At 42.7% G+C, this 144,179-nt stretch overlaps 3 protein-coding genes and 1 long non-coding RNA gene across 7 annotated transcripts in view; 2 read left to right on the top strand and 2 right to left on the bottom strand.

The window, feature by feature from the left end:
* Positions 1-11,899, bottom strand: part of LOC114647652 (protein jagged-1b) — a 254,043-nt gene extending 242,144 nt beyond the window's left edge. The window contains exon 1 of the mRNA XM_051919226.1: positions 11,379-11,899. Coding sequence (XP_051775186.1) covers positions 11,379-11,435 — 57 coding nt within the window. The 5' untranslated portion in view covers positions 11,436-11,899. The remainder of the gene's footprint in view (positions 1-11,378) is intronic.
* Positions 11,900-77,227: 65,328 nt separating this feature from the next.
* Positions 77,228-104,849, bottom strand: snrpa (small nuclear ribonucleoprotein polypeptide A). 2 transcript variants are annotated; one of them, XM_028796233.2, is made up of 8 exons: positions 104,745-104,849; positions 103,588-103,650; positions 89,456-89,546; positions 83,198-83,370; positions 82,627-82,803; positions 82,207-82,386; positions 78,485-78,573; positions 77,228-77,647 (listed from the first exon to the last, which is right to left on the bottom strand). In XM_028796233.2, the coding sequence occupies exons 3-8, from the start codon at positions 89,526-89,528 to the stop codon at positions 77,488-77,490; spliced, it is 852 nt and encodes a 283-aa protein (XP_028652066.1). In that variant the 5' UTR covers positions 89,529-89,546; positions 103,588-103,650; positions 104,745-104,849; the 3' UTR covers positions 77,228-77,487. The 2 variants fall into 2 exon arrangements, with proteins under 2 accessions (XP_028652066.1, XP_028652074.1); XM_028796241.2 differs by having other exon boundaries at positions 104,709-104,755.
* A 334-nt stretch (positions 104,850-105,183) lies between these two features.
* On the top strand, positions 105,184-138,254 carry LOC114647608 (UPF0692 protein C19orf54 homolog). Its single transcript, XM_028796217.2, has 8 exons — positions 105,184-105,266; positions 109,456-109,515; positions 115,918-116,148; positions 132,798-132,866; positions 132,966-133,090; positions 134,056-134,185; positions 134,287-134,357; positions 137,835-138,254. Exons 3-8 carry the CDS (start codon positions 115,931-115,933, stop codon positions 138,200-138,202), a joined length of 981 nt encoding a protein of 326 aa, XP_028652050.2. The 5' UTR covers positions 105,184-105,266; positions 109,456-109,515; positions 115,918-115,930; the 3' UTR covers positions 138,203-138,254.
* LOC127529766 (uncharacterized) lies at positions 134,625-137,777 on the top strand. Of its 3 annotated transcripts, none has more exons than XR_007936371.1 (3): positions 134,625-135,376; positions 136,049-136,216; positions 136,496-137,777. It is a non-coding gene; the product is annotated as an uncharacterized LOC127529766 (long non-coding RNA). The 3 variants fall into 3 exon arrangements; XR_007936370.1 differs by lacking the exon at positions 136,496-137,777 and adding an exon at positions 136,384-136,460 and having other exon boundaries at positions 134,625-135,432; XR_007936369.1 differs by lacking the exon at positions 136,496-137,777 and adding an exon at positions 136,384-136,455 and having other exon boundaries at positions 134,626-135,376.
* Positions 138,255-144,179: the final 5,925 nt, after the last annotated feature.

Raw genomic sequence — 144,179 nt, 5'->3', positions numbered from 1 at the left:
TGCTGCTTAAGGTTTACAAAGCCGTAAATAATCTGCTCCATCTTATATCTCAGAATGTCTGACACCTTACACTCCAAATCGTAACCTTAGACCTTCAAATGAGTGTCTGCTTAGAATTCTAAGAGCTAAACTTAAAAGAAGTGATGAGGCGGGTGGCCTTCTGCTGTTATGCACCTAAAATCTGGAATAGCTTAACGATAGAAATTCACCAGGCTGATATGGTGGAGCACTTTAACAAACTGCTGACAACACATTACTTTAACACGGCTTTCTCATGACTTCGTTTTAGTGTAACCCTGATACTCTGTATATGCATTTATTAATCATATCTCCACAATCCGTATTAACCCCTACTTTCTCTGCTGTTCTTTTTCTGTTTTTCTGTGGTGCCGATCTGCGCCCCCACCACCTGATCAAAGCACCGTGATGTCCCTACATTGATGGATTAAAGGCCAGAAGTCCACATGACCGCCATCATCAAGTTCTTCCATGTGAACCCTGAATACCATGAGGACTGATTGAGGTCATTTATGTGAGGTAGAATGCCTAGAGGGGGCTGGGTGGTCTTGTGGCATTCGGACCCCCTGCAGATTTTATTTTTCTTCTCCAGCTGTCTGGAGTTTTTTTTTTGTTTTTTCTGCCCTCCCTGGCCATCGGACCTTACTTTTATTCTATGTTAATTAGTGTTCCCTAATTCTAATTTCTTATTAATTTTGTCTTTTTACTGTTTCTTCATCATGCAAAGCACTTTGAGCTCCGTCATTTGTATGAAAACATGCTAAAGAAAGAAATGTTGTTGTTGTTGTGACAAAATAACACGTTGTATAGCCACAGACCACAATGCTGATCTACACTGTTTGCTGCTGTTATGTCATGAAGTGATTCAATAGTTAAAGTGATAGAAAGACCTCATAGCAGACAGCAAATGTGTGGAGCCCAGTAGCTGCGATGGTCTACATGTGTCTGTCTCGGGGTCTTCATTATCACAGCACTCATTACAACATGCAAATTAACTCTTAAGCTTCAGTTCCATACTGAACTCCTGAATGGATAGCAGCAGTTTAGATTTTTATTTCCTCTCAGCGTCAAGGCTCTTGTTCGGTATCTTTTGCTCTCTCCGTGAAACCCCCGACATTGGTTTAAAACACACGGACTGGAGAAATTGGGGGTATTGCTTCCACATTTGAAGGTCCAGAGGAAGGAGCAGATCCAGAACATTACTTCCCCCGGAGAGCTAGATGGCAGCCCCCACTGGGTTGCAGTGGTGCCTCAGACTCCTGCAAGGCTCCATGGGAGATGGAGTTTGGAGCAGTCCTGTTGGGTTCCGTGGGCACCACCAGGGGGTGCTGCTGGAGTGCAGCTGTTCTGCCACACCCGGAAGTGCTGCTGGAAATGCGGCAATGAGCACCTGGAGCACTAAAAGGAGCCAGCAGACACTACTTCAGGAGCCAGAGTCGGGAAGTGGAGGCAGCAGAGAAGAGAAGAGAAAGAGAGAGAGGGAAAGAAACAAGAAAAAGAGAAGGGACTGAGCAGTGTTGTGTACTGTGCTCTGAAGTGGGGAGTGGAAAATAGAGCTGCCCCAAGAAGAAATAAACTGTGTGGCGTTTTGCACTTGTGTGTCTCTGTGTCCGGATTTGGGGAGCTGTACATCAGACCACTGCAGCTTTCACAAGAGGGTGGATCCTTGGAAGCACAGGATTTGATTTTGCTGCTATTCATGACACGCTTTTTAATGGGGTATCCCCAGACGTGTGTATTCTAAACTGAGAATCACATCTGGCCCTGTGAGACTAGAGGCACGGGGAACAAGCCAAGCATAAGAATTGCACTCAAATTACGTGATGAAAACTCAATTGAGAATGAAAAGGAACACAGTTTGAATATTTGAAAATAATGATGACCAAACTGCATGTCCTGAAAGCACACGTACCAAAACCACTTCCAAAGGTTGCCCACTAGAGGGGGAAAACACTGTCACAATACCCTGACTAGAAACAAAAAGGACAGAGACGAATCTTGATAGCATAAAGGTTTACTTGCAAAAGGCTTTGTAAGCCCCAATGCTCCGATCAGCTCAAGGAGATGCCAGAAACGGCAAGACGATCCACAGTAAACCAAATCTCAATACGGAATCCAAAAATCGTGGTTGAAAGCAGTCAATAAGAACAGTCCCAATATGAAACCCAGAGGCAAGGTCAAAAACAAAGCAGAGGTAAACAGTAAAAGCACAATAACACTCTACTTCAATGAACCGCAGGGAACTATGGGAGGCCCTCCCTTAAATAGGCTGAAGGACCCATTCCTGGCAGTGATTGGCAGGTGACCCCGCCCCTTAGGGATCCACTCACAAAACACAATTGGTATAAGTCAGGCCACACCCCTTTTCCAGCACACACACACAGTAAAATGTACAAAGGAAACATCAATACAAATAAATGATACAAAATTAAACAACACAGAGAAGAAACACAACTGTGAACACCAGCCGGAGGAAGATGCTGGCTGAAACATGACATTACGTAGTTTTGCTGAGCTCTCCATTATATTTTTTCGTGTAGCTACATCAAACTTCTAAACATAAATTTCTAAATCTATAAACGTATCTTTCATTTGAATCATCTGCACTGACTATTATTCTGCTGTTCGGTCTCTATCAATCTCCCCCCATCACTTCACATCAGGTTGGGTCTTCTCGGTCATTGTTATTGATCGTATATTGAATTATCTTCTATCTTGGATTGTTCTACTTTGTTATGTAAAGCACCCTGTGGCCAGAGGGTTTCCATGTAAAACAGAGACCGATTGTAGGCCTACATCGATCGATCCTTCTGTCGACTAACCCGCTTATCCACATGGCGGTTAACTCTGGATGGGTTAGGGTCAGGGTTAGGGTACACACTCACCTTCTCTCAAACCAGACTGGTTTATGCTTCCCATGGAATCCAACACATTTATTTAATTACCCCCTGGCTGCCTATGGTCGCCCAACACTTCTCGATAGGTCGTTTCTCTCGCTACCAGTCTACGGGTACATTCCAACACAGTCAAAATTCTGACCCTGAGATTTATTGATACTCATAGCAAATACTACAACTATTGGAAATTGTCGTCTCTGCAAGATGAATGGTAATCTACTTGCTGAAGTATTGCGAGTATCTAACTTAATATGTGGAAGGAATACGACTTCTCCTGCATGATCACCTGTCATGATTTTATCAGCAATGGAATGTTTATGCATTGTGGCCACAAGGAGGCGCACCAGCTCCTCAAACCCGACACAAACAGACTCAAGGCACAAGTGCAGCAAACACAAAGGCTTTTTATTTGGGAAACTCCCAACAGCAATAAGCACAGTCACAACAAGCACAATAATAAGCACTGAACACTTTTCTTCTGTTCCTTTCTCTGTTTTCCTCTCTTTCTGCCTTCACTTCTCCTCTGGCAAGCGTCGTCCTCTCCCTCCCGACTCTGGTTCCCTGAGTGGAGGCAGGCAGCTCCCTTTATGCTGCACCTGTGAGTACTCCAAGTGGCTCGTCAGTGAGGTCTGGAAGCCCCCCAGCTGTGGTGAAACCCCACAAAGTAGAGCTCTACAGCTCCCCCTGGTAGGCCTCACAGCACCCAACAGGGCTGAGTTATACAAATCGAATTTCTATGATGTCCTGTGGGAAACCGTGGTTCTGCCATCTAGTGCTCCGGGGAAGGAAGTGCCCTGTATGTGTCCACTCCCTTGGTCTTGCCATTATGGCGGCATCCCGGCAGTCTGTCACACGTGCCATCACATAGGCTTTATTTGTCGACTGCTAACATACAACTAAAACTATTAATGTTCTTAATGGAGCTGATGTATTTAAGGTATTTTGTATGACTTATGTGCATTAAATTGGTTGTGCTGACATGACAGTATCATTGTTGTATTCTCCTAATGAAGAAGAAGAAAAAAAAATGTTCTATAGACTACTAGATGACATACAGTTTTGAAGGAAAATGAGTGCTGCATGAAAACGTCACATAAAAATGTTACATGATTTCACAAAATTATAAAATATATATACAGTATATGTCTTTTTCCATACGAACAGCTGTAAACCTACTTTTGCCCACTACTGTGTACATATTATATATACAGAGAAAGAAAGAGAAGACTGAAGTGAGGAAAGCTGATGCACCAGAAGGAAAATCAACACAGACACAGAAGAGCGTGCAAACTCCACAAAGACATTCTCCAGATGGGATTCTGTCCCATGTGGCCACCATGCTGCCCAGTATCGATTGTTTAAATTGATTTTTCAGCATTAACACATATGGAAATCTATTCAAACAGATTAGCCAGAGAAGTGTCCTGCTGCAAACACAGATGGTTTGGGGAAATAACAGCATGAGCCTCTCTCGATGGAAATCTCTGCCTACATCAATCCATCCATTCGATTTGGAACCTGAATGATCCAATTTAGGGTCACAAGGGCTGCAGTCTCAGGCATAATAGTGGAACAAAACCAGACTGATGTTCTCTCAATTACTACAAATGCCCTTCGGTGGAATTACAACTGAAATGCATTTTCATCCATCCATCCATTTTCCAACCCGCTGAATCCGAACACAGGGTCACGGGGGTCTGCTGGAGCCAATCCCAGCCAACACAGGGCACAAGGCAGGAACCAATCCCGGGCAGGGTGCCAACCCACCGCAGGACACACACAAACACACCCACACACCAAGCACACACTAGGGCCAATTAAGAATCGCCAATCCACCTAACCTGCATGTCTTTGGACTGTGGGAGGAAACCGGAGCTCCCGGAGGAAATCCACGCAGACACGGGGAGAACATGCAAACTCCATGCAGGGATGACCCGGGAAGCGAACCCGGGTCCCCAGGTCACCCAACTGCGAGGCAGAAGCGCTACCCACTGCGCCACCGTGCCGCCCGAAATGAATTTTATTTCTATAAAATGTTTTATCTCAGTCAGGGTTGCTTTTACGAATCCCATGCTAAATGACATATCACAGAGACATATGCATTGCATTTGTCATTCCAGCAGATGGTACATTACAAACATTTGTAGTAATGCATTTAGTACTACAAATTTATGTGGTGTGCCATTTGTTGGAATTACAACTGCAATGCATTTTAGTTCTACAAATTGTTTTATCTCAGTCACGGTTGCTTTTACAAATCCCATACTAAATGACATATCACAGAGACATATGCATTGCTTTTGTTATTCCAACAGATGGCACATTACAAACATTTGTAGTAATGCATTTAGTACTACAAATTTATGTGATGTGCCATTTGTTGGAATTATAACTGCAATGTATTTTATTTCTATAAATTGTTATATTTCAGTCAGAGTTGCTTTTATGAATCCCATACTAAATGACATATCACAGAGACATATGCAATGTAGTTGTCATTCCAACAGATGACACATTGCAAAATTTTGTAGTAATGTATTTTATTGCTACAAATGTTTGTAACGTGCCATCTGTTGGAATGACAACTGCAATGCATTTTATTACTACATGCATTGCAAAATAATTTCCAATAGATGCTGTACTGCCACCGTTAACACTGAGGTTGATGATGATTACTTAGATTTCATCCTGTATTAGACAGATAGCACAGCAATTTATAAAATAAATGATTCATTTTTCACAAAAGTTTTTTTTAAATAACAATGAAGTTCAGTGGAGCATAAGAAGCAAAATAATTGCCCCAAAACACTAAAGCAATCCAATGCAAACAAAGTCAGAAAATGGTAACTGAGAAATGTAGTCCAACATTGAGCATGAAGGTAAAAATTCCAGAATATACCCAAGGCACAAGCAAAGCAAAAAATAAATAAATGGACTAGTACCAATAAATGCAAAGAAATTTAGTGTTTTGTATACAAGAATAAATAGTTTTTTGTTTTTTTTTTTTAAATAAAGGGTGGCAAAGGGGTACAACTACTGCCTCACAGTATGGAGATCCGGCTGCACATGCCAAGTCTTCCCTGTGTGGAGATTGCATGTTCTCCCCATGTCCATGTTGGTTTCCTCCCACAGGTTTGGTGGACTGGTGGTGCTAAATCGTCCATTTCCAGGGATTGCTCCTGCCTGTGCCCATTGCTACAAAGCTTCTTGCGCCTGGCATCCCTCACCTGAATAAGTGGGCACAGAAAATGGATGGATGGACTAGTAAGGTATGGACATTTTCCAGGTTCTTGACCAAATTTGGGCTCCTTGCCTGTTTGCCCACACAGGGACAGTGTTGCCCAAATGTGTAAACCCCAATTGGGCCATGGCTGATTGCCCCCACAGGGGTCAATATGTTTGCCAATTCTGGATATACATGGCGCCTGATGCCAGTTTAGTTCTTATCTATGGAGCCTGTCATGCATCTAAATAAAGGCTCTTTCTGGAACCTTCACTTGGATGGCTGCTTAGAGACCTAAAAATGGTTCCCCTATGGCATTGCTCTGAAGACTTGCTTTGCCACTTTAGTAACACTGCTGCCTTGCAGGAAGGAGAACCGGGTTAGCATCCCAAGTGAGTTTGTGGCTTTTCTCTCACAGTCCAATGACACACAGGTTAGGTGGTTTGGCTTTGCTAAATTGCCCAGTGTGTGTGTGTGTTCACCCTGCGATACAGGGCCATCTTAATATATGGGCACTTGCCGGGGGTGACAGGGCATAGGGGCCCACAATGTTTCTGATCCCATTGTATGTCTCTGTTGTGAAATCTAAACAAGGGTCCCAGTGCACTACTTTGGCTGGGGGCCTATGATGCTGGTAAGATGGCCCTGGATAGACAGCCACTCAGTCCAGGGATTGTTCTCACCTTAACTGGGTTGGCTCCAGCTTCCCCACTACCTTGTTATGGATAAACAGATTTAGGAAATGGATGGACACACTGACATCTTTTTACATGTCTTATTTTTGATTTGCAAACAATCTGCGTGCCACCCCTACACAGTTGCTCAGCTACCTAATGTAAAACAATTGGTTGTATTTTAACAATTAGCTGGACTGCCAATCATTTAACTGTCAAAAAAAATGGTCAGGATAAACCAGTATATGGCTTACCTGAGTCAAACAAATGGAGTCAACAATTACAATTCTATCACAAGTAAAATGTAATCAAACTGTTTCATCCTGCTTCTAATTTACATCTTCCTACAATACACCCACAACACACAGATCATTTACCTGTATGAGTCGAACAACAATGTCTCTCTATAATTAAGAAAAATGTTAACAAACAGCTTTTAATTTTGGTCATTGGACATGAATCGATACAGAATTAAAATTCTTGTTGTCCAGTGAAGAAGGAAGCTTTGCTTTTCTGATATAGCATGTGCCTACCCAAAATAACTCTGCATAAATCAGCTTCCATAACCACACAAATATTCAGAACAGAATAAAAAGAATGATTTTGCTAACCATCATTATTTTTTTGTTTTTCACAGTGCACAGGTATGAGGGATATAAGGAGGCATTGGCATCTCTGCAGAAAAGGGGGCGTTTCCTTATGCAAATATACCAACTTCATGCAAATTTAGAATTCTGAGCTTACGGAGATACAATTATTATTAATAAATTACATTAATAAAAGTAATCAATCTCTCCATTATATAAAAAAAAAATCCTGGGATGAGAGGAGACTTTTTCAGACTTTCATGTCCAGCAAGACAAGACTTTGTGCCAAGAGATTTAACCACGCCCGGTGCTGGAAATAAAAGACAAAGAGTAGAAGACAAAGTAGAAGTCTGAAAGAATTCAAAAACGTTGGCGCGATACACATGCAGAGCAGGTTAGAGATAATGGAAGTACTCAAATTCGAAAGTCTCAAAAAAAATGACAGTAAAGATCGCATTAGCGCAAACAAACGGAAATTGATTCTCGCTGAAATATCAGAACAGCGAAAAGAGATCGAATATATGGACATAAGTGATATGACAGAAGTATGTAGATATTGTTCGGATTTAAACTTTAAGTCGGAGACTTGTAAATCGTCGAATTCGTGTTGCCATCAGGGAAAAGTAGTGTTTCTTCCCAATGAAGAGGCCTATCCGTGAGAATTAAAAGATTGTTGTCTGGTGAAAGTGAAATCCACAGACGCGAGCGGCACAGACGCAAAGTGGCTGGCACGTAGCGCAGGCCGGGGGTCGGCGAGCGAAGCCCCCTAATAAATTAATAAAATAATGACTTCAATTGGTGGCGCCTCGCAGTTAGGAGACCCGGGTTCACTTCCTGGGTCCGCCCTGCATGGAGTTTGCTTGGTCTCCCCGTGTCTGCGTGGGTTTCCTCCCGGCGCTCCGGTTTCCTCCCACAGTCCAAAGACATGCAGGTTAGGTGGATTGGCGATTCTAAATTGTCCCTGGTGTGTGCTTGGTGTGTGGGTGTGTTTGTGTGTGTCCTGCGGTGGGTTGGCACCCTGCCCGGGATTGGTTCCCTGCCTTGTGCCCTGTGTTGGCTGGGATTGGCTCCAGCAGACCCCCGTGACCCTGTGTTCGGATTCAGCGGGCTGGGAAATGGATGGATAAAACAATCTTGCTTATTAAAACAATTGCCAGCTAAACACTTCACAAATGTAAATTGCATATTTAGAATATCATTATATTAAGTGTTTACTATATCGCTATGAAAATATACAGCTAATGTCTTGCATTTTTATAGATTCGTTTTGTTTTCCCATAGCGCACCTGCTGCGGACTACAGCGCGCCGCCCGTGAGTGTCCGCCACATCCAGCGCCGCACCGCACCGCACCGCCCGCTCGACTTTACCAAAGATCGCTCGCGGAGAAGGCGGGGTTGTCTTATCGGGGGGTTTACTGCATGCGTGTTTTATTATTGAATGCAAAGTATGCGCGTGCTCGTGTGCTTTCCCCAACTGCCAGTTTCTCACGGAAAGCACGCCAGTCCCAAAGTAAATGATTGCCGTGTAATTACGTCGGATGTGCTCGGCTAGTATGACAAAGTTGTTCAATTGTGATCGCCGTCACCGGAGTATAAATAAGTGTCGGTCCTTTGGATGAATAGAGCACCTTTAATCAACGTGGCGGCAGATTGGGTCTGTCTGGTTGCATGAGTTCGTTGTTCCTCTACTTTCGGGGGTCGGGGATCCGACCCCAAACAGAAATGTTTAGGCATCCTGACAGGATACAACAAATCAAGAAAGTCTGAATTGAGCCTGTGTTACTTTAAGTATTGTCCAGCGGTATTTCAAAATGGTATTATCTATCCAGCAGACCCCCGTGACCCTGTGTTCGGATTCAGCGGGTTGGAAAATGGATGGATGGATGGATGGATATTATCTATCCATGGTTATTTTGGAATGTGATACGGATCTAAATGGATAGTTCTTTCTGGAATCTTCATGTGGATGGTTCTTTTATGAACTAATAAGTGTTTCGCCAATGGCATCGGTCTGAAGAATTGCTTTGACACGGGGGCAGCGCTGCTGCCATGCAGGAAGGAGACCCCGGTTCGCATCCCAATAAGTTTCCTCCCGCAGCTTAATGCCATGCAGGTTAGGCGTTGATAAATTGCCCGGTGTGTGTGTGTGTTCACCCTGAGATGGACAGCCACTCTGTCCAGGGATTGTTCTTGCCTTGCACCCGATGCTTCCTTGGGCACTCTACGGCTTCCCCGCTGTCCTGTTCAGGATAACCAGGTTTAGGAAATGGACGGACACGCAGACGTTTTATTTACATGTCTTATTCTTGATTTACACACAATCCGTGTGTCGCCCTATAGTTTGGCACCTTTCATTTTTAAGCGTATTATGTGTTATATTTCCAGCAGCGCGTTATTTTTGATGAACATGCGCGTGCACTTCAGAGACGGGTTTGCGGTGGCTGGTGAGTTCTGCGCGTGCACAGATATCACCGAATAATCCAAATATACTCAAAAACGAATCTTTGCTTCAGAGTCGCACTGCCTCAAAAAGGAAGGGGCCAGAGTGCTTCTTCACAGTGATGTCATAGGGGAACCATCCACATGAAAGTTCCAGAAAGAACGATTTATTATTCATAAATAACCATGAATAAACAGTAACTGCTTTGTGAAATACCTTTCTTAATTCTTTAAAAAGCTCTTCGCAACGGCTAAGTTCAGGTTTTCTTGATCTCTCAGTACCCTGCTCCACAAGATTGCGGTTTTGTCCATATATTACAAATTTTTTGAAAGCCCCAATAACGAACTCAAAGATTGCATCCCGGAAAGAAATAACTCTGTAAAAAGGGAAGGGTTCGAGGAATCCAGTACACTCTTAAAAATAAGGGTGTCAGAGAAGTTCTTCAGAGTAATGCCATGGTGGGACCCATCCTCATGAAGAACCGTTCATCTCTTTAGACGTGTAACAGACCCCATACAATACATAACCATGAAGAGATGGTAACAGATTTGTGAAATGCCAACGGATTCTGTTTTTAAAAAGGACTCTCTCCGCACACGATAACAGAATCTGAGCCCAAGTTTCCTTAATCTGTTAGTGTTCTGCTAGATAGCCTATGCATTTCAGACTTCATTTTTTTCTACAAGTTTATCAAAGCACAATTAAGAAACAACTTTACAGGTAGAGAACATTTCACGTAATGAAATGGTGCTACAAGAAACCACACAACCCAGTAAAGAACCATAAAATGCCATTAGAGCACCATAATTTTTAAAAGTGAGTGCAAAGTGCCAAAAACGAATCGTGCAGAGAGTTGCAAGAAAGGACCGAACCCGGACGGGATGCCAAATCATCAAATTCTACTCGTGCGCAATCTGTGAAAGCCCCACAAGATTTTTCCAGGCATTTTGCAATCCTGTAAAACACGAAGGTGCAAAAAAAATTATAGGTAATAAAATAATAGCTCGCTCTCTCTCTCCCACCACCACCACCGGCACAGCGATTCGCACAGATCCTTTCACTTTCCCAAATGCATGTCACGCCAAATCCGTCATTAACCTTGCGGTTTCCTTCCTTTCATAGCCAACTCTTTAAAACTGCGCCTCCGGCAAATTCAGGCATTGCGCAAATCCTTATGATTGTATAAAGAATGAATAATACAATAACCAAACCCGAGCTTCCGCACGGAACTGGGCGATTTCGGCTTTTATTTGAAAAAAGAAGAAGAAGAAGAGGCAGCACAAGACATACGACCATTCATAATGACATCCATCCCAACTAAAAGTATTCAACACCGCACAGCCCAAAAAGGGCGAGAAGAGCCAACACGCGAAACTGGTCCTGCATTGGGAAGTGAATTCAGCGCTCTGCATCGACCGTCTCCATTGACAAGTACCGTCAGATAGGGAATGAAATTGAATTCATGTATCTCAAGACAAACACAACAACAACGTGACATGAAAGCGGTCCAGAAATAACGGATAGAGCTAAGGAGCTTACCTGCGCTCGCAGGATGAAGAAGACAATCCACAAGTGCCGGGATTCGCAATCCAACATCGCTGCTCTCCCACCTTTTTTCAGGGTTTACTAACAGCAGGTTAGTTGATCCATGATCCTTAATTCCTCGAGCGACCCAAGTACACAACACTCTTCTATATTTTGGGTATTTCTTTATTTGTTTGATTATTTATTGGTAGAGTTTAAGGTGCTGATGTTCTCTCCTTTCTCCGAAGCGGCGCTCCAGCTAAGCGACTGAGAACGGGCTCTGTCATACTGGAGAGAGGGAGAGAGAGAGAGAGAGAGAGAGAGAGAGAAGCGTCCCCCGCCCTCCTCTTCCTTTCACCTCCTGTTAGCGCTCGAGAGAGAGAGAGAGAGAGAGAGAGAGAGAGAGTCGCCTTCCCGCTTTTTAAAGCTAACACATCATCGCCTCGCACTGCTCAGTACAACGGAGACACTCATCAGCGCTGCTTCCCTTTCTCCTAACGACCGACCGCTTCTTCCCCTTTGAGGTCTCAGCGTGCGTTCTGGACTGGGGATGCCCCCTTGACGACTTTTCATTGAAAGTGAGCTTGTCATCTGCACACAGTCGTTCAATTGTGCAAATGCCACATTTGATACCTTGAAACTGGGCGAGTCGTCATCGCTTTTTTGACACGTCAGTTGTGCCGAGCAGCGATGTGACCACGCCTAGTAAAACGATAGCATACGACCCCCAGGTTAACCAATAATACAATCTAATTACATTGTGAATCCCAGCCTTTTTGTTATTTATAATACAGTACGTAGAGCAACGGGAATTTTGTAGGTTAGTCATGTCTTTGAATTTCAATTCATAATGGCAGATCTGAAGATTAAAAGTATTGCTTTTGAGAAGGACTTGGGGTCATAGTGGACTCATCTCTGTTAACTTCCAGACAGTGGACAGAAGCGGTCAAGGAGGCTACCAGTATATTAGGTTAAATAACACGACTAGCTGCGTTGACTGACTTCGACCGGGAAATGTTCGGAAGTCAGCGGGCCTCGGATACAGTGTCATTTTTATTGCACCAGAATACTGTAGCGAGCACCGAGATGGAAAGACCGAGACATACTGTACACCGAATGGGAGTTAAGTCCAATAACGGGCGCGTTTATTTCACAACAAATGATTCACAGTAGTCTTCTTGCAGAATCACCCTTCGATGAGACTAGACTGGTTATTTTCACAGACGTAGTGTCTCTGATCGTCGTCCAGCGTCGCGTGGGATGCCCTTTCCCCATCCTCTCGTTATCATCTGCGAGACCGTATTTATAATGTCCTGGGGGTCTTCCCCTGCCTTCTTGACTCTTCTCGGACTTGTAAGTTGCAACGAGAAAGTTCCGAGGTTTCCTAGACCGCAGAGCTCGGCACACCTGTGAATATCCTGCCCGTCAATCACCTGCCCAGCCCCGCCCATCTCTAGGGAGACAATGCTGGCTACTATGCTATGTATTTTTTTTGTGTACTACATATTATATTATTTTTATTATTATTTTAGCCAGGGGCTAATATTAGTTTTAGTGAGCTGTTTCGTGTTGAACATGCTACATACAGTCCTTGGTGGGAAAAGGGATTACAGCAGAACTCCATATTAAAGTGGTTTTCAGTACTGCTACAAAAGTGATCTAAAGTTGATTCATTCAAAGTTAAAACAGGCTAAAAAGCTGTACAGTCCAAGCCTAAAATTAGTACTGCCTCATTATACAGTGGATTTGCATAAATGTCCACAAACAACAACAAAAAAAGTTACTAATTACTTTCACTTACTCAAAAGCACCGTCCTGTTTTTTTTCTTCTTATCACATCCTGAAAACCAGCATCTCAAGTCAACGATAGAAAAATCGCACTTAATCATTCTATCCAATCAAGAGCGGCGTTTGGAGGGTGGCAAGTGGGGCGACCGCTTCAGGCCCCGCGCTTAAGGGGATCCCGCTATTTTGAGGTCCGTGTGTCCCGTTCGAGCGGATTTGTCAAGTTATATTCTCTAGTTATATTTTGATAAAGATCGCGTGCAATCTTGCAAAAAAATTTAGCCGAATACTGTAATATGAAAATCCAGAGTATGTCAACATTATCCATCCATCCATCCATTTTCCAACCCGCTGAATCCGAACACAGGGTCACGGGGGTCTGCTGGAGCCAATCCCAGCCAACACTGGGCACAAGGCAGGAACCAATCCCGGGCAGGGTGCCAACCCACCGCAGGACTATGTCAACATTATTTTTATTAAATTCGCGCACAAGTTTATACAGTCCAACACATACCGGTGAGAGCGTTTGACTTAACCGGCTCCGCACACCCCTAAGGCCGCCTCTGAATCCAATCGTGGGGCTTGTTCAATCGGATATATATTTTTTCTTTGTGTTGTTTTTAACATCATAAAGTGCTTAATGCTATTTATTGATTACTATTGCGAACTTAATGACGATATGCAGGTGGACATCAGTGCTGGCTTTTTTCGAAAATGTAAGACCATGTAATGATTTAAAAAAAGGTAATCAGTTTATCTCAGATTATTGTCACATGTGACACTCACCTACCGGTGCGCTGCAACGATCGTTTCTAAATGCGCTCGTTCCACTTTGAGAGACCCACCCTCTAAATTAAATACTATGTTTCGTCTCGTCACAGAACTTAAACATTTTAAACTGGTTCCCAAGGCTGTAAAGTTTGATAAAGACTGCTAAGATAAACGCTGTAATACAAGGACGCAATGAAAGTGTTATCCCAAAAGGGTTGAGAGAAAAACAAAACGCAAACGTTGCTCTCATGGTGCTTTTATCGGTGCTCTTATTTAAATTGTATGAGCCCTTGAGTAAATTGTCTGGCTCAGAGCACTGGCTGATGGGAACTGTAGTTCCCAATTCGGCATTTGGGTAGGTTGCAGATAAAATGAAGGCTCTGGTTGGGTAAGGCATATTAAATACATTGCTCAGTTGTGTGAAATTGCACTCGTTAATCGCATCTTCTTCGGGCTTCACCGAACTTTGCTCATTTCACTTCGCTTCTGCAGACGGCCTTCATTTGCATAAAGCGGTACGCCACATTTCTCCGCGTGATCGCTGTCAGTGCGGTGACGAAACTTGGGGACACAGTGCATTATAATGTCACACTCTCATTATTTATTACAATATGAATAAATCATATCGGCTAATATTTATTTTCCGTCAAGTGGTTTTTTTACCTCTAATTACTGACATATTGAAATTTCCTTTCTTAAAGGAGGCCTACTGACCTAGATGTGCCATCCAGGAAAATTCCACCTTTTTCGATAAACAGGAGATATTTTTATTATTTTTGTATTGACAGGTGAGTGAATGTCCTTTATATAGAGTACTGTGCAAAAGTTTTAGGCAGGTGTGAAAAAATGCTGTAAACAAAGAATGCTTTCAGAAATATAAATAATGATTGTTTATTGTTATCAATTTACAAAATGCAAAGTGAGCAAACAAAAGAAAAATCTAAATCAAATCAATATTTGGTGTTACTACCTTTTGCCTTCAAACCAGCATCAATTCTTACAGGTACACTTGCACAAAGTCAGGGATTTTGTAGGATTCTAGTCAGGTGTCTGATCAACCAGTTATACCAAACAGGTGCTAATGATCATCAATGTCACATGTAGGTTCAAACACAGTCATTAACTGAAACAGAAACAGCTGTGTAAGAGGCTTAAAACTGGGTGAGGAACAGCCAAACTCTGCTACCAAGGTGAGGTTGTGGAAGACAGTTTCATGTCATGGCAAGATTGAGCACAGCAACAAGACACAAGGTAGTTCTACTGCATCAGCAAGGTCTCTCCCAGACAAAGATTTCAAAGTAGACTGGGGTTTCAAGATGTGCTGTTCAAGCTCTTTTGAAGAAGCACAAAGAAACGGGCAACGTTGTTTGGTCGTAGACGCAGTGGTTGGCCAAGGAAACTTAGTGCAGCAGATGAAAGACACATCAAGCTTATTACCCTTCGAAATCTGAAGATGTCCAGCAGTGCCATCAGCTCAGAACTGGTAGAAACCAGTGGAACCCAGGTACACCCATCTACTGTTCGGAGAAGTTTGTCCAGAAGTGGTCTTCATGTAAGAGTTACAGCCAAAAAGCCATACCTCCGACGTGGAAACAAGGCCAAGCGACTCAAGTATGCATGAAAACATAGGAACTGGGGTGCAGAAAAATGGCAGCAGGTGCTCTGGACTGATGAGTCAAAATTTGAAATATTTGGCTGTAGCAGAAGGCAGTTTGTTTGTGAAAAGGCTGGAGAGCGGTACAATATTGAGTGTCTGCAGGCAACAGTGAAGCATGGTGGAGGTTCCTTGAACATTTGGGGCTGCATTTCTGCAAATGGAGTTGCAGATTTGGTCAGGATTAATGGTGTTCTCAATGCTGAGAAATACAGGCAGATACTTATCCATCATGCAATACCATCAGGGAGGCGTATGATTGGCCCCAAATTTATTCTGCAGCAGGACAATGACCCCAAACATACAGCCAAAGTCATTAAGAACTATCTTCAGCGTAAAGAAGAACAAGAAGTCCTGGAAGTGATGGTATGGCCCCCACAGAGCCCTGATCTCAACATCATCGAGTGTGTCTGGGATTACATGAAGAGACAGAAGTATGTGAGGAAGCCTACATCCACAGAAGATCTGTGGTTAGTTCTACAAGATGTTTGGAACAACCTACCAGCCGAGTTCTTTCAAAAACTGTGTGCAAGTGTACCTAGAAGAATTGATGCTGTTTTGAAGGCAAAGGGTGGGCACACCAAATATTGATCTGATTTAGATTTCTCTTTTGTTCATTCACTGCATTTTGTTGATTGATGAAAATAAATGATTAACACTTCCATTTTTGAAAGCATTCTCTGTTTACAACATTTTTTCACACCTGCCTCAAAAGTTTGCACAGTACTGTATACAGGGTATACATATATCAATCAAAATGTGTGGAGTGCAAGTCAGAGGAGGTTATGTTTAAGCATTATAACTTTAAACCGAGGCTTCCTCTGGAGTACTGTGTGCTGTTTCGGACTCCATGCTAAAAGAAGACATACTGTAGCAAAGTGTTTAAAATGGCCATCCTTTGGTCTTGTCACGTCTGGACTAGTGTCAGGGGTCCGGGCTCTATACATAAGCAGTGGGCCATGGGCCCCTATCTCCCGAAAACCAACTTTTAAATTCCAGGCTTTGAGCCCCCCACCCAGTGGGCCCTGGGAAGTCATTACCCATTCTCCCCCAATTACAATGCCCATGACTACTGTACCTGTTTTCTGGCAAGAATTCCAACACGTGTTACTATGCCACTGTAGACATTTTAAAATGCAGTAGCAGGTCTGGACCCGTGTCACTCCTCTCTTCAGATCTCTACACTGTCCTCTCATTGAGTGACCCCTGCAGAGTTGTCAGTGGGTCAGCACCGAAGCATATGGAGATACTTGTGAGGTCTTGAGCTCCTTTTCACTCACTCAGGTCTGCTGATGAACAACGTCTGCTGTCTGCATGGCATCAAATCTCCATTCAGACTCTCTTCATGTGCAACTACAGACTGGTTAACTGTTGGAGTGTTCTTGGGTAACCTTTGCTCACATGGGTTTTGGCAGTTTGTCCCATTCTTCCTGTTAGATCTTCTTAACCAGGGGAAAGCATGTAACAGGGTGCCAAGAGAGGAGCTGTGGTATTGTATGAGGAAGTCGGGAGTGGCAGAGAAGTATGTAAGAGTTGTACAGGATATGTACGAGGGAAGTGTGACAGTGGTGAGGTCTGCGGTAGGAGTGACGGATAAATTCAACATGGATGTGGGATTACATCAGGAATTGTCTCTGAGCCCTTTCTTATGGTGATGGACAGGTTGACAGACGAGATTAGACAGGAGTCTCCGTGGACTATGATGTCTGCTGATGACATTGTGATCTGTAGCCATAGTAGGGAGCAGGTTGAGGAGACCCTGGAGAGGTGGAGATATGCTCTAGAGAGGAGAGGAATGAAAGTCAGTAGGAACAAGACAGAATACATGTGTGTGAATGAGAGGGAGATCAGTGGAATTGTGAGGATGAAGGAAAAGAGTTGGCGAAGGTGGATGAGTTTAAATACTTGGGATCAACAGTACAGAGTAATGGGGATTGTGGAAGAGAGGTGAAAAAGAGAGTGCAGGCAGGGTGGAATGGGTGGAGAAGAGTGTCAGGAGTGATTTGTGACAGACGGGTATCATCAAGAGTGAAAGGGAAGGTCTACAGGACGGTAGAGAGACCAGCTATGTTATATGGGTTGGAGATGGTGACATTGACCAGAAAGCAGGAGACAGAGATGGAGGTAGCAGAGTTAAAGAAGCTAAGATTTGCATTGGGTGTAATGAGGATGGACAGGATTAGAAAAGAGGACATTAGAGGGCCAGCTCAAGTTGGACGGTTGGGAGAGAAAGTCAGAGAGGCGAGATTGCGTTGGTTTGGACATGTGCAGAGGAGAGATGCTGGGTATATTTGGAGAAGGATGGTAAGGATAGAGCTGCCAGAAAAGAGTCAAAGAGGAAGGCCTAAGAGAAGGTTTATGGATGCCAGAAAAGAGGAGAGAGGACATGCAGGTGATGAGGTGACGAGGACAGGAAGATAGCAGCCAAAAGAAGATTATGGGTTATTGAGTGCAGGTTCATTTGTAAAAATGGCAAATCCATTTCAAATTCAATCTACCGCATAATGAAGTGTGCAGAAAGTGAAGGGGGCTGAAGACTTTCTGGGTCCCCTGTAAGCCCTGGTGTATCACTGGCAGAGACTCGGGTGAACATACAGAATACGATAATTCCACATATATACAAATAATGACCATTTCACTCAGGTGTTTCAAATGTTGTAATTGAATTGTCAATTTTAAACCTTCCAAGTCTCTACTTGTCTGTCTCTTTCCATGAGTTTATCTTTAAGCACATATGAAGTCTGACAAAGAAGAGAAGACCTCACAATCCATAAAGCTCGTTTGGGCAGCTAATATCCATGTTCTCCCATGACCTCACCCAGGTAGTTCTCAAGGCCTTCTCTTCATCTCCATGACCTGGATGTTTGTGTCTGATCCCCACTCATGCGGACACTTCACAGCTTATTTCCACGTGATTTGTCTTGTATTCTTCATTATCTTGTGAATGTGTGTTCTGTGAAAAGCTCTAAATAAAATAAAGAAGGAGTGATCTGAGTGAGACATGGAAAAATGTAAATAATGAATTATGAGGCTGAGTTTGGGAAAAGGGACACTCCATTACAGCCCACATGTGGATTTTAAAAACAATTGTATCATCCGTTCTCAAATTAAATCCATTCATTGATCCATTCCAAAGGTGATGGGTCCTATTTAGGGTTGTGGGTGTCATCAGTAATAAGATTGGAACAGCCTGCAGACAGGATGCCAGTTGGTCACAGATGTGTGTGCCCATCACAGTATTGAATGTCATGCCAGTAGGTGACAGGTGTCACACAGGTGCGATTGGGAGACAACTTGGGGGCTCATCTAGTAACAATACCACCCGACCCCCAAGAGTCCAGGGTTGGCGCTGTTGTCTAACACTTCTCCTTCTTTTGCTACGGATTGGATGTCCACCAAGACCCTGTGAGATCACATCTGGGTTACTGTCTCCTGGCCCCGCCCCTTCAAGTCTGGCATCCTCTTAATGGGCAGCATCGCCATCTTTGCCTGTCACTGATTTCACTCCAGTCTGAAAAGAGTTTACAACTGTTTCTGTCTTTTTTCTTGGTTTTTTGGCCATCAAATATACAGTAAAACCATCCGTGGTCAGGACCAGGGCAGTGATGCATAACAGAACAGCTACTTTAAAAATATGTGGTAGATTAGCGATTAGGCATATTTATTTACAAAACAAAATATAATATAGTATTAACAAAATTAATGAACTCATATAATATTATACAAACGGAAGTGCGAAGGTACAGCATGAAGCTCAAAGAGCCAGCAGGGCGGCCCCAAGTTAACGAGCTGGAAGAAAAAAGAAGTACGAGGCTGCAACATGAAGCTGAAAGAAAGCGACTCCATCACCAAAGTGAAACCACCAAGGAAAGAGAAATGAGAGAGAAACTCGCTTAGCCGTTAACAGACGAGGGAGGTCAGCACGTCCGCAAAACGAAACCACTGACTCTGCATTTCAATTTTTCTTCTGATGATTTCAGTAGTTTCTAGGAGCCCAGGCTTTTTACAGCAAGGGCTTACACAGCTAGTAATATTATAACGACCAGCGTATTAAGGAAACACAACTCTGAAAGACTGGAGTTTTCTACGTCACACTTGGAGTCTCCATTCCATAAGGTGCCCTGTCGTATACTCCATTATCTGGGTTACGGAGCACACCTCCAAAACAATAAAAGAACGTTTTCCCTACCAGTTTATCTCCTGCCACTCATGTTCTGTCTTCCTCTCTATAGCAAACACTCTTGTTTATTGTCTCTTGACTCCCTACTCAAAACTTTCTTCCATCGCACCTTCCTTTATCTCCTAACTTCTCATGTCACTCATCTCATCTCACTCATCAACAGACATGTCCGCCCCTTATAGAGCAAAAGCCCTTCACTCAGTGCCATTACTTACATCCTTCATTCAAGCTGCCAGTACGTCACAATATATTAACAAAACATACCAGAATTTACAAAGAAAATTACAATACAGGAAAACATTAACTTTAATACAGAATAACATTACCGTCAGTGGTCTCTATTTTCAACACGGTTTTTCAATTTTGTCGTTCACTGTTGTTCTTCTTACTCTGTAAGTTGAAGCAATACTTGAAGCACTTTTGCTGTTTTGTAAATGTTTAATAATTTCAATTTTTTGTGACAATTTCAGCACCACACACAGATAGATAGATAGATAGATAGATAGATAGATAGATAGATAGATAGATAGATAGATAGATAGATAGATAGATAGATAGATAGATAGATAGATAGATAGATAGATAGATAGATAGATAGATAGATAGATAGATAGATAGATAGATAGATAGATAGATAGATAGATACTTTATTAATCCCAAGGAGAAATTCACAAAATAAAGTCGTACATGGAGCTGCTGAAAAGGCTGCCACTCTCGGTGGCGCCTGAGTCATACATGACAATGTATAGTAGATTAATTAGAATAAAAGAGAAACGCTATGAAATGCTATTAAAACTGAAGGTACGTAACTGACACTGTGATTTCAAAATGTGGCCTGACACGAGGTGCTGGGCAAGAACACGACACGCTAGTAGAAGGGAGAGTCGTTCCAATGTGCAGAGCTCACCGCGTACTGTCTGACAGTACCAATACAGTAATGGACAGGTGCAGGCGGGCGCTTTTTTACTTTCTCATATACAGTCATAAGAATAAGTTTGAGAACCCCTCTCAGCCTGCATAATAATTGACTCTCCTTTCAACAATAAAGATAACAGTGGTATGTCTTTCATTTCCTAGGAACATCTGACTACTGCAGTGTTTTCTGAACAAAGATTTTTAGTGAAGCAGTATTTAGTTGTATGAAATTAAATAAAATGTGAAAAACTGGCTGTGCACAAATGTGGGTCCCCTTGTAATTTTGCTGATTTGAATGCCTGTCACTACTCAATGCTGATTACTTACAACACCAAATTGGTTGGTTGAGCTCATTAAGCCTTGAACTTCATAGACAGGTGTGTCCAATCATGAGATATAAAGATATTTAAGGTGTTCAATTGCAAGTTGTGCTTCCTTCCCTTTGACTCTCCTCTGAAGAGTGACAGCATGGGATCCTCAACTCTCAAAAGATCTGAAAACAAAGATTGTTGAGTCTCATGGTTTAGGGGAAGGCTACAAAAAGCTATCTCAGAGGTTTAAACTGTCAGTTTCAACTGTAAGGAATGGAATCAGGAAATGGAAGGCCACAGGCACAGTTGCTGTTAAACCCAGCAGGTCTGGCAGGCCAAGACAAATACAGGAGCGGCATATGGGCAGGATTGTGAGAATGGTTACAGACAACCCACAGATCACCTCCAAAGACCTGCAAGAACATCTGGCTGCAAATGGTGTATCTGTACATCGTTCTACAATTCAGCACAATTTGCACAAAGAACATCTGTATGGCAGGGTGATGAGAAAGAAGCCCTTTCTGCACTCACGCCACAAACAGAGTCGCTTGTTGTATTCAAATGCTCATTTAGACAAGCCAGATTCATTTTGGAACAAAGTGCTTTGGACTGATGAGACAAAAATGGAGTTATTTGTTCATAACAAAAAGCGCTTTGCATGGCAGAAGAAGAACACCGCATTACAAGAAAAACACCTGCTACCTACTGTCAAATTTGGTGGAGGTTCCATCATGCTGTGGGGCTGTGTGGCTAGTACAGGGACTGGGGCCTTCGTTAAAGTCGAGGGTCAGATGAATTCAACCCAATATCAACAAATTCTTCAGGATAATGTACAAGCGTCAGTCACAAAGTTGAAGTTGCGCATACAGGAGTTGGATATTCCAACAAGACAATGACCCAAAACACAGTTGGAAATCTACAAAGGCATTCATGCAGAGGGAGAAGTACAATGTTCTGGAATGGCCATCACAGTCCCCTGACTTGAATATCAGCGAAAATCTATGGCATCGGTTCTCAAACTGAATGTTGCCATATGTGGCGTAATTTCGCTATTCGTAGGGAAATTTTAAACTTGTAGCGGTGTATCGGCAGCAAAAAATATAGGGATACATTTTATTAGGGTTTCAAAAAAACGTTAGGGGGACGCGATTAAAATTGTTATGAAAACTCGGGTCGTAAATACTTAAAGGTTGAAAAATGCTGATCTATGGGATGATTTGAAGCAGGCTGTCCATCAAATTGAACTGAACTGGAGAGATTTTGTGTGAAGAATGGACAAAAATACCTCCATCCAAAATCCAGACCCTCATCAAAGGCTATAGGAGCACAGCGTCTAGAGGCTGTTAGATTTGCAAAAGGAGGCTCAACTAAGTATTGATGTCATATCTCTGTTAGGGTGCCCACATTTATGCACCTGTCTAATTTTGTTATGATGCATATTGCATATTTTCTGTTAATCTAATAAACTTAATGTCACTGCTGAAATACTACTGTTTCCATAAGGCATGTCAAATATTAAAAGGAAGTTGCTGCTTTGAAAGCTCAGCCAATGAAAAACAAAAATCCAAAGAATTAAGAGGGGTTCCCAAACTTTTTCATATGACTGTACGAAGTATAGGGAAGGTATTGTAATCGTCCAAAAATTCGATGTCGAGATTTTGATGAATCTCGACGTTTTAGACCTCTTTGATTTTCTCATAGGGAAAGTAGTAGAATCCTTCAAAAATTGCATTTTGAGATTTTAAAGAATTTTGATATTTTAGACCTCCCTGAATCCCAAAATACCATTTTTAGAATTATGTCTGTGTGTCTGTGCGTGTGTGTGTGTGTGTGTGTAAACACGATAACTTCAGTGCGCTCTCACTTCGGTCAACCAAATTTTGCATACAAGTATTAGGTACAAAAAATAGATTTCTAGCAAGTTTTGGGCTATTTCCGCTAACCGGAAGGGGTACTTTACCTTGTGACAGACAGGGGGGCGCTGTTGTCCCCTTGAACCCTCAGACACCATGTCAGACACCAGATAAAAGTACACATAATGGTTTTATTATAATAATAATGTGTACAAAGCACCTCCACTCCACTATACTTAAATAAATCACAATAATCCTCCACACCTCCCAGCAGCTCAGTCACCCTTCCTCCCAACTCGGCTCCCTCTGCTCGAGTTTCCCATCGTCCTTTGAAAGTCCTTGACCCGGAAGTGTTCCTCTCCTTCTGTCCATGTGACTTTGTAACACTTCCGGGTCGTTTGAAAACTCCTTTTTCTTTAACCCAGAAGTACATCATTTCTTCTGTCCTCGTGATTAGGACGTACTTCCGAACTGTAGGGAAAATATTCCTTGAGCCTCCCTGCGGCGTCCTCTGGCGGCCCCCATGGTATGCAGCAGGGCTGTGAATAAAGACTTCATTGTCCATGATTCCCTGCTGGCATTCGGGGCACCTCCATGCTGCAGAAAGGGCCCCATCTGGCAGCCTGAGGGTATTGGCCGGGATGAATGGCCGGCCATATACCACAATGTTTTATTCATGCCATGGCAGAGTCCAATTTATTCACCTTTACTTTTATAGTAATTGTTCAATATATAATTAATTTGATTTGATTTTTTGTCGATGGTTCTTTAATTTATATCATTTAAAAATATAATCATCTTGAGAAAGTCCAGGCAAGACCACTCCTGATATTTTTAATTTTATTTATTTATTTATTTATTTATTTATTTATTTATTTATTCATTTATCTTTTTGGCCTTGACGGTTAATCAGGTGATGGATAATCGAGGTTTTACTATACGTGGTTTGCCTTCAAGGTGCCCCAACTCTTTTTAATTGCCCTTTGCATTTTGTTATACAGAACATGGTGTGCCAACTCACTCCATGATGGTTCATTACTCTCGGGGCTGTGAGGCAGCAGTGCTACCCATTCAGTCACCTACATGTCAAGGTGTTAATAACTTTATTAACTACATTAAGGGATAGTGTGCCCCCCTATGACTATGGTATTGAAGAGTTAGGGCCATCTTAACGTATGGGCACAATGGGCACTGGCCGGTGGGCCCACCATGTTTCTGATGCCTATTTATGTTTCTGATTTGCTATCAAAACAGGAGCCCCTGTGAACTAATTTGCATGGGGGCGAGGCTGTGAGGCTGTTAAGATGGCACTGAGAGTCAATCACACTGGCTGCTGGTTTCTTAAGTGTTTCTCAAAAGGTTTGTTGAAGGAATAAATGAATTAAAACCTCATTTTATCATCTAAGGAGTTCATCCCGACTCTGACCTTGGCTGGTGCTGAGTGTTTGGCCCTTGGCTTTTATCACAGTGAGGTTGGACTTCTCTAATGTCTTATTGTGTGCTCATCCAAAGCCACTCTAAACAAACTGCAGTACATTGTTCTCACTTACTGTACACCAAGCCCCTGGGAACATATTGTGCCAACTTTGAGGAACTACACTGGCATCCAGCTGAATCTGCTAACATACAAAGCCTTAAGTGACTAAGCTCCATCTCATCTCTCTGTCCTTCTACACCTGCCTGTTCCTGCCCACCACCTCTAATAGTCTGAAAGGAGAGTACAATGGCAGAAAGAACATCAATGTGGTTGTGCTTCCGGCCTTGAGGAGTGCTGTTCCTCAGAAGCACCGAGAAGTCAAGTCATGGCCAGTTCTTAAAAACAGACGTACCTGCTTGTATAATCTGTTTTGTTATCCTTTTCTGATATCCTTTAATGCATTGTTATCTATTTTTATTGCACTGTGTAGGGTGGCATTGCTGCCTCACTGAAATGAGACCAGGGTTCATATCCCCGTATGGAGTTTGCATGTTCTTCTTGTGTCTCTATGGGTTTTCACACTGTGCTCTGGTTTCCTCCCACAGTCAATGTCATGCAGGTGGGTGGATTGGTGACACTAAATTGTCCCCAGTGTGTGTGTTTGGTGTGTGTGTTCACCATGTGATGGACTGGCGCCCAGTCCAGAGTTTGTTCCTGCCTTGTGCCCTGTGATAGGTGGGATAGGCTTCAGCTCCCCAAGACCCTGGCCTGGATTAAGCAGGTTAGAAAATGACCTGACATTATGTGCTCTACCTTCCTGGATAATGGAAGACATATCATGAATGAAATGTGTTAGTATTGTTGTTATTCAAAGTATTCTCGGTGTAACTCCCATTGCTACAGTCTGTCTACATTTCAAGATTTCAAAATATCTTTGTCACATTCACAGCTAAACACACACAGCGAAGAGGGAAATGTCAACCTGGGGCAAGTCAAGTGTCAAGTGGCTTTATTGTCATAACCATCCATGAGCCAGATTGCAGTATACAGTGGCACGAAATAACATTCACTGGGAACGGTGGGGGGGAGGGGGGTTTGGGGGGCAACATCTACATAAACACGGGACAAGTGCAAGTCAAGTAGGAAACTGTACTACCGTATTCTGCTTAGATTATGAAAAAGAGAGGAAGGGACAAGAAATAGAGTGGGATAGAAAAGTAAGTGGGACTAAATGGACTACATACTGTAGAAACGGCTTACATTTTAATTATAAATTTACAATAAACGATATACAAAATGCAAGGTGTAACATTATATTATATTATGACAAATATACACAGAACCAATTGAATAACATACCTCTCTCTCTCTCCTTCTCTCTCCCTCTCTCCAGAATGAAGGCCGGTGGCTCCTTTTAAGCTGCACCAGGTAGTACTCCAGGTGACTCGTTAGGGAGCTCTGGAATCACTCCCAAGTGTGGCAGAAGGCTGACATAATAGGGCTCTTAATTCTCTGCAGCTCCCCCTGGGGGCACCCAACAGAGCTGCAATGAACTCAAACTCCCAGGGTGCCCTGTGAGAATCCATGGTGCCCTAGCAACCCATGGGAGCTGCCCTCTAGCATCCTGGGGAATATAGTATCTGCCAAATAACACAAAGATTACAGGACAGGTGTTTTGCACTTATTGGCGCTTGTCAGGTGTACACACTTTTGCATCCACCTGTGGGGGGTTTAGCTTGGTCGGGGGGGGGGGAGGGGGGATTACTGGTCGTAATGTTTTATTTATTATGAACATGTTCTACTTAAGTTTGTATATGCTGGGTTCATATCCAAATGTCTGTTAATGGCGTTTTTGTCTGATAGCCAAGATTCGGCCAGCTCTCTGGCACTTTTAGTACTGGCCTTGAATTTTACTTGTACATTGTCCCAGTTAAATGTATGTCCTGTTGATTTAGTATGCATGTATATCAATGAAATTGAGTCCTTTCTTCTGACGGCATTGCAATGTTCCTGTATACGTGTTGCGATTCTTTTTGAAATTTGTCGTATGTATACCACTGAGCAAGAACTGCATGGAATGCTATAAACTGTGTTTCATGTTTCTGCTGTTGATTTCTTGTTTTTAGCATTAAACAGGACCGTGCGCAAATTGTTTGTGTGTTTGTGTGCTATTCTGACGCCCCACTTGGTCAGGATGTGCCTGAATCCTGGTTATCAAATGAGAACGCCAGCAACAGACACTTGGACATAAATCCAGCATATGCTAACTTAAGAAGAACATGTACATAATAAATAAACTGTACACCCAATACACCCCCCCCCCCCCCCGATCATACAGACTTAGTCACCTCCCCCCCACGTAATTTTTTTACTATATATTGCCTTTGATTCTTGTAAGTCTAAGCATTATCCTCTGATGAAGACCCCTGGCAGGGGGTTGAAAGCTCAGGAATAAAAACTACTTTAGGATACGTGATTCATTTTTGGGCGGCACGGTGGTGCAGTGGGTAGCGCTGCTGCCTCGCAGTTGAGAGACCTGGGGACCTGGGTTCGCTTCCCGGGTCCTCCCTGCGTGGAGTTTGCATGTTCTCCCCGTGTCTGCGTGGGTTTCTTCCGGGTGCTCCGGTTTCCTCCCACAGTCCAAAGACATGCAGGTTAGGTGGATTGGCGATTCTAAATTGGCCCTAGTGTGTGCTTGGTGTGTGGGTGTGTTTGTGTGTGTTTTCCTGCTGGGTTGGCACCCTGCCCAGATTGTTTCCTGCCTTGTGCCCTGTGTTGGCTGGGATTGGCTCCAGCAGACCCCCGTGACCCTGTGTTTGGATTCAGCGGGTTGGAAAATGGATGGATGGATGGATGATTCATTTTTTCTCCCTTTGTGGAGCTCCAGCTGCAAATATATATATATATATATATATATATATATATATATATATATATATATATATATATATACAGTATATATATACAGTAGAACCTCTGGTCACGAATGTTTCCGAACACGTACATATCGGGTTACGATCAAAAAGTTCGCCAAAACTTTTGCATTTGTTAACGACCACACGGTCTGGTGGTGAACAAAAACACTGACGGCCAGTTTCCCTTCGCACGTCCGTACACACACCAATGATTTGCTATTCTCCGTTTCCCATTTTCTTTTGTTTGCGTATACAGGGCCTAACAAAGCAGCTGATGTTGCAAAAGGAGTTATAATGTTAACCAAGCAGAGACCTCAAGTCCTGGAAGAGATGGAAAAACTGTTGCTAGTGTGGTTGAATGAGAAGCAACCTGCAGGAGATAGCGTAAGTGAGGTGATCATATGCGCAAAAGCCAGGAAGATTCATTGCAATTTGCTGAGAAAAAATCCTTCTTCAAGTGGTGCAGGTGAGGAATTTAAAGCCAGTAGAGGATGGTTTGAAAAGTTTCGCAAGAGAAGTGGCATTTAATTTTTTTCCCCTGTGCTTAAAACTCGAGTGGTTCTTAAGGGTCTAGTGTGAACTCTTACAATGTTAGTGTTCTCTGTTATTCAAGGTTTTTACATTTAGTTTACTATTACACTGTGCATTCTATGGTATAATTAACTATTTTTGTGCTTAAAAAATATATATCTACATACAGTTTGCATGGTCTGGAATGGATTAATTGTATTTACATACAATCTTATGGGAAAATTACGTTCGGGTCGCGACCAAATCGGGTTGCGTCCAGAGTTTTGGAATGAATTACGGTCGTGACCAGAGGTACCACTGTATATACAGTATATATATACATCCATCCAGCCATTTTCCAACCCGCTGAATCCGAACACAGGGTCACGGGGGTCTGCTGGAGCCAATCCCAGCCAACACAGGGCACAAGGCAGGAAACAATCCTGGGCAGGGTGCCAACCCACCGCAGTAGATAGATAGATAGTATAGATAGATAGATAGATAGATAGATAGATAGATAGATAGATAGATAGATAGATAGATAGATAGATAGATAGATAGTAAAAGGTTAACAAAGAAGAAAGTATTTTTAACTTAATCCCATTACCGTTACTACATCAGGACACATTGTAGTTTTAATTGTGTGTGCATACATGTGTATGTTTTAGAGGATAATAATATTATTATTATTATTATTATTATTATTATTATTATTATTATTATTAATATATTTATATAGCACTTTTCCCTTTGTGTTTATGGACTGAGATTTCTTACTATGTGCCATGTATTTAAAATGGCTGCTTTCTGCAGTTTTTTGTATATGTGTATATATTATTATTATTATTATTATTATTATAAGAATGCTAACAGGTTGATCACTTCACTACTATCACAGTCACGCAGTGGTCATCGACTAGAGAAAAACTCCACAAAAGGAAAAGTCTGTCTGTCCATCTTTCAGTCAAATAGTGAGCCAAGCAACTGTCGACACCTAGTGGAGAACAACAGGATATGCATGAAGATGAGAGCAAACACAACTGAACTAGATAATCAGAGGCAGACTGGGTGAGATTTTGGGACCACTTAGTCAATGAGTGAAAGTGTCCATGGGCAGGAAACCTTATTTGTACTGAAGCAGTGTGACTTCAGCCGGTCTGCTATTAGATTAACTTGTTCAGTGTGTTTAAAATGGCTCTAAAAATCTTCCACCATCATCAAAGGTGTAGGCAGAGTGGTGGCTCTGAGGCTAGGGATCTGCACTGGCAATCGGAAGGTTGCCGGTTCGAATCCCGTAAAATTCCAAAAGGGACTCTGCTCTGTTGGGCCCTTGAGCAAGGCCCTTAACCTGCAATTGCTAAGAGCTTTGAGTATTGAGAAAAGCGCTATATAAATGCAAAAAAAAAGAATTATTAACCCACTCCAGTATCACAGACATACCTTTTCATGTCTCATATTTCATTGTAGTATAATTTTTCACATTTCAGTACAATATTTTTATGTTGATGTGACAATGTAAAGTTTAACAACAACAGCAGCAGCATTTATTTATATAGCACATTTTCATACAAAATAGTAGCTCAAAGTGCTTTACATAATGAAGAAAAGTAACAAAAAACAAAAGACAAAATAAGAAGTTAAAATAAGACAACATTAGTTAACATAGAAAAAGAGTAAGGTCCGATGGCCAGGGGGGACAGAAAAAACAAAATAAAACTCCAGATGGCTGGAGAAAAAAATAAAATCTGCAGGGGTTCCAGGCCACGAGGCCGCCCAGCCCCCTCTGGGCATTCTACCTAACATGAATGTCAAATTGTATTTAATTTAATGTCAGTTACTCAAATATCACCTATTTAAGATTCCAATGACCTGGGCACCCAGAAGTGGGAAGCAGAAACAAGGATGTCCATTTAGCACCAGCCACAAAGATCTACAAACCATCGACATCAAGTGGAATAAAGATGGACTTCAAAGGTTGCTGTCCAAGGTGCCAAACAAAGCAGGTGGGAACTAAGTCTAATTATGTTACAGTATATTTGAACAGACTTCTACAGTTAATTAAGTGACTGGTGTTTATCCAGGTAACACTAGGACAGCCAGTGAGATTTTCTATGCTGTGGTGTAGTCAGCTGGTCACATCACTCCAAGAGTTTGCCAGAGGAGGAGTGGAGGCTGAAGGACAGAGACAGACACAGACAGAGAAGAAGAAGAAGGCATTGCTGTGTACTTATTGTGCTTACTGTGCTTTTGTACTGTGCTGGACAGGTGGGAAATGATTTGGAAAGCGTTTTGCACAAGAAAAATAAAGGCGTGTGTTGCTGAACTGGTGTCCTGTGTCTGAAGTGTGTCCGGAGATGAGCGCCCCATGCAGGCCACACTATCTATCTATCTATCTATCTATCTATCTATCTATCTATCTATCTATCTATCTATCTATCTATCTATCTATCTATCTATCTATCTATCTATCTATCAGATGTGATCAGATTTCTATTACAAGCTAACCGGACACATTAACGAGTCACTGCCCGTGTAAGAGGTGGCACATACCTCAGACACCAACAGAGGGCCCCCCTGTATGACTACCTTCCTAACCCTAATAGCTGTCTCGTGTGCTATGGGGTTCATAGAGTGATGAGGAGTAGTGGTGTGTCACGCGTGTTCGGTTCTCATTCACACCTTTCAGTCTGTGGTCTGAGGAAAGAAAGGAGAGGCAGGAAGTGGTAGCTCCATCCCCTGACTTTGGGTGGAATTACCGTATAATAAACCCTGACGTTTTCTCCCATTCGCTCTTGTGTGACGTCACATACTAGGAACCGTTTCAAAGCCCAGTGAACCAATTTAGCAAGCAAGGAATGCTTATCAGAATGAAATGGCACTTTGTCAAACCAGGGGTCTACAAGGGACCACACAAACCAGTCAGGTGCCATTAAAGAACAAGTTTGTTTAAAAGTGTACTTTTGGTGACTTTTTCGTCCCAGAGTGGTAATTTATTATTCCTATTCATCTATCATCAAACTCGCTGAAATAGCTTAAGGCTCATTGATACGGTCAAAGTCAGAAGGTTCCATGCACTTAGGTGAATTGTTTAAAACTCACTTTATGACTTGTCCACAGATTTTTATACTAAGAAATTATAAATGTGGCATATTGCTTACGAAATCTACTCTGTGCAGGGCAAAAGTCATTTTTTCCAACAGAGTTCACAGAGTATTTCACTTTTTATTGACTACATCACAATTCCAGTGGGTCACTTTGTTAACATTTGGTCGCATTGCCTTTAAATTATTTAACTTGAGCCAAATGTTTTGGTCACCTTCCACAAGTTTCTTACAATAACTTGCAGGAATTGTGGCCCATTTCTCCAGACAGAACTGGTGTAACTGGGACAGGCTTGTAGGCCTCGTTGCTTGCACACACTTTTTCAGTTGGATTGAGGTCAGAGCTTTGTGATGGCCACTCCAATACCTTCATCTTCTTGTCCTTAAGCCATTTTGCCCCAACATTGGAGGTCTGCTTTGGGGTCCTTGTCCATTTGGAAGTCCCATTTAAAACTGAGCTTCAGCTTCCTCGCTGAGCTCTTGAGATGTCGCTGCAGTATATCTCCATCATTTTCCTTCTTCATGATGTCATCTGTTTTGTGAAGTGCACCAGTCTCTCCTGCAGCGAAGCTCCCCCATGACATGATGCTTCCACCCTCATGCTTGACTTCTGTTCTGTGGCTTGCAAGCCTCACCCTTTTAACCTCCAAACATACCAATGGTCATTATGGACTCATCAGACCAGAGAACATTTCTCCAGAAGGTGAGATCTTTGTCCCCATGTGCCATTGCAAACTGCAGGCTGGCCTTTTATATGGCTGCTTTGGAGCAGAGGCTTCTTCCCTGATGATCAGCCTTTCGGGTCACGTCGATATCGGACTTGTTTTACTCTGGATATAGATACCTGTCTATCTATGTCCTCCGGCATCTTCATGAGATCCTTTGCTGATGTTCTAGGATTGATTTGCACTTTCCATACCAAAGTTCGCTCTTCTCTAGGAGACACAACGCATCTCCTTCCTGAGTAGTATGACGGTCCCATGAGGTTTATACTTGCGTATTATTGTTTGTACAGATGATTGTTTGGAAATGGTTCCCAAGGATGAACCAGATTTGTGGAGGTCCGCCATTTTTTTTTTGAGGTCTTGGCTGGTATTTTTTGATTTTCCCGTTAAGTTAGTCAAAGACGTATTGAGTTTAATGGTAGGCCTTAACATCCATCCACGTGTTGACTCCAATTAGGCTAATTGGCTATCAAATTGCCTAAAGGCTTGACATGATTTTCTAGAACTTTCCAAGCTGTTTAAAGGCACAGTTAACAAAGTGTATGTAAACGTGTGACCTGCTAGAATAGTGATATAGTCAAGAAAAAGTGAAATACTCTGAGGTCTGTGAACATTACTGGAAACAAATTCATTTTGCCGTGCACAAAGCATACCAGGTTGGATAATGAAATGACATGAGATGACCAAGCAGATGTCTTAAACGATACGCCACATTTATAAACTGCTCAAAACAATTAAAGGAACACTTTGAAAACACATGAGAGCTCAATGGGAAAAGAAAATCCTGAGGGCTATCTCTACTGATATGGACTGATATTGTAATGTGTTAGGAACGAAAGGATGCCACATCGTTTGATGGAAATGAAAATGACAACCGACAGAGGGCTGAATTTAAAGACACCCCGAAAATCAAAGTGAAAAAATGATATGGCAGGTGAGTCCATTTGGCCGAAATTTAATTGCAGCAACTCCAAATCGCACTCAGTACTTTATATGGCCCCCACGTGCTTGTATACATGCCTGACAACGTTGCGGGAGGGTAATGCTCCTAATGACTCCTGGACAGTCTGAGGTATCAGATGGACTGAAACATAATGTCCAACCCAGAGGTGTTCTATTGGATTGAGGTCAGGTGAGTGAGCGTGGGGGCCAGTCAATGGCATCAGTTCCTTCATCCTCCAGGAACTGCCTGCATACTCTCGCCACATGAGGCCGGGTATTGTCGTGCACCAGGAGGAACCCAGGACCCACTGCACCAGCATAGGGTCTGACAATGGGTCCAAGGACATCATCCCAATACCTAATGGCAATCAAGGTGCCGTTGTCTAGCCTGTACAGGTCACTAGTGAACGTCAGGCCCTCAGGCCACCCTCATGAAGTCAGAGACATTCACACCAGTGGCCTGCCTGCTGGAGGTCATTTTGTAGACTCTGGTAGTGCTCATCCTGTTCCTCTTTGCCCAAAGGAACAGATACCTGTGGGTCCTGCTAATGGGTTAAGGACCTTCTACGAGGGGCCCTGTCCGGCTCTCCTAGAGTAGCTGCATGTCTCCTGGAATCTCCTCCATGCCCTTGAGACTGTGCTGGGAGAACACAGCAAACCTTCTGGCAATGCCACGTATTGATGTGCCATCCTGGAGAAGTTGAACTACCTGTGTCACCTCTGTAGGGTCCAGGTATGGCCTCATGCTACCAGTAGTGACACTGACCGTAGCCAAATGCAAAACGAGTGAAAAAACAGATGAGGAGGGAAAAATGTCAGTGGCCTCCCTTCACCTGTTAAACCATTCGTTCCTGTTTTGGGGGTCGTCTCATTGTTGCCCCTCTAGTGCACCAAAGCTGCTGAAACTGATTAACAATCCCCTCTGCTACTGAACTGACCAGATCAATAGCCCTGAAGTTTCATTGACTTGATGCTGTACTCTGATTAAAAAGTGGTCCTTTAATTTTTTGAGCAGTATATTTTCAGGTCAGGTCAGGTTGGAGAGCATGCACTTGGGATCCTGGTTGGCAAATCCCCAAGGACAGACTCGTGGTCCAGTCCCACCCTCCGGAAATTACCCTCTATCTGCCCCAGCCAGGTGTGATGTGGGTGTCCTCTTGGCCTGGTTGAGCCGCTCAGGCCGTCAACAATCAGGGTCCTTCAAGCCGGATCACCCTCAGGGAATTGTAGTGCCGTAACTGACGTTCCCTCACAATGCAGGTAATGCACCTCATTCAGGACTCCATGAGCAACACAAAGTCAAACCAGTGGTACCCGAGGATTCTCTGAAGAGACATACAGGAGTCCCATCACCCAGAAGAGTTGAAACAGTTGGAGAGCCTGTTGGGGATAAGAAGTGGTGTGGTGCTGAGGTGTCACCCACTGCACGGCAGCACTCGGGTCCCAGTTTGAGGCGTCCTATCCAGTTAGGCGCATTTATAGTTTGTTAGAATTGAATTTGTGGAGGGCTAATAAAGTGAGAATTCACCCTAAGTGGATATAAACTTGTGACTGCAAGGTGCCAGTCCATCACAGGGCACACATAACTTGGAGTCACCAGTTTGGATAACGTCAACCACTTTTAAAGGGGCAACATGAAAAGTCCACACCCAAAGTGTTCAAGTGGGGGATCTGAACCTCCCAGGAACAACGAGTGAGCAGCTGCGCCACTGTGCCCCCCCATCCTGCTCGTCCCAAACAGAAGTCTGTTCTCAAAGTTTGGAGAAAAAGGGAACGCAGCACCTGGATGCCGGAAGGCAATTCTTCCCAAGCACCTCCCATTGTTGCATTTTACGTCGGCCTCCACTCCCAGATCAGTTCCTTCCTTTTGAAGCCCCCCTGGGCGAGAACAGAATTGTTACAAGAAAGAAGTCTTGTGCGCAGTTTGCCTCGTAATATTAAAAAAAAAAAAAAGGCCCTTTGTTCCAGCATTGTTTTTCTAAAGTGAATGCGAGGGAACGCACCCACACACTGCCGGCGATAAAGCGCTTTTATTTGGTCAATCAAAGAGGCCAGTATGGAGGCGACTGGAAGGATCACCGCCAAGAACACTTGCATTTTATTAAATAAAGAAAGAAAGAAAAATGCACCGGGACCATTGAAGACAAGGTCACAACTTTCTCAAGGGTGGGGGGGCGGCGGATCTCCCCATTGTCCTGACAGGAGGCTGACAGGCTAGAATAAATATTTTAGAAGATTCTGTCGCCAGTTTACCCATTTTGAGAGAGTCACGGCAAGCCAGGATGGTCTGCTCTGTTCCGATTTGTACTAAGATTTATTTATTTATTGCAGTGGATGGATTGTTCTTTTATTGAGCCTTTATTCCGTCTACACTAAAAAAAGTGGAATCAACCGAGAAACACTTGTGTGCTGAACATTAGCGCCACCCGGGTGTTGAACAGGGGACCCCACTGTTGGGGTTTACTTGATGAAGGCAAATCCAATGACCCCCAACTACTCCTTCCCGCGAGATTAATGAGGGCAGAATCCCCTCCTGTACTCAGTAATCGAACCCTCGCTAAGGAGTTTGGGTTGGGGCAGGGACTGCTGCAGGATGCAGAAAGGGGTAAGGATTGAAGTGGGTGGAGTCGGATGTCAGCCCCTCCTCCTGTATTTATCAATCACCACGTCACTTTGGAATTTGGAATACAAAAGGGACCACCGCAGGATGCAAGTAGGTGTAAGGGAGCCTTCAGATATCACACCACTCGTGCATTAAGTAATCATCCTCTTTCTGTAGAATTTGGGATTGGGAAGGGATCTGCTGCAGGGTGCAAGAAGGGATAAGAACGGATGTGGGTGGAGTTGGATATTAGACCCCGCCTGTTTTCAGTAATTGTCCTCTCATTGTGCAGTATGGGGCAGGGACTGCTGCAGGATGTAAGGAGGGCTGGAGACTGATGGGATCAGAGTCGGCTATCAGATTGTCCCTGTTCTCAGTAATCATCCCCTCGCTGTGCATTATAGGATGGGACAGGGACTGCCGTGGGATTCAGGGGGGGAGGGGAGTGGGGGAGGAGGACCGAAGGGGATTGAGTTGGACATTTTACCACTCACTGCAAAATGTGGGTTCAGGTTGGGAACTGAAGTGGCAGGGACTGATGTGGCTGAAATTGAATATCAGACCCCCAATCAATTTTGGTAATCAACCCCCTCACTGTGGAATTCAGGATGGAGGTCTGTTATGGGATGCAAGAAGGGGCAGGGACTGATGGGTGTGGGGTTGGACAACAGAACACCTCCTGATTTGAAGAATTGTCCCCTTACTGTGAAATTTGGAATGGGTGGAGTCCTCTGCAGAATACAAGATGGAGCAAGGCCTGATGTGTGTTAGGTGGGATTATAAAAGAGAGCAGGGACTACTGCAGGAGGCACGTTGGGGCGAGGAACTATGTGGTCAAAGCAAGATATCAGACCACTCCTGTTTTCAGTAACTGTCCCCTCACTTGGGAATGTGGGATGGGATGGCGGACTGTTGTGGAACACAAGAAGGGACAAGATCAGATGTGGCTTGAGTCGCATATCAGACCCCCCGTCATCCCATCACTGTGGATTATAGGATGGGGTGGGGACCACTGTAGAAAGCACCACGGGGCAGGAACTGATATGGTAGGACAGCGTTTCTCAACCTTTAAGAATTTGTGACCCGAGTTTTCATAACAGTTTTAATCGCGCCCTCCTAACGTATACAGTTAGGTCCATAAATATTTGGACAGAGACAACTTTTTTCTAATTTTGGTTCTGTACATTACCACAATGAATTTTAAATGAAACAACTCAGATGCAGTTGAAGTGCAGACTTTCAGCTTTAATTCAGTGGGGTGAACAAAAATGATTACATGAAAATGTGAGGTAACTAAAGCATTTTTTGAACACAATCCCTTCATTTCAGGGGCTCAAAAGTAATTGGACAAATTAAATAACTGGAAATAAAATGTTCATTTCTAATACTTGGTTGAAAATCCTTTGCTGGCAATGACAGCCTGAAGTCTTGAAGTCCTGGACATCACCAGATGTTGGGTTTCCTCCTTTTTAATGCTCTGCCAGGCCTTTACTGCAGCGGCTTTCAGTTGCTGTTTGTTTGTGGGCCTTTCTGTCCTAAGTTTAGTCTTCAACAAGTGAAATGCCTGCTCAGTTGGGTTAAGATCAGGTGACTGACTTGGCCATTCAAGAATTTTCCACTTCTTTGCTTTAATAAACTCCTGGGTTGCTTTGGCTGTATGTTTTGGGTCATTGTCCATCTGTATCATGAAATGCCGCCCAATCAATTTGACTGCATTTAGCTGGATTTGAGCAGACAGTATGTCACTGAACACCTCAGAATTCATTCGGCTGCTTCTGTCCTGTGTCACATCATCAATAAACACTAGTGTCCCAGTGCCACTGGCAGCCATGCACGCCCAAGCCATCACACTGCCTCCCTCCACCGTGTTTTACAGATGATGTGCTATGCTTTGGATAATGAGCTGTTCCACACCTTCTCCATACTTTTTTCTTGCCATCATTCTGGTAGACGTTGATCTTGGCTTCATCTGTCCAAAGAATGTTTTTCCAGAACTGTGCTGGCTTTTTTAGATGTTCTTTAGCAAAGTCCAATCTAGCCTTTCTATTCTTGAGGCTTATGAGTGGCTTGCACCTTGCAGTGCACCCTCTGTATTTACTTTCATGCAGTCTTCTCTTTATGGTAGACTTTGATATCAATACGCCGACCCCCTGGAGAGTGTTGTTCACTTGGTTGGCTGTTGTGAAGGGGTTTCTTTTCACCATGGAAATGATTCTGCGATCATCCACCACTGTTGTCTTCCATGGACGTCCAGGTCTTTTTGTGTTGCTGAGTTCACCAGTGCTTGCTTTCTTTCTCAGGATGTACCAAACTGTAGATTTTGCCACTCCTAATATTGTAGCAATTTCTCAGATGGGTTTTTTCTGTTTTCGCAGCTTAAGGATGGCTTCTTTCACCTGCATGGAGTGCTCCTTTGACCACATGTTGTCTGTTCACAGCAAAATCTTCCACATGCAAGCACCACATGTCAAATCAACTCCAGGCCTTTTATCTGCTTAATTGATAATGACATAACGACGGACTTGCCATACCTGCCCATGAAGTAGCCTTTGAGTCAATTGTCCAATTACTTTTGAGCCCCTGAAATGAAGGGATTGTGTTCAAAAAATGCTTTAGTTGCCTCCCATTTTTATGCAATCGTTTTGTTCACCCACTGAATTAAAGCTGAAAGTCTGCACTTCAACTGCATCGGAGTTGTTTCATTTAAAATTCATTGTGGTAATGTACAGAACCAAAATTAGAAAAAAGTTGTCTCTGTCCAAATATTTATGGACCTAACTGTATATCATAGATGCATATTTTATTATACCTACTTATTATTGACATTTATCCAACTCTATATTTATTTTTCTAGTATCAGAATGTAGTTTAAGTTAATTTGTTTTGGTGTCAATAGCTGTATTTTTCATATTTTCGATTCTTGTTTTCTTTTTTTCACATCTTTGCGCCCCCCTTTTTGTTACTTCGCTCCCCCCCTAGGGGAGCCCACCCCACAGATTGAGAACCACTGTGGTAGGAGATGGATGTCATTCCCCTTTTTACTTTCTTGTATACTAAGTATAGGGGAAGTATTGTAATCATCCAAAAATTCGATGTCGAGATTTTGATGAATCTCGATGTTTTAGACCTCCCTGAGTCCGAACATACCATTTATGGAATTATGTCTGTGTGTGTGTGTGTGTGTGTGTGTGTGTGTGTGTAAACACGATAACTTAAGTACGCTTTCACTTCGGTCAAACAAATTTTGCATAGAAATACTAGGTACAAAACATAGATTTCTATCAAATTTTGGGCTATTTCCGCTAATCAGAAGTGGTACTTTACCTTTTATTCATGCAACTACAGAGTCTGATTTATTCAACTTTACTTTTATAATAATTGTTCAATATATTATTCATTTGATTTGATTTGTTGTTGATGGTTCTTTAATGTACATAGTATAAAAATATAAACATTGTCTTGCAGTTTACTCCTCACATATCCATCCCCATATCTGAGTATATGAGAAAGCCTTGAGGAGACCACTTATATGTATCTGTGTATATAACTTATATGTTATATTCAGTAATCATCCTCTTGCTACAGAATATGGGATGGGGAGGGGACTGATGTGGGTGGAGTCAGTTAAATGTCAGACCCCCACCTGTATTCAGTGGCCAATCTCCTGCTACGGAATATAGAATGGGGCGGAGCCTGCAGAAGAGTGCAAGAATAGGTGGGGACTGATGTGGGTGGAGTCAGCCAGACATTAGATTAGATATTCAGGAACTGTCAGCTTACTGTGAAATGTGATAGGGTAGGGTCTGCGTCGGGATGAAAGAAGAGGAGGGGATTGATTGGACCCCTCCCATATTTTGTAATTCACCTTTCACTGTGTGATGTTTGAGAGTTAGCATATCATTAAGGTGCGTTTATTTAATCAATTCCCTAGTTACGAAATTATAATGACCCAGGGGTGTGAGAGATGAAGGAATGGAATCAGTCACTTTATGCCAGACTGATGATATGATCTTTGGCTTCTTCGGTGGCTGCTTTCACCACACAGCTAAGGTCTTCTGCAGTGCCACAGGCTCCCAGCTGCTTTGTCTACTCATACACTCCACCTGGCTACACGTCACTCACCTGGGACCAGTCCTCCAGCTTCAACAAGCTGACCCAAGGCCCCGGTCCAAATCCAATCCAAGGCTTACCAGCTGCCATGCATCAGGATGACGGAGACGCTATTGAAGTGTGTGCTCCCCTCCGCCCCACATGCTGCTCATGGAGCTGTTTTGATAGCCAGCAACCCCAGGTAATCCAACCCTACAGACAGAGGAGCATGTCCCTCTCAGGTCCGGACCCAGATGTGCTACAATATTGTTCATTTTGTCATCACCATTCACTAAGACCCTCTACTGAACAAGAATGCTGTAGCCTCAGATGTTTGGAGCACCATGAAGGCACTGCTGTTTCAGAAACGTCGGCACAGTTTTAGCACAGAAATTAAGGTGACTGATTAATCTGGTTTAGGGTTTGGTGTGAACACCTGATGTTAAAGTTCAGACATACATGGTGGTTAAGGCTTTAGACTTTAAACCCTGAGGTTGTGGGTTCGAATCCCACTGTGCGATCCTGAGCAAGTCACTTCACCTGCCTGTGCTACAATTGGAAAAACCAATGAAAATTAATCAATTGAACCTCAGATGTTGTAAGTCACCTTGGATAAAGGTATCCATCAAATAATAATATTAATAATAAAATAACCCTCTCCGTGTACAGTATGTGTAATCCATTCTGGGAGAAGTCTGGACCATTTACAGACAGGGCTGCAGGGGTGCCCCTCTGGTGAGTGAAATGTTCTGGGTCCTTGGCTTTAAGGCTGGCATTGTAAAGCACTTATCTGAAAACCTCAAGGTCACCCTGGTCAGGCCCTATTGTGCAATTAAAAACACAAAAGTTATAAATGGTCAGAAATTAAACAAGTAACCCCGACACAAACAGCCATCAGGCACAGGATTTGAACCCAGGCTCGTATTAGTGATATTGCAGAGTACACTGAAATTCATTCCTAAATATCCAACCAATAAATTTGTATTTTCTGCCATGGTTGCAAACTACTGGAGCATACGTCACCTTCCACCTCTGACTCTGTGTGACCCTCTGCCATCAGAGCCTATGTCACCCTATGCCTCCGAGCCAACATGACCCTCTGCTTCTGACTCCATGTGACATTCTGCCACTGGAGCGTACATCTCCCTTGGCATCTGACTCTACATGACCCTCAGCAACCAAAGCCCATGTCACTCTCTGCCTCTGAGACTACGTGACCCTCTGCCATCACAACCTACATCACCCTCTGCCTCCGAGCCTTTACGAGATCCTCTAATTCTGACTCTATGTGACTCTGCCACAGGAGTCTATGCCTCTGACTCTACATGACCCTCTGCCACTGACTTTATGTCATTCACCCTCTACCTCTGACTCTGTGTAACCCTCTGCCATCAGAGCCCATGTCACCCTCTGCCTCTGACTCTACATGACCCTCTGCCAGCGAAGCCTATGTCACCCTCTGTCTCCGAGACTACATGATCTTCTTCCTCTGACTCTATGTCACCCTCTGCCTCCGAGACTACATGATCCTCTTCCTCTGACCCTACATGACCCTCTGCCTCTGACCCTACATGACCTTCTGCCACCAGGCCTTCATTACCCTCTGCCATCACAGCCTATGGTGCCCTCTGCCTCCAAGCCTACATGACCCTCTAATTCTGACTCTGTGACCCCCTGCCACCGAAGCCTAGGTCACCCTCTGCCTCTGACTTCATATGACCCCCTGTTGCCAGCCCTGCCTGACCCTCTGCCTGAGGTCACCACTGGCCAGTGACATGATAAGCTCCATTTTATGAAACTGACAACACCAATCAGCCCACCCGATGCTCAGTCAGCCCACTGAGAACAACTCCTCAAGTTGTGAAGCAACAGCACTAACCACTAAATGGCCCAACCGTGCTGACATGAAGGCCGTGAGTTTATTTCTTGTGCAGTTCATACAATGACATCTTTTCTGCCGTGCTCAAACACTTCTTAAAGCCCATATAGTGCCTGCCGCTGCCTCCCGGCCTGATCCCATATCAGACAACCGCTAACAATAAAGCTATTGACAGAGCGCCTCCTTATTTCCTCCTTGGACGAGCACCAACATCAATAGTGCATTCCCTCGTGTCTGTCTACGCATGAGTTCCCCATGACAGGAGCTACAGAACGTCCACATTCTGCTCACAGTGGTGGCTTTTAGAAAGGAATGCAGAAGAAGAAGAATGTTTGCTCATTTGAAATGCGAGTGCGGCTGGAGGGCCCGTCAAATATTTTCCATATTTACTTTCACTGATCCACTTGAGGGTCACCAGAGACACACAGAAGGGTCTCAGAGTAGATGACAAGCCAGTCTGTCACGGTCCACACATGTTACGGCACCGACGTCAGCACTCCCAAAACTAAAGGTGTCACAGTGGTTCTTCAGAACGATGCCATAGAGGAACCATTTCTTAGATCTGTACAGAACCATCCACATGATGGCTTCAGAGATTATTAAAATCTTTAACAGGCTCCGTACGTAACCAGGAATTGATGATGACAGGTTTGTGAAATGCCAATGGGCTCCGGATTCTAAAAACACAGATCTGTTAGTATCCTTTTGTCTACAACCTTTTGGAAACCCCAAAGATCAAATTTCCTCCGTAGAGAACCCTTCATGGCAAGGTGAAGAAACGGCTCAGCAAGGAGCCACACAGACCAGTGAAGTGCCATCATGGAAGTGTGATTTTCAAGGGTGTATCTAAGCCAGCATTTCTCAACCTTTAATTATTTGCGACCTGAGTTTTCATAACAATTTTAATCGTGCCCCCCTAATGTTTTTTTGAAACCCTAATAAAATTTATTCCTATATTTTTTGCTGCCAATACACCGCTACAAGTTTAAAATTTCCTTACGAAAAGCAAAATTACGCCACATATGGCAACATTTGTTCCCCCTTTTTTGTTACTTCGCATCAGGGGCTCGCCCCACAGTTTGAGAACTGCTGAGTTGAGCAATGGAAGGTACACAGCCTGCTGGCTTAAATTGTTTAAAAAAAACAAAAACTTTATTACAAACCTTACAGCAGTTCTATTTTACAGTAATCAGCGTCAAAATCCTCCCCTTGGGATGCAATCCCCTGTAACAAATCTTCTTCTATTCAGCCTCAGTTTTAATTTCAGTAACAAAAAGAAATCCCAGGGAGCAGAACTGGCAAATATGGGGAGTGCGAAGTAACAGCCCTAGTGTTCTTGTTCACAAACTCTTTAACGGACAACAGGCGACTCTCGTGGTGCAGCGGTGTGTGGAGATAGATAGATAGATAGATAGATAGATAGATAGATAGATAGATAGATAGATAGATAGATAGATAGATAGATAGATAGATAGATAGATAGATAGATAGATAGATAGATAGATAGATAGATAGATAGATAGATAGATAGATAGATCAGAAAGGCAATATATGATAGATAGATAGATAGATAGATAGATAGATAGATAGATAGAGATAGATAGATAGATAGATAGATAGATAGATAGATAGATAGATAGATAGATAGATAGATAGATAGATAGATAGATAGATAGATAGATAGATACTTTATTAATCTCAATGGGAAATTCACATTCACATTCGCGGTCATGGAGCTTTGGTGCATGCTGTGTGTGGAGGTGCACTGTTACTGTGCTTCAGTGCGTGGAGTTGACGTGTCATGGTGCTGCAGTGCGTGGAGATGAGCTCCCTGGATGTGTGTGAAGCTGCACTGTCATGGCGTGTGTGGAGGTGCACTGTGCAGTTCATGGTGCTGCAGGATGTGGATGTGAGCTGTCTGGATTTGTGTGGAGGTGAGCTGTGGTGGTGCAGCAGTGTGTGGAGGTACGCTACCATGGTGTGTGTGGAGGTGCACTGTGCAGTGTATGGTGCTGCAGTGTGTGCAGGTGTGCTGCCACGGTGCAGTGGTGCATGTAAGTGAGCTGTCATGGAGCTTTGGTGTGGTGCGTGTGATTGAGCTGTCATGGTGCAGCAGTGTGTGGAGGTGAACTGTCATGGTGTGTGTGGAGGTGCACTGTGCAGTTCATGGTGCTGCAGGATGTGGAGTTGAGCTGTCTGGATTTGTGTGGAGGTGAGCTGTGGTGGTGCAGTAAGTACAGAGGTAAGCTGTTACAGTGCTGCAGTGCATGGAGTTGAGTTGTCATTGTAGCTGCTGAAATATAAGGTGTCATCAGGCACGGGTAAGACGCGTGTCAAAAGAATTCTCAGAGTCCAAGAGTTCGTTTTAAAGATATTTAGTGAAAGTTAAAAGCGAATAATCCAAACAAGAATAAAAGAAAAAATAGTTACACACGTAGAATAAAAGGCAAATAAAAGGAAAAAATGTATCTTCTATAAACTTAGCTTTTCTTGAAAGACTTTAGTTATTTCTATACTTAAAGGTTCTTAATTTCTTCTTCTCTTCTTAAAGGTTCTTAATTTCTTCTTCTCTACTTAAAGGCTCATAAGCCGGTTGGCACATAGGCAAGTGCCCAGGCACGGTAACATGCGGTGATGGTTAAATACCATATGCCTCTACACCTTATACAAGGCAAGGCTGTCACTAACTAACTGAAGAATAATGTTTACTCCAAGCTGTTAGAAATGGCAAGAATATACCAATACGATTCTATTTACGGGGGTTATAGGAACCTCCCATAATTTATGCATTGTCATCTAAGAAATATTCATGAATCTTATAGAACAAGGAAAATGGCTCTTACAGTCATGGTCCTGCAATGTGTTCAGGTGTGCTGCCAAGGTGCAGTGGTGCATGTAAGTGAGCTGTCGTGGAGCTTTGGTGTGGTGCGTGTGGTTGAGCTGTCATGGTGCAGCAGTGTGTGGAGGTGAACTGTCATGTCGTGTGTGGAGGTGCACTGTGCAGTTCATGGTGCTGCAGGATGTGGAGTTGAACTGTCTGGATTTGTGTGGAGGTGAGCTGTGGTGGTGCAGCAGTGTGTGGAGGTATGCTGTCATGGCGTGTGTGGAGGTGCACTGTGCAGTTCATGATGCTGCAGTGTGTGGAGTTGAGCTGTCATGGTGCTGCAGTGTGTGGAGATGGATTGTCTGGATGTGCGTGGAGGGGAGCTGTGATGGTGCAGTAAGTATGGAGGTAAGCTGTTACAGTGCTGCAGTGCTGGAGTTGAGTTGTCATGGTCCTGCAGTGTGTTCAGGTGTGCTGCAACGGTGCAGTGGTGCATGTAAGTGAGCTGTTGTGGAGCTTAGGTGTGATGCGTGCGGGTGAGCTGTCAAGGCGTGTGTGGAGGTGCACTGCACAGTTCATGGTGCTGCAGTATGTGGAGTTGAGCTGTCATGGTGCAGTGGTGCATGTAAGTGAGCTGTTGTGGAGCTTTGGTGTGGTGCGTGCGGGTGAGCTGTGATGGTGCTGCAGTATGTGGAGTTGAGCTGTTATGGTGCAGCCGTTTGTGGAGATGCACTGTCAGGGTGTGTGCAGGTGAGCTGTCAGGGTGCAGCGTGTGAATGATTGGAAGGACACTCGTCACATCGAGGAAGTGTTAAGGTGCCAGCCAGTAAATAAATATAAACATAAAGAACGTTCGATGGCTTATTTAGAAGCAGACTGTTACAGCTAAAAGAGGCCTTCTTTGCCTCGGGTTGTCATCTTTGTGAGCTCTGTGCTGTTCACAATTCGGGTCTGATTCTAGAGGTTCTTTTGTAGTCCTCTAGCCATTCTGGGAAAAGTCAGTTGCTCTCAGTGGATGTTTTCTTACTCCTGGGGGGTTGGGGGGGGCAGAAGAGACAAGAATCATAGCGACTGTTCCTCCTCTCACTATGGGGTGGGATCGCTTACCTCTGATGCACCAGGAAGGTGGTCCTGCACTGCACGTGTGTGACACGCGGTGTGTGCTGGCGCGCTCTTGTGGTGCAGCGAGGTGAGCTGTCCTGCTGCAGTGGTGTAGGCAGGTGAGCTGTCATGGCTGTCATAGTGCAGTTTTGTGTGCACCAACTGTCCCAGACATTTTTTCCTGATGCTTTCCCGCAGACAGCTCAGCAGTTGTGCGTGTTGTCACTGGTTGTCACAGGGAACAAACCCTTAACTAAGTCCATCAATATCGAAAACTCAATCATCGTTGTCTATGACATCAAGTGTTTTTTCTTTACCTTGGGGAGAAAGTAAATCACTAAAGTCACATGCACGATTGTAGAATTAATGTCAGAAATGCGCATCTCAATCAACTCGGCACAATGTCGCTCAACAAGTCTATACATACGGCATCTGGCGGCGCAGTCCATAAACACTGCTTGGCTATTGATTTTTGGGGCCCTCTCTTATCTTCCTGCTCCTCCAGTTTTCAAATTACAGTTTCTGTGTCCTTCTCCATGTCACAAGCAGGTAAACCAGTTTATCGATTTGCAGAGCGTTAGCAATTTTTTTACATTTCATGGTAACGTATCTGCTTCCGTTGATCCAGTTTCTAAATGGTGTATCACTTTCAGTTTAAGGGGCCTCTGGTGTAAGGCAGGAACCAACCCTAGGCGAGGCACCTGGGCACTTGCTGGGCACACACACAGGCAGGCAGCAGGCATTGGACCCGCAGTGTGGGAGATGACGTGTCACTCATAACAGGCCAGCTATTCTTAATGATGATCCAATGCTTTGAGTGAAATTGAAACCTTGGGAAGCCTTCGTGTTTCACTTTCCAACAATAATTCAAGGGAAGTGCAATTACAGCCAAAGCCAGGAAGCACTTCTTTACGCAAAGAGTCGTGGGACTCTGGAACAAACTACCTAATCATGGAGTTGAAGCAAAAACCATGAGAACCTTGGAGAAGAATCTGGATGCGATATTGAGACTTGTTAGCTATTAGCTAAACAAACGAGCCTGATGGACTAAACAGTTCCCTTTCCTTTGTCAGATTTCTTATGTTCTTATGTTCACAAGACTACGCCATTCTGTGACTAGCGAAATTCACACAATAGATCTAGGAACAATGGTGCATAAGCATACATAGAAAAGTTCCTCCTGTCTATATTTTCATTTAATCTGAGACCTTGTGGCAGCTCTGACACAGGGACTACAAATCCCATCAGGCATCAGGAGAGTGCTGGGGCTGATGGGAGGATGCCATTATCAGCACACACACAAAGATTTATATGGCCAAAGCTGCATTTCATCTAAGGTCACAGATCCAGTGTTTTCTTCTCAACTCATTTGGATAACTCATTTCTTGGCCTCACTGGATTACAGTTTTTGTCTAAGATTACGTCATTTTGTCTCATCGTGGGTCGTATTTAGCTATCATCACGTGCATGTGCATGGCAGACAGCTAACAGCCTTGAGTAAATGTGATTACCCACCGAACCAGGGGTTGGCACTGTTCTCTGATCGTTTCCCTTTTTCTCCCTCTGTAGAGCGGCTGACTGGCAACCCTACCACCTATAATGTCATCTCTGCTTTCCGCCCTCCTGGACCCGCCCCTTCCTTGTGTCACTCATCATAAACCAGCACTTCAGTTCCTCCCCTCAGTTCTGTATTGGACTCCTGTCTGTAAAGATGTCTTATATTTTTTACGCATGACTGTGGAGTATATGGGGTTACCAAGGTGGTACCCCAAACGCTTTTCTGCGTTTTGTCTCCTTATATTACACCATGTTGCATTTCCAAAAGACAGTTTTTGCCCAACTGATGTTATTTTATCCACCAGTTGGCATTAGAATACTGTCTTAATGCTGCATATCTCATCAAAACACTTTACCTCGAGTATCACTAAGGGTTAACTGTTTTTAGATAGAACTCTGAGCCTACTAGACATTCGGGGTTAACGCCAAGGAGGTTAATAAACACGTCTCAATTACAAAGAATCTGTGTTGCCTTTTCACCACAAGCCGGGGCTTTCCATAGTTTCCCCCTCTTATGAGGCATTTTGGAACATTTAATCTCATTTCAGGTCTTTAATGCAGTTTTCCCATTTTTAGGCCCAGTGAGGCCACAGCCTACTAAAGTAGTTGGGAGTCAGTTGGACTTGCTGAGTGGATTCTGTGCTGGCTGATGAGGGCCCTGGCCTGCTTTAATGGGTTTTTAGGAGGCCTTAAACCTCCTAAAATTCTGAAATGTGACATAAATGAAGCAGGGAGGTTAGCTCAGACTTGAATGCTGGGATGGCTGGGGCCTCATAGACGAGCTTGAAGAAAGCAGCGGCCACAAGCTGAACGGGTGATTGCTGAAAGTTTCAATTTTCAAAACTGGCAATCAAAATGAGACAGGAAGCCAATGCAGTTGAGCTGCCCAAAGTGTAAAATGGTAATTAAATGAAACCAAAGTCAAGACCCTGGTGATGGGAGTTTAACTTTAGATGGCTGTCCAAGTCCAAAATGGAGAAGGCAGGCAAACCACTAAAATGGGACCTACCTGTGAGGGCCTAGTTAGACTTGCTGCTGAGAGCGGGCACCTCATTATGGGGTCTTCGTTAGACTTGCTACTGAAAGCGGGCACCTCATTATGGGGGCTTTGATAGACTTGCCACTGAAAGCGGGCACCTCATTATGGGGGCTTAGTTAAACTTGCTGCTGAGAGCGGGCATCTCATTATGGGGGCTTCGTTAGACTTGCCTACAGAGATTGGGCACCCCATGATGGGGGCTTCATTAGACTTGCCTCAGCGAGTGGGCACCTCATTATGAGGGCTTTGTTGGACTTGCTGCTGAGAGCGGGCACCTCATTATGGGGCTTTGTAAGATTTGCTGCTGAAAGCAGACACCTCATTGTGAGGACTTTGTCAGACTTGTCACTGAGAGCAGGCACCTCAAGATGGGGACTTTGTTAGACTTGCCTCAGAGAGCGGGCACCTCATTATGGGGGTTTGATAGACTTGCCACTGACAGTGGGTACCTCATTATGGGGGCTTAGTTAAACTTGCTGTTGAGAGCTGCCACCTCATTATGGGGGCTTCATTAGACTTGCCTCAGCGAGTGGGCATCTCATTATGGGGGCTTTGTTGGACTTGCCGCTGAGAGTGGGCACCTCATTGTGGGGACTTTGTCAGACTTGTCACTGAGAGCGGGCACCTCATTATGGGGTCTTCGTTAGACTTGCTACTGAAAGCGGGCACCTCATTATGGGGGCTTTGATAGACTTGCCACTGAAAGTGGGCACCTCATTATGGGGGCTTAGTTAAACTTGCTGCTGAGAGCGGGCATCTCATTATGGGGGCTTCGTTAGACTTGCCTACAGAGATTGGGCACCTCATGATGGGGGCTTCATTAGACTTGCCTCAGCGAGTGGGCACCTCATTATGAGGGCTTTGTTGGACTTGCTGCTGAGAGCGGGCACCTCATTATGGGGCTTTGTAAGATTTGCTGCTGAAAGCAGACACCTCATTGTGAGGACTTTGTCAGACTTGTCACTGAGAGCAGGCACCTCAAGATGGGGACTTTATTAGACTTGCCTCAGAGAGCGGGCACCTCATTATGGGGGTTTGATAGACTTGCCACTGACAGTGGGTACCTCATTATGGGGGCTTAGTTAAACTTGCTGTTGAGAGCTGCCACCTCATTATGGGGGCTTCATTAGACTTGCCTCAGTGAGTGGGCATCTCATTATGGGGGCTTTGTTGGACTTGCCGCTGAGAGCGGGCACCTCATTGTGGGGACTTTGTCAGACTTGTCACTGAGAGCAGGCACCTCAAGATGGGGGCTTCGTTAGACTTGCCTCAGAGAGTGGGCACCTCATTATGGAGGCTTTGTTAGACTTGCTCCAGAGAGCGGGCACTTCATTATGGGGGCTTTGTTAGACTTGCCTACAGAGAACAGGTACCTCATGATGGGGGCTTCATTAGACTTTCTGCTAAAGCAGGCACTTCATTATGGGGTTTTCACTAGACTTGATGCTTAGAGTGGTCACGTTGGATAGTTTTCCCACCTCACCGCTCCAAAGTCCTGGATTAATCTGTCACCAGGTTTGTGGGGTCCTTGTGGTCATTTGTACAGTAAAGTTCTTACTTGTATGTGCTTATTAACTTCTTACCCTAAGGCCTGGGACTGTCTTTGTGCAGTTCAGGTTGGTAATCCACCCCACATTGGCACTGGATGAAGGAGTCCACCCTGTGATGGGCTGGCACGGTCAGTTTCATGTAAGACTGAACATGGAAAAGCTGGTTAGAAAACTCTTGAAAAGCAGTACATGGAGGTTAAACGAGGAGCCCCTCTTTTCCTAATGAAGGTCTCACTTGTTCACTTGCCATTTCACCCACATCCAGTCTGGGAAAGTCCTTCTCCTCCTCTGGTGGTTTCTTATCTCTTTAGGAGTGCCAGCTTGAAGAACAACTATGTCACTAACCACTTTGATTGTTTTTAATCACTTTCACTGAAAGAATGTAACAATATGAGTGAGGCTGCAAGAAAGAAAAGCCTTCTGTTTACTGTAAACGTAATACCAAGATCTCCAAATCATTCCCACGGTTAGTCCAGGGCCGAGCGTGGATGTGTGCCACTCACTCCAGCTCCATCCACTAGGAATAGTTTATTTAATATATTGACAAGCTTGGGTCACTTAGTTGCCCCGGAGACTGGAAAATGGGAACAGGTTTCCAAAGAAAAAATATCTTCATTGCTGAACTGGCAGAAGAGGTTTGTCAGCAGCAGCGGGAAGGCACACAGGAAGTGGCTATCAAACGTGATGGTCCAGCTCCCCACTCCTTGTGAAAAAGAACACAAAGTCCTCCTCATTGAGAGGATTCGACGGCTCGGAAGCAGCAACTGGAGCAGACGCAGTCTGGGGGAGAGAGAACAGGAGAGGGAGCCATTAGGTTGGTCAGGGCTCGGTCTTCTAAATGTTGTGCGAGAAGCCTGCAGAGGGGACACGTGACATTGTGCATTCGCTTTGGTCTCTCGTCAGATGTCCATGAAATTTTAGAGGTTGTTTGCCGTTCGCTACTCAGGCATCCGCAGGGAATCAAGGTCAAATCAACAAATCTAACTTTCCTTCTAAGAAGAGAGTTGAACTAAAACATAACGGCAAGTTTTGTTGTCATTTACGGCTGAGTTACCATCCTCTACCCCTGAATTTCGACAAAAGTCAACATCAGCCCTGAAATATGGGAGCAGAATGAGCTGAGAGAGACACTTGGTATGGGTGGTGACCCCAATTTGGCAACTATACATAATGGCAGAGAGTCATGTGGTGAAGATATATAAAGCAGTCACAATGCTGCAGAACTTCATTGGTTGGTAGAGCAGCCTCTTCCTGCTAAGTCGTCGTGACCTCGAGACCCCACCTCCTGCATTCAAGAGTATCTGGCTGTGCTCCGTCCACTGAGGGCGCAAGATCATATGTGGCATTGTAACACCTCTCCTCTGAGATCTGTGGGTCTGTGTAAGGCACCAGCTTCTGGGTGTTCACATTTCTGAGGATCAATGTAGCAGCGCTACTTAAAATGGACTGCAAATCCCAGCAGCCCTCATTGCACCAATGGGCAGCTTTGGCTGGTGCTCAGGGGTTGCTGGGAGAAAGAAGATGAGGCACTGATTTTAAAAATGAGCCATAAGAAGCTGGAAGGGTTGTGATTGTCTTTTTGTTGTTTTCACCCCTCCGAGGATTACAGCTTTCCCAGGCTTTGTGTTCCTGTCCTGTGTCTGCTTGTTCATTTGCTTTTCGTCTAGCTTGGATATCGTGGTGTGCGGGGCGCTCCAGGCCTCTGTGAATCATCAGTCGGACAAACTTTCATTCAGGTGGCTGTTGCCTTTGGACATCTTATCCTTACATCTGTGAATGTGAACTGTGCTCTGAGTGTTTCCTGTTATATCATTTTGTGCTTAGTGTTTTGTCAGGTTTTTTTTGTATCTATGTCTAGTGTGACCATGGAACTGGCTGAGGGCCACAAAGAAAAAATGTTGGGACACCAACTGAGCTACCTCTTTTATCTATCCATCCATCCATCCATCCATCCATCCATCCATCCATCCATCCATCAATCCTCTTCCGCTTATCCGAGATCGGGTCGCGGGGGCAGCAGCTTGAGTAGAGATGCCCAGACTTCCTTCTCCCTGGCCACTTCTTCTAGATAGATAGATAGATAGATAGATAGATAGATAGATAGATAGATAGATAGATAGATAGATAGATAGATAGATAGATAGATAGATAGATAGATAGATAGATAGATAGATACTTTATTAGATACTTTATTAATCCCAAGGGGAAATTCACATACTCCAGCAGCAGCACACTGATAACAAACAATATTAAATTAAAGAGTGATAACAATGCCGATAACAATGCAGGTATACAGACAGACAATTCTAGATTTTCTGGGGGAATCCTGAGGCGTTCCCAGGCCAGCCAGGAGTACATAGTCCCTCCAGAGTGTCCTAGGTCTTCCCCGGGGCCTCTTCCCGGTTGGACGTGCCCGGAACACCTCACCAGGGAGGCATCCAGGAAGTATCCTGATCAGATGCCCGAGCCACCTCATCTGACTCCTCTCGATGCGGAGGAGCAGTGTCTCTACTCTGAGCCCCTCCCGGATGACTGAGCTTCTCACCCAATCTTTCAGCCGCTTGTATTCGCGATCTCGTTCTTTCGGTCACTACCCATAGCTCATGACCATAGGTGAGGGTAGGAACATAGATCGACTGGTAAATTGAGAGCTTTGCCTTATGGCTCAGCTCCTTTTTCACCACGACAGACCGATGCAGCGCCCGCATTACTGCGGATGCCACACCGATCCGCTTCTCGATCTCACACTCCATTCTTCCCTCACTCGTGAACAAGACCCCGAGATACTTGAACTCCTCCACTTGAGGCAGGATCTCACTCCCAACTCTGAGAGGGCACTCCACCCTTTTCCAGCTGAGGACCATGGTCTCGGATTTGGAGGTGCTGATTCCCATTCCAGCCGCTTCACACTCGGCTGCGAACCGATCCAGAGAGGGCTGAAGATCACGGCCTGATGAAGCAAACAGGACAACATCATCTGCAAAAAGCAGTGACCCAATCCTGAGTCCACCAAACCGGACCCCCTCAACACCCTGGCTGTGCCTAGAAATTCTGTCCATAAAAGTTATGAACAGAATTGGTGACAAAGGGCAGCCCTGGCGGAGTCCAACTCTCGCTGTAAACGGGTTCGACTTACTTCCGGGATTGCGGACCAAGCTCTGACACCAGCTGTACAGGGACCGAACAGCCCTTATCAGGGGGTCCGGTACCCCATACTCCCAGAGCAACCCCCACAGGATTCCCCGAGGGACACGGTCAAATGCCTTTTTCAAGTCCACAAAACACATGTAGACTGGTTGGGCAAACTCCCATGCACCCTCCAGGACCCTGCTAAGGGTGTAGAGCTGGTCCACTGTTCTGCGACTAGGACAAAAACCACACTGTTCCTCCTGAATCCGAGGTTCGACTATCTGATGGACACTCCTCTCCAGGACTTTTCCAGGGAGGCTGAGAAGTGTGATCCCTCTGTAGTTGGAACACACCCTCCAGTCCCCCTTCTTAAAGAGGGGGACCACCACCCCGATCTGCCAATCCAGAGGCACTGTCCCTGATGTCCATGCGATGTTGCAGAGGCATGTCAACCAAGACAGTCCTACAACATCCAGAGGCTTGAGGAACCCCGGGCGTATTTCATCCACCCCCAGGGCCCTGCCACCAAGGAGTTTTTTGACCACCTCGGTGACCTCAGTCCCAGAGATGGGGGAGCCCACCTCCGAGTCCCCAGGCTCTGCTTCCTCATTGGAAGGCATGTTAGTGGGATTGAGGAGGTCTTCAAAGTACTCCCCCCACCATGCCCACCATATACAGTGTTGACACTGCACTGCTTCCCCCTCCTGAGACGCCGGATGGTGGACCAGAATCTCCTCGAAGCCGTCCGAAAGTCGTTCTCCATGGCCTCCCCAAACTCCTCCCACACCTGAGTTTTTGCCTCAGCAACCACCGAAGCCGCATTCCACTTGGCCTGCCGGTACCTATTAGCTGCCTCCAGAGTCCCACAGGACAAAAGGTACAGGTAGGACTCCTTCTTCAGCTTGACGGCATCCCTCACCGCTGGTGTCCACCAACGGGTTCGGGGATTGCCGCCATGACAGGCACCGACCACCTTACGGCCACAGCTCCGGTCAGCTGCCTCAACAACAGAGGCACGGAACATGGCCCATTCGGACTCAATGTCCCCCACCTCCTTCGGGACATGGTCGAAGTTCTGCCGGAGGTGGGAGTTGAAGTTGCTTCTGACAGAGGGCTCTGCCAGACGTTCCCAGCAGACCCTCACAACATGTTTGGGCCTACCAGGCCTGACCGGCATCCTCCCCACCATCGAAGCCAACTCACCACCAGGTGGTGATCAGTTGATAGCTCCGCCCCTCTCTTCACCCAAGTGTCCAAGACATGTGGCCACAAGTCCGACGACACGACCACAAAGTCGATCATCGAACTGAGGCCTAGGGTGTCCTGGTGCCAAGTGCACATATGAACACCCCTATGCTTGAACATGGTGTTCGTTATGGACAATCCGTGACGAGCACAGAAGTCCAATAACAAAACACCGCTCAGGTTCAGATCGGGGGGGCCATTCCTCCCAATCTCGCCCTTCCAGGTGTCACTGTCATTGCCCACGTGAGCAATGAAGTCTCCCAGCAGTACGAGGGAGTCTCCAGAAGGTATGCCCTCTAGCACCCCCTTCAGGGACACCAGAAATGGTGGGTACTCCAGACTACTGTTTGGTGCATACGCACAAACAACAGTTAGGACCCGTCCCCCCACCCGAAAGCGCAGGGAAGCTACCCTCTCGTCCACTGGGATAAACCCCAATGTACAGGCTCCAAGTTGGGGGGCAATAAGTATACCCACACCTGCTCGGCGCCTCTCACCGGGGGCAACTCCAGAGTGGTAGAGAGTCCAGCCCCTCTCAAGGAGGTTGGTTCCAGAGTCCAAGCTGTGCGTCGAGGTGAGCCCAACTATATCTAGCCGGAACCTCTCAACCTCGCGCACTAGCTCAGGCTCCTTCCCCTTCAGAGAGGTGACATTCCACCTCCCAAGAGCCAGCTTCTGTAGCCGAGGATCGGACCGCCAAGGTCCCCGCCTTCGGCCACCACCCAACTCACACTGCACCCGACCTCCTTGGCCCCTTCCATAGATGGTGAGCCCATGGGAAGGAGGACCCACGTTGCCTCTTCAGGCTGTGCCCGGCCAAGCCCCATGGGGGCAGGCCCGGCCACCAGGCGCTCGCCATCGAGCCCCACCTCCAGGCCTGGCTCCAGAGGTTGGCCCCGGGACCCACGTCCGGACAAGGGAAAACGCCGTTTAAATTTTTTCTTCTTCATAGGAGGTTTTGTTGCATAATAATAATAAACTCAAATAAAATAACAAAAATGGTGCCCAGGGCAAAAATAAGGTGGGCTTGTGTAAGCCAAATTATTAAAGGTTGCCTCCACCCACGTTCTCTCCACCACGAGACTTTGGGTGCAAATGAACACCATCTTATGGGGATGGCCATTTTAATGGCACCCTGGGCAGAACAGGCGTGGTCAGGCACTTTCAATGGTTCTCTTGTTGGAACTAATGATGGCTGTTTCAATTCACTTTGATTCTTTCAAACTACCCATTTAAGTGAATCGACATTTTTAAATTCATTTGATTAATTTACAGTCTGACATATATTTAAAGGCTGGGGGGTTAGGGGGGTGGTCCCTCCTCTGACTGCATCACAAATATATAATTTAATAATTTGTACATTATTTGATATACTGTATATATATTTTTGTGTATATAAATAATGTTGCTAATTAATTTGCATACAATTGATTATGATAATCATAATTCATCTGCGGCGGGCTGTCACCCTGCCTGGGGTTTGTTTCCTGCCTTGCACCCTGTGTTGGCTGGGATTGGCTGCAGTAGACCCCCGTGACCCTGTAGTTAGGATACAGCAGGTTGGATAATGGATGGATGGAATCATAATTCATACCCCATGGTCCGGTTTCCATACAATACATTTAAGATACATAATTAAAACAAGACGTTTCATTACAGAATCACAAGTGAATGAGAACTGTGCAACTCATAATGATCTGTTTGCAAATCAAATGAATGAGAATCGATAAACTGAATCTCTGGTAGGGACTCATTCACGGATCAACTGAACGACAGTCATTAGCTTGAGTAGGGACTCGTTCACAAATCACAAGATGGAGACTCACTAGACTGACTATCTGGTAGTGACTCGTTTACCGAATAAAATGATTGAGAATTGTTAGACTGATTTTCCTGTAGTGACTCATTTGAGAATCAAAGGAATGAGAATTGTTAGATTGATTCTCTGGTAGTGAGTCTTTTGCGAATCAAATGATCAAGAATCTGTAGACCAATTCTTGGGTAGTGACTTGTTTGAGAATAAAATGATCGACAGTCGTTAGACTGATTCGCCGGCAGTAACTCAACTGTGAATCATATGATCGAAAATAGTTAGACATTATCTGATAGTGACTCGTTTTCTGAATCAAATGATTGAGAATCATTAAACTGATTCGCTGGTAGTGACTCGCCCAGTAATCAAATGATCGAGAATAATTAGGACTGATTATCTGGTAGTGACTCATTTTCCAAATAAAATGATCGAGAATCGTTAGACTGATTTGCTGGCAGTAACTCGACTGTGAATCATATGATCGAAAATAGTTAGACATTATCTGGTAGTGACTCACTTTCTGAATTAAATGATTGAGAGTCATTAGACTGACTCACTGGTAGTGATTCGTTTGGGAATCAAATAAATGAGAATAGTTAAGACTGATTCTCTGGTAGCGTGTCTCTTGTGAATCAAATGATCGAAAATAGTTAGACATTATCTGGAAGTGACTCATTTTCCGAATAAAATGATTGAGAGTCATTAGACTGACTCAGCAGTAGTGACTCGTTTGGGAATCAAATGAATGAGAATAATTAGGGCTGATTATCTGGTAGTGACTCATTTTCCGAATAAAATGATCGGGAATCATTAGACTGATTTGTTGCAGTGACTCGAATGTGAATCAAATGATTGAGAATAGTTAGACATTATCTGGTAGTGACTCGTTTTCTGAATCAAATGATTGAGAATCGTTAGACTCCCAGTAATCAAATGATCGAGAATAATTAGGACTGATTATCTGGTAGTGACTCATTTTCCGAATAAAATGATCGAGAATCGTTAGACTGATTCGCCGGTAGTGACTCTTTCGCGAATCAAAGGAATGAGAATTGTTAGATTGATTCTCTAGTAGTGAGTCTCTTGTGAATCAAATGATCGAGACTAGTTAGACATTATCTGGCAGTGACTTATTTTCTGAATCAAATGATTGAGAGTCGTTAGACTGATTCAGCAGTAGTGACTCAACTGTGAATCATATGATTGAAAATAGTTAGACATTATCTGGTAGTGACTCATTTTCTGAATTAAATGATTGAGAATCATTAGACTGATTCACTGGTAGTGACTCGTTTGGGAATCAAATAAATGAGACTCGTTAGACTGATTCTCTGGTAGCGTGTCTCTTGTGAATCAAATGATCAAGAATAGTTAGACATTATCTGGTAGTGACTAATTTTCCGAATAAAATGATTGAGAATCGTTAGACTGATTCAGCAGTAGTGACTCGTTTGGGAATCAAATGAATGAGAATAATTAGGACTGATTTTCTGGTAGTGACTCATTTTCCAAATAAAATGATCGGGAATCGTTAGACTGATTCATGGCAGTGACTCGAGTGTGAATCAAATGGTCAAGAATAGTTAGACATTATCTGGTAGTGACTCATTCGCGAATCAAAGCAATGATAATCGTTAGACTGATTCGCTGGTAGTGACTCATTCAGCAATCAAATGATCGAGAATAATTAGGACTGATTATCGTTATACTGATTCGCCAGTAGTGACTTTTTCGTGAATCAAAGGAATGAGAATTGTTAGATTGATTCTCTTGTAGTGAGTCTTTTGCGAATCAAATGATCGAGAATCGCTACACCAATTCTCGGTTAGTGACTTGTTTGAGAATAAAATGATCGAAAATCGTTAGACTGATTCATCGGTAGTGACTCGTTCTTCTCATGATTCAGGCAGTTCTTTTGCACATGTGCTTTTAACATCTATCAATGAAACGAAACACGCTGACAACATCACACAGGATGGACTCACATGTGCTTTAGCACTTCTGTTGAACTCCACTGAATCGATGTGTTTGTGCTCATGGATTTGTTCGTATGATTCACCGAACAGAGTCATCCAAAAAGAACTAATTATTCGTGAATTGGCCTTCACTAGCTGGAACTGTGGTGGAAAGAGAATAAACTGTTAACAAAAGCGCCCTCTTTCATCCCAGAGTGGTACTGCATACCTCTTCAAAGCCAGGAAGGTGGTCAACAGGCACGTGTATGTGACACTAGTTAACTATCGATGTCTGGAGTTATTCAGGTGGGTTTCCAGGGCGTGTTATTTAATTAATAGTTTATTCATTCATCCTTCAGGTAATACAATCCTCTTCATTTATTTATGTCTGTGTGTGAGTGGGTGCCCGCTAAGTCAAAGCTGGGTGCGTTCCTGGGGTCCCCTAAATAAAATAAACAAAACATTGTTTTGAACAGTGTGAATCTGAGCACCTCACAGCCCCTACAACTTTTATTGTGTCCCGCCACCTCCAGCCTGGTCAGGACAACACAGAAGTGTCCTTACCGTCTGAGGAGGCTGAGGAAAGTCCAACTGTCTTGTTAGAGTGAAGTGAAGGTGTGCCACTGCACCACTGACAGCATTCTGTTCATCTGTATCACAGTATGGTATGGCACTTGCACGTTCTCAGACCAGAAGGCTCTGCTGCCTATGAGGAGAACTTCCCAGCACAACCACTGGTGCTTCCCTACCTGCCGTTGAGGACCTTCAGCACAAACAGTGCCAGCTTGGTGTACACAGCATCATCAGGGATCCCTCTCACCAGGAGATAGTTAAGTCTGGATAGCAGTGTGGACCCTTAGCCTCAGAGCCACCACTCCACCCTATTTATGGCAATAGTGACTTCAGCAAGGAGGCAGGTGGGTTTCAACCTAAGGTGTCTTTTGTGCTATGCCAGTGTTTATGTAGCACCTTTCACAGCAAGCATAGCCACAAATGAACACATGAGATGGTAAAAGAAGTAGTAGGGCAGCAGGTGCTTTGATTGCAGAAATCAGTGTGTGTGTGTGGACGGCCACTCGGGTTACCGGACTGTCACCTAAAATAAAAATGAGACTGGAATGGGTGGCCATCTCGGGTTACAAGGCTAGAAATCGGAGCAACATGTGGTAAGTGGGCAAACAACTTGGACAGCATGTAGCTGCGGAGGCAAAGATGATAGTTAGGGCACAATATTAGAAAGCAGACAGTCAACTGGGAACCATTCTGAAAAAGCAGGTTGGACTGGGCCACCATCAAAAGGTTAAAATGGGAGAAGCATCGGTGAGCTAGATAGGAAAATAGGAGACCAGCTGGCACATGACAGATCACTGCAGGTTCTCAATACAGAAGTCACTGCAGTGGGTGGTGAAAATTACTTAGCACATCACTGGTGCCCTGTTCTCTAGCACCGAGGACCTTCAGCTCAAACAGTGCCAGTGGAGGGCAAGTAGCACCCCTTTCACTAGGCCAAAAACGTAAAGGAGGGAGTTCAGTCTTGGGCACCATATCTGAGAGTCTGCTGCCATACAGCTAACCAGATTGGCATGCAGAGTGCCAGCTAAGGGAAAGCAGAACAGAGTTTGGTGCCACCTACAGGAACAAGGCTAGAAATGCAAGCAACTAGAATAACACCAATGAATGGAAGGATGCCAGCCAGGTGGACTGACACTCAGGGAACAAGGCAAGAAAATTGGGCTGCAGAGAATACCATAGAAATAAATGAAATGCTCAACCTTTAATATGGTGCAAAACTACAAGTCTGCCTTGGGGATGCATGATAAAGGGAAATTTCCAAATGAGAGATGACCTCTCTGGTAATGGAGCTCCTTTGATGTCCCACTGGCTGATGCCAACAGGGTCTCAAATGGCAACTCATTACATTGTTCCAGATTCCCACAATCCTTTGCAGATCTTGCACTTCTCCTTGTTCTCCACTAGGTGTCACTGGCAATGGGATTCATTCATTATTAACTTTAAGGGTAACATTGTGACCCAGTGGGTGGCACGGTCACCACACACATCCAACATCAGCAATTTAAATTGTACATCCAGCTGTTGTCTGTGTGAAGCCCAAAGGCTCTACTAGTGTCTGGGTGGTCTTCCTCCCATACCCATGAAGACACGTTGGTTATGTTAAAAGGCAATTGCAAACCAAGCATATATGCACAAGTGGGCCTGGTACCCTGCCCTGAGCTGATCCCTGCTTTGTGCCCAGTGCTGCTCTGACCATCATGCCCTGGCATTGTACTGACATTCTTGGAGACTTGGTGACACTCATTTCATTATAAACTTAAGTGGTCTTCTCTGTTTAAGACCACAGAGGAAACCCAGCAGCCAGGAGTGAGGAGGAGAGACGCTTCTTGTTTTCTCTCTTCCTTTCCTTTTGACAGGAAGTGTGGCCCCCTAGTGGTGTGGCATGGCATGGCATTGCAAAGCACACCCTTGCATTTTCTATTCCACCATATGGACCTGCTGACTAGCTCCTACTCATTGTGCTCTTCTTCATTGTGACCCACCCACATCTAACCATGCAAAGCAGAATAATGCCCCCCCCATGTTCTTTCCTGCCCATGTGCGTCTCCACCACGATCCCGCAGTGAGTACCAGGGTCAGATTTGTATCTTCTTTGCTCCGACCTACCCACATCTAACCGTGCCAGTGTGGCTGACTTTGCACAGGAGGAATCAGATGTTACATTTACTTATTTGGCCAACGCCTTTATCCAAAGCGACTTACAACATTTGAGATGCAATTGGTTCCATTTCACTCGCTCAGGGTCACACAGTGTCAGTGGTGGGATTTGAACGCACAACCTCATGGTTTGAAGTCCAAAGCCTCGCCACATCCCACATCGATGACTTTGTTGGTCACCATAGAAAAACACAAAGTAAAATCCAATCAGTTTATGTGAGTGGTGTGGGTGAGCAGCAGATAAAATCTTGCAGATGTTCTATCGAGATATCCTATTTATCGAGCGGCGTGAATTGCTACTACTCGCTCACATCGCTCATGTGATGTCATGTGATGTGTTCTCGTGTTTAGCCACACGCTTAGAGCTGACATGATTAACGTCAGGCATTGGCGCGGTTAGAGTTTACGTATTGCAAAGAGTGTCCACATTATCTATGATACAAACTTTTACACCAAACATAAGACATTCGGTTTAACGCGTACGTAGCTAATAGTTTCATTGCTTTTATTCAAACTGCATACATAGCCACCCGAGACCACCATTTAATGTTTGATTCTTTAACAACTTGTTTAAAAGTTTTGTCCTTTGTATACAAATTTCCACCCTAAAACGGCTCTGACATGAAGGCGCTGCGGCCCTACAAGCAGATGCTTCTTATTTTGGAGTGAATGTTTGAATATTCGCCTATTTAGGTGCCGCCGCCACCAGCCTGACATCATGTTACACTAATGCACATTTAAACTATCGAGATCTGCAACTCTTTGATTTGCAGTACATTACAAATTGTGTCAGAATTGGCCATGGCTGCAGAGTTCCAGCCACATGTGTCAATAACGCCTTTTACACGGTCGGGATTTGCAAACCAGACTGGTCTCGCTGAAGTAAAATTCATCTTCATATATACTGCTCAAAAAAATTAAAGGAACACTTTTTAATGAAAGTACAGCATCAAGTCAATGAACCTTCTGGGCTATTGATCTGGTCAGTTCAGTAGCAGAGGGGCTTGTTCATCAGTTTCAGCTGCTTTGGTGCACAAGAGGGGCAACGATGAGATGACCCCCAAAACAGGAATGAATGGTTTAACAGGTGGAGGCCACCAGGACGAGGGGACACCCACGTAACACCTGGCTGTGGCACACAGAGGGTCATTTCCAGAGGGTGGGACTGGACCGCATGTCTGCCTGGGGCGGGGTTGCCAACCAAGATCCCAAGCTGTTTCATCATGTGGTGGGTGCTGTCCAACCTGACCTGATCTGAAACTATACTGCTCAAAAAATGAAAGGCACCCTTTTTAATGAGAGTACAGCATCAGGTCAATGGCTCTTGTGGGCTATTGATCTGCTCAGTGAAGTAGCAGAGGGGCTTGTTCATCAGTTTCAGCTGCTTTGGTGCACTAGAGGGGCAACAATGAGACGACCTCCAAAACAGGAATGAATGGTTTAACAGGTGGAGGGAGGCCACTGACATTTTTCCCTCCTCATCTGTTTTGTCACTAGTTTTGCATTTGTCTACGGTCAGTGTCACTACTGGTAGCATGAGGCCATACCTGGACCCTACAGAGGTGGCACAGATAGTCCAACTTCTCCAGGATGGCACATCAATACGTGGCATTGCCAGAAGGTTTGCTGTGTCTCCCAACACAGTCTCAATGGCATGGAGGAGATTCCAGGATACAGGCAGTTACTCAAGGAGAGCTGGACAGGGACATAGAAGGTCCTTAACCCATCAGCAGGACCCACTGGTATCTGCTGCTTTGGGCAAGGAAGACCAGGATGAGCACTGCCAGAGCCTACAAAATGACCTCCAGGAGGCCACTGGTGTGAATGTCTGTGACCAAACAATCAGAAACAGACTTCATGAGGGTGGCCTGAGGGCCCAACGTCCTCTAGTGGGCCCTGTGTTCACTGACTGGGACCGTGGAGCTCGATTGGCATTTACCACAGAATACCAGAATTGGCAGGTCCACCACTGGTGTCCTGTTCTTTTCACAGATGAGAGCAGGTTCACCCTGAGCACATGTGACAGACGTGAAAGGGTTCGGTAAAAGCCGTGGAGACCGTTATGCTGCCTGTAACATCGTTCAGCATGACCGGTTAAGTGGCGGGTCAGTGATGGTCTGGGGAGGCATATCCATTAAGGGACACACAGACCTCTACAGGCTAGACAACAGCACCTTGACTGCCATTAGGTATCAGGATGAAATGCTTGAACCCATTGTCAGACCCTATGCTGGTGCAGTGGCTCCTGGGGTCCTCCTGGTGCACAACAATGCCCGGCCTCATGTGGTGAGAGTTTGAAGGCATTTCCTGGAGGATGAAGTACTGGATACTATTGACTGGCCCCCACGCTCACTCGCCTGTCCTCAATCCAGTAGAACACCTCTGGGTGGGACATTATGTTTCGGTCCATCTGACGCCTCAGCCTGTCCAGATCTGGGAGGAGCATGACCCTCGACGTTGTCAGGCATGCATACAAGAATGTGGGGACCATACAAACTACTGAGTAGGATTTGGAGTTGCTGCAATGAAATTTCGTCAAAATGGACCTGCCTGATGCATCATTTTTCCCTTTGATTTTTTGGAGTGTCTTTGAATTCAGCCCTCTGTAGGTTTATAATTTGTAAGTTAAAAATCCAACTTCTGTCTGTATGTCTGTTTGCTTTCATGAGAGAACTACTTCATGGATTTTTCGATGGTTTTTTCAATAATTTGTAGAATATTCCGGTTGATTTTGTGACTTCTCTCATCGCCCTAAGACTCATAGTTCGCTTGCAGGAGTTATATATTCGTGCTAATCCGAGACAGAGGCTGTGGGCTGAGGGGAGGAGGAAGAGTGACGTCAAGAGAAGGGAGCTGGGCGAGGTCCTCGTCACTGTCCTGTTTCACTTCTACGTGGGCGGAGCCATGGGGGACGGCTAGTAATCTATATGTCTGAAGACAAGCAGGAGTGAATGGTACTTAAAAGTGGGCGGGAACAATTAGACGGCCCACTGGGTGTCACATTTCTAAACCAATCCAACGACTCGTGAAGTAGGGTTGGTGATTTTGAACTGCAGGGATCAGAGGTGCTCTCGATAACCTCGTCTGACAGACAGCAAGCTTCTGATTACAATGAACTGTCAACAGTCGAAACGACTCAGAAAAAAAACGCTATTAGACATAATAATACATTTTATTTATATAGCGCCTTTCCCATGCTCAAGACACTTCACAGAGTTTAAGAAAGAACGGCAGGGTATACAGTATATAGCATTGTACTAAACCAGATAAATAAATGAAGATTAGATAGATAGATAGATAGATAGATAGATAGATAGATAGATAGATAGATAGATAGATAGATAGATAGATAGATAGATAGATAGATAGATACTTTATTAATCCCAAGGGGAAATTACAACAGTAAATTCAGAGAAAAGCCTAACAGACAACATAATTGATGGTCTCGCACACACACACACACAGGTTACATGAGCATCTTGACAGAGAAGTAAACTGAGAGAAGGTTAATAAAGTCAAGTAGAGCTAAAAGCCTTCCTGAACAGATGAGTTTTGAGTTGTTTTTTAAAAGAATTCATGGAGTCAGCTGATCTAATTAATTTTGGTAGGTCATTCCAGAGTCTGGGCGCTATACAGCTGAAGGCCCTGCTGTCACCCATGGAGTGTAGATTAGTGAGGGGCACAACAAGATTGCCAGAATCAGAGGACCTTAGTCGGCGGGCAGGCACATAGTGATGGAGTAGGTCACTGATGTAGTTTGGTGCGAGGTTATTTAAAGCTTTGTAGGTTATTAGTAGGATTTTATATTCGATTCTGTAAGACACAGGGAGCCAGTGAAGATAAGCAGGATGAGTGTGATGTGCTCACTGCTGTTGGTTCGAGTCAGGACTCTTGCAGCTGAGTTTTGAATAAGCTGGAGCTGTGATATAAGATTAGAAGGGGCACCTGCCAGTAGGGAATTACAATAATCGATGCAGGATGTGATAAAAGCATGGACAAGTTTATCAGCATTAGAGAAGGAGAGGAAGGAGTGAACACGGGATATGTTATGGAGGTGAAAGTAAGAAAGTTTCTTAATGTGATTTATGTGGGCGGAATAAGAGAGGGAGGAATCAAAAATGACACCAAGATTCTTTACAGTAGAGGCAGGTCTGATGAGATCACCGCCAAGATGGACTGGGAAGGAGCTCATTTTATTAAGTTGCACTTTAGTCCCAATTTGCAGGAGTTCAGTTTTATTGCAATTTAATTTTAAAGAGTTCTGCTCCATCCAGGTTTTAATTTCACTAAGGCAGGTTGTGAGCTGAGAAAGCTCTGATGAAGTTCCACTTTTAACATTGAAGTAGAGTTGAGTATCATCTGCATAAAAATGATAACCCAGTCCATAGCTACAGATAATATGGCCAAGGGGAAGCATATAATACAGAAAAGCAGAGGACCGAGGACAGAGCCCTGAGGGACTCCTTGTGTGACTGGCACTGAGCTGGATCTGCTGTTGCCAACACTAACAAACTCTTGCCTATCAGTCAGATAGGACTTGAACCACTGGAGGGCAGTGCCAGAGATACCCAGCATGTTCTCCATTCTGGACAGTAGGATGTCATGTCTGACCTGAGTGTCAAATGCTGCACTGAGGTCTAACAGAATTAATATGCTGGTTTGTCCAGAGTCTGCTGCCATAAGCAAATCTTTGGTTACCCGTAGCAGAGCAGTTTCACAGCTGTCCCGCTCCCTGAAACCAGACTGAAAGAGTTCCATCAAATTATTAGAAGTTAAGTAGTTGGTGAGTTGGGAAGCTACAACACGCTTAAGAGCTTTTGAAAGAAAAGGTAAGTGGGAAATAGATAGATAGATAGATAGATAGATAGATAGATAGATAGATAGATAGATAGATAGATAGATAGATAGATAGATAGATACTTTATTAATCCCAATGGGAAATTCACATAGGCCGGAAGTTGGTAAGATTGTCAGCATCAAGACCAGACTTTTTTAACATTGGGGTTACAGAAGCGATTTTAAAAGAGCCAGTGTCAAGGGATGAGTTTATTATTGTTGTAACAGTCGGGGATTATGGCATGAAGGCAGAATTTAAGTAGTGTGCTGGGGTTATGTGTGTTGCATGTGCAGATAGGATATTGGACATTTAAAAATAAACGTAACCTGATGCAAGGAACAGATCTTTCTGCAGCATCAGCCCATACATTGGCATCAATGGACGAGTGGTAAACATGAACGATGTGTTGGCACAGGCACTGTGTGTGCTCTCTCATGTTCAGCATTACAACAGACAGTGTAGGAGTCGATGTGTGCTTGAAAGAACTGGCAGCTCTCTCCATGAAAAAATGAAGTGCAATTTGAAGTAAACGACGTGCCCAACTCAATCAAAAGAGACTGGTGTGATCATGAAGAGCCACAGGAGATGCGGATTTCAGGGCTCAAAACATCCAAATCAACAAATCTGCCTAAAGACACCAGTAGGTGCACAGATGAGGCTGCACAACATCCACCTTCAGACCGCACGTCTAAACGAGTAACTCAAGAAATTGAGCATTACTGTCGAAAAGGAAATGCAAACATGGCATGACAAAATAACACGTCGTATACCCACAGGCCACAATGCTGATCTGAACTCCACTTGAAGTTATGCCATACAGTGGTGCAACATTTAAAAAGACAAAGAGATCATAGCAGACAGACACTTCTCAAGTAGCTGTGGTGGTCTACACGTCTGTCTGTCTGTCTGTCGGTCACTGCGCTCATTATGCTAATTAATTCTTAAGCTTCAGTTCCCTTGCGCTACTGAGCTCCTGAATGGATATCAGCAGTTTGATTTTAATTATACGAGTCTTTATAAAGTTCAGAATCTTTTGCTTTCTCCCTGAAACCCCAGCGACGGTTTAAAAACCCACAGACTCGGAGAATTGGGGGGGTCCTTTAGGAAGAAGCCATGTGGGCGGAGCCTTTGCAGTGCAGGATTTCAGCGCTATCACGATGCACTTTTTAAACAGGCTGCCCCCAGACGTGTGTATTCTAAATTGAGAATCACATCGGCGAGGGGACTGCTACCCAGCAGGCAGTGCTTAAGGCTCCCATGTAAGTACGGCTTGACTTGTACTGAAATCTATCTAGTCAATCAGTGTGGGCTGCTTGAAAGTTTTCATGTTTAATAAATTAATGAAAAAAAATGCTTTATTTAGAAGTGTATTTTTTATAAAATAAAAATGACCATCAAACTCTTTGAGCCATTAAACAAAGTTGCAGAAACTGCCTATTTTTCAATAGACACCGCAAACTAACAGACCTGAATATGGATTTATGCTACAGTGGGACAGGGCCCAACTGTGGTGGTGGGCCGCCCTGAGCCAACTCTTTAATTGGGTTGACTTAACTAGGGGGCAATTACTTTTTCACATCTTCCCGGTGGGCATTTCAGATAATTTGTTTGTCAAGTAAACAAGTTCAAAACCCGTTCATTGTCCACGCCGGTGTCTTTTATTTTATAAGGAAGTTTGGTTGTGACATCAAAAGTGCACAGCAATGGAGAAAATCAAGAAGGGGCAAACTCTGTCACAGCACTACATGGGGGTGCCATTGTGGTCAGTGACCTCAGTATGACTTATATGCTTCAGCCAGCTCATCAGTCGAACATGAATGGAGTTGGGCTTGAGTGGAAATAAAAGTTAAAAAAATTAATTAATTAATTAATCTTCCGGCTGAATAAATGCTAGTGTTATGCACACAGAACGCCATAAAAATGCAAAAGCGGTCCCCCCTCTTCATTGTTCATCCATTTTGGGGGGCTTCTCTTCCCAGCAACCTTGACAAAGCTCAAATTCCAAATGACTAAGCGCAAGAGCGACCTCTGGTGGACAGAGCCCCCAAGTACAGACAGGCTGCATCCCAACATTGAAAGTTTGTATGAATGCCGTGGATTCAGAAAGGAGTCCAGAGCCCTGGGCTTTGTGCACGTCTTTGTGTTGTACATTTCATTTTAAATGGATAAATTGGCTATTTTTGCCCAAGTTTTTGAACAAGTTTTGCAGGTTTATTAAAGACTAGCTATGCTTACAGTGGATATAAAGTCTACACACAGCCCTACCAATAATAAACGTAATAACAAATGAAACCAAGAGAAAGCCGGTCAGAACGCATTCCACTAATGAACTTATGAGAAGCTGGTCGTTATTCATCTCATATCTTCCATCCCACACTAGACCCCCATCAGTTTGCACGTCGTCCAAACAGGTCAACCAAGGATGCCATAGATCCATCTGGACAAAAGTGGCACCTACGTTATGTGAGGAAGCTGTTCATTGACTTTACTTCAGCATTTAATGTGATCATCCCCTCCAAGATGGCCACAAAGCTCAGTGAGCTTGGCTTTAGCACCTCCATCTGGATTTGGATTCTGGTTCTCCTGACCAACCGACCCGAGTGTGTCAGGTTAGACAACTACACTTCCTCCACCCTGATCCTGAGGGGTCTTACAGGGCTGTGTACTGAGCCCTTAACTCCACGGCATCTTCACTTTTGATTGTGTCACCATACAGAGAGTATAAAAAGTCTACACATAGCACTGCCAATTTTAAAAGTAATAAAAAAATGAAACCAAGAGAAATCCTGTCAGAACTTATTCCACCTTAATTGCAAAATTGCAGTCTATACAAAGAAGGTAGAAAACAAATCAGAAATTGTTTAGTAAAAAAATACTTCTACAAAATCCTGGTGTCATTTAATGTGCAGACCCCCTTTAATAATCCACCAATCACGATGAATCTCATGTCAAATCGCAGTTAGTCTACACCTGGCATCAGTTAAAGTGGCTCAGACTCCGCTCAGGTAAAGTGTGGCTGTTCCTGTAGGATTATTTGGATATCCTCCAAAAGCCATGGAGGTCCATAAAGAGCTTTGAAAACATGAACGGGATCTCATCATTGGAAGGTTCCAGTCAGGACAGAGCTAAAAACGTATCCAAAGCATTAAACACCCAGTGGAGCACGGTGAAGACAGTCATGGACAAGTGGAGATAATATGGCTCAATAGTGACTCTACCAAGATCAGGACGTCCCTCCAAGATTGATGAGAAGATCAGGAGAATACTGGTCATGGAGGCCACAAAAAGGCCTACAGCAACATTAAAGGAGCTGCAGAATTTCCTGGCAAGTACTAGTTGTTCCCTACATGTGACAACAATCCGTCGTATTCTTCATATATCCAGGTTGTGTGGTAGGGTAGCAAATCAAAAGCATTTTCTCACAAAGAAAAACATCCAAGCCTGGCTGAACTTTGTAAAAAGGTATCCCCAGTCTCCCACAACCACATACAAAAAAAGTATTGTGGTCTGACGAGACCAAGGTAGAACAATTTGGCCAAAATTTCAAAAGGGATTTTTGGTGCAAAACACCACCCAGCACATCATCTAAAGAACACCATAGCCGCCATGGTGAAGCGTGATGGAGACAGCATTGTGTTTTGGGGTGGCTTGTCTTCAGCTGGCACTGGGGCTTTAGTCGCGGTGGATGGAGTCATGAAGAGCTCCACGTGTCAGTCTATCGTGGCACAAAACCTTCAGGCGTCTGCTGGGAAATTGAAGATGAGAGGAACTTCACCTCTGAGCACGACAAGCACACAAAGCATACATCAAAATCAACAGAGCGATGGCTTCATCAAAGGAGAATCAGCTTTCTGGAACGGCCCAGCCAGAGCCCACCCAGACTGGTGCACAGGAGATCCCCTCATCATTTGACAGATCCGGAGTCCAGATGTGCCAGGCTGCTAAGACTCTTACTGACAAAGACAGAGTGCTGGAATACAATCAAGAGGGGCTTCAACTAAGTAATAGTTTAGGGGGTCTGCACACTAATGACACCAGGATTCGGTTTGATTTGTTTTCACCTTCTTCGTAAAGACTGCAGTTTTGCAATACTGGTTGAATAAGTTCTGACAGGATTTCGTTTAGATTTATGTTTTTATCACACAAAGCCTGCCATTTTGGTGAGTCGGCGGTGTAGACTTGTTATATGAACGTTAGCTAATCGAATAAATGGAAAAATGCTCCCTACGTGTGCCTTCTACTATGTGCTCATCTTTCCTCACTCTCTTCGCATGTTTGAGCCTCTCCTCTCAAACATGTTCCTGTAAATCTCAGGTCTCAGGTTTTGCCATCTTGAGGGGCCTTGCTTGGCTCTTGACCACTTTTTGAGGACCACCAATGGTACTTTCACTGAAATCATCATTCATACTCTTGTAAAGATGTCCCGTCTGTGGAGGCTAATTGGGTTGAGCCATCTTAGTATTTAGCGACCCATTTTGTTCATTTTGCGGTCATTGAAATGTTTGATTTTACCAATCAGGAAATGAACTTCACACCCCTAAAGTCTCACGTTATCATCCCTACCACTGAGCCTCCAAAGCCTAACTGACCAATCCGATCGCTTGGAGTGTCAAGACAGACCACCAGCCACAAATGCTACCATTTTATCGTATAGTAGATTTAGGAAGGAGAGATTTCAGTTTCTTAAAGTATTGAGACCCTTTGCTGTGACACTGCAGATTGAGCTCTGGGCCCATCCTGTTTGCTTTATTTCTTCTTCAGACGTGTCTAGAACTTGATTGGAGCCCACCTGTGCGGGCACCCCTGTGTATGCAAGGTTCCACAAGGGAGAACAAAGAAAGAAAGAAAGCAAAGGGATGAAAGCATTGGTTACAAACTTCTTTCTAGAGACGGCTGTCCAACCAAACGAAGTAGCCGTCCGAGCAGATTTTCAGACGAGCTCGGTCACGATGTGAGAAGCTGTCGTGCAGCAGCACTCCGTCACGTGGGTGTTTCTGGTGGACAGGCCAGATGTGCACCACATTTGAGCATGTGACATCCCAGAGCAAAGAAAAAATAAACTGGTGGGATGGGAGAACTCTGGGCAGAACTCGAAAGCACTCTGTGTGTGACAAACACCAGGCGCTGCTCGTCACCTGCCGAATATCAACCCTATGACGAAGTATCGTGGTGGCAACAATCACAGTAGGGGGTCCCTTCTCAGTGGCAGGGACAAGGGGAAATTGGTCAGATGGTAGGGAAGAGTGAATGCAGCCAAATCCAGGGAGTGGGCCTTGATGATGATTTGCCCAGAGCGCAAAGCACAGGTTTGGTACAAGAATGAACTGACGCCAACTGCCAAGACAACACTGGAGGGGCTTTGGGACAAGTGGGAGTGAAATGATATTCACTCACAGGCAGTTATATGTTGCGTTGTCACGATGTAATTCCAAACACGGAATGAAAAATAAATGTGATATTGATGAAAATGTAAAAAAGCGAAAAGAGATTGAATATATGGACATAGGTGATATGACAGAAGTATGTAGATATTATTTGGATTTAAACTTTAAAGACTGACATTTGTAGATCGTCCAATTCGTGTTGCCATCAGGGAAAAGTAGTGTTTCTTCTTAATGAAGAAGCATATCCGCAAGAATTAAAAGATTGTTGTTTGTGAGATGCAGAGACATGAAGGCAGGGGGGTTGGCGAGCAAAGCCCCCTAGTATGTGTGTGTGTTATATTATTAGAGAGAGATAATAGATGAAGAATATAAATAGTTGGCTCAAGTGGTACACTTCTACCTTACAGGATGTTCGTTGCAGTCCATCTTGGTGGCCACGCGTCATCAAAACAAGAAAAAGCACACTGTGTAGCTCAACAACTGCTATGGCCAGGGCAGGCAGAGATGTGGTGGTCTGCACAGCTCAGAGGGGGTTTCAAATCTACCTCAGTCTTTGGACACATTTTCACGGGTGCACTTCCTGCAGTTTAAGATGGCCACTTTTGTAGATTTGTCACCCACAGAGTTAGAGAGATCAGCACTAAGCCACAATGAAGCTACACAAGCAAAAACATGAAATGCAGAAAGGGGGTGGGTTGCAAAGCAACAAGGGAAACTTTTATATATAAAAACAAACAATACCCTCGTGTTTATTTTGTATTAAATGTTTTTTCCATTTAGCAGTGGGTTATGAATGTTTCAGTGCCCCTATCAGAGGCTGCAGCACCAGCATCAAATGCCAACTGGCCAAGCACAGCACATGTGGGTTTTTACACAAAAGCAAACAGGATATCATAAATGACCCACTGGGGAAAATAAGGGGAAGGAAAGCCATCATTAAGGATGACAACAGACAGTAAGCAAGCAACAAGAATGGGGGTCACATGGGGTGAGCATTAAAAGAGGACTTTCAAATGTCCTGCAGGCCACCAAACTCTCCAGTTTCCTCTTTTATGTAGCTAACTGCCGCCAACTTCAAGAAAAGACCAGAGGTTTTTGTAAACAAAGCATGAGATCCCATTTAAACCCAAAATATTCCAAAACTAGACATCTGTCCAAATGTACACAGAGGCCTGCCGCACTACACACAGGCTCCATTCTGTTAATGGGAAAAAAAAAAAAAAGCGGACAAGAGCCATGGTCCACATTATGTACATGTGCTGCCGATTTGGACCCCTCAATGCCTTCCTCCGGGGAGGATCAGCAACACATTTAATAGTCCCAGAGGACCACAAACCAATGCTGGACAAGGTACCTTTTACTCTGTATTCAAAAAACTAATATGTAATAATTGCACATTAAATGCATGCAAGGATGGAGAAAACATCCCGGAGGAGAACAGGCAGATGAGCATTCACCTAAACTGCACCCTGGAATGACCTCACAATGCAAATTCGGACAAGAGGAACTGTGCAGAAGCCACCAGCACTCAAAACAGACAGGACCTAAAGGACAAACATTGCCCTAAAATGCAACAAATTTGTCTGGTGAAACAGAAGGGCCATAAATATATAAAAAAGGCACCCACCAGTCACGTCCATTATAGACCTTAATAAAAGGACAAGAGTCTGTGTGTTGGTGCAAATATCCGACTGCTATATGCCATTTAGTATGGCAATTTTTTTCTTTATTATTATGATATTATATATTTCATTCGTTGAATGAAAGAGGGCACGGTGGCGGACGTTAGCCGACTTGCTGACCAACAACAAGAGTTACCTGGTAGGTAACCACCCATACAATCCGATTGTGATTCAGACTACGAATGCTATGAATGCAATTACCCCGATCTACATGCTGTCAAATGAACGAACCACACGCCATGGCGCAACGTTAGGGGCTTCGCCTCTAGCGCTGATGTCCGAGGTTCGATTCCCGAGAGGGAGTGCAGCGAGTGTGTACACCTGATGAGCCCAGAATTAAGGCGAAACACGTATCGCGTACTCTTTGCATTATTTGACAGTAAAACTATTTTCAACCATATATTATATATTTTGTTTGTGATGCACCACCTGTTGGACTGAAAAATACAATGCATTTTAATACAACACGTATTACAAAATACTGTACATTGTAAATGATGGTACACTGCAAACATTAATCCTGAATGAGTTGGGGTCTATGTTGATTACTTAGATTTCAACTTGCCTTAGGTTGGGAGCACAGCAAGATGGTAACAATTTAGTTCATGGCTCTTACACACACTACTACGCTTTCTGATTTTATCCATCCATCCATTTTCCAACCCGCTGAATCCGAACACAGGGTCACGGGGGTCTGCTGGAGCCAATCCCAGCCAACACAGGGCACAAGGCAGGAAACAATCCCGGGCAGGGTGCCAACCCACCACAGGACACACACAAACACACCCACACACCAAGCACACACTAGGGCCAATTTAGAATCGCCAATCCACCTAACCTGCATGTCTTTGGATTGTGGGAGGAAACCCACGCAGACACGGGGAGAACATGCAAACTCCACGCAGGGAGGACCCGGGAAGTGAACCCAGGTCCCCAGGTCTCCCAACTGCGAGGCAGCAGCGATACCCACTGCGCCACCGTGCCGCCCAAACCCACGCAGACACAGGGAGAACATGCAAACTCCACGCAGGGAGGGCCCGGGAAGCGAACCCGGGTCCCCAGGACTCCCAACTGCGAGGCAGCAGCGCTACCCACTGCGCCACCCTTTCTGATTTTATGCCACTTTTAACCACCTTGCACCCGAGTGCCTCTCACTTGTAAAACATGCTGCTGTTTTATGGCTGGCTACTGCACCAACTGCTGAAAACACACCAGGACCAAGACAACCACCCAGAACTAATAAATGGATCCACGCACCATCAATTTAAAATATACATTCATATCTATATAAAACTAGACAGACTGGCTTGAAATAGAAATGCATGCTGATAAAAGTTTGAGATTTCTCTTACAGTACTGCTGCAAATTACTGAAATGGTAGGAAAAAAGTTACAGAAAAGTCACTTTCTAGCATCAAACATTCAAGCATCTCGCATCTACACACAGAGTGAGAGTTCATCAACAACGGTTAATGAAAGGATTAAATTTAGATACCCACCATGCTACCGATGTAATTGTCAGTCAGTCAGTAATTGTCCATGCTGCTATATCCTAACACAGAGCCAATCCCAGCCAGCACAGGACGCAAGGCAGGAACACATCTCCAGGCAGGGCACCAGCCCACTGCAGGGCACTCACACACACCAAGCACACACTAGGGACAATTTAGCATCGCCAATGTACCTAACCTGCAGGTCTTTGGACTGTGGGAGGAAACCCATGGGTAGAACATGCAAACTCCATGCAGGGAGGACCTCGGAAGCGAACCCAGGTCTTCTTACTGTGAGGAAGCAGGGCTACCACTGCGTCACCATGCCGTCCCCGATGTAATTGCTTCATTTGTAGACGCCATATTACCACACAGAACTGCAAGAAAACTTCTTACTGAAACATGCATGGACTTCATCCAAATGTTGACGAAACAGATTTTCTTTTGATTGGATCAACAGACTACTGTAGTTCAAGCAATCGTCACTATCAACTATGAAGCAGAGAATGTAAGAAAGTGACTGCTAAAATGGTCCAAAACTTTTTAAACACCCTCAATTTCCCGTTTTCACTGAAATTTATGCAGTTTAAAAAATAAGAAATTTATCATTTTGCAAGTCAAAGTTAATTCTTCACAAACCTGGTATACAGTGGCGGAAATAAGTATTTGATCCCCTGCTGAATTTGTAAGTTTGCTCACTTACAAAGAAATGAACCGTCTTCATTTTTATGGGAGTTTCATTTTAATGGGGAGAGAGAATATCAACCAAAAATCCAGAAAAAACACATTACATAAAAGTTCCTGCAGATGGTCTTGTAGCCCATTCCAGCCTTGCACAGGTCTGGTCCTGGACGTTCTTTGACAGCACTTTGGTGTTGCCCAAGGTGGTGGAGAGGTTGGAATAGAAGAAATTGATTCTGTGGACAGGTGTGCTTTATACATGTAATGAGTGGAGATCAGGAGTATCTGATTGATTGATTGTAATCACAACCAATCTGTGGGGGATCAAATTCCTATTTCACTCAATGACTTTCAAATCAATTTCTAAATTTTATGTAATGTGTTTTTTCTGGATTTGTGGCCGATATTCTGTCTCTCTCTCCATTAAAATGAAACCAACATAAAAATTAGAGACTTCATTTCTTGTAAGTGAACAAACAACACATGCAGCAGGGGATCAAATACTTACAGTAGGGGAAAGAAGTATTTGCCACATGGAATTGTGTTCTGAACTTAAGAATTTCCTATAAATTTAATTTAAAAAAGCTAATGGGGCACCACCAGATAATAGAAGCCTAAAAACTTATCCATGAAACGACAAAAGTTGTGATACAAGAATATATTCCATCTGTGATTCTGATGCATGTTTGTAGCAATAAAAAGGGATTAGAATATACAGTAATCGTATCACATATTCTTGGACTTTTCTTTTCGGCAAAGGATACATTGTCTATTTTCTTGTGCAAGTTCTCATATAATTACAGAAGAAAATCAAAACCAACCACATGGCACGAAAGGTTTACTGCGATTTGGTCTTTAGGGAAGAAGCCACATCCCTGGGGCAGTGAAAGGTTATTGTGAAAGTACAAATGCAAATGAGGTGTGCACAGCTAATGGTGTTTTAAAATAAAGGTGTCTTCTTGTTTAAAATAAAAAAAAAAGGTCATGTACTGTATAAGCTTTTTAATAATGTGTACACGTATAATTGCATGGTGCTGATCAAAGCCCAACAACTTTAATTTATTCAGAAAGTTTAAGCTTTTATTTTCTGGTGGTGTTCCATGCTCCATTAGTCTCCACTGCAAAGCACCATTACAGGCAAGGTATTTTTTAAAATTTATAGAAAATGCTTACTTTAGAACACAATTCGCATGGCCAGTATACATATTGTCACACACACATGTGGATGGGAGGCAGTCCATGAGCTTAACTGAGGGTAAAACGCCGGGTCGAGGGTTGATGAAGTGTCCTCTGCAGAACCACAGAAGACGGACTACAGCCTAACCAATTTCTACTTCCCTCTCCAGACCACACCATCCTGCTGTTCTCACTTCCACCGGTGCCCTGTTGGAACCCCCTCTTCCTTTCCACCGCCTATAAAAACAGACAATTGCCTTCCCCAGCTAGTTCCATTCAGGACTTTTGAGGTTTCTCAGAGCTCATAATTTCTGAAAATACACAGGGTGGATCTCCAAACCGTTTTCTTGTTTCACTGTTCTTTTTCACAATATACAGTCATATGAAAAAGTTTGGGAACCCATCTCAGCCTGCATAACATACCAAACCTATCTTTTAATGTCTCCATGTTCTTCTGAAACTAAAGCATAGAAAGAGACTTGTGTACTTCAACCACTGTTAAGCGGTTGTCTTGTGAGGCACTTGTGGCTTTGGATCTGACAGATCTCATTTGTCAATTTCTCTCAAGGAAAGACCTATACTTGTAAGGGTTATAATAGTCTGTCTTCTTAATTTGCCCTTTTTCTCCCTATTAAAAGTAGTGATATAGAGTACAATACTGTCAATATAATGCTGCAGTGGGTGAAGTAACACAGCTTGTTCCAACACCGCTTTATTATTACAGACAGGGAGTTTGTAAGTAATCAACGGAAATACTAAAAATAGTCAAAAAATTAAATAACCAACCACATCACAACTTGGAAACTGGAGAGGTTGCTGTTGTGTATACATGTGTAAATATAAACAAAATATATACCCAACATGTGGAAAGTTTTTAAACACTCCAATTTTTTTATTTTTTAAATTTAACCAGTTCAAGTCCAGTAAAAACCTGGAATGGTACAAAAGTAAGTGGTATACTGCCAGAAATTTAAAAAGTATAGTTAAGAGCATGCAGCTTTTCTGTAGAAATAGGGGCTAAGTTTTAAAAGTTTAAACAATTACTGCAGGTGTCCCAATTTCTGAGGATTACTTACAAATCCCTGGATTCTGTGCTTCCAAGATAACACATTTTGTTAAGGCAGCAAGGAACTCAATTCTTACAATAAACTTCTTGCTACAATCTTTGGTTTTAGATTTTGTAATCTGAACTGGTTCAGCTGCCACCATATTGAGAACCCATTAACAGGATGCTGGTCTGTAGTTGGGGTGGTGTCAGGTTAAAGTTTCATCCATAAATGCAGCTCACATGGATGAAAAAGCCCTTGCGATTCATTATTTTGATCTTTATTTTCTGCTCTACTGGCATCAGACCTTTACTTTCCTTTTCTGACTCATTTAAATTTCTTTTGTACATGCTCTCAATCTCCCGGTTTTGGACCTTGCTGTTGTAAGGACAGCAGCAGTCTCATGATCAGCCTCATTGTTCTGCTATACTAGAAAGAGAATAATCAGAAAACAGTTTCTAAATACATTTGGAATCACCCAGAAATGTCTGTATTTTTGATAGAAATGGATACTTTTTTTGGTTAGGTAAGAAGCTCCTCTAACCCTAACCCTACAGATACTGTTCCCTAATCAAAAAAATGAAATACAAAAGCAGCAAAGCTAGCAACAAGTAACTAAACTTTCATATAAAACAGGTTGAAATGAGAAAGGCCAACACCAAAACATGCAGTCCTTGTCACAATGGAGAACAAATGTTTTAATTTTTCAACCTGCTCTTTGCATTATTATTCATAATAATTCTGAAGCAGTACAAACCGATTACTGATGTAGTCATTTGTAGATGTGTATTTGTTTTTTATTTATTTTCCCACAACCACACAGGCAATCAAATGCTTTTTTATTTTTTAATTAGAGAAAGAAAAAGCTGGTGAATGCCATTGTTGTGGTTGTTTTACAGTGGAGCAGAAACACTAATCCCCAATGTTATGTTCTTGATTAACTGTAAATTACGAAAGGCAGAGAAATCTCAAAAGAATTATATAAAATCAATTTATTTGTACAGATGTATTCGCAAGGAGCTCCAGGTACAATGTCTGAGAGGCAGACTCTGGGTGCAATGCTTAGTTTTAATAAAATAAAAACTTACCTTTACAGTTTAAAAAAAAAAACCAAAAAAACAAAAACACACGGCACTAATGCCCAACCCCCATTGACAATCTTGGTAGGTTAAGGAAAAGATAAAAATGAAGGGGCGAGGAGTAAAACAAAACAAAAAAAGTTCAGGTTTTCTTTAGGTTATTTCTTAGCAAAAGAAATCTTCATGGAATTGTTCTGAGTTATCTTGAATCCCTGCAGTGCCTCTCGAGCAGCCCCTGCTTGCACTTCATTATCAAACTCCACAAAAGCGATGTCATGACGCCCGGGTACCAAGCGAACTTCCTTAAAGCCCGGAAATCTGTTGAGAAATCACAAGAGAAAACACAAACCTTTTCAGAAGAGCAGACTCCAATGCTTTCAATGCACAAATACAAGTAACGAAGACAGACTAGAGTAACATTCTTACCCCCTTTAAGAAGGGGTATTAAATCTTAGCCAGCAAGCAAAAACCAACAACTAAAAAAGTGTATTTAAATTATGGCTACAACATTTCTCATTTTTAAAATGTGGCTTGCATTTTCCATACAAACAAATTAGCATTCATCCATTTTCTGAACCAATATTTTCAACTCAAACATAAAAGCCCACCCCCAGTAGCAATATGAACAGGAGTCCAGTCCTTTGTAAGGTATTTGCATACACTCACCTATACTCCCACTAAGTGGGACCTCTTCAGTGTCACCCCACGTGAATAAAGAGAAAAGCCAAGCAAAATGACACTTTTTATTGGCTAACTAAAAAGATTACAATATGCAAGCTTTCAAGGCAACTTGGGCCCCTTCTTCGGGCAAGATGTAAAAGATAATAAAGATGGATTACCCAGAATGTACAATACAGTTCAATACAGAAATGAAAGGTCCAGTAAAGCTCTACGGAAAGTGGCACTGCCAGAATCCAAAGCTACTCACTTTGAGGAATCAAGTAGAAAAGTTGGGCACACCTTCAATACCACTTAATTCCTTTGTTTATATCAGGATGGACTTGTTATGAAGGGCTAAAGACTATATATTTTAGAATTTACAAAATAATTGAATCAATCTAAGCAGTCATATTAACTTACAAATCCCATCAACTTACTAGCAATCTGTTTTGGAATGTGCATTCATGGGTAAAAATGAAGGAAAAAAAAACTTACTGGTTGAACAGCATGGATAGCATAAGCTCATTAGTTTCCTCTGGCAAATTCGTCAAAAACAGAATGTGATTGGGTGGATTTTCTGGCACCTGCAAAAGGAAGGAGTTCAAAGTCAACTTGCAGTGATCAATCAGAAAACTTTAGAATACTGAGCTATCATCAAGCCAAACTCACCTTACAGAGTCCAGTAACGGTCTCAATAGTTCACTTACAGATAATGGACACCAGTCTTTAAAACACTAGAAACCAACTGCAATGGTTACTACATTTAAGACAAGTTTAACCTAATCAGAGGTTGAAGCATACTGCATTTTCAAAATGACAGATTTTTTTTTTATATAAATAAAGTAACATGCATGTCATCCATGTCACTATAAGGCTCCAAAGTTGCACAACCTCCATAGAAGCCTTTTGATAGTAACTGCTAAGGAAAGGTGAGGATTGTTTGGCAATAACCATAGAGGGAAAACTCAAACCACAAATGTTGGCACCCAGACATTAGGCATGAAATCCCCTACAAAGCCTTCACTTTAACTGTGCGTCAATGTCAAAAAAAGTGTAGTCTTAGATTGAGCTGGGCTCACATGATAAAAAGGGACAAGATCTGAGCTAACTAATAAAACACACCACTATCTTACATACCAGGCCATTGCTCCACTCCAATTTTCTAATACTGATCTCCGCAGAGGGCGGCACGGTGGTGCAGTGGGTAGGGCTGCTGCCTCGCAGTTGGGAGACCTGGGTTCGCTTCCCGGGTCCTCCCTGCGTGGAGTTTGCATGTTCTCCCCGTGTCTGCGTGGGTTTCCTCCCACAGTCCAAAGACATGCGGGTTAGGTGGATTGGCAATTCTAAATTGGCCCTAGTGTGTGTGCTTGGTGTGTGGGTGTGTTTGTGTGTGTCCTGCGGTGGGTTGGCACCCTGCCCAGGATTGGTTCCTGCCTTGTGCCCTGTGTTGGCTGGGATTGGCTCCAGCAGACCCCCCGTGACCCGGTGTTCGGATTCAGCGGGTTGGAAAATGGATGGATGGATGATCTCCGCAGAAGGGAAGCAAGTGACACAAGCGCAATGCTTGCTAAATAAAGGTCTGAGATTCATCTCCGTATGTGGTTAACTCTAGACAGAGCTTCTTCATAGTGCAGTGCACTATGGTAATTAAGTTTACAAGCACCAGCCTGACTATTTTCTCATATCATGCAACAGTGTGGACTTAAGGAGGTGTCAGTAGACCGTTTTTCTTTTGAGGGGGTTAATAAAACCATGGTAGCCTGTTATACAGCTGGTTTGGTTTTTGGAGCATTTGTAAAAAGATTGTTCCTGCCTTTTCCTCATGTATGCAGCTTAATCTCCTTAGTGTTGTAAAAAGCATTGCATTTTCTGGCTTAAAAAAAAAAAAAAAAGATTTAATAAATGTCATCTTTCTACTGTTAAACGTGCAACGCACATCAGAAGTGTAGAAAATGACAAATCATAATAATGAACAATACTGTATATATACTGTCAAAATCTGTCATTTTTGTGGTATATCTTGAAGCACGGTGAAATACATAATCCAAAGTAACAGCCGGGACAACAGTAGCGTGATTCTTTGTGGATTTTCTTTCCTGCTTGATCAGCTTTTGAACAGCACACGGCATATGTGTGATTGACATGATTGTCGCTTTTGGATTCATTAGAATCGCTTTCGATTTCACTGTGTTTCAATTCCACTGTCTGAAGAAAGATTCACTTTGTCATCTTTGCTCATATCACTGTTAAGATTGTGCAACACCTGGGCTGCTGAAAAACGTTTCTTATAAGATGCCATTATGAGGCTAAGAGAAGACGTGTCTGCACCGTTGCCTGGGTAATGCTTGGGCCTGTTGCTTACACAAGACACGCCTACAATCACTTCCAGAGCAGCACTCAACATTAACACTGTTGGCACTTTTACAGCCCGAGTATTCCTTGGGTCTAATGCTTACGCGAGATGCGTCTATAGAGTTGCCCAACTGCTGCTCGGGTCTAACGCTAAGGATGTTAAATACACTACAGTAAGACCCCGCTTAATGAGGGGGATATGTCCCAAGAAATCCCAGCGCTAAATGAGGTCATCTTAAACATGTAAATAATGGGGATAGGTGAAACAGGACAGAATAAAAAAAAGTTTCATTTTTTTTGTTTTATTTTGTAACATGTATAATACTTTATTACATTAGACATTTATTGCTAATATTGATTTTTAGTCATAAATGATTCATGAAAAATCAAAAATATTATATTCAAGTAAATAAATAATTTACATATGTGATGAGGAAGGTTTTCCTCATTTGACACTGTTTTTTTGTGAAGCAGTCATCGAACGTTTGCCTTTTTCTCTGTCATTCAGCAAGCAATTGTCAATAGCAAGACATTGCATGAATGACACTTCGCCTTATCTAAGAACTTCTAGCAAAATTTGGATCACCATAAATTTCCGAAATAGTGGGTAAACTTTTTTTTTTTTTTTTTTTTTTAGAAAATCCACTGAAAGTTAATTTTGTTCCTAAACATCAGAAACGCTAATTTGGCGTTCACCTGCATCTAATTGTTTAAGCACCTGCATTTTAGTTTCCAGCAAAATGCTTTTTCTTGTCACTTTTTTCTTTGCAACCACTCATTTTAAAACTAAAAAGGGATAATTTGTTATTTATTACAGTAAAATAAAATATGTTTATATTCTTACACAATAACATCGATGACCAATCATAAATGAACAGTGACACAGCAGGCATACATAATGTACTGTATTGCATGGATATCAAACGAGACTGCATGAGAGTATCTAATCAAGTTGTGCGATTGCGGCGGAAACCAACATTTTTGCCGAAAACTGCTGTTATGCGACTACAAAGTGAATCAATGAAAAATTAGAAGAAAAAAAAAAGCGTTATACCGAAACAGCGTTAAAACGAAGCATCATTAAGCAAGTGTTTACTGTATTTTAAATAAATGTAAACAGTATAAATCATTTCAGTACCAATAGTAGGCTACGGAATATGCAGAATTAAAATTGAACTGTGAAAGAAATTTGTTTATATAAACACTTAAGAGGAAATGGTAGCCTATGAATAAGTAAAGACTGCAAAAAAGGCTACAAGTTGTGATTGCTTTTAAAAATTCATCAATAACTCTGTAAAGTGAAGCTGACAAAGCAGCAGAGGGTATTATAAACTAAGAAAAAAAAAAAGCATCAGAATTATGGGGTTTAAAGTTTATCCACAAATTTCTTCAATTTAAAATTTAACCACTACCGTTTTAAACAGTTCTGGTAAATTACCTTTTCTGGATTTTCTTATTATTCAGGTTGAAAACAAAAATGAGCCAAACTGCTTAAATCATTTTGGGCTTCTAAATATTCTTATTTAATCTCACTACTTTATTATTCTTAACTTTAAAAGGCAGGTATTCCAGAAAAGCTGGAACTTTGGATAGATTCTGCCTTTAGTCAATCATTGCTTGAAATTAATCTATGGAGTTTTCTAAAACTTTCAGGATTATAGTGTTGCAGAGTTAATTACAAATGAATGCTTTACAATGCAGTTTATTTTAAAAGTTAGTACTGTAAATCATAGTTGCCCTTGTTAAAACACGTCAATATGGTGAGCCAGTTAACCATCTACTTGTACAGCCCTCGCATGCAGAGAATACGATATACAGTACATATATTGAATATGTCAGGGTGAAAGCCAATTGCTGTTACCCACCTGTGCAAGAGGCATTGCACCTGGCATCTGTCCAGGCATCATCTGTCCGTGTGGCATACCCCCTGGAGGAATCTGTCCGGGAGCCATTCCTGGAGGTGGCATCATTCCTGGAGGTGGCATGTAAGGTGGCTGTCCAGGCATTGGCATCATGCGAGGACCCTGTGCCATCGGAGGCATCCCCTGTAGAGAGTGAAATGAAGGGGGTAAGAAAAAAAGCTCTAAATAATCCAAGACCACAAACACTTAGGGAAAAAAAAAAAACTTAACACAAAACATTGGAAACCAGACCAGAAAGTCTGAAGCACCAGTACTTAAACCCTGCATTACTATGCACTCCTTTGTCAAATGTTAATCTGACAAGTTAAAAACTTAATACTGATAGCATGGTTACAGATATGCCCAGGTAGAAAGGGAACTTACAGGAACTGCTCCAGCAACAGTAGGGGCCATGGCTCCAGGAACCCCAGTCATGGCCTTCTTGGTAGTTGCTCCTTCCTGTCCTTTGACCTTTCTTTTCTCCTTCTTACGGTCACGTTCAACATATGTTCCCTTCATCTTGGCAATGATATCGGAGTCTGATTTTGCATACTGGATTCGCTAGTGAGGGGAACAAAATAAATGAACCCGAGACAACAGAATTACATGAAGCTCCATTAGGTAAGAAGAAATCAGATTTAAAAGTTAACGGGACAATGCATAATTAAAGCAAGAAAGCATTTTGAAGTGCATCAAGAAACATTTTGCAATAAGTATCAAAATATAAAACACAGCAAACTAAACTAAGTTGCAGTACCAAGTGGCTTAATAACAACCTAATGGTTAGTCAAGAAAGAAACTGCGGGCAAAAACAAATTTTTAAAGAGCTACATATGGACAAACAGCTATAGTCTTAATTGAAGGACACTCGTTTTGGTCAGTTTAGCTTGCAGGACTCAAAAACTAGCTAAAGCACTTTGCTAAAGGCGTGCTACTTGCTTGTTTAGATACTTACCATTGGCTTGTCATAGAAAGGAAACCCTTGCATGGAGCGTAGAGCATTTGACCCGCTGCTCATCTCCTTGAATATCACAAATGCCTGGCCTCTCATCTTTAAAGAGCGGGAAACTAAAATATCCAAAATCTGCCCAAACTGAGAGAAAATGGCATAGAGGGACTTCTTCAGCTCTAGAAGACAAATTAAAAAAATACTGCATAACACACACACACAAACAACAGTACAAGTCTAACAAGATTCCTTTCTAATATTAACTCAAGGGACAATTCCTTTAATGAAACCAAAAATACTTTTAATTGAACAGCAACCCCAGCTGTTAGTAATAAAACATGCTGTGAATATAAAGATTCAATCACAATAAATTTCACAATTAAATTTTTTACTCAAATTAGTCATATGAAAAAGTTTGGGAACCCCTCTTAATTCTTTGGATTTTTGTTTATCATTGGCTGAGCTTTCATAGTAGCAACTTCCGTTTTATATATGCGATCCATCCATCTGTTATCCAACCCGCTATATCCTAACTACAGGGTCACGGGGGTCTGCTGGAGCCAATCCCAGCCAACACAGGTCGTAAGGCAGGAAACAAACCCTGGGCAGGGCGCCAGCCCACCGCAGGGCACGCACAAACAGACACACCAAGCATGCACTAGGGACAATTTAGAATCACCAATGCACCTAACTTGCATTTCTTTGGACTGTGGGAGGAAACCGGAGTATCCGGAGGAAACCCATGCAGACACAGGGAGAACATGCAAACTCCACACAGGGAGGACCCGGGAAGCGAACCCAGGTAATATACGACATGCCTTATGGAAACAGTAGTATTTCAGCAGTGACATTAAGTTTATTGGATTAACACAAAATATGCAATATGCATCATCACAAAATTAGACAGGTGCATAAATTTGGGCACCCCAACAGAGATATTACATCAATACTTAGTTGAGCCTCCTTTTGCTAATCTAACAGCCTCTAGACCAAGGGTTCCCAAAGTGGTCGATATTGACCCCCTGGGGTCGATTTGAACTTTCTAGGGGTCGATAGTTTCAATGAAAAAATTTGGGGGTCAACGACAGCAAAAATAGACCCCCTTACTACTGCTATTTGTTTGTTACTTCAAAATATCTATGATTCCAATAGGTACCTAATTAAGAAGTAAAATCATTTAAAAAAAACACATTACATACCAAATTTGCGAACGAAAAGGTAAAATGTGTCATTAAAAGAGTCACACGTAAGAATGCATGAAAATACATGTAGCACAAACATGTCTGTTCATTGTCTTATCGAACATATCAAAGCAAGTGCGGATATGAAAAACCATTGCATGTAATTAGGGGGTCGACGGTTTTAAAAGTTTTTGGTAAAGGGGTCTGAGGCTGAAAAAAGTTTGGGAACCCTTGCTCTAGACGCTGTCCTCCTATAGCCTTTGAGTGTCTGGATTCTGGATGGAGGTATTTTTGACCATTCTTCCATACAAAATCTCTCCAGTTCAGTTCAATTTGATGGCTGTTTGTGCAACAGACATAATGCCCAACTACCACCAAACAACTGCTGCATAAAATTATAGTTCCGCTTTTGAGGACAATCATTACTATTACAGCTTAGGTTGCACTTAACTGCATAATACACACAAGTCAACTATGCAACAGTTACCTGAAGAGGAGTCACTAATTTGATTGAAAATGTGTATTGATAAGGCTTTTAAACAACAAAGTATACTATAGACCAGGCATGCGCAACCTTTCCGCTATTGATGGCCGCACTACAGACTTTTTACTTTAATAACGGCCGCACTACAGACTTTTTACTTTAATAACGGCCGCCAGTAAGTCCAAGTAAACTTAATAATGTTTTATGATTTATGTAAAAATTTACAGATTACACATTAAAACAGAGTATGATATATCTGACAATATTCAATTTACTGGTCTACATATGTAAAAAAATGTCTACGAAACGTCATATAGGACAAAAAACCTTTACAGCAATTGTTTCAGGAAGTTTGGAAAACATCGCCATTAATGGCTTCCTTGCTCTTGCATGTTTGCAGACAGACTTGCAAAGTCAGGGGACTCGCTGGAGACCATTAGCCGTATTCCAGACTCTAGATTGCTGTCTACCAATCGGGTTCGGTACTTGTTTTTCAGATATTTCATTCTGGAAAACGCTGCTTCGCACAAATAAGTGCTTCCGAAAAGAACGAGAATGTTCCTGGCCAGTTCTCGTAGTTGTGGGTATTCTATTGCTGATTTCCACGTATCCAGCAGGTTGCTTTCTTCCGTAAACTTTTTCACAAGCTGCTCATTGTTCTTCAACTCTACTAGCTCCATTTGTAGATGTAACGGTGCACTCTCTGTCTCCACCAGATGAGGAGAAGCAACGAGTCTTATTGTTGCTGAAATCTTTTCGAAATCTTGAAAACGGTTAGCGAATTCCTGCAACAGCCCGTCTAAAGTGCCCGAAAAACGGACGGTAGGAATTTGGTCAGGCTTTACTTCTTTGCTGTCAATCAGAGCCGTCAGTTGTGGAAAGTGGTAGAAATTACCCTGCTGCAGATGGCTTTTCAGGAGACGACATTTGTCACAGAAGTCTTTTATTTTTCTGTGCATGAGGCAAACTGTTGTTGCTTTGCCTTGCAGGTTTTGATTGAGATAGTTAACATGCGTTAGTAAGTCAACCAGAAACGCCAGAGATGTTAGAAAGTCATTGTTTAGCAAGGGGCAGTCCTTGTTTTTCATCGAATAAAATTCCACTATTTCCTTTCCTTTATCCACGCTGCACCATCTCACCCCATTTCTCCCAGGAAATGCGGAGTAAGCTCGAGAGTCCCTAGGCCTCGATGAATATATAAAGGGCAACATTTTGGTCAACATACCGACCCGGCTAAGGAAGGTTCTGCGGTGTTTGAGATTCTACACTTGCAGGAGTCTAGAGACCCCAGAGTCCAAATCGGCTTTCGGCGTCACCATACCGACCCGGCCGACAAAGATTCCGCGGCGTTGAGACCCCTTACTCGCTGGAGTCCAGAGACCCTACACCTGCACGGCTGCCATTACGTACACTTTAATATACACGTCCACGGCCGCCAAAGTCCTTGCCCACGGCCGCATGCGGCCGTACGGCCGCAGGTTGCGCACAGCTGCTATAGACCGAGGGGAGAAAAAAAAAAAAAAAAATACGTATATGATAGTGTTAGAGGTTTAAAACTGCACACGGTTATTGAATATCATTTATGAATGTGTACAACATCTGCAAAAAAAAAAAAGCCTTGTCTGAAAACTGCAACTAAGTACTAGCAGAAGGACCCGCATGTGCATCAAGCCACTGCAGATGGTCCAAAAATGCAACGACTCATCTTGTATTCCACCAACCAAAAAAAAAAAAAAAAAAAAAAAAAAGACGCATGTCACTACTGTCTTCAGGTTGTTACACTGACTCCCTGTAGCAGCACACATTAAATACATATCCAAACCTAAAGAGTAGTCAATGGGTCAGTACTTCTGTATACGGAGACACTGGTGAGGTGCTATGCTTCTTATTGCTAACTTGGGCCTGCCAGTGAATGGCTTCTGGCGATGCCACCTCTGTGTGGTATAACAATCTCAATCCAGTCTCTTAATATTAAGCTCCTAGTTGGTTGAATGAGCTGCCCACCTCCATTTGAACTACTGACTCCCTTAATGTGTTTAAGAAGCGCTGTTCTGTAAATAACTGTCAAATTGTAAATTAGTGATCTTTGCTTTGCAGATATCAGTCAGTTTGTTAGTATCTTTTGTTATCTCTCTCCACTAGTGATGGTCAGTTGTTGTAATCTGTCCTGCTATACTTGTTCAAAAAACGTCCCTAGACTGAGATTACTTGGTTAGGTTAACCTTCTTTGAAAGTTGCTTTGGTTAAAAGCGTCTGATAAGAAAATAAACATAAAACAAGTCTTAACCTTAAGTAAAGATGGATGGACATGTTAGCATGATCAATTTGCACTGACCGCTAATTTTATTTGTTACAGTCTAATACAGGTTAATGTATGCTACACTAGGAAAAATATAATTAAAAACAGCAACACCATAATATCATGTGTGCTTGGATTTGGGAGTCTGAGTGAGTTATACAGAACCAAGTGATTCCACTCAGTCTCTGACACAAGTAGCACCTGCACCGTGTGGTTTCAGGTCAGATATCCTTCTAAGGTGACAGAAGCTAGATGGCACGCATATTTAAAAATCGCCAGGGACAGGGCTAACCCATGGACATTCTCCCCCTCACTTCACTCAGACTATACCTCAAACAGCCTCTTGCGTTTCAGGGCCAAACTTGCATTATAGTACTTCCACCCCCCAACCTGTGTGTAGTGTCTTATTCTGGACATTCCTCTATACTGCACAATGCAACTTTTTTTTAAAGCAGTCAATGTGTGAACACAGCACAGCAAGGATGACACGGACCACAATCTCACTCAGCATGCAATGCTTGTCTGTCTGCCTGCCTACATTCACGCAAAACGAACATAAAACTCATGCAATCCACTTGTACAACTATTTTGATACTTTACGTTATTCTCTGCACTTTAAAGAGGTAGTGTACTGTATATATGAAATGATGTATAGAAGAATATGGGACAAATTGCGACCTTATTGATTCAATACAGTATGGGGAATTTTAAGCTCCAGTAGGGGAATAATCCTGTATTATGAGGGACAGGCAGCAACCATTCTGGGGGTTGTGTGGATAAAGCTTATTATCAAGAAAACAACACAAGAAATAAACACCGGTGACCCGCTACTGCTATTACAGCAGCATAAATTGCCATCTCTAAGGGCCAGAGGCAAGCAATCCTACCTTTTTGGCACAGCCTACCATAGTACAAATAAACTAAGGTCCTAGGTATGTGCATACATTTCAACATATTTGTTAGTTGATAGATTGCCTAATCTGCCTCCTTAGAGGAGTTTGTCAGAACACATCTCTAAATTCCTGCTGACAGGGAGAAAGGAGTTTTATGTTCTGTGCCAGCTTGTAGAATGCTTAGGCCAATTTTAGACACCACAAGCATAACATCTAAAGTAAACTCAAATTGAAGCAGCACACAATCAGCTCAGTGGGTAGTGTCCTACTAAAAATTTCACATTGTCCCAATATATGCAGTGTTGATAAAGACACACAGGCAACGTCACTCACAAACTGTCAAGCAGGATTACACGCAGATATGAACCTGCTACTCACAGCTACTGCATGTCTCCAGGTGATGCCAGAGGTTAAAGTGCACCGACTGCCAAAAAGTTTAGATATTGTTTTTTCACATTTCACAAACAGAACTGAAAGCAAATCTACAATTCATGGCCGTCTCATTGAAATTGGATCTATCCCAGCAGTATCTGCTCACACATACACAAAGAGCTGCCAACTAACATATACTTCAAGAAAGCCTCATGTAGACATAAGGAGAACGTGCAAATGAAACACAAGCAGTGATCTGCAGCAGGAGTCAAACAAAATGATGTTGGACCTGTGAGGCACAGATATCTTAAACATTTGAAAGGTTTATGATTAGGACTCCTGCAGCAGTCTTAATTTTAACTGCTGGCAATAAATATGGTCACTTCATCTACTCCAGATTCTGATTCAAGGAACAACTCTGGCTGGAGTAAGCCCTGGATATGGCATCTATTACATGGAGCACACCAACATATTTAAACTTGCATGAATACATATGCCCCTGCGGTGGGCTGGCACCTTGCCTTGCACCCTGTGTTGGCCGGGATTGGCTCCAGCAGACCCCCCGTGACCCTGTAGTTAGGATATAGCGGGTTGGATACTGGAAGGATGAATACATATGTCAACAATATGTATAAAAAGGCAGTTCCTACACTAGAAGGCACTGAAAAACAATACGAAAGACAATGTTACTGATGAATGGCAGAAAACTGAGTTAATATATTTAAAACATTCTCATTTACCATCATGCCAGACAGTGCCAACATGTTTCCCCTGTTGGTTGGTCATGCAAGTAGGAATTTCACTGAACTCTGCACATGCGACAACAGTAATACTAACCTGACATAGCAACTATAATTGGCCCCGGTCTATTGATCTTTCCTTGTGAGAAGAATCAAGCTTGGTCAAAATATTGATCTTAAAATTGAATCAATCACTGCACTAAGTGGATAAATCAGTTACTGATGACAAAAATAAATGAGGCTATTTTTCTTTACTACTCCATGCACTCCAAAATACCACCACAGCCAGACTCACCATCCTTCTTGATCTTCTCATTGAGATTATTGATGTAGATGGTGTGATTTGGTTGAACTTCTTGGACTGCCATTCCACCTCAGACGGATATCTGGAAAAGGGGAGACTGTGGTTTAGTCATAAAAAGTCAATTACAGAGAAATGCAGAACAAACTTCCAAGACAAAATACTTAGTTTTGCAACAATTTCAAAGTGTTTTTGGTCTTCACAAAAAAGACAGTCCATTATACATTAATATATTTACAAACAGAGCAAAATACTACACACTTAGGAAAACTTGTAAAGGCACTGCATCCTGGATCCAAACTTCACATTGTCAAAATATAAAAGACATGGAAAACAAACTTACACATATGAAAACCATAATTAACAAGCCATTATACTTAAAAAGTAATCTCCAAAACATTCTGCAAGTTATATAAACACAGATTATGAAACCTGGGGCACCGGAGGCCTGTCTCAGCTGCATGTTTCTGCTCTAAGGAATCTCTGAAAGCTTATTTACATTATTGTTATTTCACTCTTTTGCAGTTCACTCCAGCTTCAGCATATAGTAAACATAAACAGGCAAATCCAACATATGCTTCATTTCAGAACAAATATGGACAAGTGTATTTTCAAAGTACGGTACTTCCCCATGTGAGGGCTTAAACGAGTTGAGCACTGTTCTGCTAACTTGGCATAGTGCAGGTCAAGAAGGTTTGAATCAGGACAGTCAGGTCAGGTTGGGAAGCATGCACTGGTACAGCATGTTGCCACACACACCACATGACGAAGCAGCTCAGGATCCTGGTTGGCAACTCCCCAGGGCAGAAATGCGATTCAGTCCCATCCATCGGAAATGAGCACCTATCTGCCGCAGCCAGGTGATACGTGAACATGCCCTTGACCTGGTCTAGCCACTCAGGTCCTCAACAATGAGGATCCTGTGTCCTGGATCACCCTCAGGGGGGGGGTTGCACCACATGGCCATAGTGCTGTAACTGACACTCCCTCACAATGCAGGTAATGTGCCTTACTCAGAGCTCCACAAGCAACTGCTCGTTTCACACAAAGTTAAACCAGTGACACACCAGATTTCTCAGAAGAGACACAGTACCAAAGGAGTTCAGTCTTCTCAGGTCACTGGAGAGTGTCTACGTCTCACGACCATATAGCAAGACAAGCAGCACCAGGACTCTAAAGACTTGGACCTTCGTTCTTTTGCAGAGATATGGGGAGTGCCACATACTTCTTACCAGCGACCTCATTTCCCACCCCCATGCTCTCCCAGTCTGTCTGACTTCATATGAATGTCACTGCAGAGGTAAGCAAACTCTCTACAGACAAGACACACTGCCGATAGACGTCATTAAAGGCCTGGATCTTGGGTTTTAGATAGATACTTTATTAATCCCAAGGGGAAACTCATATACTCCAGCAGCACCAGAAGGATAAAAAAATATTATATATTATATATATATATTACATTAAAGAGTGATAAAAATGCAGGTATAACAGACAATAACTTTGTATAATGTTAACGTTTAACCCCCCCCGGGTGGAACTGAAGAGTCGCATAGTGTGGGGGTAGGAACGAAGGAACGATCTCATTCGAGCAGGACAGTGACAGCAGTATGTCGCTGAAGCTGCTCCTCTGTCTGGAGATGATACTGTTCAGTGGATTCTCCATGATTGACAGGAGCCTGCTCAGCACCAGTCACTACGCCACAGATGTCAGATGTCTACAGGCGGAGTGGTGGCTCTGAGGCTAGGGATCTGCACTGGCAATTGGAAGGTTTCCGGTTTGAATCCCGTAAATACCAATAGGGACTCTGCTCTGTTGGGCCCCTTGAGCAAGGCCCTTAACCTGCAATTGCTAAGCGCTTTGAGTAGTGAGAAAAGCGCTATATAAATGCAAAGTATTATTATTAAACTGTCCAGCTCCGTGCCTACAATAGAGCCTGCCTTCCTCACCAGTTTGTCCAGGCGTCCCTGTCCTTTATGCTGCCTCCCCAGCACACCACCACATAGAAGAGGGTGCTCGCCACACCCATCTGATAGAACATCTGCAGCATCTTATTACAGATGTTGAAGGACTCCAGCCTTCTAAGGAAGTAAAGTCGGCTCTGTCCTCTCTTGCACAGAGAATCAGTATTTTATCCTGGCCACTCGCAAACCCCTCAAGAGCCCTCATCAGAGCCTCCATTGACTCTGAAGATCACAGCATTGTCGGCAAAGTCAAGATCAGTGAATCTTTTTTCACCAACAGATGAATCAGACTAGATATTAATATATTTGATACGTTAGCTCAGTGAGAACAAAAGTAAAATGATTTTCTATAGCTTTTAAAAGAACATAAGCTTTAACAATTTGGTGCAATCTATACAAACAGATACACTGTCATGATGTAAGTGATCCATAGATCAGAATACCAATCTTCAGATTCTGTAGTTCTCCACTATTGAATATTTAATCCTGTGCTTATTCTAAATCAAACAGCATATTCTAGATCAAGCATGAGCAAAATCCCACAGCAAGTAACTTTTCTTTATGTACTTTAAGCACTTGTTTTTACTATGCTGCTTACATGTGTTTGATGGTAAACTTATTACCAGTAGATCACCTGACTACCTTGCCCATTTCAAATTATCAGTAAGCAGTACGGCTTCAAGTAGAAAGCAAAATACACCAAAGAGTGTGATATGTGGTAATGGCAGCAAATTTCCACAAAAGTATCTCCATTGTACCTATAGTACTAGGGTGTTGTACCGTGTTAGCCATTATGAATGTAGAGAAAAGCCAAGCAAAATGACACCTTCTATTGGCTAACTAAAAAGATTACAATATGCAAGCTTTCGATGCAACTCAGGCCCCTTCTTCAGGTAAGAGAAGAAGGGGCCTGAATTGCCTCGAAAGCTTCCATATTGTAATCTTTTTAGTTAGCCAATAAAAGGTGTCATTTTGCTCGGCTTTTCTCTCCATTGTACCTAGAAATGCTGACCTCCATTTCCTGGAGACAATTTAAGTTAAGCTAATCTTGATCTAAGTTGAAGAACACAATTTTCAAACAGCTTTGTGTCTTGAGGTTGTTAATTCTGTTAGGACCATAAATTCCATCTCAAGTAATGCAATTAAACTTTGAACCCCAACTCCTTCAAAGTTAATAGTAAACATGTACTTTGCAATCCCATTTTGAAGAGCTCTATTTGCTTAGCAAAGACAAAGTTAACCATTGATTACAGATACGTTGAAGGACATGGAACTTCTGCTTGGCCCTTCAGTTTTAAAATCACTGCATGGTTGAAGTTGGCTTATAAAATTACAGCTTTACACAAACATTTGAATGGTTTCTCTTTTTCATTTTAATTTTGAAAAAACTCAGCCACCGTAGCAATTTTACCATTTCCTCCCTTTTTTTGTGCAAACCTACAAGAAACAGACAATAGCTACACTTCACTCTGGCAGAATATTGGGTTTTAAAAATTAGACAACACATAATTAGAACTCCTATCTAGAAACTAAGAATACAGTGGGGCAAAAAAGTATTCAGTCAGCCACCAATTGTGCAAGTTCTCCCACTTAAAAAGATGGTGGAAAATAAGTATTTGGTCACCTACAAACAAGCAAGATTTCTGGCTCTCACAGACCTGTAACTTCTTCTGTAAGAAGCTCCTCTGTCCTCCATTCGTTACCTGGATTAATGGCACCTGTTTGAACTCGTTATCAATATAAAAGACACCTGTCCACAACCTCAACCAGTCACACTCCAAACTCCACTATGGCCAAGACCAAAGAGCTGTCAAAGGACACCAGAAACAAAATTGTAGACCTGCACCAGGCTGGGAAGACTGAATCTGCAATAGGTAAGCAGCTTGGTGTGAAGAAATCAACTGTGGGAGCAATTATTAGAAAATGGAAGACATACAAGACCACTGATAATCTCCCTCGATCTGAGGCTCCACGCAAGATCTCACCCCGTGGGGTCAAAATGATCACAAGAACAGTGAGCAAAAATCCCAGAACCACATGGGGGGACCTAATGAATGACCTGCAGAGAGCTGGGACCAAAGTAACAAAGGCTACCATCAGTAACACACTACGCCGCCAGGGACTCAAATCCTGCAGTGCCAGATGTGTCCCCCTGCTTAAGCCAGTACATGTGCAGGCCCTTCTGAAGTTTGCTAGAGAGCATTTGGATGATCCAGAAGAGGATTGGGAGAATGTCATATAGTCAGATGAAAAAACTACTCATCATGTTTGGAGGAGAAAGAATGCTGAGTTGCCTCCAAAGAACATCATACCTACTGTAAAGCATGGGGGTGGAAACATCATGATTTGGGGCTGTTTTTCTGCAAAGGGACCAGGACGACTGATCCGTGTAAAGGAAAGAATGAATGGGGCCATGTATCGTTAGATTTTGAGTGAAAACCTCCTTCCATCAGCAAGGGTATTGAAGAGGAAATGTGGCTGGGTCTTTCAGCATGACAATGATCCCAAACACACACCGTCCGGGTAACGAAGGAGTGGCTTTGTAAGAAGCATTTCAAGGTCCAAGTGGCCTAGCCCCATAGAAAATCTTTGGAGGGAGTTGAAAGTCCGTGTTGCCCAGCGACAGCCCCAAAACATCACTGCTCTAGAGGAGATCTGCATGGAGGAATGGGCCAAAGTACCAGCAAGAGTGTGTGAAAACCTTGTGAAGACTTATAGAAAACGTTTGACCTCTGTCATTGCCAACAAAGGGTATATAACAAAGTATTGAGATGAACTTTTGTTATTGACCAAATACTTGTTTTCCACCATAATTTGCAAATAAATTCTTTTAAAATCAGACAATGATTTTCTGGATTTTTTTTCTCATTTTGTCTCTCATAGCTGAGGTATACATATGATGAAAATTACAGGCCTCTCTCATCTTTTTAAGTGGGAGAACTTGCACAATTGGTGGCTGACTAAATACTTTTTTGCCCCACTGTAAATCCTGTGCAATTGCTAAACAAACCAAGAACATGCACCCTCAAAACACTCTCCATTGTGTAACATTTATAAAAAGGTAGACTTCCCAAATGCACAAAAGCCACACCACAGACAAATAAATTACCTAAATGTGTAGAGGAAAGAACCACAATAGGGATTTTTGGGCCCACGCAAAATTTGTCTTACTACAGCCTTGATGGATGTAAAGCATGTGACAATATTAACTTAATATTGTATCACAATACAAGACATTTAGAAAGTGAAAACAAATGAGTGACGGGACAACAAAAATGCACTTAAGGGGCTAGAAAGAAACACTGCTACAAACAATGGTTTTCAAAAAGAACTGTGAAAAATGGCTATCTAGCTTTGTATATATAGAAAAAGGGTTGTCATTCATTACTCTGGTAAGTATGCGAATAAACAGTAACATTCAGGAAATTAATCGTTTATTCACTAAGATACCAATGCTGTTTTTATGTTTTACTTGTAACATTTGATTTTCCCTCTCCAGAAATATATATGAACGCAGTGGTTCGATTATTCAGAGAAACATTAGATCACTGCCGATTTGTTACTTGGGCTGTTAATTGTCCTGTACAATTTTTTTTTTTTTAAAAATGGTACTATACCTGCATTATGTAAAATTTCGTAATGTTGCTACATGAAAATGCGCCCCAATTGATAGTTTCTTTCAGAATGGCATGGGCACCACTGAGCAGGTGTATGGTTTCTATGCTTGCAGCACTGCATCTCTGCAATTAGCAGAAAACCAAAATGACATGCTAGAGCACGTATTTGGCAATTCAGTTTACAAAGCAAGAGACAGAAATGGTTGATAATACTAGTTGTCAAGGCATGTCTCGCCAAAGCTTAAGAAAGCATTAAATCTGTCGAAAAAATGTATCCCTTGCCCATCATGGGGTCTTACAGGACTGTAGGATGACAGGTGTGACATTTACTATAAAAACAAAAAGAATATTTCCATGTTTAACAAGGGCAGCACTTTCCACACAGCACAACTTTGCTGAACAGACATGATGCACCTTTCACTGATAACATTCAAAAATCCCCAAATGTATACATTGTATGCACTAGATTAATTACACAGTTTACAAAAATTGAGAAATTAACTCTTTTAGGGCTGATGTCAACTTTTGTCGACAGCAGGGGTTGAGGTTGGATGTCGACTTTAGTTGACATCAAGTGGCAGTGGGTAATAATCAGCTGAATATGTCGACAAAACTCACCACCACGTTAAAGGTAGACCCTCTTTGCTAGGAGGACTGTTAGAACCATTAACTGGACATTGAATTCCTTGCCAGCACTGAACATCTGTGAAATGGGGCTACTTTTAGGAGACTAGGTACTGAAACTATTCTGTACTCTTGGGGTTATCACAATTAAAAGGAGATGAGCACTTCTGTTTTTCTGAATAAATGCATATAAAGGAGACACACCAGTGGAGTTGTCTTTGCATTAATGTTAAATAAAGTCAGAATTTTCTCTACACCAGCCTGCTCCACTGCTTAAAATTTTATTAACATATGAGCAGACCCACAGGAGGTCAGTTAAACTTGCATAAGTGGAGTATGAAATCAATATTCTTATCCTGCCATTTAATAATTTGCTCTTTGCTCAGGGACAGGTTATTTGAACCACTGTTTCCTAATAAGTGTGTATGTAGATAACACTGAAGCAGCTGTGGTCATTTAGCATTAAATTTCATTAGCATCTGACTCCACTCTGACTGCTAATTGTCAGGTGATTTTGCATTTTATTATTTGAAAACTTACGAGGTTACCCGCTATTCACTTTAGTATCAGTTCTGAAGAGCCAAAGCTGGTAGGTAGGAGTATTGAAATCAAAATTTTAGTATGACCAAATTGCCCAACAGGACATGAACACTGCAAAGTGTGCACTTAGAATTAAAGTGGTGTCAATATACTGTACCATCTAAAAGGCAAGAAAAACACCCCCAAAATATTCAGTATTCACACTTAACTTCACACTTTATTATGTTTTCAGGATTGAAAGTGTCCCAAAACAGGAAAAACAACAGGAAGAGGTCAATAAGACCAAAAAGGTAAAACTGACTTATTTAAATGTAATATACTCTAGGGGCAGGAAGAGATAGTTGTACAGCATTCTGCCCTAAGTACAGGGCCTGGACTACCAGAATGTGCCTATTGTAAAAAATACAAAGTTTTACAAATTACAGAACTTCATACACAAATATACAGGTAAGGATAAACAAAGTCCATTAATACTTTAGCCGAGATACCGCAGTAACACTTTCATTAAGGGACGATAAAAATTTGTTTTCTCAATGATCTCTTGATCACTAACACATTTAGCTAAAGTCCTATAGGGGCTTTAGAGGACCATTAGTAGGTTTTGTACATTCTTTACAAATGTCATAATAGAGATTTCAGCATGGGATTATTGCTCCTCTAACACCACTCAAAATCACTTCAGACACTGGGCTCTCTTCATGCCAATTGTAATAAAACTCTTCAATTTGAGCATGTGGAAATTATGTCCTGAAAACAGCAAAAATATTCCACCCTTAGAGTACTGAATGAATAGCTTGTCCTGTATTGGGGAGGATGTGGTTTTTAAGATAATGCATAACAATAATTTTGGCAAAGTTAGAACAGATGTCTGTACTAAGACATTGTCACAATAAAAGGCTCAAAAATAAAAGCACTGCTTGGCAACAATCAATCAACATCTCAAATCATCCATCCATCCATTTTCAACCCGCTGAATCCAAACACAGGGTCACGGGGTCTCATCTCAAATCAATAAGAGCAAAATGTCAACATTTGTTCTCTGTGAATAGCCAAACACTGTGGATATCAAGTAAACAAGATGTATATTTTAAAGAAATACAAAAAAAAAATCTATTCATTTCTAAATAAAGTTTTAAAGACCATGCAACTTGCCAGTTCAAACTGGCGATGCTTTAATATAATGCAGAATGAACGCTGGATGGTATGTGTGTGCGTTACAAACTAGCACTTCTGACAATCAACCTCAAAGTTTACACTTTGACAGGAAACTAGAGGGCCCTACCAAGATGGGATGTAGCACAAAATTATGAGTGGGTCATTCAATTTTAATTCAAATTACTTAAATCTCCATTATTGATTCTGATGAAACTTGTCATATGAATTACACCTACCTGTCAGAGCTCAGAAGTGTTATTTAAAATAATAATCCCCTTGAGATATAAACATTTTTATCTTTTCACTGTCTGTGGTGAAGGAGTGATTAAGAAAGAGCAAAATTAGCATCATTTCAGTTAATTTTTCATAACCTCAGAGCCTCACAGCCCCTAAACCCCTTTGAATGACGACATTTGTTTAGTTTGAATGCAAGTACATAGTACTTTACTCAGCTTCATCCAGGAAACTTCATAAAGCAATGGGCACTAGTCCTTGTTCCTCCAGTTAATCAAATGTATCAGAAGTACTATAACTAACAAAGTACTTTTCTATATACAATATTTGTAGTATTTTTTTTTACCAAGGGCTAATATTATTGGCAAGCAATGTGGTTCAAACCCAGCCACAGGGGATGCACAAACCAGTGTGTTTCTTCATGCCGATCCCAAGCCAAGAGGGTTATGTCAGGAAGGGCACCTGGTATAAAATTCTGCCAGATCAACATGTGGACAACAATACAGATTTCCATACCAGTGGGATCACATCAGGGATTGGCTCGGAGCGGTTTCTCCTCATTTGTAGCGGTGATGGACAGGTTGACGGACAAGATTAGACAGGAGTCCCCGTGGACTGTGATGTTTACTGATGACATTGTAATTTGTAGCGATAGTAGGGAGCAGGTTGAGGAGACCTTGGAGAGGTGGAGATATGCTCTAGAGAGGAGAGGAATGAAGGTCAGTAGGGCCACCAAGACAGAATACATGCGTGTGAATGAGAGGGGAGGTCAGTGAAATGGTGAGGATGCTGGGAGTTGATGAAGGTGGACGAGTTTAAATACTTGGGATCAACAGAACAGAGTAATGGGGAGTGTGGAAGAGAGGTGAAAAGAGAGTGCAGGCAGGGTGGAATGGGTGGAGAAGAGTGTCAGGGGTGATTTGTGACAGACCGGTACCAGCAAGATTGAAAGGGAAGGTCTACAGGACGGTAGTGAGACCATCTATGTTATATGGTTAGAGACAGTGACGTTGACCAAAACAGGAGACAGAGCTGGAGGTGGCAGACTTAAAGATGCTAAGATTTGCATTGGGTGTGACGAGAATGGATAGGATTAGAAATGAGTACATTAGAGGGTCAGCTCAAGTTAGACAGTTGGGAGACCAAGTCAGAGAGGCGAGATTGCATTGGTATGGACATGTGCAGAGGAGAGATATTGGGTATATTGGGAGAAGGATGTTAAGGATAGAGCTGCCAGGGAAGAGGAAGTTTATGGATGTGGTGAAGACATACAGGTGATGGGTGTGACAGAGCAAGATGTAGAGGACAGGAATATACGGAACAAGATAATCCGCTGTGGCAAACCCTAATGGGAATGGCCGAAAGAAGAAGTGTGGTTCAGGCTTTGGACGTAGGACTTCAAATCCTGCTACTGAACTGTGTGACCATGAGCAAGTCATGTAACCTGCCAGTGCTCCAAATGGAACAACAAAAGAAAAACAGTCAAATAAAGTATTATGATGCCACTGAAGCTGCTTATTCTTAAACATGCTATACACAATTACACGTGTGTAGAACATTCTTCATTAGATCAATTTCTGCTTTTCTACTGAACTGAGTTTTGTTGATGGCCACAGCAAAACACAATTTTACAGGAAAGTATTGCTTTGAATTGAAACAGGATAAATGGTAGGAATAATGTGAAATTTTGCTACATTTTGATAGACAAGAGAAAAATCACAAACCTGGTCATTTGAGTATTTCTTTTTGTGTTTTTCATCAGAAAGTTCAAGCTTTTAATTTTTTTCTGCCATAGTCATAAGCTGACAAAGTTCTAATGTTGACTTGGGTTTTACTTGAACTAAATTTGAAAGAGCAATGCAGGCACATGCAATGAATGGAATGTTTTTACTTTTGGGGTTCCTGCTTGTACTGTTTGAAGTTTTGGGTGTGTGTGTGTGTGTGTGAGAGAGAGAGAGATTCAAATAACTGGTGGTATAATGTTTTTGAGATTTCTTAAGCAATCGGCTATCTCCTGTGTATGTAAAGAATAATCGGTGCGCAAGGGTGTGGGTTTGTGCAGCCATGTTCAAAGCAAGAAGATGCGCATGTCAATGTAAACAGTTTCATAGGGCAGGGTGGGGTCATCTTTCAAAGTCCTTAGATGTGAATGCACATTACAATGGAGTAGCTAGTGGAGGACTTGTTAAGTTTAAGTTTACACCTTTTATACCTCTTGTTGTGGACACCACTTCTGCCTCCACTTCTCTCCCTTTCCCTTTTTGTTTCTAGTGAAGCAACACCAAACACTGACAGCATCTAGCACCAGCACTAAAGGTTTACAGTAATCCCTCCTCCATCGCGGGGGTTGCGTTCCAGAGCCACCCGCGAAATAAGAAAATCTGCGAAGTAGAAACCATATGTTTATATGGTTATTTTTATATTGTCATGCTTGGGTCACAGATTTGTGCAGAAACACAGGAGGTTGTAGAGACAGGAACGTTATTCAAACACTGCAAACAAACATTTGTCTCTTTTTCAAAAGTTTAAACTGTGCTCCATGAGAAGACAGAGATGACAGTTCCATCTCACAATTAAAAGAATGCAAACATATCTTCCTCTTCAAAGGAGTGCCCGTCAGGAGCATATAAAGTCACAGAGATAGAGAGAAAAGCAAACAAATCAATAGGGCTGTTTGGCTTAAGTATGTGAAGCACCGCGGCACAAAGCTGTTGAAGGCGGCAGCTCACACCCCCTGGCAGCTCACACCCCCTCGTCAGGAGCGCAGAGAGAGAGAGAGAGAGAGAGAGAGTTTGTTTTTCAAGCAAAAATCAATACGTGCCCTTTGAGCTTTTAAGTATGTGAAGCACCGTGCAGCATGTCGTTTCAGGAAGCAGCTGCACAAAAGATAGCAACGTAAAGATAATCTTTCAGCATTTTTAGGCGAGCATCCGTATCATCTAGGTGTGCGAACAGCCCCCCTGCTCACACCCCCTACGTCAGGATCAGAGAAAGTCAGTGCAAGAGAGACAGAGAAAAGTAAGCTGGGTAGCTTCTCAGCCATCTGCCAATAGCGTCCCTTGTATGAAATCAACTGGGCAAACCAACTGAGGAAGCATGTACCAGAAATTAAAAGACCCATTGTCCGCAGAAATCCGCGAACCAGCAAAAAATCCGCGATATATATTTAAATATGCTTACATATAAAATCCGCGATGGAGTGAAGCCGCGAAAGGCGAAGCGCGATATAGCGAGGGATTACTGTATAGTGATACTGCTAACCATTCTGTGTTGCCAAAGTTTCTCTTTCTAACTTACACCTGGCTGTACATGGCAAATGTGATTGTTTTCTTCACCTTTTTATTTGTTTTTAAAAACAGATTGTAGTTTTAAAGAAGTGAACATTCCATACAATAAAGTAACATTGCATACAATTGAGTCAGACTAAACAAACCTAAAATCAACTCACACCTGAGAGAAAGGAGAGCCAACAAGAGCAATTATTAAAAAAAAAAAAAAAAAAACACGGGGAGAATGTTACGATACAAAAATCTTAATCTAAAATTAATAAGGCCTTGCCATATTGAAAAAAAAAAATTTTTGAGCAGATCCTCCAAGAGTGAATTTAATTTTTTTTACAATTTTACAGGGTGACTTTTCTCCTGTCCAAGACACCACCTCTTCTCCAGTTGTTTGCCTACCCTATTGGTTAGGGCAGCAGTCAACCACTCCTGCTGCATCTTTCATTTGCATAAAGCCATCTCCACGCGCACAGCATGTTAATTAGCATGATAATAAATACTGACCAATGAAACCAGACAGCCCAAGAGTCTTGTGCTTGAGTCATGCTGTATATGCATGTACTATCCAGGTTATTGTGTCTTGTCCTTGATAAGATTCTGTAAGACACAGGGAGCCAGTGAAGATGGAGCAGGATGGGTGTTATGTGCTCGCTGCTGCTGGTTTGAGTCGGGACTCTTGCAGCCGAGTTTTGAATAAGCTGGAGCTGTGATATAAGATTAGAAGGGGCATCTGCCAGTAGGGAATTACAATAATCGATGTGGGATGTGATAAAAGCATGGATGAGTTTCTCAGCATCAGAGAAGGAGAGGAAGGAGCGAACACGGGATATGTTACAGAGGTGAAAGTAAGAATGTTTCTTAATGTGATTTATGTGGGCGGAATAAGAAAGGGAGGAATCAAAAATGACACCAAGATTCTTTGCAGTAGAGGCAGGTCTGATGAGATCACCGCCAAGATGGACTGGGAAGGAGCTCATTTTATTAAGTTGCATTTTAGTCCCAATTTGCATAAGTTCAGTTTTGTTGCAATTTAATTTTAACGAGTTCTGCTCCATCTAGGTTTTAATTTCACTGAGGCAAGTTGTGAGCTGGGGCGGCACGGTGGCGCAGTGGGTAGCGCTGCTGCCTCGCAGTTGGGAGATCTGGGGACCTGGGTTCGATTCCCGGGTCCTCCCTGCGTGGAGTTTGCATGTTCTCCCCGGGTCTGCGTGGGTTTCCTCCGGGCGCTCCGGTTTCCTCCCACAGTCCAAAGACATGCTGGTTAGGTGGATTGGCAATTCTAAATTGGCCCTAGTGTCTGCTTGGTGTGTGGGTGTGTCCTGTGGTGGGTTGGCACCCTGCCCAGGATTGTTTCCTGCCTTGTGCCCTGTGTTGGCTGGGATTGGCTCCAGCAGACCCCCGTGACCCTCTGTTCAGATTCAGCGGGTTGGAAAATGGATGGATGGAAGTTGTGAGCTGAGAAAGCTCTGATGAAGTTCCACTTTTAACATTGAAACAGAGTTGAGTATCGTCTGCATAAAAATGATAACCCAGTCCATAGCTACGGATAATATAGCCATGGGGAAGCATATAAATACAGAAAAGCAGAGGACCGAGGACAGAGCCCTGAGGAACTCCTTGTGTGACTGGCGCTGAGCTGGATCTGCTGTTGCCAAGACTAACAAATTCTTGCCTATCAGTCAGATAGGACTTGAACCACTGGACGGCAGTGCCAGAGATACACAGCATGTTTTCCATTCTGGACAGTAGAATGTCATGTCTGACAGTGTCAAATGCTGCACTGAGGTCTAACAGAATTAATATGCTAGTTTGTCCAGAGTCTGCTGCCATAAGAAAATCATTGGTAACCAGTAGCAGAGCAGTTTCACAATTGTGCTGCACCCTGAAACCAGACTGAAAGGGTTCCATCAAATTATTAGAAGTTAAGCCCTTGAGCAATGCCCTTAACCTGCATAACTCATCTTATGGCCCCTCTGGTGGGCCACAGCTCCCTGGTTTGAGAAATACTGTCTTAACAAATTCAGAAGCACAGTGATACTTTCAGGGTGAAGAAAAATCACTGAAACCTATTCTTGGTACAAATGCAAATCCAAAAGTGGAGCTGCGATGATACAAAATAACCCCTACACCACATTGTGAGAGGCAAGTTTAAGATAAACAATGCTAACCATCACTAAAGATGTTACAAGCTAACCATTCAAAGATTACAAATATGAAGTGACGTACAAATAAATAGTCAAAATACATCAAGAATGTATGGTGTGTGTGCAATAACACAATACCAAAAACAGTGAGGTAAAGCTGTACTTTTACATTCAAATGTGACTGAACATTTTTAAAAGCATTCCGATTATATTTAAATCATTAAAAACAATCCAATATCCATACCAAAACGTAAGAGAGCTTTGAGCATATGCATTACTGACTAGACTGTCAGGTCATTTATTAAAATGAAGTAGGTAGGTAGATAGGTAGGTAGGTAGGTAGGTAGGTAGGTAGATAGATAGATAGATAGATATGAAAGGCACTATATGATAGATAGATAGATAGATAGATAGATAGATATGAAAGGCACTATATGATAGATAGATAGATAGATAGATAGATAGATAGATAGATAGATAGATAGATAGATAGATAGATAGATACTTTATTAATCCCAATGGGAAATTCACAATTAAAATATGAGCTTGCATATAAATCCTCTTACCCTTTGACTCTTGTTTGCTGGATGTGCAAGGTGGCCAAACAGGTCGATGTGTAAGTGGTGGAACTGAAAGGAAAATAAAGAGAGGCAGATCATGTAAGATTTACAGTATCTCCTTCTATTCTTCCAAACATCAACTACTTTAGACGATTTTGATGGACTTTCTTCTACGCACACCCCAAATTACAGGTCAACAATAGAAAACTATTACAATTCCAGGCTTACTTTCAGTACGAACTGTGTTGATTTTTTGCAAAACATTTCAGCACTGGAAACGTAACGTATACTAAAGCCAACTAGTTTGAGATAGCAGAGTTCGGGAACCAACTAAACGGCGCCAGTTTATCATGTAGTCCACAATCGCTCAAAAATCACCCTTGGTCGGCATTTAATCGCCGGGTCACACAGCCAGCACGAACAAAGGGCAGCCCTAAAATCAATCAGTGTAGTCTTTAGCACGATGCATCCAACAAACTAAACCGTCTACTTAGCACCTGAATTTATGACATAACCCGAAATTGGTCAACTTTTCACTCTGATCGAGAATGTGTAAATGGAGAACGCCTAGTACAGGCCTTGCAGTTTAGTACAATTCAATTCAATCAACATAGCACAGCTCTACGGGGTCACAAGATATCTGTCGGTATTTAAAATGATTAAAATACGAAACCTGTTTCAAACACAAAGCCCCATCCAAAAATGTTATCAATAGACGGCACGGACTGAAAAAACATATTTTAAAAACATTGTTCAGTCTGATTAACCGCCCACCCCCCAATACACCACTGAACAAGTTAGTAAAAAGACTGCAACGAGCCGAAACGCCCCAGAACTGCTGATACTTAAAACAACCCGAAAAACAAACCTTTTCACAAAACTGTAGTTCTCAAAAGATGAACAAACCAGTTTTTGATCGCGTTTAAACACTAAAGATTAATAAAGTATCTATCTATCTATCTAAAGCTCAAATGAATGGGTGACCCTCCCACAATCCTAGTCTTGCAAAAATCAAAAATTAACATCACGCCAGAAAAAAAATAAACATCAGAATAAAATATTCAGTTAAAATAAGCTACACACATGCGCTTAAACTTAATGGATGAATTTTTTGCATATAGATATACCTGCAGATTAAAAGTGACTGAAAACGTCTTACTTACGATTAAAAACCCGGCTTTCCGTGCGCGCGACTACAATCTCTTAAAAATGATTGGACTGATTTATTGCCAATCAACACACAAACCCGGAATTTCCTGTTGGAACGCTTCAAACTGATTGGTGAATACTAGTGATGAACGGTTGAAGATGCCTGGAAGAACCAATAAAAATACGTCTCACTATCTACCATCGTGCATTCATTGGTCAATCACTAACCTGGAGTGCTCGGTCAATTTTAGAGCCAAAATGGCGACACAACGTTCCAAAATGCTTACTGTCGTGGTTATAGTAAATGTACTATTAGAAACAAATCCCTGTTCACTTGCAAAATATACTATATTTATTTACTGCTGTATCATTAAAAGTACGTTGTATTTCAACACATTTTCCATGAACAGAATGTTACAATATATCAAAACAGTATCAGCACACCTCTGGTTGTACTCCGGTAGCATAATCGGGACACACCAGTCGGCGATCCACACTTGAATTCCGCAATGGGTGCACTTTTTGATTCTTTATAGGTAGGTCATTTGTAATTTAGGCACACGGAGTATCCGTAAAAATATTTGTCAAAAGTTATTAAGCGAGAGCCTTATTCTCACGTACAGTATATTAACCTTACCAAAATAGTTCTTTTTAATAAAGTAACGTTTTTGTAGCCGTTGGAAACATAAGAATTGTGAAACAGTCGAATGACCCGAGCGTAAAAGTCGTGAGCAAGTGTTCTGTAGAAGTCTGGCTACTTGCTGCGTTTATTTTAAACAGTAGTGACGCAAGTTGGTTAATGCTGACGTCACAATTGCACACATATAAACTAAAGTTTTCACTTGTTAGGCGTTTTGTAATAGCAAGGTCTAGTTCGGGATGTTATTATTACACCGTAATACTTGTATACTTTAAGAAGCGAAACTGCACACCTGCTTTAATAAACTAGCTTTGAAGATCCAAATTAGAACACTATTAGTGGGACCCAAGAAGAGGATTATTATCATAATGACAACAGAGTCATAAAGAGACATATAATAATAAAAAAGTAAACATTTTTGTTTCCTTTCAGGCACATTTCCCACATGAAAATTACTAGAAGAGAAAGGTGGAAAACCAATTGTTAAAACAACACTCACTCCAACCATTTTCCAAATCTGTTTATCCATAGAAGGGTCACGAGGCAACTGGAGTGTAATCCCAGCAAGACTCGGGTGTAAAGCAGGAATAGCCCCTAGAGGGGGCGCCACTCCATCGTAGGCTGACTACATACAAGTCAGTTTTAGCATTGCCTGTCCACCTAACCTCTCGGAACTGGGAGAGGAAACCCAACATGCATGTGGGGAGAACATATGACCAGGGCGTGAACCCAAAACCGTTATTATCATTGCTTGGCTTTTCTCTACATTCTTAATGGCTAACACGGTACAACACCCTAGTACTATCATTCCAAAAAGAAATTGATTCCTGCGGTATATCACTATCAGTGGAAATGCTTAGTGCAAGCGTTGATAAAGTTAAAGAGTCAGAAATTCTTGGAGTGCAGTGTGAGAATGTCATTATTTTTGGAAGGAGAGAATGTAAGGTAATGTAGCGCTAGTGCCATAATGGAAGCTGTGCTCATTATATGGCTCCTTTAGGTGTCTCGCTGTCTTTAAAAAGACTATTTGCCTTTGCCACATAAGATGGAATTTTGTTTGCAACTTTGCAGGGTGGCTCTTTTCACAGCTGCTTATTTACATGATGGAATGACATAGGTGACTCACCCCAGGCCGATGCAACTTGTCAGCCTGGCCCTCCCTTCAAAGTTGCTGACCCCATCAACCGCTTCCAACTCTACAAATTAGTCAGAAACAAGTAAGCCCGCGAATCGGAAATCCAAGAACAGCAATCAGTTTCTGTTCCGTCCGATATTTGGATGGATGACATGTCATGGAGGGTGGGTGCGTCTGGGGAAATGTCATTTAATTCAGTACGCATATCTGTACTAAAGTGGTTTCGTTTTGTGGAGACGTGATTCTGTTGCCTTTGCTGACACCGACTGCTGGCAGAGTGGAGCACAGCAAGTTTAGTTCACAGGTTGTGGTGTTCGTGTGCCAGCCACTGAGTCGGGGAAGCCGCTGGGTTTGAGTCTGTGACCGTTATGTGATCTATATTACTGGCACAGTGGATTAGAGCAAGTGTAGTGAACAGGTTGTGTTGTTTGGGCGCCACCTACTGCCTCTGGGAAGTCACTGCGTTTGACTCTGGGGCGTGCGCCATGGCGCAATATGCGCCTCGGTGGGAAGCTGCCTCGTGATGAAATATCATGGAGGGTATATACGGTGGTGTGGGCGGTCGCATCCGGGTGGCTGTACAACCTGGCGTGTACGCTTTACCTCAGGTGTAGTTCACAGGTCGTAGGCATGGTACAGTTTCCATTTCATGCAATAACCCTATTTGAACTAAAGCGGTTTCTTTGTGTGGGCGCCTTCGTTCACTGTTTGCATCCATGACTGTACAGGTTGTGTTGTTTGGGCGCTCACAGGTTGTGTTGTCTGGGCGCCACCTACTGACTCTGGGAAGCCGCTGTGTTTGACTCTGGGGTGGGCGCCGCCGCGTTTTGGGATGCTGCTGCGTTTGACTCTGGACTCTGGGGCGGGCGCCAAGGCCGCAGTGCGTCCGCCGTGCATAAATTAACTGTGGTTTAGTAAGATAGATTCTGAAGCGGTTGTCATTTCTGCTGCGGCCAGTGACAAAGGCACATCAGTAGGGGTTTTGAGTGCTTCGGTGTTAGGAGAAGACGTGTCCAATGCTGCACTTCTGTGCGGTGATCTGTTTATTACAAGTGAGCAGGCGGACCTCATTGTCTGCAGCTGCAGATGTGCTGGACTTTTGGCAGCTTTCCCTTGATTCTGAATTGGAGTGTGTGGGTCTGAGCATGTGATGGTACTTTTTATGTTATGTCAGTTTAGTTAGTCCGATTACATTGCAGCAACAGAAATTGGAAATCACTGTGTATATAGCAATAGTAATAAACCTAGAACCTGAAATTCATCCATCCATTATCCAACCCACTATATCCTAACTACAGGGTCACAGAGGTATGCTGGAGCCAATCCCAGCCAACACAGGGCGCAAGGCAGGAAACAAACCCCGGGCAGGGCGCCAGCCCACTGCAGGACGTGCACACACACACCAAGCACACACTAATGACAATTTAGAATCGCCAATGCACCTAACCTGCATGTCTTTGGACTGTGGGAGGAAACTCACGCAGACACGGGGAGAACATGCAAACTCCACGCAGGGAGGACCTGGGAAGTGAACCCGGGTCTCCTAACTGCGAGGCAGCAGCGCTACCCACTGCGCCACCGTGCTGCCCACTTAACATTCAGTGCCATAATATGATAGATAGATAGATAAGGCACTATATAATAGATAGATCTTTATTTGTCCCTTGGGGGAAATTTGGCTTTATACAGAAGCTCTTTAAATAAATACGGAGGTTCTGCCTCAGGAGCTGCTCATCCAATTTTACTCTGCAGTAATCCAGTCTGTTCTCTGTTCATCTATCACAGTCTGGTTTGGCTCAGCCACAAAACAGGACAGGAACAGACTTCAACGGACAGTCAGGATTGCAGAAAAAATCATTGGTGTTGATCTGCCCTCCATTCAAGACTTATACAGATCTCAAGTCAGGAAACGGGCAGAAAACATCATTGCAGACCCATCACACCCTGGTTACAACCTTTTTCAACTTCTTCCCTCTGGTAGGCGCTACAGAGCACTGTACGCCAAAACTACCAGACATGTGAACAGTTTCTTTCCTCAGGCCATCACTCTCATGAACACTTAAGTCAATCTCACAGCATCAGGGACAATACTAGGTAAAACCGGAGTCCAATTCCTTGTATGTGTACATATACTTGGCCAATAAAGATGATTCTGATTCTGTATACAGGTTGCTGCTCTTTGCACAATACCCGGAGTCACACCGTAATATTCAAGGAATACGTTCTTTCTCCAGTGTATAGATTATGCAGTATATGTGCAGTACTAGGGTGTTGTACCGTGTTAGCCATTATGAATGCTATGAGAAGTCAAGCAAAATGACACCTTTGATTGGCTAACTGAAAAGATTACAATATGCAAGCTTGCGAGGCAACTCAAGCCCCTTCTTCACTGTGGCTTTAAATTGCGTCTCACAGTGCTTATGGGCATCATCAGAACACAGCAAGAGAGAAAAGAATGGGAAGTTACAATACAACATGGTTTAAACAGAGACAAGAGTTTTATGGTCAGATATGAGGATTGTTTGTATCTCTCGGACTGACATGGACAATCTGTCTACAGACCACAATATATTGAAAAACTCATCAGAAACTTCCAAAGACTTTGTTGGGCAGTTATCTTATCCAAAGATCTTGCCTATACATTGTTCTCCTCTCTTGCTAAACAAATCTTATTCTGGAGAGGTCTATTAATTTTTTACATTTAAGATGTCTGACTTAAAGGTTTTCCAATGTTGTATCAGTCCTGGTGTCTCTATAAACACGGGGAATTCCAGTCTCTCTATTACATCTGGCCTGAAGAAGGGGTCTGAGTTGCCTCGAAAGCTTGCATATTGTGATCTTTTTACTTAGCCAATAAAAGGTGTCATTTTGCTTGACTTCTCACTAGATGATATATGTTAAATGTAATAGTTCTCTAAATAAAACCATATTTTTTTGATTTTTCCTTCAGAGACCGCCCCCCTCCCCTGCTCCCGAAGCCGTGTCCCAGTGAGTGGTTTGCACTGCTTTGGTAAGTGTCCTTCTAAGTCTTCAGTCTGTTGTTCTACAAGCCAGGAAGAGATTTTTTTGAAGCTGTTTTGTGCTCCGTTCCCTCACCACCAAGGCCATGTCGCGTGTTACGCATCTCTTAATGTTCCACATGCACATTTTTATTTGAACCAGTTTGCATTTTCACTCTCTGTACCCACTGATAGTTTTTGTATTTGGTGGTCTGCTCAGGAGACACTAAATGGTTAATGATTAATACTTCATATCTTAACAGTCTGTGCAGAGTTTGCCCATTCCCTTTTGTGATTGTATGTGTCTGTTTTCAGTATCTTAAAGATGATTTTGGAAGTCCTAAATTGACTTGGCAACAGTGAGTTGGCCTTGCGATGAGCTGCTGCCCTGTCCAAGGTTGGGTCCTATTAAGTGTCCAGGGCTGCTGCTGCTGAACCCTTAAGCCCATTTAAGGGGAACAGTCACTTTTTTCTATCTTCTAATTGCAAAAAGCAAACAGTGCCTCTGTTTTCATATAAAGGTCCAGAAAAGAGCAGACCATTGATATCACTGGTCTAGTATTTTATTTTTTTTTTTATAATATTTTTATTTTATTAATTTTCATTGTAATCATTCCATACAAACAGATCAATTTATAACCCAACAAATTTGAAAACAAATCAGACCCCACCCCTGAGAAGGAGAGCTTAGCTAAAGGAAAATTTCTTTAAGCTTTTTAATAAGGCAACATTAGACAAAAGAAGGGGAGAAGTAAATATCTATATAAATAAGAGATGGAGAAGGGAGTTAAATGCAATAATAGTTATTTCTCTTATTCTAAAATAATATTGATTAAATCCTGCCATGTTTTGAAAAAATTTTGTACAGATCCTCTAACTGAAAATTTGATTTTTTCCAATTTCAAATAATATAAAACATCGGTTTCCCACTGACTTATAAGAGGAGAATTAGGATTCTTCCAATTTAACAAAATAAGTCTGCGTGCCAAGAGTGTAGTGAATGCAATCACCGTTTGCTTGTCCTTCTCCAATTCCAGTCCATCTGGAAGGACACCGAACACAGCTGTTAGTGGGTTAGGAGGGATTGTGATACTAAGGCTGTCTGAGAGGCACTTAAAAATTTTTGTCCAAAATGATGTTAGTTTGGTGCAGGCCCAGAACATGTGACCCAGTGAGGCAGGAGCTTGGTTGCAGCGCTCGCAGGTTGGATCCTGGCCTGGAAACATTTTGGACAGTTTTAAGCGAGACAGATGAGCTCGATATATAATTTTTAGTTGAATAATTCTATGCTTTGCGCATATAGAACTCGAGTGAATTCTCTGCTTTGCTACCTTCCACTCCTTTTCTGATATATTGATTAAGAGATCTTCTTCCCAATGTCCTCTTGGGTCTTTGAAAGGTAGGGACTCTAATAAGATTTTATATATTGCGGAAATAGTGTTTGTTTCCTCAGAATTGAGCAGTATTTTTTCCAGCATTGTGGAGGGTGCAAGGTGGGGGAAATCGGGCAGTTTCTGTTTAACAAAATTTCTGATTTGAAGATAGTAAAAGAAATGTGTAGCTGGGAGGTTAAATTTTGAACGTAATTGTTCAAAAGATGTAAATATGTTGTCTATATAAAGATCTCTGAGCATTTTAATCCCAAAACTTTTCCAGGTATTAAAAACTGGATATACTTGCGAAGGTTGAAAGAGGTGGTTCCCTTGCAGAGGTGCCACTGATAAAAGATTTTCCATCTTAAAATGCTTCCTAATTTGGTTCCATATTCTGAGTGAGTAAAGCACAATTGGGTTATTAGTATATCTGCAATAACTTGCATTTATTGGAGAGCAGAGCAGGGAATATAAAGAAGTACTACAGGATTTTACTTCTATTGCGGACCAAGCCTGTGTATGTTCATTTATTTGTGTCCAGTTTTTATGGCTTGTATGTTTGCTGCCCAGTAATAAAACTGAAAATTAGGTAAAGCCATGCCACCTTCTGCCTGAGGTCTTTGTAGGGTCGCTCTTCGATACGTGGGTGTTTTGAGTTCCAAATGAATGAGGTTATTATTGAATCTAACTGTTTAAAAAACGATTTATTGATATATATTGAAATGTTTTGAAATAAAAAGAGAAGTTTAGAAGTTCACTGGTCTAGTATTGAACCGGTGGAAGAATCTAAAGTCCTAAGAATCTATGCATAAATGAGTGCTTGAATGAAAGACCTGTTTGTTCACCAGTGAATGAGGGGGAGAGGTAGATCGTTAATCCGCACGCACAGCATTATGGGAATGACATTTTCTGTGTTTACATTCAAGTCAGCCATTTTCAGTAACTGTTAATATTGGTAACACTTTAGGTTAGATACTGCAAAAATGCATATATTAATTATTTACTCTTATGTAACTAGACTTTAACACACACTTTTTTGGGTCTTGATAACACTTTCAAAGCATCAGTAAAGTGTTTGCTCTGCAATGTGACCTAACACTCGCTTTGGAGTGGTCTGAGGTGGCTTAACTGAGACACATTTCTCATGACATTACATATTTAGTATTAGACCTGTGAAGCCTTCATATTAACAAATAGTTTGACCATCATGTCAATATGCCACACTGCACAGACATGAAGAGCCAGCCTACTGATTACTTGTTACTGTAAGTGTTATGAAGACCAAAAAAAGCCTTTGTTAAGTTCTTCTTACATAACAGTAAATGAGTGATAGGTGCATTTTTGCAGTACTTAAATTAAAGTGATACCACAATATTTTAGCACATTTTGACCATACAAATTGATATCGGACATGTGGATTATTGAGAATTTTGTTCCTTTTTTCCACGGACGGTCTCCACATCTTTTGACACTGTTCAACATTGATCACTTCTTGACGATGTTGAGTTTAAATATTCAATATTTAACCTCTTTACAAAAATATGAGATTCATTTTTTTTCTCTACCACCACTAGATTACATGGAGTAAGCAGCATTTAAAAATTTAAATGGAGGTGTCACCCACTGCATTCAGATCCCAGTCCAGGTGGTATGTCGTGTGGTGGGTGTAGTAACGCGCTATCAGCGCATGCTTCCCACCTGGATTCCTTTAAATGTGTTGTTTCCATTAATATCATTAGTAAAAACAGTTAATGTCCTAGTAAAAAGAACGAGCTGGAGCCAATGGAGCGCCAACACCAAGGAGCTGCTGAAGAAGGTGCAGCAGAGACTGTATTTTCTGAGAATCCTCGGAAAGAACCATCTCCCCAAAAATCTGCTCCTTGCCTTTTATCATTGTTCCATCGAGAGTGTGCTCACGTACTGTGTGTGTGGTACGGCAGCTGCACTTCCTCAGAAAGGAAAGCACTCCACAGGGTCGTCAGGACAGCAGAGAGAACAATTGGCTGTACCCTCCCCAGTCTGGAACAAATCTACACCTCCCGATGCCGCAAAAAAGCAATTGACATTTCACAGGATTCATCACATCCTGGCCATTACCTCTTCCAGCTTTTACCATCGGGCAACAGATACAGAGCAATGAAAACCAGGAGAAACCGCCTTAAAAACAGCTTTTATCTAAAAGCAATCATGGCTCTGAACTCAGAATAAAACTGCTCCGTATCATTCTCCCAATGTGCAATATAGACCTTAAGTCAACCAGTGCAAATTGTACATTTAACCAGTGCAAATTGTACATTTAACCAGTGCAATTTGTATATTTAACCAGTGCAATTTGTATATTTTTTAAAGTACTTTTATTACTATTCGGTTTGTTATTATTTTTCTCTCTTCTTGTCTTTTTAACTCTTATGCCACTGAGACGACTGCACCTTCAAATTCGTTGTTCCTTTGTAAAAGTGACAATGACGATAAAGATCTATCTATCTATCTATCTATCTATCTATCTATCTATCTATCTATCTATCTATCTATCTATCTATCTATCTATCTATCTATCTATCTATCTATCTATCTATCTATCTATCTATCTATCTATCTATCTATCTATCTATCTATCTATCTATCTATCTATCTATCTATCTATCTATCTATTGTAACAAGAATGAGTTGAAGACATCACAAAGGTTTGGGGCAGCCACCCGTATATTATGCTTGGCTGCAATTGCTCTTTTTAAATACACGAAGTGAATCGTTCGGAGTCCAAAACAGAACTGCCTGTACTGAGTCAAGATGGCAGTTTTAAAGGCCCAGAAGGGAAATTACGTCTTCATCGCAGGAAGTGGGAGTGGTATCCTGGTGTTCGGAAGTGAAGTCATCCTTGGGGCCGTCCAGAGGCGGGATTTCCCGGGACAGGTCTGCAAGGGACTGAGAGAGATAGTCAGTACACTCCGCCGCCCCCTGGCCTGGCGTAGAATTACAAGTGTCTAGGCCCTTCAGCTGTTTCCCATGCGCACGTGTGTGACACTGTCTAATTATATAGTGCATTTCACCTATCTATCTATCTATCTATCTATCTATCTATCTATCTATCTATCTATCTATCTATCTATCTATCTATCTATCTAATTATATAGTGCATTTCATCTATCTATCTATCTATCTATCTATCTATCTATCTATCTATCTATCTATCTATCTATCTATCTATCTATCTATCTATCTATCTATCTATCTATCTATCCAATATAAGACTTTTACAAAGGGATGCAAAATAGTCTACTTATCATTATCGACAAAATCCCAGAAAATATTGATGTATCATTTTTTTGTCAATACCGTACACCCCCCTTGTTTGTGGCATTTCCATTTTTCCTCAAATATTCCAAAAGATGTTCAGGCTAGGTTAAATGCTTGATTCCAGATTGGACCTGACCTGTCATGAACTGGCAACCTGTCCAAAGTTTGTTTCTGCCTTGTGCTAAATTCTGCTAGGATAGGTCTGTGCCTTCCTTCAGCACTTATTGGCATTAAGAATGTTATGTTTCACTGTCAGTCTGATAGCAAAAAAGGCATAACAAGCATATGGCAATGTGTGAGTACAAAACTAGCTTTCATGTTTTGTAGCACTTGTAATATTGATCCTACACAGTGTCTTTCTTTTATAAAGTGTCTTTCATAGCCTTCTGTCTATCTAAGTATTGGTTCTCTTGAGCCATCCTTGAACCTAGAAATAACATCAAGTAAGCCAAACCAAGCCAAATCAAAATAACAGATTTATTAAGATAAAAAGGTAAATTCAAGGGAGGGTGTCAGCATAAAGAAGGAGAATACAAAATGACATCGCAAAGAGAAAGCAACAACCACCTATAGCCCACATGGGTCTATCTAGGCAGGGAGTTTCCTGTTTATGCTTTGAACGTGGCTGTTCCTTTACCACACGAGCTCATCTCGCAGCTCACCTCCCTGTACCTCACAGTCAGATCACTGGCCTCTCTTCCTCCTGCCTGTTTATTTTTTGTCCAGCTATCCTCCCAAGTTCAATAGCCAAAAGGGAATTTTTAAGCTCCAGTTAATGACTATGTTCATCATCCCAAATTTTATAAAGAAGTCCGTATGCTACATCCCTTGAGCGGTCCCTTCAGCGTTCCAGGTATTCTTGCAATCCTAAGTTCCCATCAGTATTTAAAGGGATCGGTAGTCCCCAAGAAGCCTAGCTACCACAGTACATAGCAGAAAACAAGGATAATGCACTGGAGGGCTCTATTCCCTGCAGTTTTGTTCCCAATCTAAACCCCCCTATATTGCCTGTCTATCAATCATACTTCTTTTCTAATCAGTTCATTTATTGATCCTTCAAGAGGAATATATTTCTAACCCACTTACTCCAGACCTGAGTCATGGTTTTTGGTGAGGAATTTTGCTGGAGCCTATCCCAGCTAGCATAGGGCACAAGGCAGGAACAAACCCTGGACAGGGCGCCAGTCCATCGCAGGGTGAACACGCACGTACATCGGCATACCAAACACACACTAGGACCAATTTAACCTCGCCAGTTCTCCTAACCTGCATGTTATTGGACAGTGGGAGGAAACCCACGCAGACATTTTTTCCCTACAAGAGTTTTTATTTTTTGGGAGTTTTTCCTTGTCTTCTTAGAGAGTCAAGGCTGGGGGGCTGTCAAGAGGCAGGGCCTGTTAAAACCCATTGTGGCACTTCCTGTGTGAATTTGGGCTATACAGAAATAAATTGTATTGTATTGTAAGGGAGGACCCAGGACGTGGACCCTGGTCTCCTTAGTGCAGGGCAGCAGCAATGTCACTGTGTCACAATGCCACCCTAAATGACAAGTGAGTAGTGGAATTCCTTTTCTATTTCTACTAAGCGCCTAGTGCCAAGTTAAGTATCTTGCTGAGGTATGTACAGTGAGAAAGTTTTGAGGATTGACCCTGCACTCTCATGTGTTAAAGCACAACCCCTTAGCAAAGAGGCAACATTAACATAATATTAGACAAGCTGGTAATGCTTTTTTTTTAATTTCAGAAAGTCTCCTATAATGGCTCTGCATTGCAGGAACAGCGCTGAAAAGATGCTGCCACACCCGTGGTCACCAGCTGATGCTCTGATTCCCCCTATTCCTCCACCACTACCACCTCCCATATGTCCTACCATACCAGTTAAAAAGAAACTGTACCAGGCTTTGGCTGAAGGAAGAACTGCTGTGGCTGGGGACTATGAAGAAGCGTGCAGTTTGTTCAAAAGCAGAGAGCACAGGTAATGAAAACAGGAAACCGGTCAGGTAAAAGATACAATAGGAAGTATGAAAAAGTACAGAGGTTACAAACTCGTAAGTGAACATGTCATGAATGCTTGACAGCTACAGTACAGCCCACAGAGTATTTTATGTATAAATGTCTACACGTGGAAGTGTGTGTGTCTGTCTGTCCGGCCCGGAAGTGAGAGGTGGAGTTGGGGTAAGGGCTCCACCTCCGAGGATACACAAGCGAGGCGAGCACGTCGGCAAAATGAAACCTCCAAAGAAAGAGTCACTCACTTAGCTGCTAATACAGAAGCGAGGCGAACACATTGACAAAACGGTGTCCCTTTTACTTTTCCTCCTGCCGCTAATAGACAAACGAGGCAAGCACGTCGGCAAAATTAAACCTCCGAAGAAAGACAAAGTCGCTTAGCCACTAATACACAAACGATACGAGCACGTCGACAAAACAAAACCTCCTAGGAAAGAGATGCCCAGAGTAGTTCTTTTTAATTACCTGACATCTCTACATTTCAAATTTTTTGTGATGATTTCAATAGTTTCTAGGACTCGCACGGGCTTACACAACTAGTATGAATATAAAAACCTTCCTTTAGAAATGTACTTTTGATTAAAAAAAGGGGCCATTCTACAAAAGTTGCATTTCAATAGCTGCAGTAGATTTATTTATGACTGCATGTATGTGAAGCCTACTGTCTCAGACTGGTACAGATCCTCCTGCAGCTGTTCATATTATTTTTGAAGTTCATTCCAAATTCCGTAAGTGGTGTCAGGGAACACTTTTTCTATTTATGTTATGTTAGTTTTTCCATATTAGTAATTAAATAAAAATGGGTAGATTCTGTGTAGAGTAAAAAATATAAAAAAAGCTCATAAGTTTTACCTTATATGATATTTTTTTGCAAAATCTATGATTTAACCTTCTGTCTTTTAAACCACTTACCCGGTTTCAGCATTGGAGGGGAGCCGGTGCCCTTCCTGGCATTGCTGAGTGAAGGCAGGAGCCTACAACAGACAGTCCATCACAGGGAGCAATGCAGTGTACACCCACACTCACTTTGAGCCAGTTTATAATGGCCGCTTCACCTAACAGCCATGCTAGTCTTCTGAGTCAAAACCACTGCAAGTTCTGTCAAGTTTCTTTGTTTCCATTAATGTGTTTTAATTATATTCATGAAAGCATAGATTTTTCATTACTGTTGATATAGATTTTTCTCTGAATGTTTACTGAAACATTTTTTACATTGTAAGAACGCTAGGGGTCACTGTCACCCCGTTAAACCCAACAGACAGACACGCAGACACAGGGTAAAAGCACTAAGAAGATATTTAATATTTTCTTCTTTAAATAGTGTTCCTTTAGCACCACAGCCAACAATAAACACAAGTAAATCACTATAACCCTCTACTTCTACTATCTCCCAGCAAGCTCTATCCTACTCCTCCCAACTCCGGCTCTCTTGCTGGGTCTCCAACCGTCCTTTAAATAGTCCTTGACCCAGAAGTGCTTCTGTCCTTCTGCCCACGTGACTTGCTAGCACTTCCAGGTCAGATGGACAACTGGCTCTTTCTTCAGCCCAGAAGTACTTCAGGGCTTCCATCCTCGTGGCTTAGGAGCAATTCCGAGCTATGGATGAAGCATGGCTCCTCCGGTCCTCTCACAGCTGCTCCTGGCGACACCCATGGAACCCAACAGGGCTGAGAAACCGCACTTCATGTCCCAGGATGCCCTGCGGGATTCCGGGGCACTGTTACACTTCAGGGGAGCTGCCATCTAGCATTTTGGGAGAGGCAGTGTCCTGGAAAAGGTACCTTCCCGGGTTGAGATACAACATTAAAAAATAAAAAATAAATAACAACTGACCCGGGCACAAATCTGTCCTAAATGTTAATAATAATATTGCTAATAATAATGAGCACTTGTGTTTGTATGCATTAGTGAGCCCTGCAGTGGATGTTCACATAATGCCCCTTTGTATGCACAGTCCATCCAGTACAATTATTTGGATTTTGTGTGTTGGAGATAATGTTATAATAATTATAATCGGTGTGAAGTGCCCTGTTATAATAATACATTATTGCTGTTTTCTCAATCTGTATTGCTCAACCCTTCCTATTTTTCACCACGCTGTCTTTTAAAAAGCAGGTCATTTGTAAGCACAGATAATGAGTCAGCTGCAGGGCAAACTGACTTGCATATGTACCTCTTCTTCAGTTTTAATTTCCCTTTTTGAAGCCTTTTGCACAAAAATAGAATGCTTAGTGGGCACATTGTACATTTGCGCTATTGTTCTGCAACTTGATTGGTGTCCAAATTTCTTTGGAAAAGCAAAACCCATAGGGCAAGGAAGTTTCAGTGTCACTTGAGAAGGGTGGAATCTGTCACCTGGCCCATTTCCACATGTACTAATAACTTTGTAATGGAAAAAAGACAAACAAAGAAAATTCGTAATTGAGACACTTTGACATTATTGGTCATCATGACACATTGTTACTGTGGGACAGTCAGAATCACAGTGCTAAGATGAAGTTGTATCATTTTATAAAAAAATATTATTGTTTTGTTGTGACCCTGCTTTTTTTTTTTTTTAAATGTAGATTGTGCTGAAACCAGAGACTTCAGCATCCCCAAACCCCAACACGAACAGACTAAAGTCCCGGATCCAAATAAAAGGATGGTTAATTCAACACAATTCCTTCTCCCAATACCACAAAGTAGCTCAAAAGCACAGGTTTCTCTCTCCTTCTCTTTCTGTCTCTTTACAATTCTTCTCTCCACAATATTGTTACCACCACACTGCCCTCCTTCAGTTGAGTGTTACCTTTCTTCCTCCCAGCTCCGACTCACCCGGGTAAGGGAGTGCGGTCCCTTTTATTAAAGACCTGGGAGTACTTCCTGCAGCGCCCTCTTGCGGCACCCAGTGACCCCAGCAGGGCTGCTCTGCCGGATTACGTTTCCCGGCATGCCCTGCTGGCTTCTCACTAGGCACTGATATCTGGGACTGTTGCCATCTAGCATGGTGGAGGAGTAGAAAACCCCCAGGGACGTCTTTCTTTTCCAGTGGGCTGTCTGTCCATCCCTTTTGGTCCTTTCTTCCGGGTCTGATCCCGTTCTCTTCCCGTGCCAGGATGCCTGTCTGGCTGTTAGGAGTCTCCTGTCTGGGTAAGGAACCATCCCCTCTTCTGGCCGGGATGCCCGTCCAGCCCATGTGGCATCTACAAGATCTGAACAGAATTCTGCAAATCCCACACTCTTTACCGCACTGTCATGATTAAATGTTGCTATAGTTAATGCTTCCCCTTTTTGTCTTACATTCTGTAACCCCAGGAAATTACACAGAGTAAGTACTAAAACAGGCTGGAGAGAAAGTTACACTTTTATTTCATAGTATGTTTTAATTACTAAATGTTATAACTGGTGGCATAAACGAAAAGCAAATAGAATGTGGGTTTGCAAACCATACAGTCTGATAGTGCTAGATGTATAGTTTCATTTGGTGTATAAATGTGTAGATACACTTGGTTCTCTTTGGTCATCTATCTTCACAGCATCATCTGGTCAGCTCTGTTGTCTGACTTTATACACCTTTTTTCCTTGGTGGCCTGCCCCAGTCACATTTGACAGACTCCTTCATTTAAAGCCTGTCTCTCATCCGCCAAGCTTGCATCTTGGAGGTTGAAGGGGTATCATAAATTTATTTCTCCCGTCCATTCCAGGATATGTTGGCATCTTAAATGCCTATCATCTTGGCCCGCCTGTGTTGCTCTAGGCTAGCTGACCAGTCAGTTCCTGCCTTGCATGCAAAAGTTTTATCTGATAAATAGACTGGCTTAAACATAAAATAAAAATACAATGACAGTTTTATGAATACAGTTCTTAAAAATATTTACCATACCAAATATTACCAACTTTTTTCTACACCACAGTTATATATTATTCAGTTATTATTGATGATTAGTTACACAGTTGCACAGTAGTTAGTGCTGCTGCTTTGTGGATTCAGTATCCATAGTTTGAAGCTCAGTCTGCGAGGGCTTAGTATGTTCTTCTCATGTCTGAATGGATTTTCTTCCATTATTCCAAAAATGTGTGTATTGGTTTAATTAGAAATGTTTAATTGGTTCAGTGTGTGTGTAAGCATGAATAGGACTTGCAGTGGCACCCCATGTGAGGCTGCTTCCTGGCCAGTAATGAGAATGTAATTGTTGAGATTTCCTGCCACATCTTAATACATAATTCGCCTGCCTCCTCACTCACTCACTCATGTCCATCCGAAGCTGAATGCGCAGTCGCCTTCTGAGCACGTCTGGAGCCGAATACGCAGTCGCCTTCTGCGCAGCTGCCCGAAAAACCTTACGAGACCGACATCCAACCCCAATATCGCGGCAGGCGGCGGATTTACGGCCGCAAAAATTCAAAGAGAAAGGCGACTTCGATTAAAGGTCTAGAGGCCTGAAAGGCGATTTCGACTACAGCTCGAGGCCTAATTACGCATTCTGATTCAATTACGCATTCATTCAATACACCTATATCAGTTTGTGGTACTTATACTTATTACTATTCCATATTGTACTGGAACATTCATCATTCAATATTATACTATAGGCCTGGAAAATTCATCAACTAACAGTACAAGCCTGTACAGTAATGAGTAAAGCAGACTACAATCATTACAAAACAACTTCTTCGTTACTTATCATTTGTTCTTCATACACTGCTGACACAAACTCGTGCCCATTTCATCTTACGTTGTCGAAACAGGCCCTTTGTCTAGTTGAAGCATAAAAAAGAAGAGCAAGCTTTCAAAACCCCACACAAAAGACCAGACCAGCCCCAAATTCTAGTTTGTGCTTACTGGAAAGGCCTTACATTCAGACTACCTAGCCCCAAACTCAAAAGGCAGGCTTTTGGCTTCCACAGGCCCAAAATGAGGCTAAGGATTTTAAATTTCAAAATTAAAAAGAGAGAGGGGGAAAAACATAAAAGCTTCTGGCAAACAAAGTTCTGTAAATGTTTCAAAATTTATTTAAAGAAAAAAAAAGAATAACACAAAGTAAAGCCAGGAAAAAAAGGCAAAACAGGCTTAAGCCAAAAAGTCCACACACACAATCCAATAAATAGTGCCTTAAGATGAAGCAGAGATCAAAACTGATAAAAAAAACTCACATACATACAAGAATTCCAAGTCAGGACTCACAAAGAAACAATGCCAAATATGAAGTGAGGGCTTCAGCTTCTCCTTAAATACTTGTGGGGGGACGTCTGCCAGCTGCATGATTAGGTGGCTTCATTCCACATACAGCCATCTTATTGATGACAGTGATTTAAAAACAGATAAATTATCTGAATGTCTTTGCTTGTTTTTATCAGAATGTTGGCTGAACTATTAAAGTAAAATCTCTTCTGTGGTGGTTTTGGGAATATGTGCCTGGAGGACTGTTTTATCATGGAAGCACCTCAAGGTGACACTATTCTCACTTTCAGACTCTTTATTACATAGGCCTCAATCCCCACTGTAGCCCTCATATTTACACTTAACAGCCTAACACAAAACAAGGCAAGCAGTAGAGAAGGTTACACTTTTATTCACACAGTATTATAATATAATTCATATAATTATACCAGTAACACCTGGCATTCAGCATGGCTAGACTGCTGAGTGGCATTTTGCCATAGTAAGCTGATTGGTGTCTTATCCAGCATGGCTTCTGGATGGACGAAATGCCATGAGTCTCACAGGCTTTGCTGTCTGTGTTGGACTTGTGCTTCCTTGATGTACCTCATAGACCACTGGGATTCAATATTGTAGGGCTGACTTCTGTTTCAGGCCCCCGATCCTTTGACAAGTGGTATTAGACTTTACTTACATTCTTGAATACTTTTACCAACTCTGCCTAGTTCAAACCTATCTTTGTCCATGCTGGCTTAGTTTGTACTGGATCTGATCTGATATCTCTAAGTGGAACACACACAGGTCTGAGGAAAAGAGGTCCCTCTCAAGATCTATTAATGGTTAACAAGATCTTTATCGCTATGATCTGGTATGTGTTAAGCAGAGCAAGTTTCTCCAGTTCCCTTTACTATTAGGTACTTCTAGGGTGTTGTACCATGTTAGCCATTATGAATGTAGTGAGAAGTCAAGCAAAATGACACCCTTTATTGGCTAACTAAAAAGATTACAATATGCAAGCTTTTGAGGCAACTCGGGCCCCTTCATCATTACATCTGGCCTGAAGAAGGGCCCTGAGTTGCCTCAAAAGCTTGCATATTGTAATCTTTTTAGTTAGCCAATAAAGGGTGTCATTTTGCTTGACGCTTTCACTTAGGTCAACCAATTTTGCATACAAGTCTCAGGTACAAAACATAGATTTCTATCAAATTTTGGGCTATTTCCGCTAACCGGAGGTGGTACGTTACCTTTTGTTCATGCAGCTTCAGAGTCTGATAAAAGCCAATAAAAGATGTCATTTCGCTTGACTTTCCACTATTAAGTAGTTCTAATCTAACATTATAACAATGAAAGAAAGTATGCATACTGTCACAAGGCTGCGTTCTTCCTTTCCAAAACCAGTTTAAAACTTGTCGTTTAACCTCTTTGGCGTTAACCTCAAGTGTGACTGGGCCTCAGAGTTGTGTGTAAATGTGGTTGAGCCTGCAGTTAGACTTGGGGTGAAGTGTAATGATCCACTTTATAATGGTAAGCCCGATTAACTCTGGGGACAGAATTCTGCTGCCATCTCAGTGGATGACATAAGATCATGCTGCAAAAATCATGAATATTTCTGTGTTCTTGCCACTCCATGGTAACTCTGTGGTAACTCATTAATCTTCATTGGTAATATTCACTTCAACCAAAAACACAATGACAAATGTAAAGCCAGTTTTAGAACAAACTAAAACTGAACCATTGCTTGAATCGAGCAATAGTAATGATGATGTGAACTGGTCATCAGACGTTGACACAGACACAGATTTCGACCAGGCACGTTTCAGTGATATTTTGTGTTTGGTGTCAGCTTCATATTACTCCTGATAACTCTGCCCCTCCTTGTTGACCATTTATGAGTAACCCAGGCCTAAAGTTGTATGTTGATCATGATTATCTGGACTATTTACAATTTGTCGATGATAGTGTGGTGGAGAAAATAGCTTTTGAAATGAAGCATTATGCTGTGCAGTGTCGGAAATGGTTACTGTTTGACGATGGGCAGTTTTTATAACTCGCCTGAACTGCTGGAGTTCTTACTTGAAGAAATGTCTCGGAGAGAGATATCTCAATCAGGACCCAAAACTGCAAGCAGAGCAGAGCTCCTCTACCAAGCTGCTCATGTTTCAGAGTCATAAAGACTACTGCTTATCTCTAATAATTTGTCTACTCTACCTTTTTGCACCATCGAGCTCCTGTTTTCTTTACTAAAATTTCTGAGTTGGGATTAAATGGTACCCTGGCATCCTAACACTTTCTTGATGTCATTAAATATCCGCCCGTCAACAACGGTTAATGGCAACCGAGGTGCCAGACATTGGAACAATTAATTCATTGCACAATTTGTTTCCATTAGCACAGTATTCTTCTATATTTCACTTTTAAGGAAAACTGATGGTGTCATTTTTGATTCTTCCCTCTCTTATTCTGCCCACATAAATCACATTAAAAAACGTTCTTACTTTCACCTCTGTAACATATCCCATGTTCGCTCCTTCCTCTCCTTCTCTAATGATGAGAAACTCGTCCATGCTTTTATCACATCCCGCATCGATTATTGTAATTCTCTACTGGTAGGTGCCCCTTCTAATCTTATATCACAGCTCCAGCTTATTCAAAACTCAGCTGCAAGAGTCCTGACTCGAACCAGCAGCAGCGAGCACATCACACCCATCCTGCTCCATCTTCACTGGCTCCCTGTGTCTTACAGAATCGAATATAAAATCCTACTAATAACCTACAAAGCCTTAAATAACCTCGCACCAAACTACATCAGTGACCTTCTCCATCACTATGTGCCTGCCCGCCCACTAAGGTCCTCTGATTCTGGCAATCTTGTTGTGCCCCCCACTAATCTACACTCCATGGGTGACAAGGCCTTCAGCTGTATAGCGCCCAGACTCTGGAATGACCTACCGAAATTAATTAGATCAGCTGACTCCATGAATTCCTTTAAAAAACAACTCAAAACTCATCTGTTCAGGAAGGCTTTTAGCTCTACGTGACTTTATTACCCTTCTCTCAGTTTACTTCTCTGTCAAGATGCTCATGTAACCTGTATGTGTGTGTGTGCGACCATCAATTATGTTGTCTGTTAGGCTTTTTTTTTCTCTGAATTCATTGTCGTAATCTTCTTTATTTATTTATCTGGTTTGTACAATGCTATATACTGTATACCCTGTCATTCTTTATTGTATTCTGTAAGTGCCTTGAGCATGGGAAAGGTGCTATATACTGTAAATAAAATGTATTATTATTATTGTTATTACTGTACAGTATGACCGAATGGCCATGATAGGCCTGTCACATGAACACGTCAAGCAGCATGGTGCAGTAGAAAGGCAAACTGATAGTGGTCAAGTGGAGGGCAAGAAAGACGTCTGCCTCCTAAGGACTGTTCAGAATGCAACAACTGTCAAGGTTAGTGTCAGGGGACTCGTGGAAGCCACTTAGTTCATTCCTGAGTACATTACAAGGGCCCTTTAGAGTGTTGTTAAGATCAGCACTTATGATAGGGACAGGCAGCCTGATATAACAGCCTTTATGGAGTCGGTGCAGTTTAGCAAACTGAGACACGGTCAGTAAGTTTAATGTAAGACTGATTGCATCTGCCAGTCAAAGAGCTGGAAGCATTGAAACTATCTAGGATTTCAAGCCGTTGGCAGATTTCAGAGAAAGAACAAAACAAAAAAAATCCCACATAATGTTTAATGTCAGAGTCATTCTTTACATTCTGAAGGCTCTCTGCGGTTGTCTGGAAGAGCACTCGTCTGATATCTGTTAGCCTGTCCTAAGGTCACGACATGTTGACTCGAGGCCTGCCACTTCTATTTGGCTCTGAAATTTTCTTCGTTCGATTTCTTTATTTTTTAATTTACTGGTCTGTTGGCTGTACTTATCATATTCTGTGTTATCTTCCATATTTAGTTCATAATCTCACCATTTCATTTGTATTTACATTTAAATATTTTTATGATATCATTAACCAAAACAATGTATATATGTTCAAGTGTATAATAAAACTGTGTAAGCATTGGCAGATGACGTGAGTCATTCTGACTGAAGAGACAGGATAGTACTTTACAGTGCCTGCCTTATCTGCCAGGGTGCCATGTGGTTTGCCTATCTTATAAGCTGTTTGCCACATAACCCACATTATGAAAGTGAAAATTACAAATTATACCATACAAAATTAAACTGAATTTTCTGGAAAGATATGAACCATGGTGTGTCTAGCTACGAGCAAAACTAGTTGGGAAACACAGGGTGGAAAGGCAGTTCTGCGCACAGTACCACCTCAAGGCAACAAAATAACAAAAAAACAATCACAGCACAAATAATTATTTCAGACTTACCTTGTATTGAATAGTCCCTTAGTGTACAATCCACATCAAGAACCCTGCAGGAATACGACAGGATGAACGCAGCCGAAGCACTCTGGACTGCTGGAGTTCTTACTCTGCACTCTCATTCACTGTTAGCTCCTGCTGCTCTGGTTGTTGTCTTCTGAAGATGCTGTCAGAGTGTGCAGTAGATTGCAGGGAGGAAGGTTACTGTGGTGCTTCAGCATGTCTTGGGTTTTGTGTTGGAGGGGGGTTTTGAAGTGCCCAAGTGTGGCACTGTTTTTTACTTTCTCATACAAAGTATAGGGAAAGTATGTAATCGTCCAAAAATTCTACCTTGAGATTTTGATGAATCTTGATGTTTTAGACCTCCCTGAGTCCGATTTACTTTCTCGTAGGGAAAGTATTGTAATCGTCCAAAAATTTGACCACAGGATTTTGATGAATCTCGATGTTTTAGACCTCCCCAAGTCCGAAAATACCATTTTTGGAATTACGTCTGCATGTGTGTGTGTGGCTCTGAGGCTAGGGATCTGCACTGGCAATTGGAAGGTTGCCAGTTCGAATCCCGTAAAATGCCAAAAGGGACTCTGCTCTGTTGGGCCCTTGAGCAAGGCCCTTAACCTGCAATTGTTGAGCGCTTTGAGTAGTGAGAAAAGCGCTATATAAATGCAAAGAATGATTAATTATTATTATGATGTAAACACGATAACTTGAGTATGCTTTCACTTAGGTCAACCAAATTTTGCATACAAGTCTCAGGTACAAAACATAGATTTCTATCAAATTTTGGGCTATTTCCGCTAACCGGAAGTGGTACCTTACCTTTTATTCATGCAGCTTCAGAGTCCGATTTATTCAACTTTACTTTTATAATAATTGTTCAATATGTTAGAAATTTGATTTGTTGTTGATGGTTCTTTAATGAACATAATCTAAAAATATAATCATTGTGTTGCGATTTATTCCTCAAATATCCATCCCCCATATGTGAGCATACGAGAAAGTCGGGGGGAGACCACTCTTGATTTTTTTTTTAATAACTTTAAGATAATACTGTTTTGTTACAGTAAATCAATCAATTTTTAACTAAAAGCTTCGCCAGTGTGATGGAGTGACATGTTTCACATAAGTTGATAAATATTTTGTATGTTTGTATTTGTAGAGTTAGCATTTTACTTGTTTAAAGAGCAGGGAAAATGGACAAACCAGTTTTGTTTCTATACTTCTATACTTCCAAAACTTTAGGAATACTGGTCTTTATGACTGAATTGCTGTCCATTTGTGACAAAGAGGGCTTAATTACTTGCATTTCCTCTCCTGATTGTTTGTTTGATGGATGCCGACAAGAAACAAAAGTAGTTGAGGTTGAGGCTGGGGCTGGGGCTGGGGTGGGGTGGTGTGTGGTGGCTGTGCCTGAACTATTCCATAGGTGAATGGCCCAGAAAAGGACAATAAAGAGAGAAGTTTGCAAAGGCATGCTCTCTCTGCCATGATGCATCCTGATGCAAGCAGGCCAGATGATGACCTGAAGAAAGCAGATGATGAGCTGACCAGTAAGCTGCTGCGCAACGTGAAATTACACCTCTAACAATAAGCAGGTTGTATGGTCTTGGTTTACAAAGCCACATTCTATTTGCTTGTATGGCACTAGTTATAATAAAATGTATTACCTTTAATACTTAGTGAGAAGTCAAGCAAAATGACACCTTTTATTGGCTAACTAAAAAGATTACAATATGCAAGCTTTCGAGGCAACTCAGGGCCCTTCTTCAGGCAATAAATTAGTTAGCCAATAAAAGGTGTCGTTTTGCTTGACTTCTCACTACATCCATAATGGCTAACACGGTACAACACCCTGGCGCTGTCATACATAGTTCAAAGTGTAGCTCTTTCTCCTGCCTCTGTTTTTTCAATCTAATTGCCTGAGTTCAGAGATAAAGAAGGGAAGCTGGGAGAAAGTGCCAAACTGAAGTACTGTGTCTGACCACAGAGTGGTAAGCATTTGGGATTTGCGGTATTTTGGTTAACTTCACACAATAAAGAATATAAAAGGGGAAAACAAGGTCACCATAGGACCCTACACAACAAAACAACCCCATTCCACTAGGAAATCTCTGGAGACTTTCTCAGTGCTTCTCACAGACTGTTTCAGCATAATAGTGAAAAACAACAAGAAGACTTGTAACTTAATAATAATAATTATAAGCAGAAATTAAATATACAGTATACTGTGTATAGAAGATAATATTTCATAAGCAGTTTATGTGGACGAGTGTAAATCTTACCGATTAAACAGACCACAATGACATTTTGAATGTTGGCTGACCTTCATCGCTGCCTACAATGGCCTTGGCACCATTTTTTCTTGACTTTTGTGTTGTTTTCTGTTCCCTTCATGGGTATTCTAGGAAGGATCAATTGATTCATACGTGTACTTTAATATTCTGTATGGCACTGTTGGGAGTTTCACACATTTAATGTGAAAACAGAGTTGCTTTACACTGCTAAGCACTGCTGTCTGTGAACTTTCAGGGTCCAGCATTCAAATCCCATCCTAGCTGCTGTCTGTGTGGAGCGGACATGTCCATATTGTGTCCGCATTCATTTTTTCTAGGTATTTTACTTTCTCTTCCTCTTGTGTGAGAAGGTCCTGTCACAGTACATGATTTTTAGAGTGATCTTAATTTGCAGATTTCATTTACATAATCTTAGCAAGTTGAGGGCAGTCATGTAGTTTGACATTCCCAGCAAATCAGTCCAACCAATCTGCGACTTGTCCTGACAAAAACAAGCAGGGTTAATTTTGTCTTTCGTCATTGGGAAAGTCTGTGTGTGTGGAAGAGCGGACAACCAGTGAGCGTTCACTTGAATGTACGAGGTGAGACACAAAAATAACTGGATTGGTAAAAATATATATATATTTATTGATGACTTACAGCATTCTAAACCTTGTCACCTTCTAAATAATCCCCCTCCTGATCTCTGCACCGCTCCATACGTATCTTCCATTGATGGAAACAGTGCTGGAAGTCTTCTTACTTGAAGCTCTTCAACAGGCTCGCCGTTTCTGTCTTCACTTCATCCATTGAAGAAAAATGTGTTCCCTTCAGGTCACACAAGTAAAAATCACAGGGAGCTGAATAGGGAGGATGATCGAGGACAGGAATGTTTTTGTCAGTCAAAAACTGCTTTACGGAAAATGAGAAAATTCATGAGAAATTTGATGTTGATTCGCTGTTCGATTTTTTTTCACCCGACATTATCGCGGCCACTTGTATAGCAATTGTTGTGCAAATACTGACTGGGCTATTCACAGGATATGCCTAGCCGGTCAGCTCTTTGAGAGGGCATGTAGGAGGGCATATAGTTCCATGACTCACATCCAGCCGACCTCCAGTTGGTTTTCCAGGAAAGCCCCAAGCCCAGTCCAGTTATTTTTGTGTCTCACCTCGTACAATGCGTATGCAAGGAATGAAGAACACAAGTGTTTTGAAGCTTGCAAACATAAGAGAAGTTCGTCTGTCTGATGGCACTTGTTTTATGTACCACAGTAGAATGTAAAAGAGAAAAGCAGGCTGATATTGCAGCTGATTATGCCATACCTGGAAAGCATTCCTACAGCACCGGACAGCATGTGATGTGTTGTCAGAAAAAGGGGCAAACTCCCAAAACATTGGAAATATGAAACTGTACCAGAAAGTCATCAAGAACTCGTCTTATTTGTCATCCCTTGTGATTTCTAGTCATGTAGTCACATTAATAATAATAATACTTTACTTTTATATAGCTCTTTTCTCACTACTCTAAGTGCTTCAGTCAGTGGAGAGCCACTTCAACCACCACTAACGTGTAGTACCCACCTGGATGATGTGACACCAGCCATGTTTTGTACCAGGGGATAATTAGGGGGCCAGAATGAGTAGGCCGTGGTGGGAAATTTAGCCAGAATATTGGGATACACCCTACGAAGAGGATCTTTTATGATGACATAGAATCAAGGTCCTGGTTTTATGTCTTATCTGAAGGACAGTGCTATTCGTATGGCACAGTGTCCCCATCACTGCACCGGGATCCACACACAGACCACAGCATAAGCGCCCCCTGCTGGCCTAACCAACACCTCTTCCATCAGCAACCCAAGTGTTTCCTGACTGGTCTCCCATCCAAATCCTGGCCAGGCCCAAACATGCTTAGCTTCAGGTGGAAGACCTCTTCTGAAGTGCAGGTGGTATTAACCAGTTGAGCCCAAGCCTGAGGAGAACTTCATTGGCTTCCGACCTCCAGAATGTCTTTTACTTATAGAAGGCTTGTTCTGCTTGAGCTTTACTGCACAGCATTATGTGAAAAGTTTTTAGAAGACAGTTTGGCTGGCCCAGCACTGTCTCAGCTGTGGAATGGCCAGTTGGGTTGGTTTGGCAGCTTGTTGGCTGAGGTCTCCAAGACTCTGAACAAATCCGTATCCTCATCTGTGATGGCTCCACATTTAGTGAGTGATAAAATCTACAGTAGTGTCCAAAAGATCTGGCAGTGACACAAACGTTGTGTTTTGAAAACTTTATTGCTTCAACATTTTCAGATTATTATTTTTTTGTTTCTATGGTAAATTGAAGAACATTTCATAAGTTTCAAAGACTTTTATTGGCAAGTACATCAAATTTATGCAAGAAAGTCAATATTTTCATTGTTGACCCTTCTTCTTCATAACTTCTGCAAATCCTGAGTGATGATGATCTATTCTTGCGTGTTTAGTGCTTGGAGTTGATCACAATCTGTGGACTTCTGCTTGTCCACATGCTTTTTGAGAATTGACCACGGGTTCTCATTGGGATTAAGATCCGGGGAGTTTCCTGGCCATGGATCCAAACTTTCAATGTTATGATCTCTGAGCCACTTTGTTATCACTTTTGCCTTGTGCCATGGTGCTCCATCACAGATACAATACACAATACACAGATCATCACCAAATTGTGCCTGGATTATCAGGAGAGGTTGCTCTTGGAGGACGTTATGATACCATTCTTTATTTATGACAGTGTTTTTGGGCAGAATTGTGAGTGGGCCCACTCCCTTGGAGGAGAAGCAATCCCACACATGGATTGTCTCAGGCACAACATAGGACTCATGGTAGCGTTCACCTTTTCCTTCTCCAGACAATAGATTTTCCAGATGTCCCAAACAGTCGGAAGAAGAATTAATCTGAAAACAATAACTTTGCACCCGTCTTCCGCTGTCCAATCCTTGTACGTCCTGCAGAATTTCAGTCTGTCCTTGATGTTTTTCTTGGAAATGAGTGGCTTCTTTGCTGCCCTTCTTGACATGAGGCTGTTGTCCAAAAGACTTCACCTCACTCACACCCACCTGCTGCCAACACTGAGCAACCTCTGCACAGGTGCCAACCAGTGGCAGGCCGTCAGGGCCTGCAAGGTCTTCTCTGCTGGCCTAAAAAAATATCTGAATCATAAACTTATATTAATTATATTTTGTCCATGAATACTTATTAAATAATTCCAAATAGTCTGTCTGCTTCCTTTCATAGTTTTTCCGATGGTTGTGCTGCGCCTGCTTCCAGACATGTATTTTCGTATTAAAGCATTTAACCAATCACATTTCAGCCATCATTTGTTGCCAGGCAGGGTCAAAGTCAAAGAAGTCTGCCAGGAGGCCTTCACAATCCGTTCTGCAGGCCCTCTAACACAAAATAAATGCCGATTAAACTGTTGCTTCAACCAATCAGATTTTGAGTTGGTTTCACTAGGGCCCTCTAGCAGGCGTACGGCAACGTCACCGTATTCAGACCCGTTGATTGGATAGGATGGTGTAATATAAAAATCTGAATGAGAGCATCATGGGGCAGCTGTACACATTGGTATGTTTGGCGGTGAGCATTCCGTGTCCACTGCTTCTGTCAAGTGGACATTTTCAGCCCTAAAGTGAATTAAAACTTATGCCAGAAATACGACAGGGCAGGTTGGACTTTCAGCATTAGCTTCGATGGCGATAGAAAGGGACTTCGTGATGGAACTGAAGCGCACAGATAATCTGTACGACAGAGTAATTGAACTGTTTTTGAGGAAAGAGAGGAGGATGGATTTTGTTTACAAATAATCCGAATTTTTGGTGAGTAAAATGTTGCGATTTTCCTAAATAATATTGCAAGTTTATGAGTTATTATTGATGTTTTTTATGTGTGTCGCGGGCTGTACCTGCAGTAGAAAGGAACTTGTTCACCCCTGGTTTGTCTATTCAATAAAGGCATTTATTGTGGCTACAGGAGTTATCTATCTGCGATGCAACGGCTCTTTATACTGTATTTGTGCATATTAAGATGGTTTTTATAACCATAAATTAGTTTTTGAGGGGCGGGTTGATTCAGACGGAGCACTACTGAAGGCCTAGGTGTGAAATGCACGGTCCGCCACTGGTGCCAACACAGTTCTGTAGCTGACTCCTCAGGAGGAGACGGCCCTGGTGCTTGCTGGACACTTTTAGCTGATCATTTTCTGCCAGTAAATGAAAATGGGTTTTTTGTGATAAAGTTAACTTTGTATGCTAATAAAGCTCTTTAATATGCATCTGATCACTCTGCACAATAATATAGAAACAATGTGAATTGCCACCACAAAAACTGAAGCCGCAAATTCTGCAAAACATGACATCTGTGTCACTGCCAAACCTTTTGGTCACTACTGTATTGTTGCATTTGGCTTTGTCGTTCGCACCATTACTATTGCACTATTGTGTTGTATTCCTGAGGTGGCCATGATAGATAGCTCCGTGGAGAGGATTACTGGTGTTTTGTTGTGTGTGTTGTAGTGAGCCCAGTTTTTCACACCCGTTACATGCCCAGGTCTCTCTTTGAATTGCCTTTCTCAAGACGTCTTCCATTTTTTTTTCCCTACAAGGGTAGTTTATTTCTTGTCTTCTTAGGGAGTCGAGGCTGGGGGAGCTGTCAAAAAACAGGACCCGTTAAAGCCCTTTGCGGCACTCCTTATGTGATTTTGGGCTATACAAGAAATAAATTGTTGTTGTACCGAGAATGTTTGCACTTTTATGGCCAAGTATTGATCAAAGAATGTCATGCTTCTCTTTCAGTTTCAGAAAAGATCTGGAATGGCTGCTGTTTAATAAATACGTGCCGTCTCTAATCCAAGATGGACCTCAGTGAGTAGCACAATCAACGTTTCCCCCCCAGAGTTCCAATTGTGTATCGTCAGGTGGCCTTTGCCGTATTTACATAACGATGTCTTAATTGCTCTGCAGATGTGGACTCGTGGCATTGTGGATGGCCGGACATCGCCTGAACCCAGAAGGCAGTGTCACTTTAGAGACGATTGTTCATACAGCTGTAAAGAGAGGATACACAGCCCAAGGGGAAATGTTTTCAGGTACACAGAAAAACAAATCGCATTTTCCTCATTAAACTAGAATTTAATATATAAGATCTTTTTTGTCTTTCTCTGTCGACAATGTATTTTGCTTACTCTTTTTTATTCATGGTTTGACCCTTACCCACAATCCTGTTGCCTTTAACATCTAAAACAAACGAAAGCCCTAGAGACTTGATTTGCCATTTTCCAATTGGGCCGCATAACAAATATCACTAAACAATTCTCACCCTCGTGGTAACGCTGTCCGCTCCTCTATCGTGAGGTGTTGATGGCTGTGGCTGCTAACCTGGCCAGTAAAGTTCTCAAAGTATTGCACACTTTGCTTCTCCTTCAGCATAGCAGGCTCAAACGTAGCTCAGATAAGACTGTAAAAAAAGGGTCCTTGTGCAGGTCATGTGTTAAAAGAACAGAAGAAGAACAAAGAACGCTTACCAGTGGAGGTGTAATCTGGGCTGTTCAGAGAGCTCCGCTGCTGTCTTTGTGAAATGTTGGGGACTCTTTTTATATCTCTCGATTATAATAAAAAAATCCTGGGACGAGACGTGACTTTTTCAGTGAGATACTTTCAAGTCCCGCGAGACGAGACTTTGTGCCAAGAGATTTAACCACAACCGGGGCCGGAAATAAAAGACAAAGAGTAGATGACAAAGTAGAACGTTGTAAAGAGGTTCAAAAACATTGGCATGATACACATGCAGAGCAGGGTGGAGATAATGGAAGTACGAAAATTCAAAAGTCCCAAAAACATTACAGAAAAGATTGCATTAGTGCAAACAAACGGAAATAACAGAACAGCGAAAAGAGATTGGCTTTTAACTTTAACTTGTAGATTTGGTGTTTGGTGAAAGTGAAATCCACATACGTGTGCGGCAGAGAGATGAAGTGGCTGGTGCATAGCGCAGGCCAGGGGGTTGGTGAGCGAAGCCCCCCAGTATTTATATATATTTCTTTTGTCTCTACAGCTTCCAACATGGCTCTCTTGGCAGAAGAGCTGTACCACTGTCAGGCACATCTGATGTCTTGGGGAGCAGAAACAGAGATTAGTGAAAAAATTGTCCACCATCTTGTCGCTGGCTTACCTGTTCTTATTCCGTATCGTTTTATTTAACCATTCCCCCAAGGGTGTTTGGGGTTTGGGCTTATTTTATTGCCTTTTTTGCATTTATTTTTGATCCTTAACTCTACCATCTAAGCTATGATGAAGACTTCAACCATGAACCATGTCAGAGGAATGGGCACAGGGCTCACTGGGCTGCAGCGTCAGGTCAGTGTGCATGATGAGTGAGTCATTTCCGATCTGTAACTGTTTGTAGTCATTTATTAGTCGTGCTCGTATAAAATGTGTAAAGCGCCCACATTCTGTCTGTCTGTCTGTATGTCCACGTGAAAAGGTAATCAGTCCACTGGAATCCAAGTTATCATTTAGTGTTATTCTTCATCAAAAGTTCTTGGAAATGTTTTGATTTTGCTGAGATTGCCCAATAGTGCCTGCCGTACCAATGTTTGAAATTTGAAAATGTGCCATTTTAAAAGCATTGACACTTTTTTTTTTAAATCTTCTATCTTAAAACAGAGAAACATTCTGTGCAACCAAAATGCCATTAAAAAACATGGACTTCAGGTACTCTGCTAATACACATAATGCCATTCCATTATTACTGGTATTTTTGAAATGACTCTTTGTTATGGAAACATTTAGGAAACAAAAGTATGATATCTGCCTGCTAGATGAAGCAAAAAAAATATATTAAAATATAAATAAATAATTAAACATGCTCCTCCATTCACACTGGAACACAACTGACTTTGTGCCAGGCGTACATTTTCTAACTTCTGGTGAACATAGTTAAGGCCATTGCATTCATCAAGAGCTTACAGTATAGTGAGGTGGCACATAAACATGACAAGTGAGGCTAAGCTGAAAAAAAATGTGTTAGTGCCACACAGGTGGCTTGGCATTTATTGACCACTTAACTTTATGTGCTCTTGGTAGTGCCACACAGGAGGGTTGGCATTTATTGACCACTTAACTTTATGTGCTCTTGTTAGTGCCACACAGGTGGCTTGGCATTTATTGACCACTTAACTTTATGTGCTCTTGTTAGTGCCACACAGGAGGGTTGGCATTTATTGACCACTTAACTTTATGTGCTCTTGTTAGTGCCACACAGGTGGCTTGGCATTTATTGACCACTTAACTTTACATGATCTTGTTAGTGCCACACAGGTGGCTTGGCATTTATTGACCACTTAACTTTACATGATCTTGTTAGTGCCACACAGGTGGCTTGGCATTTATTGACCACTTAAGTTTACATGATCTTGTTAGTGCCACACAGGTGGCTTGGCATTTATTGACCAATTAACTTTATGTGCTGTTGTTAGTGCCACACAGGAGGCTTGGCATTTATTGACCACTTAACTTTACATGATCTTGTTAGTGCCACACAGGTGGCTTGGCATTTATTTACCAATTAACTTTATGTGCTGTTGTTAGTGCCACACAGGTGGCTTGGCATTTATTGACCACTTAACTTTATGTGCTGTTGTTAGTGCCACACAGGTGGCTTGGCATTTATTGACCACTTAACTTTACATGATCTTGTTAGTGCCACACAGGTGGCTTGGCATTTATTTACCAATTAACTTTATGTGCTGTTGTTAGTGCCACACAGGAGGCTTGGCATTTATAGACCACTTAACTTTACATGATCTTGTTAGTGCCACACAAGAGGCTTGGCATTTATTGACCACTTAACTTTATGTGCTGTTGTTAGTGCCACACAAGAGGCTTGGCATTTATTGACCACTTAACTTTATGTGCTGTTGTTAGTGCCACACAGGTGGCTTGGCATTTATTTACCAATTAACTTTATGTGCTGTTGTTAGTGCCACACAGGAGGCTTGGCATTTATTGACCACTTAACTTTACATGATCTTGTTAGTACCACACAGGAGGCTTGGCATTTATTGACCACTTAACTTTATGTGCTCTTGTTAGTGCCACACAGGTGGCTTGGCATTTATTGACCACTTAACTTTATGTGCTCTTGTTAGTGCCACACAGGTGGCTTGGCATTTATTGACCACTTAACTTTACATGATCTTGTTAGTGCCACACAGGTGGCTTGGCATTTATTTACCAATTAACTTATGTGCTGTTGTTAGTGCCACACAGGAGGCTTGGCATTTATAGACCACTTAACTTTACATGATCTTGTTAGTGCCACACAAGAGGCTTGGCATTTATTGACCACTTAACTTTATGTGCTGTTGTTAGTGCCACACAGGTGGCTTGGCATTTATTGACCACTTAACTTTATGTGCTCTTGTTAGTACCACACAGGTCGCTTGGCATTTATTGACCACTTAACTTTATGTGCTCTTGTTAGTACCACACAGGTCGCTTGGCATTTATTGACCACTTAACATTACGTGCCTTTTTCCGAACTCCATGCAGGCTTTTATATGTTGTCTGGCCACCCTGCCACCAAGTCCGGATGTGGAGTATTGCAGTGGTGGTTGTCCTTCTGGAAGTTTCTCCCATCTCCACCCAGGTTCTCTGCCAGAGTGATCGCCAGGTTTGTGGTCACCTCTCTCACCAAGGCCCTTCTCTCCAAATTGTTCAGTTTTGCTGGGTGGCCAGCTCTAGAGTGAGTTGTCGTCATTTCAGACATCTTCAATGTAAGAATTATTAAGGGTCCATAATAAGTAGGTGTGATAATGTTACTTTATTAACACCCTGTAAACAGTCGAGTGCCCTGGAGCCATGGCAAGGAGATCTATCTACCCTATGTTGCTTTAGAATGCCTCGCTGTTAGAATCGATCACTCAGACCTGTGCGTCTTTTGGTGTACAAGGTGACTCGTGTGAAAGAAGCGTATGTCTCTGTTTTTAGCTGGGCTGCTGCCTGTGCCTTCTGAGCCACTTCAAACAATCTACAAGTGCAGTGCCAGGTGTGCGACTGCAAGACCAGAGAAGAGTGAACCGGGGAGACAACGATGGACCCCCATGCTGGGCTGATGGAGACAGAGAAAGAGAGAGAGAGGGGAGATGGAGGTCAATCAGGGGGAGAGGCAGGAGGACGGAGAAATGAAAGAGGGGTGCAGCACGGATGCCTCGCATCTGGGAATGTTACAAGAGAATCCCGACTTTGATTTTAAACTACTGAATTTGGAAAACCTTCACCGTGGACACCGGGGTTGATGATACTTATTGGAAGTTATTACGTATTTATTAAGGAGAAAGAGCAGTGCACTGTTTTTGAGTGAGACACATTGAATAAAAGCACCTGCACTTTACGCCCATCCATTGCCGACGGTGTGTGTCCTCACTTGCTACAGCCCATCCGTAGTTTAAGGGGTTCCCAAAACTGGTTTCCAGGAGTGTGGAGCCAACCCGCTTTGTCACGCGGTGATGCTACATTACAGAAAGACTTATTTAACTACGACAACACATCTGTGAGGCTGACTCACGGCCAGTTGGTATAAAAGCTGCCCCTTAAATGAGGGGTGGGTCCCGTTTTGCTGGCGCAAGGTGCAAAATGATTGGTGTACGTACGCTAAGTAAGCCCCCAGGCCTTGAAGGAAGCCCAGCATGTGAAGAGCCAGCTTTGATCCTGCCACTGGAAAGAATACGGTCAACCCAGATCCTCAATCTTGAGCCTGTCATTACATTTTTGATTCAGACTCGGGCCGGCACCTTCATCTTGAACTAATGGCTACTTATGTTTCTCTTACAGGAGTCTTGCTGGGAGTGAACACAAACAAACTGCAAGGATCATTCCGGACAGAAAGCCTTGTAGAAGGGCTGTTTTACCTGCCAAAAGGAATCCCCGGTCCCAATTGGCCCCCAATGGAGGCAGTGCAGGAGGTTTACCTGCTGGCAAAGCAGGGCAAGAGCCTTAAGTATCAGCTCTGGGAGCTTGGCGCACTTAGGGACAGTAACCAGCAACTAAAGCAGCTGGATCCAAAGCGAAGCCAAGATGGCCAACCATACGTCCTGCCAGAGGGCGGTGTGCAGGCTGGGCTGTGTGGTCAGGTGCTGCTACTGAGGCCAGCCGACTTAAGGTTAAGGGAGTGCCAGTCTGCTCTCCAAACGCTCCAATAAATGAAGGCACATTGGCAAGTCGACAGTGTGCCATTTACTGATGACGTGTAAACTGCTCTCAACTCGCCTTCATTTCATCCGTTCAGTTTCTGGATTTTTCTTTTGCAGCACCAGGGCTGTGATGACCTTTTAGCTACCTCAGCAACAACAGGCCCAAGGCAGGACATCTGAGCTGGTCAGTCGGTAATCGATCAAGTGGAGTGCGCGAGAGCAAATGAGGGCAGTGCAGGGAAACGGCACAGAGGAGGCTACAACAGGGTGCAGGAGCCATGAGCTGGCAGCCTCGTGCTTATTTAAAAACATCTTGGCTATGTCCGTGAGTAACGAGCATCTTCAGCTTTTGTTAAGTGTGTATTTATCCATCTTTGTGATCCCTTCCCTTCAAATCACCCAAACCACACAGCGCTACTCATTTAGTGTCTCCATAGCAGAGGCCTTTACTAGCGGATGAGACGAGTCAAGTCAGGACCAGGCCCGGTCTTAGGTATTATGGGGCCCTAGGCGAAAGGGGGGTCCAGGGGCCCTCCGCCCCCCTGGAAGCTCTGTGAAATACGTGAAAATTAGACCAAGGAGTCGATCCGGGGCTCCCCGGACCCTACTTTGCCTATGCCTAAGGCCGGGCCTGATTGGGACAAATAATGCTGTAGTATATTTAAGTATATATGACAATTGCTCACTCGGACAATTTGTTTTGGGGGCCCTAAGCTATAGCTTGTGTAGCTTATATGCAAATCCTGCACTGGTCAGGACCACCAAAAAGCTGCGAGAGTCGATCTCAATTTGATACCCTGCTGAACGTCCTGCCAGCCCAAGCCAGTGTAGCACGGCTGAAGTGTGCAGGTCAGCATTCAAGGCAGCCGATGACCACAACAAAACAGTAGTAGGATGCTCACGCTACCATTTTCAGATGTTTTTGAGGGTTTAATTTGTTTCTAATTTTAGTTTCCCAGGTCCTAGAAAAATGGAGCGTGGGGCGAATCGAGAAGCAAAAAATCATCTGACAGCTGATTGGGCTGGGCACGTGGGCAGCATCGCTCACTCAAAAGTGTGCAGGAGTCGTACTGTTTGATTTCTAAGTCGATGACCCCATACCAAAGGCATAACAGTAGAGTGTTGTACCGTGTTAGCCGTAGATCGATACAGGAGACAGTAGGGTGAAATGACACCTTTATTGGCTAACTACAAAGATTAGAAATGCAACCATTCGAGGCAGCTAAGTAACCACCGTGCCTGATGAAGGGGTCTTAGCTGCCTCGAAAGCTTGCATTTCTAATCTATTTAGTTAGCCAATAAAAGGTGTCATTTCACCCTACTGTCTCCTATACCAAAGGCAGTAAGAAAAGCCGGTTTTGTTTTGTGCATTGAAAGTTTTGTGCGATTGCACCCGTTTATCGAGTTAAACGCTGTGGCAGTTTAACTCTTTCAGGGCTGATGTTGACTTTTGTCAAAATTCAGGGGTAGAGGATGGTAATTGGCTGTAAACTGAGACAAAACTCGCCCTTACTTTTTAGTTCGACTCTGTTTGCTTGAAGGAAAGTTATGTAGCTTTGTTGATTTGACCTTGATTCCCTGCGTGTGCAAACAACCTCAAAAATGGCATCAACGTCTGGTGAGACTAAAGTAAAATACTCCATGGATGTTTTCTGTATTATCACTGAATCAGACTGACTTCTCGGACTCCGAGTTTGATGCAAGTGATCTGGAGATGGAGATCAAAAATGAAATTGAGGTACCAGCATCAGTCTATTGGTCCCCAGTTGATGGTGGTGCTGAACACGTTTGTGTAGCTGATATGCTTACTGCAGCGTTTGCCTAGGAGGACCAGCACTTATGATGACAAGAGGTACAAACCATATTGCATCACACAGCGATTGCCACTGTCACCCACCTGCTGTGCAAAGGCAGAGAGGTGGCTGTCCTGCCATGCATTCCTGCTGGCCATTGAGCCGACCCTGTGCAGCCACTGCTGCCAGAGATGCCGAACAGGCACCAACAGCAGCCACAGCATATAGCGACAGACGTTTTATGTCATTTATGTGTGAAACTAGTGCATTGTGTGCTTTTCAGAAAACTACGTTTTTTGGAAAAAGATATTCAGCCCTCAAAGAATTAAAGTAAAAGGGCGCCCACAAGCCTCAACCTGGAAGGGCTACTTGGCTGTAGGTGTAACTGCAGTCTTACACAAAGTGTGCGTGTGTATGTGTGGGGGCGGGGGCGGGGGGAGTGGGTTTGGTTCTCACTTCTGCCCCCCTCTTTTTTTTTTTTATTGAGCTCGCTCACGTGCCACCCAGAAATTCTTCATGTGCCACTCACTTTGATTTAGACTACGGTACTCTTTGCAGATCGATTTTCACTTTTGACATCGAAGCCAAACTTCAGTCCACTGTGATTCAAGGTTGTAAACTGTGGAAACCAGCAAGGGGATCCATACTGTGTATCCGTACTGTACAGAGCGGGCAAGACATTTAAAGAGTGCCCACTTCACTCCTTCAGGGCGGATGTCGACACAGCAGGGGTTGAGGGCGATAATCAGCTGTAAACGTCGATAAAACTCAACATTACGTTATAAGTCAGGGGTCTCCAACTCCAGTCCCGTAGAGCTACTGTGGCTGCAAGTTTTCATTCTAACTCTTTTCTTAATTAGTGACCAGTTTTTGCTTCTAGTTGACTATTTCCCTTTATTTTCATTGATTTTTCTTGAGACTCTGACTGCTGAATTGATTCTTTTTTTCCTTAAACGGCACCTAAACATAAATTTGATGTGAAGTGAGCCAACAGATGACCAACTAAGTTGGGGCCTCAAACTCCAACCTTCATTCAGTTTCTTAATTTGAAGCCAATTCTCGTTGCTAATTAAACCCATTATTTAATTCCATGGCGCTCATTCTGCCACGGCAGACATTTCCAAAATTGTTGATTTTTCTTTTTTAAGAGCGCTGGCCGTCAAAATGTTTTGTGGACCGGAGCAGATCGACATTACTGAGGAGGCCTTCACCCTTTCTTTACGATCAGTTATTGTGTGATGGACGCAGGTTGTTGTTTATGTGTTGGTACATATAAAAAAAATCATTAACTCTTTTCTGAAACGCACACAAAGTAATGGTTTCAGACAGAAAGCAACATAAAACATCTGTTGCTGCATGCTGTGGTTGCTGTTGGCACATGTTTGGCCTCTCTGGAGGCTGTGGCTGCGCTGGGGCACCTCAATGGCCAGCAGGAATGCACGGTGGGCTGGCTGCCTTCACACAGCCGGTGGGTGGTGGCGGCAGTTGCAGTGTGACGCAATATGGTCTTGTCATCATAAGTGGTGGTCCTCCCAGGCGAACGTTAGTGTATGCGCATCAGTACACAAACGTGTTCAACACCACGATCAACTGGGGACTGATCAGCTGATGCTGGTACCTCACTTTCATATTCGATGTCCATCTTCTAATCACTTGCATCAAATTCCAAGTCTGACAAGTCAGAGTCCAATTCAGCGATAATATGTAAAACATCTATGACGTATTTAGACTCTCACCTGATCTCAATGCCATTTTTGAGGTTGTTTGCTACTCACGCAGGGAATCGAGGTTAAATCAACAAAGCTGCTTAACTTTCCTTCTAGCAAAGAAAGTCAAACTTAAAATGTAGGGGCGAGTTTTGTCGCAGTTTGCAGCTGATTACCATCCTCTACCCCCGAATTTCAACAAAAGTTGACATCAGCCCTGAAAGAGTTAAGAAGCCCGAGTCTTAAGATATGCATCAATTAAAATTAAGGCAAAGAGTTAATTAGCAGCAAAATCTGGTCACTAATTAAGAAAATAGATAGATAGATAGATAGTACCATGTGAAAGGCACGAGATAGATAGATAGATAGATAGATAGATAGATAGATAGATAGATAGATAGATAGATAGATAGATAGATAGATAGATAGATAGATAGTACCATGTGAAAGGCACGAGATAGATAGATAGATAGATAGATAGATAGATAGATAGATAGATAGATAGATAGATATAGATAGATAGATAGATAGATAGATAGATAGATAGATAGATACTTTATTAATCCCAAGGGGAAATTCACATACTCCAGCAGCACCTTACTGATACAAAAAAAAAACAATATTAAAGAGTAATAAAAATGTAGGTAAAAACAGACAATAACTTTGTATAATGTGAACGTTTGGAATTGAAGAGTCGCATAGTGTGTTGGGAGGAACAATCTCCTCAGTCTGTCAGTGGAGGAGGACATTGACAGCAGTCTGTCGCTGAAGCTGCTCCTCTGTCTGGAGATGATCCTGTTCAGTGGATTCTCCATAATTGACAGGAGTCTGCTCAGCACCTGTCGCTCTGCCACAGATGTCAAACTGTCTAGCTCTGTGCCTACAGTAGAGCTTGCCTTCCTCACCAGTTTGTCCAGGTGTGAGGCGTCCTTCTTCTTTATGCTGCCTCCCCAGCACACCACCGTGTAGAAGAGGGCGCTCGCCACAACCGTCTGATAGAACATCTGCAGCATCTTATTGCAGATGTTGAAGGATGCCAGCCTTCTAAGGAAGTATAGCCGGCTCTGTCCTTTCTTACACAGAGCATCAGTATTGGCAGTCCAGTCCAATTTATCATCCAGCTGCACTCCCAGGTATTTATAGGTCTGCACCTTCTGCACACAGTCACCTCTGATGATCACGGGGTCCATGAGGGGTCTGGGCCTCCTAAAATCCACCACCGGCTCCTTGGTTTTGCTGGTGTTCAGGTGTAGGTGGTTTGAGGGTTTAGAATGAAAACCTGCAGCCACTGCGGCACCTCCAGGACTGGAGTTGGAGACCCCTGCTATAGGTAGACCCTCTGTTGTGCCTCGCAGAATAGCTGTGTGTTGTTCAAAGGAATATTAATATAACCTTATGAATATTCACGTAAATAGTTGTAAGGAAGCGGAAATAGAATTACAGGAAGTCAGTAGTTAGACAGAATGTTTCACGATTAGTGAGTGTTTTAGTCCCGTCGAAGCAAAGCCTCTAAGTATTATGTTAAGTTAATTGGAGAAGTATATAGCTAAGTTATATTGTTTATTTTAAATTGGTTAATTATTTATAATTTGCTTCTTTTCAGTTTCACTCAAACTTCATAAAATCAAAATAAAATTGGAGCAAGGCGCTACCTCCCGACTCTTTTGTGAAGTCACGTTTGGCTGCTGTTTAGTTTGTGGTTCTTTGCTACGAGGACTTTCAGTTCTCATTGATGTGACGTCGAATCCCAGCATGCGTAGCACAGAATGGCATCGACGTCGGGCGAGAGGGTGAAACGAATGCACATAGCAAAATACTCTGTGTGCATCATTTATTTATTTATTTACTAAGGGGCTTCGCTGACCAAGCCCCTGGCCGGCACTACATGCTAGCCACTTTGCGGTTCTGCCACTCGCGCATGGGGATGCAGATGTACAATTTAAACAGATTGTTATTTTCATGGGAATTGTTACATATGCATCAACGCGACGTATAACTGCCCGTGATTGAATTTTGTTTCTTTCTCTCTATTAAATAAAACAACTTTTTTGAATGTTTGCCTTTGTGATTTGTTAATTGTCTTTGCAAAAGCTATTCTAACGGGAAACTGTTCATCATCATCATCATCATATCTTATCATGCCACTGCTGTACCAGGTAACAGTGGCGTCATTAGCATCCTTAAAATCTTCATTGGTACATGTAAGGCCTCAGTAACATTCATGGAGATCGTGTTCCATTGTTTGGGGGGCTCACCACAGGGATATTGAGTGCTTGTTGTGAGGCCCCATCTAAATAGGTTGTCCCTTGTTTTGCCCACCTTTGACCTCGCTCGGTCTTTCCTAGAGAGGGATGTTCCATTGGGTAGATGCTCTTGACATGTAGGAAGAGCTTCACTGGGAGGTCTACAGTCAGTCTCTCACCATCTCTCAAGCCTGCTTTGGATTAAGGGGTTCCACTGTGGCTTGGTGATTTACCTCCTGGTGAT

This window comes from Erpetoichthys calabaricus, chromosome 1, assembly GCF_900747795.2.
Source record: "Erpetoichthys calabaricus chromosome 1, fErpCal1.3, whole genome shotgun sequence".
In the NCBI taxonomy this organism is placed as follows: Eukaryota; Metazoa; Chordata; class Cladistia; order Polypteriformes; family Polypteridae; genus Erpetoichthys; species Erpetoichthys calabaricus.
Note: the sequence above shows the minus strand (reverse complement) of the source record. Positions and strands in the feature narration are given on the sequence as shown.

Excerpts from the sequence above, each read along its gene's own strand:
- snrpa (XM_028796233.2), bottom strand. The coding sequence starts at position 89,528 with ATGGCAGTCCAAGAAGTTCAACCAAATCACACCATCTACATCAATAAT. Across the intron at positions 83,371-89,455 it reads TGAGAAGATCAAGAAGGATG|AGCTGAAGAAGTCCCTCTAT; the intron begins GTGAGTCTGGCT and ends TTTGTCTTCTAG. Across the intron at positions 77,648-78,484 it reads CTATCCATGCTGTTCAACCA|ATTTCCGGGCTTTAAGGAAG; the intron begins GTAAGTTTTTTT and ends ATTTCTCAACAG.
- LOC114647608 (XM_028796217.2), top strand. The coding sequence starts at position 115,931 with ATGGCTCTGCATTGCAGGAACAGCGCTGAAAAGATGCTGCCACACCCG. Across the intron at positions 116,149-132,797 it reads TTCAAAAGCAGAGAGCACAG|TTTCAGAAAAGATCTGGAAT; the intron begins GTAATGAAAACA and ends CTTCTCTTTCAG. Across the intron at positions 133,091-134,055 it reads CCAAGGGGAAATGTTTTCAG|CTTCCAACATGGCTCTCTTG; the intron begins GTACACAGAAAA and ends TTGTCTCTACAG.